Here is a 144179-nt window from a genome sequence, read left to right on the forward strand (position 1 = left end):
TAGGCAGCTGGGCTCAGAAGCCAGGTCTCTGTGTTGGGATCTGGGAACCTTGTGTCTAGATGAAGGCTTGCTATCTGTTTGGCGTGAAAACAGGTTGGTGCTGCTATGGTCAAGGAATCTTTGAGACAGAATTGCCACATGGTGTGAAATACCACCAACACCACAAGGTGACTTTTTGTTTGATTATGACTGCTTGTTTTGTCACTTGCCTAAAGTGTGAATAAAAAACTGAACTGAAAAAAAAAAAAAAAAAAAAAAAAAAAAAAGCTTTCTCTGCTGCAGGACACTGTACCGCCCAAACTAACCAATAACAAAGCCCCTTATTGCAGGCGCCCTGCGCTGATGAATGCAAGTGGTAAGTCTTTTTTCAGATCAAAACAGCCTGAACAGGCATCTATGCCGCTTGTACAGGCGTTATTGCGACCTCTGGTCTGAAGTCATCCCAACATTCCCATATCATCAATAGAGTGTAATACTACCGGTAATTACTCAATGAACAAGCAAACGGCAGATCGTGCTAATTACAATCTGCCGCTGGCAAATAACTGTACAGCGTGGAGACAAGCGATGGTACAACGATGGCTCGGCCCCATGCTGTGGACAAGATCGCTGCATGTAATAGGAGCAGTCTCCTCAGCAAGCGAGCAGGCGATTCCTTCCTTATCGTCTGGAAAATCTGCCTATGTAATACAGCCTTTACACACACTACCAACAACCAGTGGCAGTAGCGTGGGTTGCCAGCACCCGGGGCGAGCCATGTATTGCGCCCCCCCCCCCCCCCCACCTGTGGACACGCCCCTTTTACAGATAATGTAGTAGTCCTATGTAACACCACAGATAACATGGTGGTAACTCACTAAGTACAGATGATGTAGTAGATGGGTATAGGGCCCCAGAATTCAGAACACACACAGTGTCATCTGAAGTCTAGGGCCAGGATGCGGCAGGGTGGGCCAAATTCTCAATCCACCCCCCAACCCTACCGTGAAACAAATATGTGTTTGGACATTACATACATCACTTCAAAATATACAGGAAAATACAGCACCACATACCTCATCCATCCAGTGACATCTCCTGTGATGTAGACTTTCCTCAGCGTCTTCATTCGGAGATAAGACTGCCATGACACCTTCTTTCAGCCGCGTCTCATCTATGCAGAGTTTTATTATTATTATTAGATATAATGGCCCCCTCTGTATAATATATAATGGCCCCTCTGTAATATTAGGATATATAATGGGCCATTATATATCCTAATAATACAGAGGGGGCCATTATATATTATAATAATACAGGGGGGGGGGTCATTATATATAGTAATTATACAGATGGTCCATTATATATCCTAATATTACAGAGGGGTCATTATATATAATAATTATACAGAGGGGCCATTATATATTATAATTATTATAATAATAATAATAATACTACAGAGGGGGCCATTATATATATTCTAATATTACAGAGGGGGCCATTATATATTATAATAATACAGGGGGGGTCATTATATATAGTAATTATACAGAGGGTCCATTATATATCCTAATATTACAGAGGGGTCATTATATATAATAATACTACAGAGGGGGCCATTATATAGCCTAATATTACAGAGGGGTCACTATATATAATAATACTACAGAGGGGGCCATTATATATCCTAATATTACAGAGGGGTCACTATATATAATATACAGGGGGGGGGCATTATATATTATAGTTATACAGAGGGGCCATAATATATAATAATTATACAGGGGGGCCATTATATATAATAATTATACAGGGGGCCATTATATATAATAATTATACAGGGGGGCCATTATATATAATAATTATACAGGGGGCCATTATATATAATAATTATACAGGGGGGCCATTATATATAATAATTATACAGGGGGGCCATTATATATAATAATTATACAGGGGGCCATTATATATAATAATTATACAGGGGGGCCCATTATATATTAGAATTATACAGAGACAGAGGGCCCATTATTAATAGCCTCTCTGTATAATTATAATATATAATGGCCCCTATGTATAATATATAATGGCCCCTTTGTATAATTATTATTTATTATGGCCCCTCTGTATAACTATAATATATAATGGCCCCCTTGTATAATTATTATATATTATGGCCCCACTGTATAACTATAATATATAATGGCCCCCTGTATAATATAAAACGGTGCCCATTCTTTCTAAATATACCGGCTTCCTTTGTATCTCTTCTGCCCACCTCCATAGTGCCCCCAGTACTTACATAAAAAAATATATACAGTCTTGTGAAAAAATTAGGACACCCTTTGAAAGCATGTGGTTTTTTGTAACATTTTTAATAAATGGTTATTTCATCTCCGTTTCAACAATACAGAGAGATTAAAGTAATCCGACTAAACAAAGAAAACTGAAGAAAAGTCTTTTCAAGATCTTCTGTAAATGTCATTCTACAAAAATGCCTATTCTAACTGAGGAAAAAGATAGGACACCCTTGCCCCTAATAGCGAGTGTTACCTCCTTTGGCTGAAATAACTGCAGTGAGACGGTTCTTGTAGCCATCTACCAGTCTTCGACATCGGTCTGAGGAAATTTTACCCCACTCCTCAATGCAGAACTTTTTCAGCTGTGAGATGTTTGAGGGGTTTCTTGCACGTACAGCCCTTTTCAAGTCACCCCACAGCATCTCAATGGGATTCAAATCTGGACTTTGACTTGGCCATTCCAGGACTCTCCATTTCTTCTTTTTCAGCCAATCTTTGGTTGATTTACTAGTATGTTTTGGGTCATTGTCATGTTGCATGGTCCAGTTCCGCTTCAGCTTTAATTTTCTAACTGATGGTCTCACATGTTCTTCAAGCACCTTCTGATACACAGTAGAATTCATCGTGGATTCTATGATGGTGAGCTGACCAGGTCCTGCTGCAGCAAAGCAGCCCCAAACCATGACACTTCCACCTCCATGCTTCACAGTTGGTATGAGGTTCTTTTCTTGGAATGCTGTGTTTGGTTTACGCCAAACATGTCCTCTGCTGTTGTGTCCAAATAATTCAATTTTGGACTCATCTGTCCAAAGAACATTATTCCAGAAGTCCTGGTCTTTGTCAACTTTATCGCTGGCAAATGTCAGTCTGGCCTCGATGTTTCTCTTGGAAAGCAAAGGTTTCCTCCTTGCACACCTCCCATGCAAGTTAAACTTGTACAGTCTCTTTCTGATTGTAGAGGCATGTACTTCTACATCAACAGTAGCCAGAGCCTGCTGTAGTTCTCGAGATGACACTTTAGGGTTTTTTGATACCTCTTTTAGCATCTTGCGGTCTGCTCTTGGGGTGAACTTGCTGGGGCGACCAGTCCTGGGCATGTTGGCAGTTGTTTTGAAAGCCCTCCACTTGTAGACTATCTTCCGGACAGTGGAATGGCTGATTTCAAAATCTTTTGAGATCTTTTTAAATCCCTTCCCAGACTCATAGGCTGCTACAATCTTTTTTCTGAAGTCCTCTGACAGCTCTTTTGCTCTCACCATGGTGCTCACTCTCACTTCAACAGTCAGGAGCACACCAAACTAAATGTCTGAGGTTTAAATAGGGCAAGCCTCATTCAACATGCAGAGTAACGATCTACTAATTATGTGCACCTGGTGTGATATACCTGTGTGAGATCTGAGCCAATTTAAGAGGGAATACATGTGAGGGTGTCCTATCTTTTTCCTCAGTTAGAATAGGCATTTTTGTAGAATGACATTTACAGAAGATCTTGAAAAGACTTTTCTTCAGTTTTCTTTGTTTAGTTGGATTACTTTAATCTCTCTGTATTGTTGAAACGGAGATGAAATAACCATTTATTAAAAATGTTACAAAAAACCACATGCTTTCAAAGGGTGTCCTAATTTTTTCACATGACTGTATAATACTTACCTCTCTTCATCTCCTGTAGTCTTTGCTTGGGCGTCCCGGCGCAGGCGTTCAGGAACACATCACCCTGCCCTCCTGCGCCACGTCATCTCGCGAGACCCGGCGCAGGAGGTCTCAGTGATATAATCGCGATCTCCTGGACTCCTGCTCTGCTGCTTCTTAAAGCTTCAGGCCAGGCGGAATGGAGGGGATGGAAGCCATATGCTTCCATCACCCTCATTTTACTGCCTTCTGCCTGGTGCCCCCTACAATTTGGCGGCCCGGGGCAACGGCCCCCCTGCCCCCCCCCCCACTCTACGCCTCTGCAACAACATACAATCCCACACAGCCCCCCACACAAGACACCCCCCTCAGCATACACACAGCTTCCCCCCATCTCAGTGTACAATCCCACACAGCCCCCTTCACATAAAACCCACAGGCAGCACTCTTCAACACAACACCCCATCTCAACATACAATCCAACACAGCCCCCTCAAAGACTTCTCCCTCCAACACAGCCCCCCATCTACAACCCAGACACCTCCGCCACAGCATAAAATGCAACACAGACCCCCTATACAACCAGATACCCCCTCCGTTAGAATCCACAAGGACCCCCTACCAACTCAGTGTACAATCCCTCACAGCCCCCCCACCCCCACACATACAACCTACAGACATCATCCTACTACATAGCCAGCCCTCTGAGAATACAATGCAACACAGCCCCCTATATACAACCCAGACACCTCCTTAGAACACATCCCCCCATACAACCAGATACCCCCTCCCTCATCCATAACCACCCCACCACCATCTCAGTGTACAATCCCACACAGTCCCCCTCACATACAACCCAGACACCACCCTACTACACGGTCTCCCATTTCAACATACAATCAAACATACCCCCAATCATACAATTAAACACAGCCCTCCCTATTCAGCCAGATACCCCCTCCCTCAACATCCACACAGCCCCCCACCATCTCAGTGAACACTCCCTCACAGCCCCCCCCTATATACAACCCAGACACCTACCTAGAACACAGACCCCCAGTTTCAGCATAAAATGCAATACAGCCCCCCCCATACAACCAGATACCCCCTCCCTCAGCATCCAGTGTTCAATCCCTCAAAGCACATCCCTAGCACGTTCACAGTATAAAATCACACACACAAAAACACCAGCGCGGCATTTTCCTAACCACGAGCATCACACAGCAGCCCCCCACATCTCAGTGTACAATCCCTCACAGAACATCCCCAACAGTTTGACAGTACAAAATAAGTATATTAGTAGGGTTCTGCGTACTTCTACTGTGCTGCAGTTTTTTTTTTAGTTAACTCCATGTGAATTTTTTTTTTACACTCTTGGAAAAAGCGCGCGGCCCTCCTGTTTCCGATCTACATGATCTAGGAGTGCCACGTGATGTTGTGACGTCAGCAGGTCCTTACCGGATATCGTATTTAGCCATTACCCTTGGTGATGGTCCATGTGGTCCAAAGACGCGGCAGCATCTTTATGATCCTCATTATTACCTCTTCTACCTGCTGTGACCGCTCACCACCGCCCATTTACCATGTGCTTTTAATTCAATAGCTTGTACAGCTGTATTCTACTTTGCCCATACTGCAGGCTCACAGCCTGGGAGAGGCATGTGTAGGATATAGCTGGGTACTACTTTGCCCAGATTGTAGGCTATTATTCTTTCAGTGTTTGCTTATATCTTTGTGCAATTGACTAGCAGTGTGCTGTTACCTGTAGTTCTACTAATCCAATTGTGTTTCAGCCAAGGTAGCGTGCACCTGCGTTCTCAAATTTACTTATTATGGAGGTGCTGGTTCGTTTGTTTTTCTTCCCTATTGTCACTGCCACTGGGGGGGGGGGGGGCGCCCCCTGGTGGTGAGTTTGAACCGCGCACCACCGCCCATTTACCATGTGCTTTTAATTAAATAGCTTGTACAGCTGTATTCTACTTTGCCCATACCCCTGGGAGAGGCATGTGTAGGATATAGCTGGGTACTACTTTGCTCCGATAGTAGGCTGTAAGCCCAGGAGAGGCATGTTAGAGTAGGACCCATCTGATTAGAAGCCACCTTGTCGTCTGGTAGATGGGCTCGACATATGTTTGATCAATTATATGCGCAAAGAGCTTCTAACTGCTCTTGCAGTAAGTATGGCCACCAAGCAGCTATTATTCTTTCAGTGTTTGCTTATATCTTTGTGCAATTGACTAGCAGTGTGCTGTTACCTGTAGTTCTACTAATCCCCGCCCTCCATCTGTCAGTTCACCCAGGTGAGGATGCCATAGCTCTAAGTACCGATAAGTGATAGGTGTACGACAGGCTGCAATACGCTGCATATTATAACAGCCTCGACTGTAATACGGAATGCTGGACACTTCTATACTGTACATAATGTCAGCCTGGATAGTAGTCACATGTATAATACCAGCCTGTATAGTTCTCATGGCCCAGATGGTGATACTATGGACTGTAGTGGTCAATCATAAAACAACCTGGATTGTGATCATATAATGGCCTGGACTATGATACTGTACATTATAACTGTAGCGTAATAGTATATACTGTCCATCATAATGGTCTAGACAATGATACTGTACATTATAACTGTAGTGTAATAGTATATACTGTCCATCATAATGGTCTAGACAATTATACTGTACATTATAACTGTAGTGTAATACAAACCGGATTCCAAAAAAGTTGGGACACTAAACAAATTGTGAATAAAAACTGAATGCAATGATGTGGAGATGGCAAATGTCAATATTTTATTTGTAATAGAACGTAGATGACAGATCAAACGTTTAATCCGAGTAAATGTATCATTTTAAAGGAAAAATACATTGATTCAAAATTTCACGTTGTCAACAAATCCCCAAAAAGTTGGGACAAGTAGCAATAAGAGGCTGGAAAAAGTAAATTTGAGCATAACCAAGAGCTGGAAGACCAATTAACACTAATTAGGTCAATTGGCAACATGATTGGGTATAAAAAGAGCTTCTCAGAGTGGCAGTGTCTCTCAGAAGCCAAGATGGGTAGAGGATCACCAATTCCCACAATGTTGCGCAGAAAGATAGTGGAGCAATATCAGAAAGGTGTTACCCAGAGAAAAATTGCAAAGACTTTGCATCTATCATCATCAACTGTGCATAACATCATCCGAAGATTCAGAGAATCTGGAACAATCTCTGTGCGTAAGGGTCAAGGCCGTAAAACCATACTGGATGCCCGTGATCTCCGGGCCCTTAAACGACACTGCACCACAAACAGGAATGCTACTGTAAAGGAAATCACAGAATGGGCTCAGGAATACTTCCAGAAACCATTGTCAGTGAACACAATCCACCGTGCCATCCGCCGTTGCCAGCTGAAACTCTACAGTGCAAAGAAGAAGCCATTTCTAAGCAAGATCCACAAGCTCAGGCGTTTTCACCGGGCCAGGGATCATTTAAAATGGAGTGTGGCAAAATGGAAGACTGTTCTGTGGTCAGACGAGTCACGATTCGAAGTTATTTTTGGAAATCTGGGACGCCATGTCATCCGGACCAAAGAGGACAAGGACAACCCAAGTTGTTATCAACGCTCAGTTCAGAAGCCTGCATCTCTGATGGTATGGGGTTGCATGAGTGCGTGTGGCATGGGCAGCTTGCATGTCTGGAAAGGCACCATCAATGCAGAAAAATATATTCAGGTTCTGGAACAACATATGCTCCCATCCAGACGTCATCTCTTTCAGGGAAGACCCTGCATTTTTCAACAAGATAATGCCAGACCATATTCTGCATCAATCACAACATCATGGCTGCGTAGGAGAAGGATCCGGGTACTGAAATGGCCAGTCTGCAGTCCAGATCTTTCACCTATAGAGAACATTTGGCGCATCATAAAGAGGAAGGTGCAACAAAGAAGGCCCAAGACGATTGAACAGTTAGAGGCCTGTATTAGACAAGAATGCGAGAGCATTTCTATTTCTAAACTTGAGAAACTGGTCTCCTCTGTCCCCAGACGTCTGTTGAGTGTTGTAAGAAAAAGGGGAGATGCAACACAGTGGTGAAAATGGCCTTGTCCCAACTTTTTTGGGATTTGTTGACACCATGATATTCTGATTCAACATATTTTTCCCTTAAAATTGTACATTTTCTCAGTTTAAACTTTTGTTCCGTGATTTATGTTCTATTCTGAATAAAATATTAGAAGTTGGCACCTCCACATCATTGCATTCAGTTTTTATTCACGATTTGTATAGTGTCCCAACTTTTTGGGAATCCGGTTTGTAGTATATACTGTCCATCATAATGGTCTGGACTATGATACTGTGAATTATAACTGTAGTGTAATAGTATATACTGTCCATTATAATGGTCTGGACTATGATACTGTGCATGGTGTAACCCAAATATGACCTATCCCTTTTTGTCAGTAAATAATAAATTAGACACATCTTGAATAAATCTTAAAGTTTATTTATTAGTGGAATATAATTGGCCACGGTGCCTAATGTTACCTGTACGTATTACATAAAACTCCATTGTTAAAACCAAACGATTAGTATATATGAATAACCATCAACAATTAGTCCGCCCCCAAGAGCGACTTTATCCCATACTTAGCACTGTGACATTTTTTAAGGGATAAAAGAAGGGGGGAGGTAGCTGGGAGGGGGTTTCTTCACTGCCACTTACTTGAGTGCTCAGTAAAAAAAATTTCTCTTCTTTTATAGGTACCTTCACGTGATCATCTGTTGCTGTCTCCTCCAATCAAGTTTCTCCATTGGTGTCTTCTGCCAGTACCATCCCCATCTGTATCCAGGTGAGTATTATTTGAACATTTAAATAGTGAGTTCATGACACCATGTCCCCCCTATTTGCATCCGCAAACATGGATTAGCCATGGTGTCAAATAACCCAAATATGACCTATCCCTTTTTGTCAGTAAAAAATAAATTAGGCACATCTGTCACGGATGATGTTGCAGATAGCTGGAACTTATGAATAAACGTCCGACTGGCTTGATCCCAAACTAAGGAGCATATAGGTGAGCCCTATAATACCCTAAGAGCTCTCCCTGACTGCTATGCCCATGCAAGGGTCTCAATGGTAGACGATTGCATGCCCACGTACCTAAGACTGTGTGACACCTGAAAACCCTATAATAGTGAGGGGACACGACCCCCGGCTCCCTGCACTTAATAAGGACGGAGTCAAGGTCACCTAGAATCAAGCCAGCAAGGAAACACAATACATGAAAAGACTTATCTGAGTAAACAGCAGTAGCAGCCTCCAGCAGTGAACACTTCATCCAGGAAGTAGTGTAAACCACAAAGTGAGGCAGTATGGGAGGGAATATAAAGGGAGACAATTAGTCTAAATAGGTGACACCTGGCAGAAGGAAAGGAGACGACAAAGTGAAACCAAAACAAAGAACATCATGCAAGAGGTAGAGAAGGACGTCTGCCAGACCTCACAGAACTGGCGGTGACAACATCTTGAATAAATATTCATGTTTATTTATTAGTGAAATATAATTGGCCACAGTGCCTAATGTTACCTGTACATATTACATAAAACTCCATTGTTAAAACCAAACAAATAATATATATGAATAAGCATCAACATTTAGTCTGCCCCCAAGGGTGACTTTACCCCATACCGCCATATAGCGAAGCTGAATGGCTAAAAGGCACCGCAACCACCTTCAATCATTTTGGAATCCAACATTAAAGGGGTTCTGCAGTTTGTTTAAACTAATTATCTATCCTCTGGATAGATCATCAGCATCTGATCAACGGGGGTCCGACCCCTGGGAACCCCACCGATCAGCTGTTTGCTGTAACTGACTTTTTTTTTTTTTGTAAATGTTTTTTATTCGCATTCCAACCGTACTTTTCCAAAATATTTGAACCTTGTCGTTGAAGCCTAAGTTGTATGATTTAAATTTTATTGTAGATCGCTTTTTTGCTGCTGAAATGAGTTCATTTCCAATAATCCAGATGATCTTCACCGAATCTGGAAAAAAATTATATTAATAACTCAGGTCTAATATACAATTTATATCTGTTTGAGGTCTATCTTCCTATTTTCTTTATCGTTTATCTTTTAAACCAATTTTTGATGCCAAGGTAGTATCACCGCCAGCTCTGTGAGAAGGTCTGTTAGACGTTCTTCGCTACCTTTTGCATGACGTTCTTTGTTTTGGTTTCACTTTGTCATCTCCTTTCCTTCTCCCAGCTGTCACCTATTTGCACTGATTGTCTCCCTTTATATTCCCTCCCATACTGCCTCACTTTGCGGTTTATGCTTCTTCCTGGATGAGTTGTTCACTGCTGGATGCTGCTTCTCCTGATTCCTCAGATTAGTCTGTTTCCTTTATTTGTGTTTCCTTGCTGGCTTGATTGTAGGTGACGCTGATTCCGTCCGTATTAAGTGCAGGGAGCCGGTGGTCGTGTCCCCTCACTATTATAGGGTTTTCAGGTGTCACATAGTATAAGGTACGTGGGCATGCCATCGTCTACCATAAAGACCTTTGCATGGGCATAGCAGTCAGGGAGAGCTCTAGGGGTTTTATAGGGCTCACCCATATGCTCCTTAGTTTGGGATCAAGCCAGTCGGATGTTTATTTATAAGTTCCAGCTTTCTGCAACACCATCCGTGACAGGTAGCTGCACCAATTCTGAATGAATAAGCTGAAATGTTCTCATTTTGTAAAACAGCTTTGTTTTTACATTCCTGTATAATAAAGTTGAACTGGAATTTTGTTAGAGGTGACTTATTAGAATGAACAAATAGAGGGCCTTGAATGTAAGACCTGACCATTAACCATTCTTTCATGGCCAAAACTGGACAAAGAGTAGATGAAAATAATTCATTCAATCTTAACCAATTGCCAATTCCCGATTGGTCTGTTTTTGATCTTTTTATGAACAGTTTGATGTAATTTGAATGGATCAGCAAATCATTAATTAATAATGGTACGTCTGAATTTTAATTCGCAGCTGCAGTTTCGTTGATGCGGAGTGCTCCAACGAAAGCAAGTAAAAATGCAGCTTTGAACAGGATAACTTCGTAATAAGAACATATAGAAGGTAAGTAATCTAAGAATTTAATTAGCAATTCTAATGAAATTGGCCTGGTTTTATTTTGTTATTTTTACATCTTTTCATACCTTTAATTATTTGTTTGAGTAAAAAAATTATGTAATAGGTTCAGAGTTGTAAATCTTTTGAAAAAATGAAATACCAGCTAGGATTTTTTGTATGTATTCGGCTTTACGGCCCTTTTTAAATAAGTCTGCAATGAATTGGATGTTGTGTACAATCTTGTTATCTAATACCTTTATATCGTTGGCGAAACAAAATGTTTTCCAACAGTTTCATGCAGCTGTATACACAGCCCAGGTATTAGGAGCTAAAAATATACTGACTAAGGGCTTGTTCACACACCCGTGTGGCTCCCGCAATTTGCAGAACGGAACAGGAGGCCCATTATAGAAATGCCTATTCTTGTCCACAAAACGGACAAGAATAAGACAGGACTCATAATTTTTGCGGGGCCATGGAACGGAGCAACGGATGCGGACAGCACACAAAGTGCTGTCCGCATCTTTTGCAGCCCTATTGAAGTGAATGGGTCCGCACCCGAGCCACAAAAAATGCGGCTCAGATGCGGACCAAAACCACGGTCATGTGAACAAGCCCTAAATGGTAGATTGATTCCATATTTCCTTCCAAAGCTGATGAGGGTAAGGAATTTTTGTCACCTCTGCGTCTAGTACCAATTGCCTGCATAGTGCGAAGTTCTGCCGGGATAAAGAATCAGCCATTATATTGTTCTTACCGTCTATATACTGTATTTGGCTTTCAGACAAATGTTATTATTTAGGCAGGTTAAAGTAATATTCCGCCATATTCTTTTACATTGTGAAGAAATTTGACCCATGACACATCCATCAGGTGGTACAGGACAGCCAATTGAAAAGTTTCAGCACATGGACATACCCCCTACCTTATAAATAGACCTGATCTGGCTGCCATTTTACATTCTGTCTTTTGTCAGTGTAGGGAGAGGTTGCTGTGTGGAGCAGGGACAGACTGTTAATGACAAAAATCGCTAGCTAATAGGTCCACAAATGTCATTTTAAGGACTGGTATAGGTGTGCTATGGATAGGTGTGATACACAGAGGGGTGCAATATACTTATAATATACTTTCTAACATAGAAAGCATATTATAGTGGATTTGTATTGTGCAGCATTGTGACTGGTGATCGGTTCTGCAGCGATACTACAACTACAAAGAGTGACAAACGCAATTAGAAAAAATAATTATAACTGGTGTGATATACCAGTCGCCCCCCAAAACGACAGATTGAAGCGGGGTGTTATATACCAATATACTTTCATAATAGTGTACTTGGGTGCTGCAGCATTTTTTTACTGTTTTGCTGCGTTCCCTCTGCTACACACACTGGCAAAAAATTATTATAACTGGTGTGATATACCAGTCGCCAGGGCCGGACTGGCCTGCCGGGATACCGGGAAATTTCCGGCCGGAGGCAGGGCACAGCAGCAGGAGATGAGCGCTTCCATTGTGGAAGCACTCATCTCCATAGTCATCTGTATCGCCGTCCTCAGGACAGCGATACAGATGTCTATGCTGCGGCAGAGGAGGGAGAGGTGTGTCCCCTCCTGTTCCTCTGATAGGCTGCCGGCCTAGTGCTGGCAGCCTATCAGAGGCCGGTGCAGGCAGCACAATGACGTCATCGCGCCGCCTGAGCCGTATAGCGAGGGACACAGGCCGGAAGAGGCCTGCATCGCATCGCTGGAGGTAAGTATGAGTGTTTTTTTTTTTTTTTTTTTATATAGGTACAATACTGGCACATGATAAGGGGGGACTACTGGGCTGGCACATGATAATGGGGGAGGGGGGACTACTGGGCTGGCACATGATAAGGGGGGACTACTGGGCTGGCACATGATAAGGGGGACTACTGGCACATGATGGGGACTACTGGCCCATGATGGGGGGCAACTGGCACATAAGGGGGCCTATTGGCACATAAGGGGGGCTACTGGCACATAGGGGGGACTACTGGCACATAAGTGGGACTACTGGCACATAAGGGGGCTACTGGCACATGATATGGGGGCTACTGGCACATGATATGGGGGCTACTGGCACATGATAAGGGGGACTACTGGCACATGATAAGGGGTCTACTGGCACATGATAAGTGGCGGCTACTGGCACATGATAAGGGGCGGCTACTGGCACATGATAAGGGGCGGCTACTGGCACATGATAAGGGGCGGCTACTGGCACATGATAAGGGGCGGCTACTGACACATGATAAGGGGCGGCTACTGGCACATGATAAGGGGCGGCTACTGGCACATGATAAGGGGCGGCTACTGGCACATAAGGGGGGTTACTGGCACATGATAGGGGGGGCACTCTGGCTACTGGCACATGATATGGGGGGCTCTGGCTACTGGCACATGATGGTGGGGGGGCTCTAATTACTGGCACATGATTGGGGGCATCTATGGGGGCACTTATTACTGGCAGATTATTGGGTGGCACTATAGGGGCATCTACTGAGGCTAAAAAGAAGGGGTATTTTATATGGGCGGCTCTGTATAGGGGCATTTTATACTGGGACACATTATGGTGGGTACTATGGAGAAGGGGGGGAGGAGCACTATGGGGGTCATCTACGGGGGCACTGAGAAGGGGTATTTTATATTGGCACATTATGGGAACATTAGCTCAACTGGGGGCATTACAAAGGGGTATGTTTTGCACATTATAAGGAGAATTATTACTACTGGGGGGGCATTATGGTGGGCTTTATTACTCCCCCATGGTATGACCCCTTGTTGCACCACCAGCCTATCCCTGCTCTGCTATCCCACTGCCCCTTCTCCAAATCCTTATTATGAAATCTTTCTCATTAGGATAAAGCACAACATCAGCTCCGCCGAGCCCCCGCCCAAGTGTGGAAGTGGTGTCCGAGATCCCCAAGGGCCAAGCCAAGTAACTGTAAGTTTTTATGTGAAATATGTTTATGTTTGTAGTTGATCTTTATTATCGATTTTACATTGCAGATTTTTATTTATTTTTTTGCAGCATATGGGTGAGATTTTATAAATATTTATATTATTTGGTCGAAAGGCTCATTGGGGGGGATTGTAACAGGACTGCCGTAGAATATCTAAAATAGCTGGTCAAGTAAAATGTTGCATGCAACAATCATTAAATAGGTGGCCAACAAAAAAGGGGCGGGTCAAAGGGCGTGGTAAAACACTGTCTGAGCATGCTGAGAGTTGTAGTTTTGCAACAGTTGGAGGCATCCTGGTTGGGAAAACACTGTGATAATATGAACAATGGGAGTTCTACAAAAGAGCTATCGTGGGGCAAAGTTCATATTCGTGTTTACACACGTGTTTTAAAATGAATGCTTTCTCCTATTATAAACAAGTAAATAATGACGCAATGCTGTGGGGCTGGTATGCAACCTTTTCCAGGGCTGGTTTTTATCCCCTGTCCGGCTCTGCTCCTGTGGATTAATTGCTTTCTTGACAATTGAAGCTGGGGTCCATTGGTGAAGAGAAGATGAATTCCTGAAACTGTTCCTCATGCTGGCTGATGCAGGATAATTTCTTATCCTGCGTTTTGCTGAATCTAGAGGGGGTGAGTAGCTCCTCTTTTCTTTCCTAGCTCTTTCTGCTGGCAGGGGAGAGAGCGGTGCATTGCTGTGCTGAGGCACAGTGATGATGTCATCCTCTGTGTCCGGCTCTGTGCTCCTGCATAAGGCTGGTGCACAGACCGGATTAGCTGATTGCAGAGCAGACTCAGTGCTGGATTGTTCCTGCTGAAGACAGCTGCGGAGCCACTGTTCCCCACCGTAAGTCTTTGCCTTTTTTATTAATTGTATTAATAATTCTTCCATTTTCTTGTAAGTGCAGGTTATGTTTCTTACTCCTGGTTTCTCCACTGCCACTTATTTGCGTGCGCAGTAACGGTTTTTCTCTTCTTTTATAGGTACCTTCACGTGAACAGTTGCTGTCTCCTCCAATCAAGTTTCTCCAGTACCATCCCTATCTGAATCCAGGTGAGTAATAAAAAACAACTGTATTATTTGCATAAGTAAATAGTGGGTTCAAGACACCATGTCCCCCCTATTTGCATCTGCAAATATGGATTAGCCATTATAACTGTATTGTAATTGTATATACTGTCCATTATAATAGCCTGGACTATGATGCTGTACATTATAACTGTAGTGTAATAGCATATACTGTCCATTATAATGGCCTGGACTATGATACTGTGTATTATAACTGTAGTGTAATAGTATATACCTTCTATTATAATGGCCTGGACTATGATACTGTACATACAGTCAGGTCCATAAATATTGGGACATCGATGCAATTCTAACATTTTTGGCTCTATACACCACCACAATGGATTTGAAATTAAACTAACAAGATGTGCTTTAACTGCAGACTGTCAGCTTTAATTTGAGGGTATTTACATCCAAATCAGGTGAACGGTGTAGGAATTAAAACAGTTTGCATATGTGCCTCCCACTTTTTAAGGGACCAAAAGTAATGGGACAATTGGATACTCAGCTGTTCCATGGCTGTTCAATGAGCAGATAAAAGGTCCAGAGTTCATTTCAAGTCTGCTATTTGCATTTGGAATCTGTTGCTGTCAACTCTCAAGATGAGATCCAAAGAGCTGTCACTATCAGTGAAGCAAGCCATCATTAGGCTGAAAAAACAAGACAAACCCATCAGAGAGATAGCAAAAACATTAGGCGTGGCCAAAATAACTGTTTGGAACATTCTTAAAAAGATGAGCTCAGCAACACCAAAAGACCCGGAAGACCACGGAAAACAACTGTGGTGGATGACCGAATAATTATTTCCCTGGTGAAGAAAACACCCTTCACAACAGTTGGCCAGATCAAGAACACTCTCCAGGAGGTAGGTGTATGTGTGTCAGTCAACAATCAAGAGAAGACTTCACCAGAGTGAATACAGAGGGTTCACCACAAGATGTAAACCATTGGTGAGCCTCAAAAACAGGAAGGCCAGATTAGAGTTTGCCAAACGACATCTAAAAAAGCCTTCACAGTTCTGGAATAACATCCTATGGACAGATGAGACCAAGATCAACTTGTACCAGAATGATGGGAAGAGAAGAGTATGGAGAAGGAAAGGAACTGCTCATGATCCTAAGCATGCCACCTCAGTGAAGCATGGTGGTGGAAGTGTCATGGCGTGGGCATGTATGGCTGCCAATGGAACTGGTTCTCTTGTATTTATCGATGATGTGACTGCTGACAAAAGCAGCAGGATGAATTCTGAAGTGTTTTGGACAATATTATCTGCTCATATTCAGCCAAATGCTTCAGAACTCATTGGACGGCGCTTCACAGTGCAGATGGACAATGACCCAAAGCATACTGCATAAGCAACCAAAGAGTTTTTTAAGGGAAAGAAGTGGAATGTTATGCAATGGCCAAGTCAATCACCTGACCTGAATCCGATTGAGCATGCATTTCACTTGCTGAAGACAAAACTGAAGGGAAAATGCCCCAAGAACAAGCAGGAACTGAAGACAGTTGCAGTACAGGCCTGGCAGAACATCACCAGGGATTAAACCCAGCGTCTGGTGATGTCTATGCGTTCCAGACTTCAGGCTGTAATTGACTGCAAAGGATTTGCAACCAAGTATTAAAAAGTCAAAGTTTGATGTATGATTATTATTCTGTCCCATTACTTTTGGTCCCTTAACAAGTGGGAGACACATATGCAAACTGTTGTAATTCCTACACCATTCACCTGATTTGGATGTAAATACCCTCAAATTAAAGCTGTCAGTCTGCAGTTAAAGCACATCTTGTTCGGTTTGTTTCATTTCAGATCCATTGTGGTGGTGTATAGAGCCAAAAATCTTAGAGTTGTGTCCCAATATTTATGGACCTGACTGTAACTGTCTGGATTAGGGTACTTTCACACTAGAGGCAGGACAGATCCGAAAGGCTGTTCACCCTGTCGGATCCTTCCTGCGACTATTTCGCCTTGCCGCCGGACCGCCGCTCTGTCCCCATTCACTATAATGGGGACAGGGCGGAGCTCTGGCGCAGCACGGCGAGAGGCCGCCAGACTAAAAATTCAGACATGCAGTACTTTTAGTCTGGCGGCCTCTCGCCGTGCACTGCAGTGTGCGCCGGAGCTCCGCCCCATTATAGTCTATGGGGACGGAGCGGCGGTCCGGCGGCATGGCGAAATAGCGGCAGGACGGATCCGACAGGGTGAACAGCCTGTCGGATCCGTCCTGCTGCTAGTGTGAAAGTAGCCTTATAATATTATATGTAGTTTCATAATAATTGTATAGTGGAGGAAAAAAGTAGGAGCTGTATCGGTGCTAAAGAGGACACCTCCAGTAGAATTCCCACAAGCTTTACTGGCAGTTACACAACGCGTTTCAGGATCACGTCGTCAGGTCAGATACTCCATATCTGGTAATACTAACCGTTTAAAATAACATTTTGGCGATGTAACTATAACAAATATAATGTATACAGTTATATTAGAACTATTTTGGTGATCCCATTAAGGCTTCAAGGATGGATCGACTGCAATTTGTAGATCTAGAAGAACTAGTGTTTTCTGAGGGCTTTGTACCTGTGGTAATTTTTCATTGGGTACTTACCACAGGTTGGAAGCCCTTAGAAAACGCTAGGTCTTCTGGATCTACCAATTGCAGTCAATTCACCCTTACAGCCTGTAATATAATTGTATATATTATATTAGTTATAGTTGTGTAGTTTATTACTGATGTGTATATCTATATAAACCTTTTATTTAATCCCAGTATCTAATTTTTATTTTTATTTTAGCCCTCTTGTGGCTTTTTCTAGTATTGCCAATCTAGATTAGGCCTCCTGGACACGTTTACGTTCCGTTTTTTGTGTTCCGTATACGGAACCATTCATTTCAATGGATCCGCTAAAAAAACGGAAGGTATTGCCTTCCGTTTCCGTATTTCTGATCTATTCAAAGATAGAACATGTCCTATGTCGCATAACAGACAAGGATAGTACTGTTCTATTAGGGGCCAGATGTTCCGTTCCGCAAAAAACGTAATGCACACGGATTTCATCCGTATTTTTTGTGGATTCACACGACCGTATGTGGAGCCATACGGTCGTGTGAAGGAGGCCTAAGGCTGAGTTCACACTTCAATTATTTGGTCAGTTATTTCCATCAGTGATTGTGAGCCAAAACCAGGTGCTGGACAAAAACACAGAACAGGAGCAGATCTTTCCCTTTTACCTTATGGCTTCATTCACACAGTCAGTGTTTGGTCAGTGATTTCCATCAGTGATTGTGAGCCAAAACCAGGAGTGGATCCTACACAGACATAAGGTAGAAGAGAAAGATCTGCCCCTGTTCTGTGTTTTGGACCCGTACTTGGTTTTGGCTCAAAATCACTGATGGAAATCACTGATCAAACACTGACTGTGCGAATAAGGCCTATCTCTGAGTAGGCTTCACTACTGGTTTTGGCTCACAATTACTGATGGAAATAGCTGACTAAATAACTGAAGTGTGAACTCAGCCTTACCTACGGGATAGCCTCTTTATGTATTTCCAAGACACATCATTTTTCCCTGCATTATTTACTTTTATTACTAATTAACCAGTTCCCTACTAATTATTTTTATTCATTTACCAATTCTATGTCCTATTTCCCTGGCATTATTTATAATCTATTTAACAGTTTCCGCTAATGAATTAATACATATTTATGTTGTAACTGAGTAAATTTTAAATTCTGGATATAACTTTATTGTAATTTAAATTTTTAATGTGTTATGATGGGTTTTGTATTATAATATAATTTCAAACTTTTTTTTCTCTCTTTTTGATAATTTTTGGCTTATATGTATCACATTTATGCTGTTGGTCTGCTTCTGATCAATCAACGGAGGGGGCAGTTGTCCTGCCTTCCTCTGAGCGTTCTCTTACTACTAATGTTATTGTCTAGCATAAGCACATATGGTGTATCTGACCTGATGAAGCAATCAGTACGATCCTGAAATGGTCTACTGTGCTGTAGTTTTTTTTTTTTTTTAGTTCACTCCATGTGAAAAAACCTTCACACTGTTTCCGATCTATGTGATCTAGGAGTGCCACGTGATGTTGTGACGTCAGCAGGTCCTTTTCGGGTATAGTATTTAGCCATTACCATCCTGAAATGCCTTGTCTTGCTGCCAATAAAGTTTGTTGAAATTCTACTGGAGGTGTCCTTTTCTGCGCAGCTGCCACTTTTTTCCTCCACTGTAGACTTTTTGAAGTCTCCAATTGCTGCCTTCCGGAGGGACAGCGAGCAGCAGCAGAGGTGAGCGGCCCCTTGTCTCACACATCTCCCCTCAATAGTGGTCCTGCCCATTTGCTGATCTTTTTTTCTTTTATTAGTTTATAATAGTATAATGTATAACACTGCAGTGTACAGTAGATATTAGCTTAGTATATACCCTGTTTCCCCGAAAATAAGACAGTGTCTTATATTAATTTTTGCTCCAAAAGATGCGCTAGGTCTTATTTTCAGGGATGTCTTATTTTTCCATGACACGGGGATCAGAGGGGGGAATCAAAATGACACAGGAGCATCAGAAGGAGGGATTACCATTTTAGTACCCCTTTCTTATCCTCCTGTGTCATTTTGATTCCCCCCTCTGATCCCCCTGTGTCATTTTATTTTATTTTTTTAAATATCCTTTTTATTAAAATAGATATATCAATTCCAGATTATCAAAGTACAAACAGTTGTCCAAACAATGTTTAGCATGGCTTATCATATGGTTACAGCAATCGATTAAACCCCCTGTGTCATTTTACGTGACCCCCCTCCCCTGTGCCAGCGGACAGTGGATTATTTAGTCTCTCCCCCTCCCACCTTCACCAGACATCCCACAACCACTTTATCAGACATTTCCCCCCCTACCTCAGTCACCCCTGTGTCCGTGCCGGCCAGATTCCACACAATGTGCCCGACTCCTGCCCTGCACAACTCACTCACTGTCTAAATGTGAGTCAGCCAGACTCCGTCAGGGCAGAGCGAGCAGCAGGCCTTATTATCGGGGAGGCCTTATTTTCGGGGGGATGCCTTATATTTCAGCAAGAGGCAAAACTGGAAGTAGGTCTTATTTTCGGGGGATGTCTTATTTTCGGGGAATAGATGTGTAGTTTCTAATAGTATCACAGTATATACCAGTGAAGTATAAAGTAAATATCATCCTAATATATAAATGTATACCTTGTGGTGCTATCATATATAAACTGTCAGTATCATTATAGAATAGGCTACGTATAACAGTACAATAGTCAGCATTTAATGACATATTATATATAGCTATATATATTACATCATATATTTCCTTACATAGGGTGTAAGAGTGCTGCTGGACATAATTATCCCATCTGCTTTTATGTGAGAGATTCCTGCATGGCTGATGATGGACGTGGACCAGGGTCCCACGAGCGAGAGCATAATAACCATCACCTTGGAAGTGGTTCATCTGCTGACCGGAGAGGTGAGGGCCTAATGTCTGTGCTGTAGTCACATAATCGCCTCTACAGGAACAGAGTTGTATTCATGCACATGACTGTAGTCTGTTTGGCGGTCCACAAATTGTGGATCTGCAAGACACAGATACCAGATGCGTGCGTTCCGCATTTTACGAAACGTCTGGCCCATAATAGCGCTGTCCTGTTTTCCATATTACAGACAAGAATAGGACATATTCTATTTTTTTTGCTGGGCCACGGAACGGACATACAGATGAAATGAATAGGTCCACATCCGGATGCGGACTAAAACAACGGTCATGTGCATGAGACCTTAGGTATATAGTGACATAAGCAACCAAGGAAAGTAGATTAATCCCTTAAGGACCCGCGCTGTACACGTAGCTCCTGCACCCGCCCGATCAGCAGCAGGGGTCCGGCAGTCACTGATAGCCGGAACCCAGCTGTATGCACCGGCATTGGTGAAAAGACCAGTCCCGACGCATTAAAGGGGTATTCCCATCTTAATGATCACTGTTAAATCTGTTAATGATTTAACAGTGATCATTTTTCTAAATATATTTAATTAACTAATTCCCACCCCTTAGAAGAAAATAAACATATACTTACCTGACTGTTGTCTTCAGTCTCCCCTGGTTACGGCCACCGCTCTTCTTCGGAATCGCGGGGGCCGCGCTTGCGCAGACGACTTCTTCTTTTCTCCCGGCCGGCTGTGCGAAGTCCCGAAAGCGCACGCCGAGGCCGCGCATGCGCTATGGTGATTTCTTCCTGGCCAGTATAGTATACTTGCCAGAAAGAAGTCACCAGGGCGCATGCGCGGCCTCGGCGTGCACGTTCAGTCCAGCGCGCAGCCCGGCTGGAGAAGACTTCAATCAAGATGGAGCCCGCCCCCTGCCGAGTGCCGAAACCAGGAAGTGGACAGCGCGCCGGGAGCAGGTAAGTATGAAACAGCGTGTTGAGATTACCCCTTTAACCCTCGCACTGCCGCGGTCAGCGCTAAACGCGGCATGTGCGGGGTGGCCATTGGGTCCCCGCGCTGCTGTGACTGTGACCCGATGGCAGGGAAGGCAGCCTGATGCCTTCCTTAGGCATCGTTGCTGCCTTCCATGACAGCCTGTGAGATCCAGCCCCCTGGATCTCACAGGCTGAAAGCTATAAGTGTATTACAGTGTGTAATATACTTACAGCCAATGCATCACAATACATAAGTATTGGGGGGCGGAGCCTGACGACGCATGGAGAAGGACGCGTGAGTGAAGAGCTCCTCTCCAGCAGTCCCTACAAGCGGCTATCCTGTGCCACCATCAGCGCCAAAATGGTAAAATATGGCAAAGAAAGGAGGGCAGAGGGTGGAAGCATCCACCAGTCCTCGCAAAACTCATCGGACATTCACAAATTCCTCCAACATAAGAGCCTCACTGCGGCAGCCAGCACACACAAGATGGCGCCGGAAGAACGCGAGGAAACAGGCCAGACATCTGGGCATCCTGCGAGCCACGGAGAGCTAGAACTGACAGCATCCTCCAAAGCGTTTTTTACATCAGCAATAGCCCAGGCCTTACAGCCGGTTCTATCGGACCTTTCGGAAATAAAGTCTGATATGAAGCAAATAGGCAATCGAGTAGAAGTGCTGGAGAACAACTATGCTGCCATAATATCGCACTCTGCAGCACTCAAAAAGCATACCTCTGACCAGCTCACACACCTAAATAGAGCCCTTACGCTCATTGAAGATCAAGAAAATAGAAACCGCCGACGCAATATAAGAATAAAAGGACTACCTGAGTCATGGTCTTCGGACTCTCTGCGGAAAATAGCGGGAGAGATATTTGCAGACTTGCTCGGAGATGAAGCGGAGAAAGGCATAGTCATCGAAAGAATCCATAGAGCGCTACAGCCAGTTTCCCCTCCATCGGACCCTCCGCGAGATGTGATCTGCGGCCTTCTATCCTATGTGGACACAGAACGCTTATTAAGAGCCACCAGAGAGAAAGACCACCTAAAATACGCGGATGTGGACATTTCCTTCTTCCAAGATGTTGCCCCTTCCAATCTCGCCAAGAGGAGGCTTTTGCGCCCACTATTGGAGAAGCTACGCCAGAGAAATACTCTATACTCATGGCTTTACCCATTCAGGCTTGCAATTTTATACAAAGGGCGTAGAATCCGTATACACACGCCCGAAGACCTCAACAAAGCATGGCCACTACTGGATCTTGACCCGATGGAAATTCCGTCTTGGATGCCAGTGTCGGAACCGCAGCTGCTGCCGACCTTGCCCTCATCACCATCCTGGCAGTTCATCCACAGAGGGAAATGGGCGAGACCCAACAGAGAACGCAAGGAGGACACACAAGACCCTGCTTGAAAGCTTCCCAGTAGTTCCAGGTATTTAAATCATCCATGGAATGACCAGTTGGTCAACCTGCCAGTTACACCCTTATGTTGGACCTTTGTTCAAGTTTGACTCTGAACTATATATCGAGCACCGCTCAACATGCCCTCACTCGGTGAGGGTCAGCCGACCTCATGCAAGCCAGTGGTCGATACCTAGCGTGAAAGACCGGGTATTATCCAATTGCTGGCTGCAGGATTGAGAGCGGCATACCTTTACAAGGATATCGGCCTCAGCGATTCCCCTCCTGACTCTCCCTATGCATTCTCTTTCCCCCTCCACCCCACTTCACCCCTTCCCTACTACCACTTAACTCCGTTCATTTTCCCCTTGTTTGCTCTAACTTTAAATCCTTCCCTTTTCTCCCCTTACAAGCAGTTTTAAAACCGCTCTTCTAAGCCCTGTAGCTCGTGCTGACAGCTTTTTACTAGTCTTTATCCATCTACATATTCATACCTGCCCCACTCACTCTGTATGGTGGAGCATACTCTAATAAGAATTGATGAACACGACTCATCAAAACCTTGCAAGCCCTACGTCACGAGACAGCAGTATGCAGGATCTTCATTTGCTGACGGGACATTCACGAGAACCCACGGATCATCATGCAGAATGTTCCAATAGCCCTCAGAGCTACACCATTAAGATCTGGGCAACTGTGAGACGTCTTCTAGTAGCAGACTGAACTTTAGAAGGTTGAATTGCTTTCCCCCTCCCCCTCCCCCCTCTTTACTGCCCGTTTAAATCTTTTTTATTACGGTACTCATATGTTCAATGCGCTGTTCTAGCTTAATATTGAGGATGTGTATGCTCACTTTGTTGCCGAAGTCAAATTTTGAGGGCATAAACTTATGAGATTACCTTCTCTGATTTGTCCCCCCCCCCCTCCCTTATTACTTTCAGAACTAATAGTATGGTGTACTATACTCATTTGCTCACCATGTTGTCTTAGCTAAAGTATTGAGGATATGCATGCTCACCTGGTGCTGAAGCCATACTTCAATAATGTACACTACATATTACATTTAGTACATAAGAGCATGATTACCTTCTCTGCGAGGCCCCCTCCCCCCCTCCAACCCCTCCCTCATTATTGCCTACAGTAATCCTATGATTTATACTATACTCATATGCTCATCATACTGTCTTATCTGAATATTGAGGATATGTATACTCATTATGTCGCTGTAGCCAAACTTTGATGATTTATATTGCATATTAAATACAGTCAGGTCCATAAATATTGGGACAAAAAACACAATTGTAAAATTTTTGGCTCTATACACCACCACAATGGATTTGAAATGAAACGAACAAGATGTGCTTTAACTGCAGACTGTCAGCTATAATTTTCGGGTATTTACATCCAAATCAGGTGAACGGTGTAGGAATTACAACAGTTTGCATATGTGCCTCCCACTTGTTAAGGAACCAAAAGTAATGGGACAATTGGCTTCTCAGCTGTTCCATGGCAAGGTGTGTGTTATTCCCTCATTATCCCAATTACAATGAGCAGATAAAAGGTCCAGAGTTCATTTCAAGTGTGCTATTTGCATTTGGAATCTGTTGCTGTCAACTCTCAAGATGAGATCCAAAATGCTGTCACTATCAGTGGAGAAAGCCATCATTAGGCTGAAAAAAACAAAACAAACCCATCAGAGAGATAGCAAAAACATTAGGCATGGCCAAGACAACTGTTTGGAACATTCTTAAAAAGAAGGAACGCATCGGTGAGCTCAGCAACACCAAAAGACCCGGAAGACCACGGAAAACAACTGTGGTGGATGACCGAATAATTCTTTCCCTGGTGAAGAAAACACCCTTTGCAACAGTTGGCCAGATCAAGAACACTCTCTAGGAGGTAGGTGTATGTGTGTCAAAGTCAACAATCAAGAGAAGACTTCACCAGAGTGAATACAGAGGGTTCCCCACAAGATGTAAATTATTGGTGAGCCTCAAAAATAGGAAGGCCAGATTAGAGTTTGCCAAACGACATCTAAAAAAAGCCTTCACAGTTCTGGAACAACATCCTATGGACAGATGAGACCAAGATCAACTTGTACCCGAGTGATGGGAAGAGAAGAGTATGGAGAAGGAAAGGAACTGCTCATGATCCTAAGCATACCACCTCATCAGTGAAGCATGGTGGTGGTAGTGTCATGGCGTGGGCATGTATGGCTGCCAATGGAACTGGTTCTCTTGTATTTAATGATGATGTGACTGCTGACAAAAGCAGCAGGATGAATTCTGAAGTGTTTCGGGCAATATTATCTGCTCATATTCAGCCAAATGCTTCAGAACTCATTGGACGGCGCTTCACAGTGCAGATGGACAATGACCCAAAGCATACTGCAAAAGCAACCAAAGAGTTTTTTAAGGGAAAGAAGTGGAATGTTATACAATGGCCAAGTCAATCACCTGACCTCATTTCGATTGAGCATGCATTTCACTCGCTGAAGACAAAACTGAAGGGAAAATGCCCCAAGAACAAGCAGGAACTGAAGACAGTTGCAATAGAGGCCTGGCAGAGCATCACCAGGGATGAAACCCAGCGTATGGTGATGTCTATGCGTTCCAGACTTCAGACTGTATTTGACTGCAAAGGATTTGCAACCAAGTATTAAAAAGTGAAAATTTGATTTATGATTATTATTCTGTCCCATTACTTTTGGTTCCTTAACAAGTGGGAGGCACATATGCAAACTGTTGTAATTCCTACATCGTTCACCTGATTTGGATGTAAATACCCTCAAATTAAAGCTGACAATCTGCAGTTAAAGCACATCTTGTTTGTTTCATTTCAAATCCATTGTGGTGGTGTATAGAGCCAAAAATGTTAGAATTGTGTCGATGTCCCAATATTTATGGACCTGACTGTATATTATAGCTATACCCCCCCCACCCCCTTTTTCTTTCTAACCCCCCCCCCCCCCCCCTTACCTTATAAGAATGAATAGGCCCCCTCCCTCCTCATTGCCTATTTTAATCGTAATGTTTTATTATACTCATATACTCTTTATGTTGTATTGGCTTAATTTTGAGGAGGTGTAAGCTTGCACATCTCTTCCCCCCCCACCCCTCCGCACCCCTACCTTCTAAGGCCCCTTTCACACGGGCGAGTATTCCGCGCGGATGCGATGCGTGAGTTGAACGCATTGCACCCGCACTGAATACCGACCCATTCATTTCTATGGGGCTGTGCACACGAGCAGTGATTTTCACGCATCACTTTTGCATTGCGTGAAAATCGCAGCATGCTCCTCTTTGTGCGTTTTTCATGCAACGCAGGCCCCATAGAAGTGAATGGGGTTGCGTGAAAATCGCAAGCAAGTGCGGATGCGGTGCGATTTTCACGCACGATGGCTAGGAGACGATCGGGATGGAGACCCGATCATTATTATTTTCCCTTATAACATGTTTATAAAAATAATAGAATGCAGAATGCATAGTAAAACAGCGCTGGAGGGGTTAAAAAAAAAAAAAAAAAAAATGTAACTCACCTTAGTCCACTTGATCGCGTAGCCGGCATTTCCTTCTGTCTTCATCTTAGCTCTGTGGAGCAACAGGACCTGTGGTGACGTCACTCCGGTCATCACATGATCCATCACATGATCTGTGATCCACAGAGCTAAGATGAAGACAGAAGGAGATGCCGGCTACGCGATCAAGTGGACTAAGGTGAGTTAAATTTTTATTTTTATTTTTTAACCCCTCCAGTGCTGTTTTACTATGCATTCTGTATTCAGAATGCTATTATTTTCCCTTATAACCATGTTATAAGAGAAAATAATACAATCTACAGAACCCCGATCCCAAGCCTGAACTTCTGTGAAGAAGTTCACGTTTGATTACCTAACACGCACGATTTTTCTCACGCGAGTGCAAAACGCATTACAATCTTTTGCACTCGCGTGGAAAAATCGCGTGTGTTCCCGCAACGCACCCGCACATTTTCCCGCAACGCCCGTGTGAAAGGGGCCGAAGAATGAATAGGCAGAATCCCTCCTCTCCCCCCGCCCCTCTCCAACCCCTCCCTCATTATCGCCTACAGTACCCATATGATTTCTGTTATACTCATAGGTTCATCATGCTGTCTTATCTTAATATTGAGGATATGTATACTCATTATGTCGCTGTAGCCAAACTTTGATGATATATATTGCATATTATGTATATTACAGCTATGCCCCACCTCCCTTTTCTTTCTTCTTCTCTCCCCCCCCCCACCTTATAAGAATGAATGGGCCCCCTCACTCATTATTGCCTATATTAATCGTAATATTTTTACTATACTCATATGCTTTTTATCTTGTATTGGCATAATGTTGAAGAGGTGTAAGCTTACCATGTTGCCATAGCCAAACTTTGACGATATGTATTACATATTGCATATATCACCGCTATGTTCCTCTCCCCCCCCCCTCTCCACACCTCCTACCTTTTAAGAATGAATAGGCAGAATTCCCCCCCTCCCCCCGGAACGCTGTGTGGCCCCATCATGGATATAAATCTAAATGGTTAATTTACCCAGTAGTTCTCAACACACATAAAATTACTCAGGCTAGCAATACGCCGCTGAAACCAACAGGCCACCTACACCGCAATCAATACTAACCTCTCCTAATAACCCACATCCTCCTAATAGATACACCTAATATACCATACCACTCACTCTCTGAAGACATAGGCTCATGGGTCAGCCGCTTGCACACTGCTTGTCAGGACTGATATACCTGTCTTGCTCCTGAACACTTCCCCCACACTTCACTTTAGTCTTCCTAATACGGAGGACTAAACACATACCTCACTTTATACGAAACAACCTAGACGCACGGTACACCCCCCCCCTCACCTTCGCCCCATCAAATACCTTACGTTGACCAGTTAATATATAGCCCACTAGTTAACTCTAATGGATGTACATTTCACCACCCTTAACACTAAAGGTCTGAACTCACCCAACAAGCGAAGTCACATACTGTTGTTACTGAAGAAGCTCAAAACACATATAGCTTTTCTGCAAGAAACGCACTTTAAAACTAACAAACTTCCAAAACTTCCCAAATCGCCATTTACACAATGGTACCATAGCACTAGCCCTTCCTCGGCCTCCAGAAGAGTCTCCATAGCCATCCACCATTCCATACTCTTTTCGCATTCTAACACTGTCACAGATGCCGAAGGCAGATTACTGTTGGTAAAAGGGATGATTGGAACTCAAACACCAAGCCTGTAACTTGGTTACTTAAAGCACTTTATACGATGTCCCTGTTTGCAGAGGGCACAATTATCATTGGTACGGACATAAATCTTGTGCTTAACCCAGCAGACGATTCCTCCACAGGAAAGTCGAGGCCCGGGTCCCCTTCAGAGAAATTATGAGACTTAGGGAAAGACTGCACTCCCTTAAACTGATAGACGTGTGGAGAACATGCAACCCAACGACCAAAGACTATACCTTTCACTCACTACTCCATGATACCCTACAGCGTTTGGACTACATTTTTGCTTCTGCCCAGGCTGTACATCTCTTTCATTCCGCGCATATAGGGAACATTACGATTTCGGACCATTCCCCTTGTTCCACGATATGTCGCCTCCAACAACTCCCTAGCAGAGAGTGGATCTGGAGACTAAATGAATCTATACTAGACACAGAGGAAGCCCAGTCCCGTATTCGCAACCACCTGATTTCCTTTTTTAGGGAAAATGAGACTCCCAATATCTCCCCATCGCTTCTCTGGGAATCGCACAAGGCGTGCATTAGAGGAGCCTTGGTTGCACTGGGCACAACACTTAAAAGGAGAAAACAGAAAGAGGTTGATGACCTACTAAATAAAATAGCTTCAGAGGAAGCTACCCTCAAATCAAACCCCGCTACAGCACAAACGGAAAATCTAAAGAAACTCAGAATAGAGTTGAGACGCTTACTTGACTTGCGACATGCAAAACAACAGCTACACTTCAGACATAAACTTTACGCGCACGGGGACAAGGGATGGAAGCTGATGTCGGCTCTAATAAAAAAGGCGCGTGCACAGCAGTATATCCATAAAATTAAGACAAAGCAAGGAGTGATCCATACTCAAACCTCTGAAATAGCCAGAGATTTCCACTCGTACTACACGAGCCTATATAACTTGCGGCCTGATAGAGATCCGTTGCTTCCCTCCAGAATCCAAAACTTTTGAAACCCCCCGGAGATCCCCCAAATAACAGATTTAGAAAGATCCACACTGATAGCACCAGTTACTGAAAAAGAAGTCAGTTTGATCTTATCCAGTTTTCCTGTAGGGAAAAGTCCAGGATCTGACGGTCTCCCCCTGTTGTACTACCGAAAATTCGCAGACATACTTCTACCCTGCCTCACTAATCTTTGTAATCATCTTCTCACTGGAGGAACTCTCTTCCCACAATCACTGGAAGCACATATTACTTTAATTCACAAACAAGGTAAGGACCCACAGGCATGCGAGAATTACAGACCCATATCCCTTTTAAATCTAGACCTCAAAATATGGGCTAAATTAATTGCAAATCGCATTAGCCCTCTGCTCCCCCGTTTGATAGGCCCTGAACAAGCAGGCTTCGTGAAAGGAAGGGAAGGCAGAGATAACTCACGTAAACTCCTGCATATTATTCACGCGGCCCATCACTACAAATCCCCACTTGCTCTACTAGGAATTGACGCTGAAAAAGCGTTTGATAGAGTGGATTGGGGATTTCTGGAAGCCACTCTACGTAAATTCAACTTCCTAACAGAGCTGACGTCAGCAATTCTCACATTATACACAAACCCCTCAGCACGAATAAAAATAAATGGGATATTGTCCCCCTCTTTTAAGATAGCTAATGGGACACGCCAAGGTTGCCCGTTATCCCCAACCCTTTTTATATTGGTAGTTGAAACACTACTTCAGAGTGTAAGACAAAATCCACAAATTCAGGGTTTTAAAAGCGCAACTGAACTGTATGGCGTTTGCCGACGATTTGCTTTTCCTAATCTCCAACCCCCAGTCAAATTTACAAATTTTACAAACACTACTAGAGGAATATGGATATGTGTCATCCTTCAAAGTTAATCTCACTAAATCAGAGGTATTAAATATATCTCTCCCTAACGCACTAGTCACAGAAATCAAACCATGGTCATCCTTTCCCTGGACTAAGAATACCATTAAATACTTAGGGATCCAACTCCCGAAGAAACTATCAGACTTATATACCCTTAACTTTGTTCCCCTCCTAGAGGAACTTAAACGTCTCACAAACGAGTATGACCATCCATACATTTCGTGGCTCGGTAGGCAGAACCTACTAAAAACGTACATAGTTCCTAAAATAACTTACATACTCTCGATGATCCCAACACATCTACCAGCAAAGTTCTTCACCTCTGTCAGAACGCTTTTCTCGCGGTTTCTCTGGAGGGGTCGCAGACCCAGACTTTCCCACTCACTATTGACGAAAGGAAAAGAGAATGGGGGCATCGGCTTACCAGACATCCTAAGCATATATCGGGCAAACCATCTTAACAACTGGATGGACCTGATAAGTCCCAGAAAACAAAACAATCTCACACTATTTGCACAGGAGTCTATAAACAGACCGCTACGTTCCATTCTTTGGGTGGCCGACTGTGCATGCGTTAAAAGTTCCAGACCTGAACCCCCTGTTTCTAGGGATGTGCAGGGTATGGTTGACAACTAGAAACTCCCTGGCTCCAGTCCCGTCCCCTTGCATGCCTGCTGCCCTAATCCCAAACGCGGTAACAAACATGGACTCGCCCTACAACGACTTTTGGCAGAAGTTGAATAACACCACATTAACAGACCTACTTCCTCAAGGCAAAACACCGACCCGTTCTAAGTTACAAGATATCTTAGGTACTGTACCTTTAGGAGACCTACAGTACAGACCAAAAGTTTGGACACATCTTCTCATTCAAAGAGTTTTCTTTATTTTCATGACTATGAAGGCATCAAAACTATGAATTAACACATGTGGAATTATATACATAACAAACAAGTGTGAAACAACTGAAAATGTCATATTCTAGGTTCTTCAAAGTAGCCACCTTTTGCTTTGATTACTGCTTTGCACACTCTTGGCATTCTCTTGATGAGCTTCAAGAGGTAGTCACCTGAAATGGTCTTCCAACAGTCTTGAAGGAGTTCCCAGAGATGCTTAGCACTTGTTGGCCCTTTTGCCTTCACTCTGCGGTCCAGCTCACCCCAAACCACCTCGATTGGGTTCAGGTCCAGTGACTGTGGAGGCCAGGTCATCTGGCGCAGCACCCCATCACTCTCCTTCATGGTCAAATAGCCCTTACTTTCAAAGTTTTCCCAATTTTTCGGCTGACTGACTGACCTCCATTTCTTAAAGTAATGATGGCCACTCGTTTTTCTTTACTTAGCTGCTTTTTTCTTGCCATAATACAAATTCTAAGTCTATCCAGTAGGACTATCAGCTGTGTATCCACCTGACTTCTCCTCAACGCAACTGATGGTCCCAACCCCATTTATAAGGCAAGAAATCCCACTTATTAAACCTGACAGGGCACACCTGTGAAGTGAAAACCATTTCAGGGGACTACCTCTTGAAGCTCATCAAGAGAATGCCAAGAGTGTGCAAAGCAAAAGGTGGCTACTTTTAAGAACCTAGAATATGACATATTTTCAGTTGTTTCACACTTGTTTGTTATGTATATAATTCCACATGTGTTAATTCATAGTTTTGATGCCTTCAGTGTGAATCTACAATTTTCATAGTCATGAAAATAAAGAAAACTCTTTGAATGAGAAGGTGTGTCCAAACTTTTGGTCTGTACTGTACATTGGGCCCACTTCCGTAAAGTGACAGACAGGTTTCTCAAAACCTTCCCAGCCCTTACGCAATTAACAAAATTTGAGGGAACACTGAAATCAACACAAATTTCACAAAGGAGACTAGGCCACACATGCTCCCTACTTTCTGAGAAGAAAGAGGTGAGCAGACCCGCCAACATCTACTCATGGGAGAAGGAATTAAACATAACTCTTTCGGATGCAGATATAAAACAAATTCTCACCAGACCACACGGCTTCTCGCCATGTGTCAGACTTCAAGAGAACCATTATAAGCTACTCACCAGGTGGTACAGAACGCCGGAATTCCTTCACACACATGGTCTCTCACAGTCTGACGCATGCTGGAGATGTGGTAACGCTACAGGATCTTTATCACATATATTGTTCACATGCCCAGCTATTACGGCCTTCTGGAAAAATGTAGAAGAAACAACGAACAAAGTATGCAATACTAGGCTCAAGATTCAACTTGAACACATTATCTTAGCACATACCACAGATACCTATAAACCTTCTAAACTAAATCTGGTAACACACCTCATTGCGGCAGCAAAAACCTTAATTCCTTTGCATTGGTTGAGTTCAGACCCACCCACCCACCCACCAAGAATGGATGCAGAAAATAGACCAAATATGTACATTTGAGGAAATCTCTGCTTATAATAGAACCAGAGAAAAATCCCTCAAAACCTGGTTACCATGGTGCTCCTTCCGCTTGATGAGACCATTGTTTCTCATGACTTGCCCTCATATACCACTTTACAAACATAGACAATAATTCTCAGACAGGCACGTCATATAGCCACACAATCACACACTGGTTACAAAATAAATAAATAAAAGTTTCAAGTAAAAAAAAAAAAAAGCGTCCTTTTCCCAAAATAAAGTAGTAATTTTTTTTAAAATGGGGAAAAAAAGAAAAGTAGACATATTAGGTATCGCTGCATCCGTATCGACCAGCTCTATACAAATATTACATGACCTAACCCCTTAGGTGAACACCATCAACAAAATAAAATAAAAACTGTGCTAAATAAAATCACTAAAAGTGCAACACGAAGAGATCAAAAAGGCGTATGCCCCCCAAAATAGTACCAATCTAACCGTCAACTCATCCCGCAAAAAATGAGCACCTACCTAAGACAATCGCCCAAAAAATAAAAAAAACTATGGCTCTCAGACTATGGAGACACTAAAACATGATTTTTTTTTGTTTGTTTCAAAAATGCTTTTATTGTGTTAAATGTAAAAAAATAAAATCAAGTATACGGTACATTGTAAAGGGGATCAGACCCCCAAAAGTTGAAGTCCCAGAGTGGGACAAAAAATAAAGTGTAAAAAAAAATTAAAATTTTCAAGTAAAAAAAAAAAAAAAAAAAAAAGCGTCCTTTTCCCCAAATTAAGTAAAAAAAAATTGGGTAGCAAATAGGAAAAAAAGAAAAGTAGACATATTAGGTATTGCCGCGTCTGTAAGAACATGCTGTATAAAAATATCACATGAAATAACCCCTCAGTTGAACACCGTAAAAAAATTTAAATAAAAACTGTGTAAAAAAACAATTTTTTTGGTCACCTTACATCACAAAAAGTGTAATACCAAGCGATCAAAAAGTTATACGCAACCCAAAACCGTACCCATCAAACCGTCATCTCATCCCGCAAAAAATTAGCCCCTACCTAGGATAATCGCCCAAAAAATAAAAAGAACTATGGCTCTGAGAATATGGAAACACAAAAACATGATTTATTTGTTAAAAAAATGCTGTTATTGTGTAAAACTTAAATAAATAAATAAAAGTATATATATTAGGTGTCGCCGCGTCCCTAAGAACCTGCTGTATAAAAATATCTCATGACCTAAACCCTCAGGTGAACACAGTAAAAAAAAAGTGTAAAAACCTTACACCTGTCACCTTACATCTCAAAAAGTGTAATACCAAGCGATCAAAAAGTCATATGCACCCTAAAATAGTACCAATCAAACCGTCATCTCATGACGAAAAAAATGAGCCCCTACATAAGACAGTCGCCCAAGAAATAAAAAAAACTATGACTTTCAGAATATGGAGACACAAAAAATTTTTTTTTTTCAATAATGCTTTATTATTTAAAACTGAAATAAACAACCATATTTGGTATTGTCTCGTCCGTAACAACCTACTCTATAAAAATACCACATGATCTAACCTGTCAGATGAACATTAGAAATAGCTGTTTTGGCACCGTTTTTATTTTTTGCTATTTTTCCCTTCACCCATGACAGCACCATGAGAGAGAGGATCCGCCCCCACAGACAGTAAACCTGCAGAATAAAAGGGCGGACACTCTCCTCCCAAATCAGTGTGGTTTCCTGTCTCTTGGGAAGCCTGCAGTTTTTCTTTCAGGTTCCTTCCCTCTGGTGGTGCTTCTATGTCGATCCAATGGTGCGCTGGATCTGGTCCTCAGACATGCCTGCTGTCCCTGGGAATGTAATGCGGCATCAGTTGGTGCACTAGTAGGGACAGGCAGAGGGGGTGAGTGTTCTGGGTGATGTTATGCTTCTCTCTGCTGATGCACTTATACTAATGTGTTGCAGACAAAACCTAAGAAGGAAATCCAGGGAAGATAGGTTTTGGAACCAAAAGAGAGGTAGAAATTACTTTTTCAATCAGTCCTTTGGAAACCAAAAGAAACAGGATCAGCAATGATGCCAGAAGTCAGTTGGGGGGCAGATTTAAAAAAAAAAAAAATTTCTTCAAGATTCTTGGATACTAGACACCATTCTCAGCGGGTTAAAATTATAATTACGTTTGGCCCCTCCAGTAAGATTCTTAACTACAAAAGATCAGGCCTCGGCTCTAGGAAATACTGCCATGGAAAGTGAGGTACTAAAACTAGTCGAAAAATCTGTTTTAGTCCCAGTAGCAAAGGCGGAAGAAGGCGAGGGCTTTGACTTTCCCCTGTTTCTAGTGAAAAAAACTGATGGTTCTTTCAGGACAATAATAAACTTGAAGAGATGAAATCTGGAAAAATCAAGACCACATCCCACCAGAAGACAGTCCTTTCCGGGATTGATATTAGATTCATTTTGCCAGAGTTGTTTTTTACCACAGGAAAAAGTAATTCTTATCCAGGAAAAATTCTGACATCTGATCAGAAACCCGGTGATCATAATGAGGAAAGGAATGTCTATCCTGGGATCCCTCACATCGTGTATTCCAGCAGTACGATGGGCGCAACTCCACTCAAGGGCTCTCCAGTGGCAGATCCTGTCTTGCTGGGAGAAAAACGACTCCCTAGATGCGAAAATAAGAATATCGGACCAGACTCTCCAGAACTTGATGTGGCTGTTAGAGAGGGAAAATCTGATTCAGGGAGTCCCATGGAAGCTGGAAGACTTGATTTGTCTAACTACGGACGCAAGCCCCTGGAAGGGGGGATGCTCACATTCAGGAGATCTCCCTTCAGGGTTGTTGGGGGGGATATCCAAAGGGGGTCCTCCAACTAAAAGAGCTAACTGCTGTACGTCTAGCGATGAGTTCTGTTCTTCCAAGAATAAGGGGAAAAAAATCTCAGAATTATGACAGACAACAAAACAGTAGTCTCGTACCTGAACACAAGGTGCAAAATTCTAATGCAGGAAGCCCAAAGAATCCTCTTACTAGTAGAAAAAGAGTGTGCATCTATATCGGCAGTAAATATCAGGGGCGTGGAAAACAGACAGGCAGACTTTCTCAGCCGCCACTTCTTTCTCAGGGCGAATGAACTCTAGACCAATCCATTTTCAAGAAAATAACTGCCCTCCGGGGACAGACAGACACAGACCTATTTGCTACCTACCAAAACAAGAAAGTTCAGAAATTCTTCTCCCTAGATCCAACGGGATCCCCTTGTGGGATAGATGCCTTCCTATAGAATTGGAAATTTCCCCTGGCCTATGCCTTTCCTCCTCGTTCCCTTAATTCTTCATGTACTACGGAAAATCAGGGAAGATGGGTCAAGGGTTATCCTCATTGCTCCGTTTTGGCTGAGAAAGTCTTGGTTCACATGGCTTCGGATCATGTCGATCTCGGATCCGTGGGTTCTTCCAGAGATCCCGAGTCTGTTGAGCCAGGGTCCAGTTTTTCATCCAGACATAAAGAATCTCCACCTAACTGCCTGGAACTTGAAAGGTACTTGCTAGGGAGGAAAGGATTCTCTGATGCCTTGATCTCTACTCTTCTTCATGGTTCCTTCTCTCTGCATTTAGGAGAGGTTCACCCACTGGAGCCTGGAGCCTTGTCGTAGGTCCAGGGTGGGTAGGAGACGGCGAGACCTCCACCAAGCTTCGGCGGTTCGTGGGGTCTGCAGTGCTGACGGTGTCAAGTGGAGTGCTTGGAGTCCTCTGGAAGCACTAGGAGCATCTATCGACGGAGGTGCCCGGTCGGGGTGCTAGGCGTTCCGTTACAAGGCCCATTATAGAAATGCCTATTCTTGTCCACAAAACGGACAAGAATAGGACAGGACTCAATTTTTGCGGGGCCACGGAAGGGAGTAACGGATGCTGACAGCACACAGAGTGCTGTCCGCATCTTTTGCGGGCCCATTGAAATGACTGGTTCCATATATGGACCATATAAGGAACGCCAAATACGGCCCGTATACGGAACGCAAAAAACAAGTAGGAAAAAGGTAACAGTAGCCATCTATGCTAGGGTATGGCAGAGATTTTTGGATTTTGCTCATATCCAAATTAATGGCATCCCCTCTTCTGCTCCCATTCATCTAATATTAGAGTTCCTTCAGAAGGGAGTAGATCTGGGACTAGCGGTTAGTACCTTTTAAAAGTACACGTCTTGTCCCTGTCGGCCCTATTTAAGCAAGACATTGCAGGGTGCCCATGGGTATCGAGGTTCTTTAGAGCAGTAGCCAGATCTACTCCGGCAACTTCAGCTAGACCTCCTCCTTGGGATGTAAACCTAGTTTTAAAGGCCCTAACCCAACCTCAATTTGAACCTCTGGAGACCAGCTCCATTAGATGTCTCACCTTGGAGTTATGTCTTCTAATAGCTTTAACATCTGCTCGCAGGATTAATGAGATTCAGGCTATTTCCATCAATCCTCCTTATACCATGATTTTAGAAGATAAAGTTCTGATACGTCCAGACCCGGGCTTTTCTTCCAAAAGTCGTTTCCAAATTTCATAGGTCCCAAGAAATTGTTCTTCCTACCCTATTTAAAAACCCTGGGTCCTAAGAAGAAAGATCCCTTCACTGCCTAGACGTCAGAAGGGCTTTGATTAATTATCTATCTCGCACTAAAGATTGGCGCAAATCTTTTTCACTCTTTATTCTCTTTAAAGGAGTGAATAAGGGTAATGCGGTCTTCAAAAGTTCTATTGCTAGGTGGATTGTTTCGGCCATATCCTTGTCTTATCTTGCATCCGGGTTATCTCCTCCGGTGGGTCTTAAAGGATAACTGTCACATTTAGACCCTAATTTCAATTTTCATATATGTAGTTACTAATAACATGATATTCCAGAATCAGTTACTATTAGACTGACTTACCCCATATTTAATAACATTCAGCTCTTAGCAACCAGTCACTGCCCTCACCCTGAGGCTAATCCCGCCTGCCCTCACTACCCACAATGCATTGAGCTCCTCACATGCACTAGCCAGTAACAATAGCCCCCCAAAAGTGTCAGTAACCAGAGCCCTCTCCACTAAAGGGTTAATCTCCTGCAGCACAAAGGGGTCCTCTTACCACATGTTGCTTTCATTTATACACTGAGCAGATGGCAGATCTCCCTTCCCTGGTGTGCGCTGCTCCAACTCTGCATTCTCCAGCTCTGCTGAGTGAGGGAGCGTCTGCCAAGCACAGGGACAGGGAGAAGTGCACACAGCCCAGGCACTGTTATCAGCTGCTGGGGAGGACCTGGCTTTAATCATTTACTTACAGTCCCTGGCTAATGTGAGCCTGCACGCAGCTTGCTTCTGCGTGCTCCGTCTATCAACAGATAGACGGACCATGCCTAGCAACCCTATTTAAAGCACAGGTAAAAATAGGCAAAACAGGGAACAAAAATGTGGAATTGAGGGGTAATTGAATCCACAGTGAAAAGTTGAAATAGGGCCACAAAGGTGATATTAATCGCCACAATCCAATACTCCCAAAAAAATTAAAAAATATGACAGTTATCCTTTAAGGCACATTCTACCAGGGCAGTTGCTACCTCCTGGGTGGAAAGATCCTCTGTTCCCATAGAAGATATTTGCAGAGCAGCTACCTGGTCTTCTCCTTCAACCTTTTTCAAACAATATCGGCTTGATTTGAACTCCTCTCCTTCGGGGTCTTCCTTTGGGGAAAAGGTGCTTCTTTCTACTCTCCCACCCTGAAATCTCCTCTGGTAAATCTATTGTGGTGCTGTCATGGGTGAAGGGAAAAATTATGATTACTTACCAGTAATTTCATTTTCCAGAGCCCATGACAGCACCCTTATATTCCCTCCCTGCTGTGTTTTTTCTGGTTCTCTAATATAAAGCGGGTGAAGCCAAAAAAAAAACCTTTGTTAAATGAAAATTATTATGGAGTGTCTAACATTATGTTGGCGGACTTCCTCCGATGCTTGGATATCACACTGAATTTGGAGGAGAGTGTCCGCCCTTTTATTCTTCAGGTTTCCTGTCTGTGGGGGCAGATCCTCTCTCTCGTGGTGCTGTCATGGGCTCTGGAAAATCTAATTACCCGTAAGTAATCATCATTTTTTGTCACCTTGCCTCACAAAAAGTGTAATATAGAGCAACCAAAAATCATATGTACCCTAAAATAGTACCAACAAAACTGCCACCTTATCCTGTAGTTTCCAAAATGGGGTCATTTTTTTGGGAGTTTCTACTCTAGGGGTGCATCAGGGTGGCTTCAAATGTGAAATGGCAACTTAAAATTATCCCAGTGAAATCTGCCCTCCAAAAACCATACGGTGTTCCTTTCCTTCTGCGCCCTGCCGTATGCCCGTACAGCAGTTTACGGGTGTTTCTGTAAACTACAGAATCAGGGCAATAAATATTGAGTTTTGTTTGGCTGTTAACTCTTGCTTTGTTACTGGAAAAAATGAATTAAAATGAAAAAATCTGCCCAAAAAGTGAAATTCAGAAATTTCATCTACATTTTCCTTAAATTTTTGTGGAACACCTAAAGGGTTACCAAAGTTTGTAATATCAGTTTTGAATACCTTGATGGGTGTAGTTTCTAAAATAGGGCCATTTATGGGTGGTTTCTTTTATGTAAGCCTCACAAAGTGACTTAAGACCTGAACTGGTCCTTAACCACCTCAGCCCCTATAGCTTAAAGGGACTCTGTCACCACTTTCTAACCCCCCCTTTTAAAAGTATTGTTATCTCCATGGCGCCCCTGTGATTACAAAAGTGTTGTTAGAAGATAAATTCGCCGTCTCCTTTTGATAAAAAGAGCTTTTATCTAACCTGTCAATCTTCTTGATAAGGTGCCCAGGGCGTTTCTGTTGGTCTCAAGCTGCCGCCCGCCGCCGCCGCTGTTGGTGCCCAGCTCCTCCCCTGATGCTTTCAGCGCCGCCTGAATGTAATGAAATACGCCTCCGGCTCTCGCTCAGTGCCCCCTCCTCCTTTTCAAAGATCCCGCGCGTGCGCACAGGCCTGTGCCTGATGCGCCCGTGCGGACATTTACAATCAGCCTCATTGAGCGAAGTGCGCGCATGCGCACTTCGCTCAATGAGGCTGATTGTAAATGTCCGCACGGGCGCATCAGGCACAGGCCTGTGCGCACGCGCGGGATCTTTGAAAAGGAGGAGGGGGCACTGAGCGAGAGCCGGAGGCGTATTTCATTACATTCAGGCGGCGCTGAAAGCATCAGGGGAGGAGCTGGGCACCAACAGCGGCGGCGGCGGGCGGCAGCTTGAGACCAACAGAAACGCCCTGGGCACCTTATCAAGAAGATTGACAGGTTAGATAAAAGCTCTTTTTATCAAAAGGAGACGGCGAATTTATCTTCTAACAACACCTTTGTAATCACAGGGGCGCCATGGAGATAACAATACTTTTAAAAGGAGGGGTTAGAAAGTGGTGACAGAGTCCCTTTAAACACCCTTAATGACCAGGCCACTTTTTACACTTCTGACCTACACTACTTTGACCGTTTATTGCTCGGTCATGCAACTTACCACCCAAATGAATTTTACCTCCTTTTCTTCTCACTAATAGAGCTTTCATTTGGTGGTATTTCATTGCTGCTGACATTTTTACTTTTTTTGTTATTAATCGAAATTCAACGATTTTTTTTGCAAAAAAATGACATTTTTCACTTTCAGTTGTAAAGTTTTGCAAAAAAAAACGACATTCATATATAAATTTTTCTCCCCAAGGTATTCCGTGAGGGGCATGGCGAGTTCCTAGAATTTTTTATTTTTTGTCACAAGTTAGCGGAAAATGATGTTTTTTTTTTTTTTGTTTTTTTTTCTTACAAAGTCTCATATTCCATTTTCTTGTGACAAAAAATAAAAACTTCCATGAACTCACTATGCCCATCAGTGAATACCTTGGGGTGTCTTCTTTCCAAAATGGGGTCACTTGTGGGGTAGTTATACTGCCCTGGGATTCTAGGGGCCCTAATGTGTGGTAAGTAGTTTGAAATCAAAATCTGTAAAAAATGGCCGGTGAAATCCGAAAGGTGCTCTTTAGAATGTGGGTCCCTTTGCCCACCTAGGCTGCAAAAAAGTGTCACACATGTGGTATCTCCGTACTCAGGAGAAGTTGGGCAATGTGTTTTGGGGTGTCATTTTACATATACCCATGCTGGGTGAGATAAATATCTTGGTCAAATGCCAACTTTGTATAAAAAAATGGGAAAAGTTGTCTTTTGCCAAGATATTTCTCTCACCCAGCATGGGTATATGTAAAATGACACCCCAAAACACATTGCCCAACTTCTCCTGAGTACGGAGATACCACATGTGTGACACTTTTTTGCAGCCTAGGTGGGCAAAGGGGCCCACATTCCAAAGAGCACCTTTCGGATTTCACCGGTTATTTTTTACAGATTTTGATTTCAAACTACTTCTCACGCATTTGGGCCCCTAAAATGCCAGGGCAGTATAACTACCCCACAAGTGACCCCATTTTGGAAAGAAGACACCCCAAGGCATTCGCTGATGGGCATAGTGAGTTCATGGAAGTTTTTATTTTATGTCACAATAAAAATAAAAATCAGCATTTTCCGCTAACTTGTGACAAAAAATATTAAATTCTAGGAACTCGCCATGCCCCTCATGGAATACCTTGGGGTGTCTTCTTTCCAAAATGGGGTCACTTGTGGGGTAGTTATACTGCCCTGGCATTCTAGGGACCCTAATGTGTGGTAAGTAGGTAAATGACCTGTGAAATCCGAAAGGTGCTCTTTGGAATGTGGGCCCCTTTGCCCACCTAGGCTGCAAAAAAGTGTCACACATGTGGTATCGCCGTATTCAGGAGAAGTTGGGCAATGTGTTTTGGGGTGTCTTTTTACATATACTCATACTCATGCTGGGTGAGAGAAATATCTCGGCAAAAGACAACTTTTCCCATTTTTTATACAAAGTTGGCATTTGACCAAGATATTTATCTCACCCAGCATGGGTATATGTAAAATGACACCCCAAAACACATTGCCCAACTTCTCCTGAGTACGGCGATACCAGATGTGTGACACTTTTTTGCAGCCTAGATGCGCAAAGGGGCCCACATTCCTTTTATGAGGGCATTTTTAGACATTTGGATCCCAGACTTCTTCTCACGCTTTAGGGCCCCTAGAATGCCAGGGCAGTATAAATACCCCACATGTGACCCCATTTTGGAAAGAAGACACCCCAAGGTATTCAATGAGGGGCATGGGGAGTTCATAGAATTTTTTTTTTTTTTTGGCACAAGTTAGCGGAAATTGATATTTTTTTTTTCTCACAAAGTCTCCCTTTCCGCTAACTTGGGACAAAAATTTCAACCTTTCATGGACTCAATATGCCCCTCACGGAATACCTTGGGGTGTCTTCTTTCCGAAATGGGGTCACATGTGGGGTATTTATACTGCCCTGCATTCTAGGGGCCCTAAAGTGTGAAAAGAAGTCTGGAATATAAATGTCTAAAAATTTTTACGCATTTGGATTCCGTGAGGGGTATGGTGAGTTCATGTGAGATTTTATTTTTTGACACAAGTTAATGGAATATGAGACTTTGTAAGAAAAAAAAAAATAATTTCCGCTAACTTGGGCCAAAAAAATGTCTGAATGGAACCTTACAGGGGGGTGATCAATGACAGGGGGGTGATCAGGGAGTCTATATGGGGTGATCACCCCCCTGTCATTGATCACTCCCCTATAAGGCTCCATTCAGATGTCCGTATGTGTTTTGCGGATCTGATCCATGTATCAGTGGATCCGTAAAAATCATACGGACATCTGAATGCAGCCTTACAGGGGGGTGATCAATGACAGGGGGGTGATCAATGACAGGGGGGTGATCAGGGAGTCTATATGGGGTGATCACCCCCCTGTCATTGATCACCCCCCTATAAGGCTCCATTCAGATGTCCGTATGTGTTTTGCGGATCCGATCCATGTATCCGTGGATCCGTAAAAAACATACGGACATCTGAATGCAGCCTTACAGGGGGGTGATCAATGACAGGGGGGTGATCAGGGAGTCTATATGGGGTGATCACCCCCTTGTAAGGCTCCATTCAGACGTCCGTATGTGTTTTGCGGATCCGATCCATGTATCAGTGGATCCGTAAAAATCATACGGACGTCTGAATGGAGCCTTACAAGGGGGTGATCAATGACAGGGGGGTGATCAGGGAGTCTATATGGGGTGATCACCCCCCTGTAAGGCTCCATTCAGATGTCCGTACATGTTTTGCGGATCCGATCCATGTATCAGTGGATCCGTAAAAATCATACGGACATCTGAATGCAGCCTTACAGGGGGGTGATCAATGACAAGGGGGTGATCAATGACAGGGGGGTGATCAGGGAGTCTATATGGGGTGATCAAGGGTGAATAAGGGGTTAATAAGTGACAGGGGGGGTGTAGTGTAGTGGTGCTTGGTGCAACATATTACTGAGCTACCTGTGTCCTCTGGTGGTCGATCCAAACAAAGGGGACCACCAGAGGACCAGGTAGCAGGTATATTAGACGCTGTTATCAAAACAGCGTCTAATATACCTGTTAGGGGTTAAAAAAAACACATCTCCAGCCTGCCAGCGAACGATCGCCGCTGGCAGGCTGGAGATCCACTCTCTCACCTTCCGTTCCTGTGAGCGCGCGCGCCTGTGTGCGCTCGTTCACAGGAAATCTCGGCTCACGCGAGATGACGCATATATGCGTCGCTGAGCGCAGGGCTGCCACCTCCGGAACGTGAATCTGCGTTAGGCGGTCCGGAGGTGGTTAAAAAGTGGGTTTGGGAAATTTTCTGAAAAATTTCAAGATTTGCTTATAAACTTCTAAGCCTTCTAACGTCCCAGAAAAAGAAAATGTAATTTACAAAATGATCCAAAAATGAAGTAGACATATGAGAAATGTAAAGTAATAACTATTTTAGGAGGTATCACTATCTGTTTTAAAAGCAGAGAAATTGAAATTTTGAAAATTGCTAATTTTTGGTATATATGGCATTTATTTATTTTTAAATAAAAATGAAATATTTTTACTCAAATTTACCACTGTCATGAAGTACAATATGTGACGAGAAAACATTCTCAGAATGGCTTGGATAAGTAAAAGCGTTTAAAATTTATCACCACATAAAGTGACACGTGTCAGATTTGCAAAAAATGGCCTGGTCCTTTATGTGAAAAATGGCAGGGTCCTGAAGGGGTTAACCCGAAAATTCAGTGACAAGACAACATGTAACATATACAGAATGTCATGCCAATGAAATGCCATCAGTTGTCGTGTCAGTGACTCGTCACCTGGGTCTAGGAAATAACAGTTATGGAAGATGCTTCCTAGACCAGGAGGATGCAGGGAATGGGATGCATCTGCCACTGGTTATGTGCATAGAGCCTGCGGTTTTGTACAAGGTAATTTGGTTTTAGTGTTCTGTTCCCTCTGCACGTGTCCAGGAAGCAGCAGAGTAGCAGTGAAGCCCAAAAATGACACCAGGTTACTACCTGGTAGACATTTTCTAATACAGCAATGGTCTTGCCTGATCACCAGGGCAGGTATGGCTTTCTAGTCCTCAGAGTTTCGTGTCCACAAGATGCCATATTTGTGTCTTTATTCTGCGTACCAGTATGCACTGGTTCTGCCGTACTCAACTTCTACACAACATAACCATTCTCACCAGTAGATCATACAGACAACACATGAGTGATTGTGCAGTTGGGGACTGATTTCATGGGAGCTGTGTAGTTCCATTGCCACATCTGATTGGTGTGGGTATTTGACCTCTGCTGACCAGATATTGATGGTCTATTCTGAGGATAATCCATCAATATAGAAGTATCGGGACAGTCCCTTTAAGTATTTACTTGATTTCTCTTGAGTCTTATGAATACTGTCTTCTCTAGTGTTGGGGACCAGTGACGTGTTCTGGGGCACATGTGTTGGTGACATGTCATTCACCACTGGTCTCCACAAGAACATGGAGCTCCAGCATGTCACTGCTAGTGGCATCTCTGTTATTTTTAGGCAGTTGCCCACACTTATTTGCCATCAGACATTTTGTCCATAGGTGGTAAATGCTCTGTGTTGGAAAACCCCTTTAAGCCTGTTTTGTTAATTTTAGGGAGTGCTGAAATAGCCAATCCTTCAGTTTCTCCTGTAGTTAATTGCTTAAATACTCAATTTGTAGGATTACACGGTTGTAAAGAAGTTTGGAGATCATGTGACACCCAGTGATACAAGAGAACTGAGAAGGACTCAGACCTCGATCATGTTGCCATCATCTTCATCTCAGACTCCGATGCCAGAGGGAACGAATGACTGGAAGATCTTAGAACTCACCAACAGGATCATTCATCTTCTCACTGGAGAGGTGAGCACTGCTGAGAATGTAGGGGCATTAACACCAATGGAGACGTCTGTATGAGGACTGTAATATTGTTTGTGTGACAGAGGTTTCTACAGAGTGTCAGGATGTCACTGTCTATTTCTGCAGGTCTGGAAGTATTTAGGGCATTCATCTCTCCACAGTGACAATGTAATGAAGCAGCACCAACAAATTACACCTCTAGGTAAGAGGACATTCTCTTTTTGCCATTGTGACTGAACAGTAAAGGGTGGTTAGTGACTGAATCATCCATATGAGTCTTAGGGTTGAAGCACATGAATGACTTTAAATGGATTGTGCAGGGGTATAATATTGATGACCTATCCTCTGGGTAGGTCATTAATATCAGATTGGCAGGGGACTGACTCCTGGCACCTTTACCGATATTTTTTTTTTTTTAAAGGGGCCCTTGCGCTTTTGCGAGTGCTGCTTCCTCTTCGAAGTTTAATCGTGTGTCGTCTCCTTTGTAGCATTAGTGCAGTGTAATTACAGCTGCTCAGCCCACCTATCTGATACTGATGACCTATCCCAGGGATGTCATACACGTGGCTCTAAAGCTGTTGCAAAACTACAACTCCCAGCATGCCCTGGTAGCGGTAGGCACTTGCACATGAAAACTGCTCATGTAGCATGAGCCCTTAAAGGGGGTTTCCAGGCTCCTGACATTAATTACCTATGTTCTGGACAGGTAATTAATATCCGATCAATAAGTGCCTGACACTCCACTCTCCCATGATCGGCTCTTCCCTGCATCCTCCAATGCTGGAATTAGCACTTGAAATGGAACAGGAAGCACAGCTCCATTCAAAATGTAGTGGTCATGTTGGGTTACTGCAGCTTTGCTCTTATTCACTTCAGTAGGAGATGAGCTGCAGTAACCCGACATGGCCACTACACTGAACAGAGCTGTCCTTCCTCCTTCATTCAAGTTCTAGTTCCAGCTCTGGAGGCTGCAGGGAACAGCTGATCGGTGGGTGTACGGGGTGTCGGACCCTCACTGATCGCATATTAATTACCTATCCTAAGGCTAGGACGTCAATATCAGGAGCCCGGAAAACCCCCCTTTAAGGTACTAAAATGTCTCTCTCATGCAGCAGAGCATTATCCTCATTAGATTACAGTCTGAGAAAGATTTTGCTTAAACTAAAAATTTAGGTTTTGATTCATTAGTTTGCACAAGGGATTCATTAAGGATGTGTAAACCCTTAGCAAAAACAGGACTGCATCTCATTAGAGACTGGAAAGACTTCCCTAAAAGAAATGGTTTGCAATTTTTTTTTACACACAATTGTAGGTAGTACAGCCATTTTGAGGTTTACTTACTTCTTTCTTTTGAGATGTGGTAAGAAATCCTTGGGGAAACTATGGATCCTTTTCTGACCAAAAATACAAGCATAAGTCTTAAAGAACCACCATAAAACGCAGGCAGCATGTTATATATAATTTGTGGCTTTGAAAAGTATACATTTAAATCTCTGCTCATTCTGACTTCATTTTCACAGGGAAGGTGTTCTCAGTAGTGTTGAGCGGACTTGTTTTTTAGGTTCGGCGTCCAAATTTCGGGTTGGGGTTATCGTTTTGGATTCCGCTACCACAGACCATAACGGAATTTGGAATCCAGATTCTTCAATAACCCCAACCTGAACTTTGGATGCCGAACTTAAAAAACAAGTCCGCTCAACACTAGTTATCAGTGATAGATATCATTCTCTGTGTAAATGTGTATACATACAGGTGAAACTCGAAAAATTTGAATATCGTGCAAAAGTTCATTTATTTCAATAATGCAAGTTAAAAGGAATTGCATTAATGCAACTTAAAATTAGAATATTGTGAGAAGGTTCAATATTCTAGGCTCAAAGTGTCACAGTCTAGTCAGCTAATTAATCCATACCCCCTGAGCAAAGGGTACCTCAAAATTGTGACTTTGGGGTTTTCATAAGCTGTAAACCATAATCATCCAAATTATAACAAATAAAGGCTTGAAATATCTCGCTTTGCATGTAATGAGTCTGTCTCGTATATTAGTTTCACCTTTTAAGTTGCATTAGGCCTCTTTCACACTACCATATGGTTATTTCAGTGTTTTGCGGTCCGTTTTTCACGGATCCGTTGTTCCGTTTTTTTGTTTCCGTTCCATTTTTCCGTATGGCTTATACAGTATACAGAAATTACATAGAAAAAATTGGGCTGGGCATAACATTTTCAATAGATGGTTTCACAAAAACGGAACAGATACGGAAGACATACGGATGCATTTCCGTATGTGTTCAGTTTTTTTTGCGGACCCATTGACTTGAATTTTGCGGGCAATAATAGGACATGTTCTATCTTTCAACGGAATGGAAAAACGGAAATACGGAAACGGAATGCATATGGAGTACATTACGTTTTTTTTGCGGAACCATTGAAATGAATGGTTCCGTATACGGAGCGCAAAAAACGACCCTTTGCACGATATTCTAATTTTTTTTCACTTGTAGATAATGGTCAGTGACCGATAACACGTCCCCAGTGAACAATGAAGTCAGAGATTTAAATGTATAATATTACTTTAATTTTTTTTCACAAAACCATATATCAATCTGCTCAGCTCCTTCTGCTCTATAACATGCTGCCTGCAAATTACATTGCATTTCAGATACCAGGTCCTCTTGAAGTGGACTTATCATATCAATAAGAGCTCATTCAGACGGCCTTATGCTGTCCGCAAAAATGCAGATCCGTTTTTTTGCGGACAGTTCAGCATGTCCGTAAAAAAACGGATAGCATTCAGTATTTTTGCGGACCCATAGACTTCAATGGGGCCATGTCCTGATTTTCATAGACAAGTATAGGACATGTTTCATTTGTTTTGCGGAACCGTGGAATATAAAAGGGCCCCATAGAAGTGAATGGGTCAGCATCTTATCTGCAAAAAAACAGATCCGCATTTTTGCGGATAGCATACAGCTGTCTGAATGAACCCTAAGGTTTTGTATTTTCATGTTGGAACCCTTGAAAATAAATAACTATGGAAATATAACTCCTTTGAAAAATTTGCAAAAATGTTTTGTAGGGCACATGCACATTATGATTAAAGGGTTGTCCCATCTTGGACATTTATGGCATGTCAGATAGGTGTGGGTCCCTCCTACCTCAAGAATGAGGCCTTGAAGTAAATGGCCAGCACACTACAGATGAGTGGCATACTCTCCATTCACAGCCACGAAAACTTTCTCGAGTATGTTGAGTAGTCTCATAACAGTGAATGGAGAGAAAGACGCACGGCACCTCTCCATTCATTGCTATGGGACTTTTGAAAATAGCCAGGCCATAGTGGTGAATGGAGGATAGCCGTGCATATGTGGCTTGCTGTCTTTCACTTCATGTTCTGGAGATACGAGTGGGTCCCACCTCCGTTAATGGATTGGCTATTGGAGATACTATTGGCTAGGAGATCCTAGCAATATGCCACCAATGTGTGAAATGGGCCAACCCCTTTAATTTCAACACACAAACTTATCCAGAAGATGGGTCTGCTTTAAAGAGGACCTTTCACCGATTCTTACCCTATGAACTAAGTATACAGACATGTGGAGCGGCGCCCGGGGATCTCTCTGCACTTACTATTATCCCCGGGCGCCGCTCCGTTCTCCTGCTATGCCCTCCGGTATCTCCGTTCCCTAAGTTATGGTAGGCGGAGTCTGCCCTAGCGCTGGCCAATCGCATTGCAGAGCTCACAGCCTGGGAGAAAATAACCTCCCAGGCTGTGAGCTCTGCGCTGCGATTGGCCAGCGCTAGGGCAGACTCCGCCTACCATAACTTAGGGACTGGTATCTCCGCCCGGGGATAATAGTAAGTGCAGTGAGATCCCCGGGCGCCGCTCTACATGTCGGTATAGTTAGTTCATAGGGTAAGAATCGGTGAAAGGTCCTCTTTAACTATTTGTCTGTTGATCCCAGAATTTCCAACTCTTGCACTTTGTGGATCAAGAATCCAGACATTTTGCTGATATAGGCCTCTCTCATACAAGCGTGTCCGGATGCGTTGCGGCAAACCCGTGCGAGTAGGTACGCAATTGCAGTCAGTTTTGACTGCGATTGCGTTCCGTTGTTCAGTTTTTATCGCGCGGGTGCAATGCGTTTTGCACGCGCGTGATAAAAAACTGAATGTGGTACCCAGAGCCGAACTTCTTCACAGAAGTTCAGGTTTGGGTTCAAGGTCGTGTAGATTGTATTATTTTCCCTTATAACATGGTTATAAGGGAAAATAATAGCATTCTGAATACAGAATGCATAGTACAATAGGGCTGGAGGGGTTAAAAAAAATAAGAGATGCCGGCTGCGCGAACAAGTGGATTAAGGGGAGTTAGATTATTTCTTTATTTTTAACCCCTCCAGCACTATTTTACTATGCATTCTGTATTCAGAATGCTATTATTTTCCCTTATAATCATGTTATAAGGGAAAATAATAATGATCAGGTCCCCATCCCGATCGTCTCCTAGCAACCGTGCGTGAAAATTGCACCGCATCTGCGCTTGCTTGCGGATGCTTGCGATTTTCTTGCAGCCCTATTCACTTCTATGGGGCCTGCGTTGCGTGAAAAACGCACAAAATAGAGCTTGCTGCGATTTTTCACGAAACGCACAAGTGATGCATGAAAATCACCACTCGTGCACAGCCCCATTGAAGTGAATGGGCCCGGATTCAGTGCGGGTGCAATGCGTTCACTTCACGCATTGCACCCGCGTGGAAAACTCGCCCGTGTGAAAGGGGCCATAGACATCAAATACAGATAGATATCATGTGCGGTTTTTATTACAGTTTGTGTGTTTTTACAGAATTGCCAGACAGTTTTCAAGCTAATCATGTTGCTACAGAGGTTAAAGAAGAATCCATGACATGTAAAGATGGCATTGATGTAGAGATTAATGCAGAAATGTACTCACTGACACAAGACCCCAATGGCCACATTGAGGAAGGTGCAAATACTTGTAAAGAAAAGACTATCATGGACAGTGATGCCTGTGCACCTACAAAGCTCATGTGCAACCAAGAGGCGCTTAACATTAAAGAAGAAGTGGTTCCAATTATGAGTCAGGCACAGAATTTACCGAACAGTATTAACCAAGAATCTGATTCAGATAAAGCCTCTAAAATGTGTCCAGCTGCAGATCACACACTACAGTATTCATCCCCTCATATTAAGGAGGAGTCTGTTTTATTTCAGGAAAGAAATGCTGTGGATAAAGAATTGTCTACCATAGCCCACTCTCCACAGTATCCGTCTGTCCACATTAAGCAGGAGTTTGTTCCTTGTCATGAAATTGACTCCACAGACACGGACACCTTTACACAAATAGATTATCTGATACCTTACACTGATGAATGTAGTGGAGAAGACAGCGATTCACCAAGAGCAGATGGCAGTTCCTCAGCTGCAGCCATGGAAAATGATGGACGATTTTATAAAAAGTCCTTCCCCAGATCTGAGCAATCAAAAAATACCACCGAGAAAAGTTACAAATGCTCGGAGTGTCAAAAATGTTTCACAAGAAATGCAGATTTGGTAAAACACCAAAGGGTTCATGTACAGTCGCAGTCAATTATATGTTCAGACTGTGGAAAAACCTTTGCCAAAAATTCCATGTATGTAAGGCACCAGAGGATTCACACGGGGGAGAAGCCATTCTCTTGTTCAGAATGTGGGAAGAGTTTCTCCGTCAGTGCCCACCTTATCACGCATCAGCGAATTCACACCGGGGAGAAGCCTTTTGCATGTTCTGACTGTGGGAGGTCGTTTAACCAGAAGGCTTCCCTCATCAAGCATCGCAGGACTCACACGGGAGAGAAACCATTTGTTTGCGCCGACTGTGGCAAATGTTTCACAAGTAGCACAAACCTCACGCTGCACCAGCGCGTTCACACCGGGGAAAAACCTTATTCTTGCTCCGTGTGTGGCAAATGTTTTAGAAGTAGCCCCAATCTTATTTCCCACCAGAGGATCCACACCGGGGAGAAACCATACTCATGTTCAGAATGTGGCAAGTTTTTTACTAATAGCTCGGTACTGGTTAGACATCATAGGACACACACAGGAGAGAAGCCGTTTTTATGTTCTGAGTGCGGGAAGTCTTTTACCCGAAACTCACAACTTATAAAACATCAGATGATCCATGCTGGACAGAGGCCCTATTCTATCACCTAGAATGTAGGATATAGAGGGGAACACAGGAGTAATTCAAACAAAGACTTGTCCATAGAGTTTACACAGTTGTATGCTAAAATAGTTTAGTTAGTATTAACATTGTCTTAACGTCACTTCTCTTCTGTATGTGCATTAAAGAAAATTTGCAGATGCAATCTACTGTGTTTTGATTGTGGTTTTTATTTAAAAGCACTATTCACAAGCAGCTGCAAGTGAGGAGGAGTAGTAGTAGTAGTAGTAGTAATAGCTGTCACTCAGAGAGGAGGGGCTGTGAAGCAGTGCAATGCAGAGAGCACTGGACAGTAAAGCTCCGCCTCCAGTGCTCTTAAAGGGAACCTGTCATATTAAACATGGTGTCTGAGCTACTGGCAGCATGTTGTAGAGCAGGAGGAGCTAAGCAGCTTGATATATAGTTTTATGAAAAAAGATTCAGTAAAACTTGTAATTTTATACATTTAATTCCCTGCTTATTCTGGGCTTTGAAGTCCAGGTGGCTGTCCTATAAGTGATTGACAGGCTTCCCTCTATGACAGTATATACAGAGATAGCTGTCAATCACTGACAGGACTGCCTCTTGGACTTCAAAGCCCGGAATGTGCATTAAAAGAATTATATACAAGTTATAATGAATATTTTCTCATATAATTATATATCAATCTGCTCAGCTCCTACTGCTCTAGAACATGCTGCCCTCAGATTACACTGCATTTTCATGGTGACAAGTTCCCTTAAAAGAGCAGAATCTGTCTGAATAAATGTGGGGGATTCAATCAGCACAACCCTATATGCAGGTGCACATCGCTATGGCGAAATACATATACAAAGAAAAAGACACAAATGCAATGGCACTCTGCAACCAGCATTCTGCCCTGCCTCTATGCTGGATGAGGCATTGGTGTACATTTTGGCCAAAGCGTAATAAGCCACTCACCGCGTCAAGGTCGCCTCTATTGAGTGGTCCTTAACACTAGTTCCTACCTGTTTGTGGGCCATGACAGCCACACAAAGTCCAGGGAATGCAGGTGCAGCATGCACGCCAAGCACACTCTGCTTTTAACCCCGTCCGGTGCCATTACAGCTTTCATCGGATCCAGGGATGCAAGTACCAACATGCATGCTGAGCCCACTATATACTTCTCCTGGAGCCAAATGGCTACTGGTAGGTTCTATATAAGCAGACTCAGTTTTATACTGACTTTAACCACCTCAGCCCTCAGTGCTTAAACACCCTGAAAGACCAGGCCACTTTTTACACTTCTGACCTACACTACTTTCACCATTTATTGCTCGGTCATGCAACTTACCACCCAAATGAATTTTGCCTCCTTTTCTTCTCACTAATAGAGCTTTCATTTGGTGGTATTTCATTGCTGCTGACATTTTTACTTTTTTTGTTATTAATCGAAATTTAACGATTTTTTTGCAAAAAAATGACATTTTTCACTTTCAGTTGTAAAATTTTGCAAAAAAAACGAGATCCATATAGAAATTTTGCTCTAAATTTATTGTTCTACATGTCTTTGATAAAAAAAAAATGTTTGGGTAAAAAAAAAATGGTTTGGGTAAAAGTTATAGCGTTTACAAATTATGGTACAAAAATGTGAATTTCCGCTTTTTGAAGCAGCTCTGACTTTCTGAGCACCTGTCATGTTTCCTGAGGTCCTACAATGCCCAGACACCCCACAAATGACCCCATTTCGGAAAGTACACACCCTAAGGTATTCGCTGATGGGCATAGTGAGTTCATAGAACTTTATATTTTTTGTCACAAGTTAGCGGAAAATGATGATTTTTTTTTTTTTTTTTTTCTTACAAAGTCTCATATTCCACTAACTTGTGACAAAAAATAAAAAGTTCTATGAACTCACTATGCCCATCACGAAATACCTTGGGGTCTCTTCTTTCCAAAATGGGGTCACTTGTGGGGTAGTTATACTGCTCTGGCATTCTAGGGGCCCAAATGTGTGGTAAGGAGTTTGAAATCAAATTCTGTAAAAAATGACGAGTGAAATCCTAAAGGTGCTCTTTGGAATATGGGCCCCTTTGCCCACCTAGGCTGCAAAAAAGTGTCACACATGTGGTATCGCCGTATTCAGGAGAAGTTGGGGAATGTGTTTTGGGGTGTCATTTTACATATACCCATGCTGGGTGAGAGAAATATCTTGGCAAAAGACAACTTTTCCCATTTTTTTATACAAAGTTGGCATTTGACCAAGATATTTCTCTCACCCAGCATGGGTATATGTAAAATGACACCCCAAAACACATTCCCAAACTTCTCCTGAGTACGGCGATACCAGATGTGTGACACTTTTTTGCAGCCTAGGTGGGCAAAGGGGCCCATATTCCAAAGAGCACCTTTCGGATTTCACTGGTCATTTTTTACAGAATTTGATTTCAAACTCCTTACCACACATTTGGGCCCCTAGAATGCCAGGGCAGTATAACTACCCCACAAGTGACCCCATTTTGGAAAGAAGAGACCCCAAGGTATTCGCTGATGGGCATAGTGAGTTCATGGAAGTTTTTATTTTTTGTCACAAGTTAGTGGAATATGAGACTTTGTATGAAAAAAAAATAAAAATAAAAAAATCATCATTTTCCTCTAACTTGTGACAAAAAATAAAAAATTCTAGGAACTCGCCATGCCCCTCACGGAATACCTTGGGGTGTCTTTTTTCCAAAATGGGGTCACTTGTGGGGTAGTTATACTGCCCTGGCATTTTCCAGGGGCCCTAATGTGTGGTAAGTAGGTAAATGACCTGTGAAATCCTAAAGGTGCTCTTTGGAATATGGGCCCCTTTGCCCACCTAGGCTGCAAAAAAGTGTCACACATGTGGTATCGCCGTATTCAGGAGAAGTTGGGGAATGTGTTTTGGGGTGTCATTTTACATATACCCATGCTGGGTGAGAGAAATATCTTGGCAAAAGACAACTTTTCCCATTTTTTTATACAAAGTTGGCATTTGACCAAGATATTTCTCTCACCAGCATGGGTATATGTAAAATGACACCCCAAAACACATTCCCCAACTTCTCCTGAATACGGCGATACCAGATGTGTGACACTTTTTTGCAGCCTAGATGCGCAAAGGTGCCCAAATTCCATTTAGGAGGGCATTTTTAGACATTTGGATACCAGACTTCTTCTCACGCTTTGGGGCCCCTAGAATGCCAGGGCAGTATAAATACCCCACATGTGACCCCATTTTGGAAAGAAGACACCCCAAGGTATTCAATGAGGGGCATGGCGAGTTCATAGAAATTTTTTTTTTTTGGCACAAGTTAGCGGAAATTGATATTTTTTATTTTTTTCTCACAAAGTCTCCCGTTCCGCTTACTTGGGACAAAAATTTCAATCTTTCATGGACTCAATATGCCCCTCACGGAATACCTGGGGGTGTCTTCTTTCCGAAATGGGGTCACATGTGGGGTATTTATACTGCCCTGGCATTCTAGGGGCCCTAAAGCGTGAGAAGAAGTCTGGAATATAAATGTCTAAAAAATTTTACGCATTTGGATTCCGTGAGGGGTATGGTGAGTTCATGTGAGATTTTATTTTTTGACACAAGTTAGTGGAATATGAGACTTTGTAAGAAAAAAAATAAATAATTCCGCTAACTTGGGCCAAAAAAATGTCTGAATGGAGCCTTACAGAGGGTGATCAATGACAGGGGGGTGATCAATAACAGGGGGGTGATCAGAGAGTCTATATGGGGTGATCACCCCCCTGTCATTGATCACCCCCCTGTAAGGCTCCATTCAGATGTCCGTATGTGTTTTGCGGATCCGATCCATGTATCCGTGGATCCGTAAAAATCATACGGACATCTGAATGCAGCATGACAGGGGGGGGGTGATCAATGACAGGGGGGTGATCAGGGAGTCTGAATGGGGTGATCACCCCCCTGGAAGGCTCCAGGGAGACGCCTGTATGTGTTTTGCGGATCCGATCCATCTATCAGTGGATCAGTAAAAATCATGCGGACATCTGAATGGAGCTTTACAGGGGGTTGATCAATGACAGGGGTGTAATCAATGACAGGGGGGGTGATCAGGGAGTCTATATGGGGTGATAACCACAGTCATTGATCACGCCCCTGTAAGGCCTAATTCAGACGTCCGTATGCGTTTTGCGGATCCGATCCATCTATCAGTGGATCCGTAAAAATCATGCAGACATCTGAATGGAGCTTTACAGGGGGTTGATCAATGACAGGGGTGTAATCAATGACAGGGGGGTGATCAGGGAGTCTATATGGGGTGATCACCACAGTCATTGATCACGCCCCTGTAAGGCTTCATTCAGACGTCCGTATGCGTTTTGCGGATCCGATCCATCTATCAGTGGATCCGTAAAAATCATGCGGACATCTGAATGGAGCTTTACAGGGGGTTGATCAATGACAGGGGTGTAATCAATGACAGGGGGGTGATCAGGGAGTCTATATGGGGTGATCAGGGGCTAATAAGGGGTTAATAAGTGACGGGGGGGGTGTAGTGTAATGTAGTGGTGCTTGGTGGTACTTTACTGAGCTACCTGTGTCCTCTGGTGGTCGATCCAAACAAAGGGCACCACCAGAGGACCAGGTAGCAGGTATATTAGACGCTGTTATCAAAACAGCGTCTAATATACCTGTTAGGGGTTAAAAAAAACACATCTCCAGCCTGCCAGCGAACGATCGCCGCTGGCAGGCTGGAGATCAACTCTCTTACCTTCCGTTCCTGTGAGCGCGTTCACAGGAAGTCTCGGCTCGCGCGAGATGACGCGTATATGCGTGACTCTGCGCAGGGCTGCCACCTCCGGAACGCGAATCTGCGTTAGGCGGTCCGGAGGTGGTTAAAACCAGCCTCCAGGACAGATTGACTGGTCAGGTGTGCATGACTGCATGGAGATCGCCACGCCTCCAATATACAGTTGCAAGAAAAAGTATGTGAACTCTTTGGAATGATATGGATTTCTGCACAAATTGGTCATAAAATGTGATCTGATCTTCATCTAAGTCACAACAATAGACAATCACAGTCTGCTTAAACTAATAACACATAAAATAATGAAATTTTACCATGTTTTTATTGAACACACCATGTAAACATTCACAGTGCAGGTGGAAAAAGTATGTGAACCCCTAGACTAATGACATCTCCAAGAGCTAATTGGAGTGAGGTTTCAGCCAACTGGAGTCCAATCAATGAGATGAGATTGGAGGTGTTGGTTACAGCTGCCCTGCCCTATAAAAAACAAACACCAGTTCTGGGTTTGCTTTTTACAAGAAGTATTGCCTGATGTGAATGATGCCTCGCACAAAAGAGCTCTCAGAAGACCTACGATTAAGAATTGTTGACTTGCATAAAGCTAGAAAGGGTTATAAAGTATCTCCAAAAGCCTTGCTGTTCATCAGTCCACAGTAAGACAAATTGTCTATAAATGGAGAAAGTTCAGCACTGCTGCTACTCTCCCTAGGAGTGGCCGTCCTGTAAAGATGACTGCAAGAGCACAGTGCAGACTGCTCAATGAGATGAAGAAGAATCCTAGAGTGTCAGCTAAAGACTTAAAAAGGTCTCTGGCATATGCTAACATCCCTATTAGCGAAGCTACGATACGTAAAACACTAAACAAGAATGGATTTCATGGGAGGATACCACAGAGGAAGCCACTGCTGTCCAAAACAAACATTGCTGCACGTTTACAGTTTGCACCAGAGCACCTGGATGTTCCACAGCAGTACTGGCAAAATATTCTGTGGACAGATGAAACCAAAGTTGAGTTGTTTGGAAGAAACACACAACACTATGTGTAGAGAAAAAGAGGCACAGCACACAAACATCAAAACCTCATCCCAACTGTGAAGTATGGTGGTGGGGGCATCATGGTTTGGGGCTACTTTGCTGTGTCAGGGCCTGGACGGATTGCTATCATCGAAGGAAAAATTAATTCCCAAGTTTATCAAGACATTTTGCAGGAGAACTTAAGGCCATCTGTCCACCAGCTAAAGCTCAACAGAAGATGGGTGTTGCAACAGGACAGCGACCCAAAGCATAGAAGTAAATCAACAACAGAATGGCTTAAACAGAAAAAAATATGCCTTCTGGTGTGGCCCAGTCAGAGTCCTGACCTCAACCCGATTGAGATGCTGTGGCATGACCTCAAGAAAGCGATTCACACCAGACATCCCAAGAATATTGCTGAACTGAAACAGTTCTGTAAAGAGGAATGGTCTGGAATTACTCCTGATCGTTGTGCACGTCTGATCTGCAACTACAGGAAACGTTTGGTTGAAGTTATTGCGGAGGTTCAACCAGTTATTAAATCCAAGGGTTCACATACTTTTTACACCTGCACTGTGAACGTTTACATGGTGTGTTCAATAAAAACATGGTAACATTTAATTTTTTGTGTGTTATTAGTTTAAGCAGACTGTGATTGTCTATTGTGGTGACTTAGATGAAGATCAGATCACATTTTATGACCAATTTGTGCAGAAATCCATATCATTCCAAAGGGTTCACATACTTTTTCTTGCAACTGTATACTACAAAGAGTTTTTTTCTCTGTCTGAATAAAGTTTGTGTGAAAAAAGGTTTGTACTGTTCTTCTCAGTCCCTGTCTAGTGCTAGTATCTAGTGCTGTCAGCAGTTTAGCATGTTCAAAACTGCTGACAGCCACCCTTTAGGCCTCTTTCACACGGGCGTCCCGGATTTGCTCCGGATGCGTTGCGTGACTGCAATTGCGTGCCTACTCGCGCGGTTTTCCCGCAATGCACACACGACGCATCCAGAGCAAATCCAGGACGCCTGTGTGAAAGAGGCCTTAGAGTTTTACAGGAAGGCTTTGGACCTCTGTGCCTTATTGACAGTGTTCAAGTTTTGGCCAGAAGAAATGGTGGTGGTATGTTTTTTCTGTGTTGCCACTTATTCAATATAGAGGCTTTCAAAGAAAGTAGTTTTAGCTATGATGCTGCTGGTTTCTAACTATTCATCCTATGACCATATTTTGAACATTTTGAGTTTTTAAGTAACAAACAGGTGTATACCATATGTGATATTAGAAACAAATTGGCAAAATCTAACATTGAGGTTCCAAGGCTGAGAGAACATACAGACAGCGATCAAGCAGGTCATCAGTAGCACAAGAGCTAGGGTTTTATAGGCGATAACTCTCATAACTGCAGGAATAAGTGGAAACAGGAAAGGTCATCCTAAGATTAATCAAGATGTATCTGAGCTTTTACATAGGATAGGTCCCATGGGTATATCCTAGGTTGGCTAAACACATTGTACTGTGACAGGTAAGAAAATGTGGTCTATAGAGAGTGTCTCAATACTACTTCCGGTATAATATCAGCATGTGGGCCTTTCCTGCAAGCCTGCCATTGTAATTTAGCCTTCATTCCAGCGTGTAGATGTGGGGCATGAATACGTTTGTGTTGCATAAGCTGGTTTATGAGAGTGATTACTTTAAAAATAGCTGACATAGCCTGTTAACAGTACCTAGCTATTGTTTAATGAGTAGCAACCAAGACGTGTCCAGATCCATGGATAACAATAAGCAATGTCTGAGAAACCCATAACTAAGGGCTCATGCACACGGCCGTTGCCCGGCTGTGGCTGTATTGCGGGCCGCATACAGGAGGTCCGCAATACACGGGCATCGGCCGTGTGCACCACGGATCGCGGACCGATTCACTTGAATGGGTCCTCAATCACGGAGATGCGGAACGGAGGCACGGATCAGAAGCACTACAGAGTGCTTCCGTGGGTTTTCTGTCCGTGCCTCTGCACCGCAAAAAAGTAGTGCATGCACAACTTTTTTGTGGTGCGGACCATCGGATGGGGTCCGTATTCTGCATGTGGCTGCCCCGCGGTCGGTGCAATTTGCGGTCCGCAGCATGGGCCCGCCCAGCACACGGTCGTGTGCATGAGACCTAAGACAGCTAAAGCAAGGTAAAGGACTAGTGAGGGAGTGGTCATTATTTGGGTTAATAAATTAGAAAATTGCATCCACAACAGGAGAACCAGAGGGCAGTATCACCACATATGGGGCAGCACGGTGGCTCAGTGGTTAGCATTGTTGCCTTGCAGCGCTGGGGTCCTAGGTTCGAATCCGACCAAGGACAACATCTGCTTGGAGTTTGTATGTTCTCTCTGTGTTTGTGTGGGTTTCCTTCCACACTCCAAAAGACATACTGATAGGGACCTTTAGATTTTGAGCCCCATTGGGGACATACTGATAGGGACCTTACATTGTGAGCCCCATTGGGGACAGTTGGTTGCTAATGTCTGTAAAGCGCTGTGGAATATAGTAGCGATATATAAGTGCATAAAGTAAATATGTGCTGCCATACCTCACACCCTCTCCAGTATAATGGAGTATAACCAGGAATAATATGTGAAAGTCTATTGGGTGAAATTCATCAGTTTTAGCATACATTCACACGAACATATTTTGTTTCCGGGTTTTATGGCGGATTGGATGCGGACCCATTCATTTCAATGGGTCTGCAAAAAATGCAGACAGCACACTGTGTGCTATCCGCATCCGTATGTCCTTTCCGTAGCCCCGCAAAAAAATAAAATAGAACATGTTCTATTCTTGTCCATTTTGCGGACATAATGAGCATTGTTACAATGGATCCACACCAAAAAACTGATGCCATATGGACGTCATCCTTTTTTTTTTTTGTGGATCCGCAAAACGCATACGGTCGTGTGAATGTAGCCATATTTTGAGATTCCGTTTTACATGATTGATGCAGTTAGAGCTCAGAACAGCCCTTTTTCCAGTCATTTATTGAGAAGACCTCCCCTAGCTCCTTTTCCCATGCAATCATGAAGTGCTTGGTAAGCGGGTCCAAAATGAAGGAAATGTAGGACAGATAGAGGCCTTTCATATGGGATTTTAGACCGCAGTAAAAAACACCTACCAAGGTCTCCTGTGAGGATGGATTGGGAAAATGTGATCATTAGAAAGTGATAAACTTGTAGATACTGGTAGAACCATTTATTGGGCAGAGTACGGTAAGTGACGCGAATGTGACAAAGACCCCATCCTGATACAGTTTGTCTATGATGTCAGTGCTAGGGATGTGTTATTCAAGAGCCTGAATTGGAATACTATCTCTGAGTGGAATGAAGACTTTTCTAGGAGCACTATGAAAAGTTTGCATAGATAGAAGCAGCGTTTTTCAGGATAGATGTTGGATAGTAGAGGTAGCTAGGAAGGTCACAAGGCATTCTCCTTTGTTAAATGCAGCTTCCAATTGAAGCCATTGTTGTGGAGCTGTTGATATCCACCCTAATTTCAATCAGTTAGTGAGACTAGAATAATGATGCCTAAGGAGATCTGGGATCCCAAGTCTCCACTACGCAAAGGCGGGAAGAAACCTAACATTTAGGGCTCATGCACACGACCGTGTGCTGCGCGTGGCTGTATTGCGGCCCGCATATGGTGGGTCCACAATACACGGGCACCGGCCGTGTGCATCACGGTTTGCGGACCAATTCACTTCAATGGGTCCGCAATCCGGGAGATGCGGAACGGAGGCACGGAACGGAAGCCCACAGAAGCACTACGGACTGCTTCCGTGGGTTTTCTGTCCGTGCCTCCACACCGCAAAAAATTAGTGCATGCACTACTTTTTTTGCGGTGCGGACAGATCACGGACCCATTCAAGTTGAATGGGTCTGGATCTGTCTGCGGTTCCCAATGCACGGAACGGCCAGCACACTGTCATGTGCATAAGCCCTTATTGTAAGACTGGCACCCTCAAACACCATCATATTATATTGCAGCTGTTGAATGTTGTCTCTAGGAATGAGAAGGGGAAGTCATTGAAATATACATATATGATTTTTGGGTTTTGAGATATTCAGTTTATAATTGGAATCCCTTGCAGACTCTCCCTGAACATCAGTGGTACTCAGGAATGTTCTGGATTAGTAAGAGACAAAATGATATCATCTGCATATAAACCGATGATGTGTGATCAGGCGTCCACTTTTATCCCTGATACTCCAGGAGTTGAACTCAATTTGTTTTTTATTTTTGTTACTTATATTTCTAATAGATATAGGTACTGAAATTGTGAATTTCACAATAGTTGAAAATATACATTATGATTTATGAAAGATATGTCCACCTGACAGTCATGAGACCATACATTGGCCTAATGGTAAAGCAGCCTATTTGAGATTTATTGACATACTCCAAATCTGCAAAGCGTGTCACCATTGTGCCATCAATATGTAGTGGCTGGCGAATCCACCAATATGCCCACATGACGGCCTCTTTCTCAGAGTAGTCTAAATAGCATGCAATCACTTGCCGTGGTCTGTCAGTCCCCTTTGCTGGCTGCTGTTGCCTGGATCTCTGGGCCTATTCAGTGATTTTTCTCTACTTTTGTATCACAGACCATCACCACTAAAACATAACCTTTACTAAATAGAATTAAAAATACCATGAGGTGCCATTAAGTGATTTTCAGGACTTATAGGCACTATGATGAAGGGAAAGATGTCCCTATTTGTCCATAATTTTCAAAGCCCTGCCTAAACGGAATAGCGGACCCAATAGGGGCGACCCTATTTTTTAATAATAGGGGCACTGACGAAGCTTAAGGAGCGAAACCTGGGTCGGGCAATGACTAAGACGCTGGGATTTTTTAATGCGAATTTTAAAGTGCATGTTTGTAAGTATGTACTAATAAACTTTTTAAAAACAATCACCGGAGCTTCACTATGGTAGGAGCCACTTGTATCCACAGAAACTTTTAGGAAAAGAAATTGGGAATATTAGCAGACTTATCTGGTGTGTACTGGAACCAAGTCCGTGGTTGAACCCTGTTTGGTTGTGTATGAACGTGGATCTTCGCCACGAAAAATCTAACCAGCCGCGGAGGATATCGCATACACGCTTTTTGTTGGTGGAGTGCCGTGTAAGTACAGTCGTGGCCAAAGGTTTTGAGAATTACATAAAAATTGGAAAAGTTGCTGCTTAAGTTTTTATAATAGAAATTTGCATATACTCCAGAATGTTATGAAGAGTGATCAGATGAATTGCATAGTCCTTCTTTGCCATGAAAATTAACTTAATCCCAAAAAAACTTTTCCACTGCATTTCATTGCTGTCATTAAAGGACCTGCTGAGATCATTTCAGTAATGGTCTTGTTAACTCAGGTGAGAATGTTGACGAGCACAAGGCTGGAGATCATTATGTCAGGCTGATTGGGTTAAAATGGCAGACTTGACATGTTAAAAGGAGGGTGATGCTTGAAATCATTGTTCTTCCATTGTTAACCATGGTGACCTGCAAAGAAACGCGTGCAGCCATCATTGCGTTGCATAAAAATGGCTTCACAGGCAAGGATATTGTGGCTACTAAGATTGCACCTCAATCAACAATTTATAGGATCATCAAGAACTTCAAGGAAAGAGGTTCAATTCTTGTTAAGAAGGCTTCAGGGTGTCCAAGAAAGTCCAGCAAGCGCCAGGATCGTCTCCTAAAGAGGATTCAGCTGCGGGATCGGAGTGCCACCAGTGTACAGCTTGCTCAGGAATGGCAGCAGGCAGGTGTGAGCGCATCTGCACGCACATTGAGGCGAAGACTTTTGGAAGATGGCCTGGTGTCAAGAAGGGCAGCAAAGAAGCCACTTCTCTCCAAAGAAAACATCAGGGACAGATTGATCTTCTGCAGAAAGTATGGTGAATGGACTGCTGAGGACTGGGGCAAAGTCATATTCTCCGATGAAGCCTCTTTCCGATTGTTTGGGGCATCTGGAAAAAGGCTTACCCGGAGAAGAAAAGGTGAGCGCTACCATCAGTCCTGTGTCATGCCAACAGTAAAGCATCCTGACACCATTCATGTGTGGGGTTGCTTCTCATGTGTGGGGTTGCTTCTCATCCAAGGGAGTGGGCTCACTCACAATTTTGCCCAAAAACACAGCCATGATTAAAGAATGGTACCAAAACACCCTCCAACAGCAACTTCTTCCAACAATCCAACAACAGTTTGGTGAAGAACAATGCATTTTCCAGCACGATGGAGCACCGTGCCATAAGGCAAAAGTGGCTCGGGGACCAAAACGTTGACATTTTGGGTCCATGCCTGGAAACTCCCCAGATCTTAATCCTATTGAGAACTTGTGGTCAATCCTCAAGAGGCGGGTGGACAAACAGAAACCCACTAATTCTGACAAACTCCAAGAAGTGATTATGAAAGAATGGGTTGCTATCAGTCAGGAATTGGCCCAGAAGTTGATTGAGAGCATGCCCAGTCGAATTGCAGAAGTCCTGAAAAAGAAGGGCCAACACTGCAAATACTGACTCTTTGCATAAATGTCATGTAATTGTCCATAAAAGCCTTTGAAACGTATGAAGTGCATGTAATTATATTTCACTACATCACAGAAACAACTGAAACAAAGATCTAAAAGCAGTTTAGCAGCAAACTTTGTGTCATTCTCAAAACTTTTGGCCACGACTGTACAACCTGTGCACTGCAGGGCAAAACAACCGTACGGATTTACACTATTTGAGTTTTTTTAGTTGCAGGATATCCACAAATAGGACATTTGCAGCCCTCGGTTTTTTTCTAAAAGGAGAAGGAGATAAGAAAAAAACTGTATACAGTCTGTTTATGACACACGCGGTCCGAACCCTATATGTATACTCCATGAAAGTGTGATTGACCCCACAACACTCCTCGGACCTGCAGCGCAACCGTTTTGCGGACTGGTGATTAGATATCTTCCTATCACATCACAGGATTGTTAGATGGATCGGTCATTGCCTGTAGACAAAGAGCTTGGAAATGGCACCAATCTTAAAGGGGTTATCCCGATATAAATAACGCCTCTGTGGAGACGGTATTTCCTCTGACATCACAATCATGATCCACTCTGTTAGAATCCCCCCGAAAGGTCGTGATGTCAGACCCATGTGGGCTCCCAATCCACAAGCAGGCTAGGCGGAGTCCACTGCTTGTCATATCAAAGCTGTACGGCAGTAGACAGCAAGTAGATGTTGGGGGTGGTAGTGGGTTTAGTTTTCATGGAAGGGTGTAGTAGGCAGTTACATTTCTGGCTGATCTTGCAGCACATAGCACTGTGGGATGCTCATCTACACCCACAACCTGATTTCATTTTTTAAATAAAGGACGCTAACCTATTATAACCCTTGCTGTGGGCCGCCCTCTTCTGTGTGGTCCTAATAATCCTGAATTCTGCTTTCCCCGACAATGACAATGGTCACACACAGAGGGAGTCACTTTATATAATTATACATAACTATAAAAATTACAAAACCAATGCATTCCCTTTCTTACAGTCTCTGTCACAAAGATGCAAAAAAAAAAAAAGTCCCCTCCACCAGCTGGCAGGGCTGGCATCTAGAGGTATTGACCATGGTGCATGTATCCAGCTATGTACAACGTCCACATGTAAGGGTAAGAACCCGCCACTCTTTTCGGAGGGTCCTCTTCTACTGCAGTCTCATTCTCTTCTCTGGGGGACCTTTTGGGGTACCTCCCGGCGGAGCTTTAACCGGCTCCTTTTCCTCTTGTTTTATGGTTTCAGTCGGTTGCTCGGGTTCTTTTTTTATTTGATCCACTAAAAGAAGGTGAAGCAGAATTTTTGTTAATAAATGTATTTCTACCTTAAAAGGGGTTCTGCAGTTTTTTTTAAACTGATGATCTATTCTCTGGATAGATCATCAGCATCTGATCGGCGGGGGTCCGACACCCGGGACCCCCGCCGATCAGCTGTTTGAGAAGGCAGAGGCGCTGGCAGTAGCGCCGCGGCCTTCTCGCTGTTTACCGCAGGCCCAGTGACGTCACGACTAGTATCACTGGCCTGATGCAGTTCAGGTCCATTCAAGTGAACAGAGCTTAGCCCCGCCCAGGCCAGTGATACTAGTCATGATGTCACTGGGCCTGCGGTAAACAGCAAGAAGGCCGCGGCGCTACTGCCAGCGCCGCTGCCTTCTCAAACAGCTGATCGGCAAGGGTCCCGGGTGTCGGACCCCCGCTGATGAGATGCTGATGATCTATCCAGAGGATAGATCATCAGTTTAAAAAAACTGCAGAACCCCTTTAAGCCCAGAGAGTTCCCCCATCTCAAATATGTGTCAGCTACTCATAGGGTAGAGGATAAGTCAGATTGGCGAGTACCTGGGACGGGCACTCAGGGGTCCAGTGTTATTACAGTCTATGGGAAACCTAAGAGCTGGTGGTGCATCAATCTAATCCATCCAGATAGGAGAACCCCTTTAATATATAATATTCTCCACCCACACCTCATGAATAGGGGAACAAACACTTACCAGGTACTGGTTTCTCCCCAGTTTTTTGCTGCAATAATAAAAATAAAGTCAGAACCAGAAAATAGATTATTCTTATTATTGGTAGACATTGGAGAGCTACAATAGGCAATGCAATGTTGATATTGGTTTAAAGGGGTACTCCAGCCACTTAGCATATGTTTTACATAGCACAGGAGACATTACAGCCAAGAGTGGTTAGAGGGTGCAGGACCTGGCGCCTCCGAGCCCGGGGGGGGGGGGGGGGGACGACAGACACGGCAGAGGTCAGAACATGTTCGGTACGATACAGTGAACGGGTATATGGCCGTATGTGTCCAGACAGGTTACACCTCTTGACACGTTTTGAACTCACCTGAATAAACTTTGGAGGAAATTTCTGCCGGAGTTCTAGAAGTAACGCGTCCACCCTCTGCCTCTGGAAGAAGGAGCTGGCCTCTTCCTTCTTTTTAGCCTTTGGTTTGGCTTTGTCTGTAATGAAAAGTACAAATACAAACGGCATGAACCCAAGAAATAGATCTGATTCTGTGCATTCTGCAATGTCGTTTTGGATAATCTAAAATGTACACTTGTGGGAGGTCGTACATCACACGCTAATGTAGGATTGTTTCGATACCAAAAATTTTGATTCGGTTTCGATACCATAAAAAAGTAATGCGATACTCGATACCACGCGGAAAAAATAAAACACCAAAAAAAGCAGCGTGCATTCTGCATTTTATGGAACGTCTGGCCCATAATAGAACAATCCGATCCTATTTTTTGGGGGGGAAAAGGTAACAAAAAATGGCGAATCGCGCATTTCTTTATTATTTTTTTTCTGTTACTGCGTTCACCGCATAGGACAATTTTTTAATATTTTAATAGTTTGGACTTTTCAGACGTGGTGATATGTGATTTTTATTTATTGTTTATATATTTTATATGTAAAATTGGGAAAGGGGTTGATTTATACTTCATATTAATTTTTTTTTACTTTTTATTTACCGTAATAACTATTTCCCAGATCCTGGGATCTTTTGATCCCTGGTCTTATTCACCCTGATAGAGCTCTATTAGGGTGAATAGGATCTCACGTTGCGTTTTTGGTTGGACCGCGCTGCTTCAGGAGATCACGGTAGAAAGTTCCTGCGCCAGAACCATTCAGAAAAATTGGACATGGGAAAGCATTCAAGCCACACAAAGCCTCCCTCTCTCTTTCATCCAAGCTTCTGTGAAAAACCAAAGGTTGCGACAATAGTGAAGCACCTTGAGTTAAAAGGATTTATTATACTCACAAACTCAGTTCGATAACAAGCAGTGTACAGAAAGATAAAACACCCGACCCGGGTTTCGCTCCAAAAAGCTTTGTCAGGGGCATCTGACCCACCCATTCCAGGGCGGTCTTTTAAACTCATAGGTAAGTATACACCCACCTACGTACATCGTAATCTCACAATATAACTCATTATTTCGTACACAAATACATAAAACAATTCCTTATTTCATATCTAAATACAAATATCTAAAACCATAAATAATACCAATTTGCTAATATAAACCTCATTTGTTGCCCTAATCTAAAACCCACCTTATTCTCCATCATGATTCCCGTGGTAAAACTTCATTTATAAGATCCTCCTCTCACGTCACCCCCCACATGACACATCTCACATGTTCAGTCTGGGCCAATCCTGAGCTTCCTTCCCTTACTATCCAAGGTCCTAGAGCTCTTCCTTCTCATTAAACGCTCCCACGTCATACAGCACCACACGTTGCACTCGACCCAATCCTGAATCACTGAATCCTACTGCAAGAGGTCCTTCAACTCCTTACAACCGGCACCATTCTCCTCACGTAAGTCAAATTCAACATTCATCCCCTTCGGTTGCAAAGTATCCATCCAAAAAGAGCCATTCTACCTCCCGCTTATCGATTTGCTTCACTGTATTTCCACCTTGCCAGTGTGGCTTCACCAATTCCACCCCGGTGAATTGTAATCCACCAGGATCCTTTTGGTGTGCCATCTTAAAATGCATTGAGACGCTATGTGTTTCGTGCCCCTTTCTTAGATGTCTGACATGCTCCTGGACTCTTACTTTTAGTTTTCTCATTGTTCGACCCACATATTGGAGGCCACATGGGCACTCCAACATGTAGACGACCCCAGTGCTCTCACAGGTAAACTGTCCCTTGATTTTAAGGTCTAAATCTTCTTCATTTGAATGTACACTTTGCATATCCCTTTTCCTATTCTCTTTTTTTCTATTTCTGCAAGGAAGGCAAAAACCGCACCAGGTGAATTTATTTCCTTTAACCTTCCTTGCGCCTTTATCCGAAATATAACTATGGACTAACCGAGTACGGAGACTTGGAGCTTTTTTATATCCGGCATTCCCCGCATAGATTTTTTTTATATTTTAATACTTTGGACTTTTCTGACGTGGCGATATGTGATATGTTTATTTATTTATTTATTGTTTATATATTTTATTTGGGAAATTGGGAAAGGGGGCGATTTATACTTAATATTTTAGCTTCTTTTTTTTTTTGCACTTTTAATTGAAAAACTATTTCCCCCTTAGGGGCTAGAACCTGGGATCTTTTCATCCCTTGTCCTATTCACCCTGATAGAGCTCTATTAGGGCGAATAGGACTTCACACTGTCCCTGCTGCCCTGTGTATAGTACACACAGCAGCAGGGAGATTACCATGGCAGCCAGGGCTTCAGTAGCGTCAGTAGCCCCAGGATTACACTGCTGGGGCTCCGATCAGAAGCTGCCACTGCCACCAATGAAGAGGAGGGGATGATTTTAACACTGGGGAGGAGGGCGCACTGCGCCACCAATTATAATATAATTAACATTTAATACAGGACGCCGGTGCGGCACCTGAGGGGTTAACTGCAGCTAATCGCAGCTCCCCGCCAGCACCCACCTCCGGGATTTGTATTAAACATTTACTTTCATTGGTGGCGCAGTGCGCTCGCCCCTCTCTCCTAATTGGTGGCAGCGGCACAGGGGGGAGGGGGAGAGGGCTTCCTTCTCTCCTGTGCTGCTGACAACACGGAGCGCGCTGAGAGCAGCGCGCTCCTTGTTCTCTGATACTAGATTGAGAAATAGCGAAGCCTAGTATCGAAAAATGAAATGAAGTAGGTTTGCTTAAAAAAAAAAAAATATATATATATATATATATATATATATATATATATATATATAAATATAAATAATTGCTATATAAATGAATGTACTAATATTAAAGGAGCTGTTCTCTGGGGAATTCAAAGCACTCAAGTGTGGATAAAACAATAAAAGAAGCGATACTCATCCTCCCCAATCCCCTGTTGCTCCTGTTCTGATGGCTATCTGGTCTCTGCTTCCTGCTCCCGTTTCCACACACAGGAAATGCCCAATCACTGGCTGAGATAGCCAATCACTGGCCACTGCGGTGGCCTGAGCAGGCGCATCATATTAATACCTAGACATCCACCAGCTTCTAGTAGACCGGTAAAATGTCTGACTGCAGAGGGCCCCACTACTAGGCACCCAACCTGTAACTAGAATGGGAGTCCTGAGTGCCCAATTCCTACTGACTGCAATCGAGTTTGAATGTAGAGGTGGTTGAGCCCTTTACCTGGATGTCTCAGGCCCATAAACCTTGACGAAGGAGCCACAGGGCACATACTTGACTGCCACTCCATTCAAACTCCCCCTAATATAATTAGTTATGCCACTGAAGGGGTTATGCCATGATTGATGTAAATAATGAAAATCAGACATATAGTACATAATGATACCTTTCTAACAAAGCTAGAACCAGCCCTGTACATCCCATGGACCCAGAGATGTCCACATTCACGGCTCCAAGTGCTCTGCTAGATTTAATTGAAGCTGGCAGCTCAGGGGGCATGTCCTTTCCCTATCACAGTTCAAGGGGCTTGCCCTTTCTGCTGCAGCTCTCTCCCTAGAACTGCCACAGCTTCTAACAGAAGATATGGCTGGCAACAGTTGAAGATTTGAACTGTGCACATGCGACCACCTCCGTGAAATGGCCAAGCGATAAGGAAAAGAACAAACAGCAGGTGGCGCTATACAGATACATTTTATTGAATAGCTCACTGGCTGTACAAAATTTTTAATTACATGCAATTACAAAAGTATTCAGATCCAGGGGCTGGTTTGAAAAATGTTGAATATTTTTTGTGGCACAACCCTTTGTATAGAGAAAGAAGACAACCAACTTCTCCTGCACCAGATATTAAGAATGTACGTACCTCTCTCCTCCTGGTCTTTAAAGTGCCACCAGTAGCCTTTAGAGCAGGGGTGCACAACCTGCGGCCCGGGGGCCACATGCGGCCCTTGATGCCATTCTGTGCGGCCCCAAACCATCTGGTAACAGACATGTATGCCTATGTCTTGTGGCTGCTCACATGTATTTTTCATGTATTTCTCCCATTAGATGGAGTCCTGGAAGTGTAACTAGACATTAATGGTATATAATGTGTGTTTAATATGCCATAAGTACAATATTTCAGTTGTTAATACACCTTTAAATTTTTATTTCGGCCCTCGTCATAGGTTCAGTCTGGCAATGTGGCCCCCAACCAGGAAACGTTGTGCACCCCTGCTTTAGAGGGATGATAGCGGCAGTAAGACATTGCCTCATCAAATGCTGACTGGATCCCATGAATTGCACTAAGCTGGAAAAATCACATATGGATCAGCAATTCTATAAGGAGTTCTTATCATGTGGAGCAAATGAGAACTGTTACTGCTCCATAGTAACTACTAGGGATCGACCGATATTGATTTTTTAGGGCCGATACCGATACCGATAATTTGTGAACTTTCAGGCCGATAGCCGATAATTTATACCGATATTCTGGGAATTTTCATTTTTGAGAAAGAAAAAAAAATTCCTACACAAATCTGCTTAAAATTAATATGTTTATTGTTAATGTGTATTTTTTTTTTTTTTTTATAAATCTTTCATTTATACTTAATATTTTTTTTTTTTTTTACTAACTTTTAGCCCCCTTAGGGACTAGAACCCTTGTCCTATTCACCCTGATAGAGCTCTATCAGGGTGAATAGGAGCTCACACTGTCCCTGCTGCTCTGTGCTATGTGCAGACAGCAGCATGGAGCTGAACATGGCAGCCAAGGCTTCAATAGCGTCCTGGCTGCCATGGTAACCGATCGGAGCCCCAGGATTACACTGCTGGGGCTCCGATCGGAGGAGGAGGGGAGAGGGGATCCTGTGGCCACTGCCACCAATGATTAATACTGGGTGGGGGGGGGGGGGGGGGGGGGGGGGGGGGGGCGCACTGCGCCACCAATGTTTTTACTATTGGCCGGGATTGGGGTGGGGGGCGCACTGCGCCACCAATGAAGATAAGTCTCTCAATCATTCATATACAGGAGGCGGGAGCTGGCTGCAGAATCACATAGCCGGCTCCCGACCTCTATGAGCGGTAGCTGCGATCCGCGGCACCTGAGGAGTTAACTACCGCGGATCGCAGCTATCGCTCATAGAGGTCGGGAGCCGGCTATGTGATTCTGCAGCCAGCTCCCGCCTCCTGTATATGAATGAAAGGCTTATCTTCATTGGTGGCGCAGTGGCCACAGCCCCTCCCCTCCTCTTGTACTTCTTCCTCTCATTAACGGCAGCGGCAGCAGCAGCACAGGGGGGAGGGAGACACTGCTTCCTTCTCCCCTGTGCTGCGGAGGGAACACAGAGAGCGCTGTCAGCAGCGCGTTCTGTGTTCCCAATACGTTATCGGTATATCGGCAAAATAGATGCCGATAACGTTCAAAATCCTCAATATCGGCCGATAATATTGGCCAAACCGATAATCGGTCGATCCCTAGTAACTACTAATACTATCTGGTAATAGAACACACAGGATCCGCTATAAAAAGGATGAACTCTCCACCGTATCACCAAAAATGGCTGGAATCAAGAGAATCTGCACAATGTCACAGGGAGAGGATGAACGGAATATCAGCTGCTGGAAACACTATTATTTTTAGGTAATTACACTACTCCCAAGTACACTTGTTTCTTGGAACTCAATAGAAATGAATGGAGCATGCTGGGAGTGGTAGTTTCACCATATCTGGAGTGCCGGACGTTAGCCATCACTGCAGACTGTGCTCTAATATATGGATTTCCCAAGAAAGAGAACCATCTCGCCAGCGCCACCTATTGGCAGTGTCTCCTCTGTCAAATCCTAAGGTTTGTTGGAAACTTGCATCTTGACTCAGAGGGAGCCACTTCCGATAGGTGGCGCTGGCGAGATGGTTCTCTTCCTTGCAGTGTCGTTTCCCATAATGCATTGCCAAAAAAGTCTCCATACCAGGGAGTACTTCCCATAAGTCTCCACACAGGACTGGTCTCTTTACGCACCCGGCCTAAGACACGGATTTCCCAAAATGTTCCCTATACAAGGGAAAGCAATGCAAATAACAGAAGAGTGGACAAATTAAAGGGGTCCGTGCTGTGTGAAAATGTTGTTGTTTTGTAGAAATTACAGTTTATCAATTGTTGACGGGCTGCTGATTGACAGCTTTCTCCCTATGCACAGTTAGGCCTCATGCACGCGGCCGTTGCGTGAATGGGGGGGGCGCAATTAGCGTTCCCCGATGCACAGATGCGATCTGTGCAGCGGCTGAGACGGATCCAGGCCTATTCAACTTGATTGGGTCCGTGATCCGCCCGCACCACAATAAAATAGAACATGTTCTATTGGTGATGCGAGGGGCACACGGCCGGTGCCCGCATATTGCGGACCTGCTGTTTGCGGGCCACAATACAGGCACGGCCGGGCAGTCAGCAGGGGGGAGCCCACTGCTCATGAAGACATCGGACCCCTGCCTGATAGCACGCACGTGGATCTACGTGACAACATTTTCACAAATCAGAGACAGCACGGAAATCAGCGAGACCACTATATACGGACTGGCAGATTCCCTATAAAATGACATTGCCGTCATCAAATGGAGAGGAGCTGCTACAATGTGCTAGCATCTCCGCCACAACAGAGCCAAAGTAAACTCAGCCTGGGTGACATATCCGTATCTTACTGTTCTGGAGTTGATGACAGATCCGAGGTCGGGGGCCTGGTAGATGACGCCTGCTATGATGTAGTAGTCAGCCAGTGGTATAGCTGCAAAGAGAAAGCGATCAGGTCAACAATTGTTTGTAACAAGGTGCTCACTGGATGTCAAAAATGTTTTTTTTTTAATTTTAATAATTAGACAATGTTGTATTACTAGAGGCGGACTCTTGTTAAGGACTCTCATCTATCTATAGATTCCAGAGCAGAGGCCATCTTTTAGAGGGAGCTGTGTAAAAGCTTAAAGGGGTATTCCTATCTGGGACATTGGTGGCATATCACTAGGATATGCCATCGGTATCAGATAGGTGGAACTCAATCCTAACTCTAGAACAGGACCCCCAATGTAAAGGACAGCAAATCACACATGCACAACTTGCTCTCCATTCACTGTTATGAGAGTTCTGAAAAAAGCCTAAAGAGCGCGCTGAAATATTTTCGGGAGTCCCATGGCAGTGAATAGAGAGAAGGCAGTGAATAGAGAGAAAGCCGTAAATGTGGGGTTTGCTTTAAATTGGGGGCCCCGTTCTAGAGATAGGAGTGAGCTCCAGAGGTCGGACCCTCACCTATCTGACACTGATTACATATCCTAGCGATATACCATCAATGTCCCACATGGGAATACCCCTTTAAGCTTTACACAGCTCCTTCTAAAAGATGTCCTCTGCTCTGGCCTATAGATGGGGGTCCTCAGATCAGGTATACCTGTAATGTAGATGAACCTAAAACATACACTGCATCAAGTAGATGGACTGACACCCGGCACCCCCACCAATCAGCTTGTACACAGCAGCTGCCGACACCAGAGCAGACAGCTCCACCTACTGTGTAGTGGCCGTGCCGGGTTACTGCAGCTCAGCTAAGGATACTGTAGGTCATCAATATCTATAACTTATAAAATCCCTTTAACCTACAGTCATTCAGTATATTATATCTCACCCTGTGTAGGCGACTGCCGCTGCTGCTTTCTTATGATGAACAGTATAGGCTCTTGTGCATGCAGCAAAATATACTCCACGCCGACCATCTGACTAGAATACGGACATAACAGAGTTAGGATATGCATTTAAGGACATGTTCACGCCTTCATTGGAGGATCCATGTAGTTCCCTTTAGCCATGGAAGCATTTTTAGAATAACCTGTGGAGACGTCCGGCTCCTCTGCCTTTATATCCCGCAGACCCATCAGTAGAGTGCACATTAACCGGGGCGTGGTCTGCCAGGCATGTGAGCGGACGTGAACTCCGGAGCTCCTGCACTACCCTGAAATTTTATCCGCCTAAAGTACCTGTATACCGCTACTATATCGGGATCACAGCGCTCACAGCATCGGCAACACTGCCGGAACAGACTCCGGTCCTTTCAGCGGCCACCATGTCCAGACGGGGGACCGGGAAAGGAAACAGCAAGGTCTCACAAGATGGTGCCGGGAGCGCCACACCGCGACGCAAAGACCGAGTGACGGATATGCAGCAAGAGGTGGCAGAGAGGCTGAGTCAGTTTGCGCACACACCGGAGCTTCTCAGGGAGAGCTGCCCCTCTGACACCAGACACAGTGAGTCCTCCTTGACCGGAGCGGGACGGGAGTCTGAAGGGGAAGGGCCTGAGGAAGTGATGGGCCTGAAACAGCACCCTAACAGATTCGCCGCCATTCAAGACCCAGATGGCACTGGGGACTCTGATGCAGTCTACTCAGATGTAGAGGAGCCCACTATAAAAGACGTTCTCCAGGCCATTACTAAGTGGGGCAAATCACTTACTATCCTGACCATGCAGGTGGGGGCGATTAAAGAGGACATCTCTATTGTCAGGCACGATATTAGAAAGCTGGAGGACCGCACTACATCCCTGGAGGATCGCATGGGAGACATGGAGGATGAGGTGCAGCCGCTAAAAAGAGCAACAGCGGAACATTCTCGCAGGCTTGACATTATCTCTGCCAAACAAGATGACATGGAAAATCGCCTGAGGCGTAATAATGTGCGTTTAGTGGGTGTGCCTGAAAAAGTGGAAGGCCCAAACCCCACTGAGTATTTTGAGAAATGGCTCAAGGATCAGTTTGGAGAGGGCGTATTGTCTCCCTTATTCGCTATTGAAAGGGCGCACAGAGTTCCGTCGAGGCCACTGCCACCAGGAGCGCCACCAAGACCTGTCCTGATGAAAGTACTGCACTATAGGGATAGAGACTCTATTCTACGCAAGGCCAGGGATATGCCTGATCTATCCATAGATGGTCACAGAGTCTCGTTCTTTCCTGATTTTTCTATGGAGGTTCAGAAAAGACGCGCCCGTTTCCTGGATGTAAAGAGACGTTTGCGGGTACTTGGAACATCGTACTCAATGCTATATCCGGCGAAGCTCAGAATAGTGGCTCTGGGAACCACAAGCTTCTTTGAAGACCCGAAAGAGGCATCCAGATGGCTAGATCGACACGAGCGGCAGCTCCGGGCGAAAGGGAACCAAGGCGACTAAGAGGCCCATCTGGAAGAAGGGACAATGCACCCACCGTAGGGTGATTATGTTCTGTGTAAAAGCGGAAATTTTGAATCTTGCTAAATTTTGATATCCGTATTACATGTTTTGTATGATTTAGTAAGAGGTCCAGCTGCATGTACGTGATACTAGGTTGGTGAGCGATGCTAACATAGTCTATTTTGTTCAACTATACTGGGGGTTAGTGCAGGAAGGTACACAGTTTTATACATTCCAGTTACTTGAAAAGGTGTGAGTGTACCTGGCGTGATACAACAGTTTGAGATTGCGCCAGACGTCACGGGTTTGGGAGGCCAGCTTTGCTGACAGATTTTAGGAATACCCACGGGCCTTAATATTAAGGTATATTTGTGGGGTCTGTTAGAAGGCGAGACTTCCAGGGTTAGGTAATGAGGGAGGGACTGTTTGGGGATGGGGGGGAAGGGGGGAGTTAGGGAAGGGGGATCTTAGGTCCATGTTGGTGATCCAGGGAAGACCGACACTGAAGAAATATGTTTTACAGCATCCGGTACATATATGGGTTCGCATGTTTGAATATGGCTAGTCCAGTGAATTTCCTGAGTTGGAACGTTAGAGGGGTTAAAGATGCTATCAAAAGAAAGGCAGTAATGGAAACGGTAAAGTCATATTATCCTGTAATTTGTTGTCTACAAGAGACGCATCTCCTTCCGGAGCAATCCCACTTATTGTCCCCTAGTTGGACATCTCAATGTTATCATTCTACTTACTCCTCATATGCAAGGGGGGGTAAGTATTTTGATTCATAGACAGCTAAGTTTTAACTGTATAGATAAGAGGATTGATCCGAATGGGGGCTATGTCTTCCTATATGGAACACTTTTTAATGTTCAATGTATTATTTGTGGGATTTATATACCGCCACCATATTCCCCGACTACCCTTAAAAAACTGATAGCCTTTATGTCAGACTATCCGGATGTACCTGCATTGATCTTGGGGGACTTTAATAATGTGATCTGTACGGAATGGGACAGGTTGCAGACCTCTGATGCTCATTCAGGGGGGCAAATTACACCATTTGGGAGACTTCTGGAGGAGGCATCATTGTTGGATTTCTGGAGGCTGCGTAATCCTTCTGTACGGCAGTATTTTTGCTGCTCTAGTACCTATCAGACACTGTCGAGAATAGATCTAGCGCTGGGGAATGAGGCGATGGGGTGTCGTATCTGCAACATTGAATATTTACCTAGGAAAATTTCTGACCACTCCCCCATTTTGGTGTCAGCTAACTTCCTTACCCCCTTGAACAGTGGGAGACCACTGTGGAAATTCAACCCATTCTGGTTGTCAGTGATACCTACAGTATCAAATATTGGGACAGCGCTGACAGAATTTTTTACCATTAATCTTGTGGGATCTTCTCCATTGATAGTATGGGATGCCATGAAGGCATTTCTGCGGGGAATACTAATTGCGGAGGTCAATAAAAAACGGAATGAGTCTCGAATAACAATTAGGAATTTGGAGCGCCTGTTGGTGGATGCGGAGACCCAATACGTTCGGCAGCCCACGGAATTGCTCAAGGAGCAGTGGCAAGAAACACAGCGTAAACTAAATGATAAGATTCTCCTCAGGGCAAAGAATAAACGTTTCTTTCAGAGACAATCATTTTATGAAGAAGGGGAAAGAGCAGGTAGATTGCTATCACTGCTCTCTAAAGCACAGCAGCCTTCTGCATATGTCGCTGCTCTTTGCGATAATGAGGGGACTGTCTGTACTGCTCAGGATAGGGTAGTGGAAATTATGCATACGTTTTATTCATCCCTATATGAGTCCAAGGCCAGTGCAGGAGTGCCAGAAATTGTAGGATTCCTGGATGGGATACAACTCCCCACGTTAGGGGCAGATCAGGTATCAGCCTTGGACGGACCCATTACAATTACAGAGCTGGAAAGGGCCCTGAGTGAAATGTCAAATACCAAGGCCCCAGGGAGTGATGGATTACCTGCCGAAATATTTAAAACATTTGCCCCTATTCTGCTCCCCCAGTTGTTGGAAGTGTTCAAGGAGGCACAGCGTCAGGATGGGTTGCCTCTTAGCATGAATGAGGCAATCATAGTCGTTAACCCTAAGCAGGGTAAAGATCCTCTGTTAGCTGAATCATATCGGCCTATTTCATTATTGCAGGTCGATGTGAAGATATTGGCTAAAGTATTAGCGAATAGGCTCAATACTGTGATCACGTCACTAATACATACGGATCAGGCCGGATTCATGCCCAATATGTCAACGGCTGTTAATATTAGACGCCTTTTCTTGAACATACAGGCGAGCCGATTCCGCGGGTTGAATGCGGCGGTCGCGTCTCTGGACGCGGCCAAAGCATTTGACAGTGTGGAATGGGATTACTTGTGGGCCGTACTCAGGAGGATGGGCTTTGGATCTGTCTTTATCCAATGGATCAAGCTTCTATATAAAATCCCCACTGCTAGGATTAGGGTTAATGGAGCTCTTTCTCACTCCTTTTCGTTACACAGAGGGACAAGGCAGGGGTGTCCATTATCGCCCTTGCTTTTTGCAATAGCTATTGAGCCGTTGGCAGCGGCATTGAGGGAGGCGCGGGAGGTTCAAGGTTTTAGATATGGGGGGATAACTGAAAAGGTGGCCCTCTATGCTGATGATATGCTTCTATTCCTTGATGATTGGAACTCCTCCCTTCCGGCAGCTATGAGCATCATAAATGGGTTCAGTAGGTTATCGGGACTGTGCATTAACTGGTCCAAGTCTGCACTTATGACGCTTTCGACTGAGGAGGGGCGAGGTGGAGGCTCTACGGAGGGCTTGCAACTAGTCAAATCCTTTAAATACCTGGGTGTTCAGGTCACCATTGATGTAGCGGACTATGAAAAATTAAACCTGACTCCGTTAATACAGCGATTTCGGCAGAAGGTGCAGACTTGGACCAAGTTGCCACTCTCAGTAATAGGAAGAGTTAACCTTATAAAAATGATTTTAATGCCACAGCTCCTATATTTGCTACATAATGCACCTGTATGGGTGCCTGCCAGATTTTTTGTCACAGTTAACGCTATATTCCGGGACCTGATTTGGAAGAGAGGGGTTCCACGTATTAAACTAGCAACGCTGTGCAGATCAAAAACGGATGGGGGACTTGGGGCCCCGGATCCGTGGATCTACTATTTAGCTGCCCAACTTTAACAATTGCGGGGATGGGGAGTGGAGGAAGGAATTGATAAAGCAGGAAGAATAGTGAGTCACTATGTTAAAGGCAAAAATCTGATGACGGCACTGGAGGATGGATCATTGGATAAAATGGGAAGCGACATCCCGCTACTACGGGTGATTCATAAAGTCTGGTGGAAAGGCAGGTCAATAGCTGGGGTACAGGGTTATACTAGGTTCACCGCAATTTGGCCTAACCCTCTGTATGCAGAATTACATAAAGTGCCTGGTGTCCAGGTTTGGGGTAGGTACGGACTCACTTACATGCACCAGCTATATGAGGGGAATACTCTGAAAGAATATGCCCAACTTCAAAAGGAATTTATGCTCCCACACTCCCAATTCTATTTATACTTGCAGATGCGACACGCTATACGTGCTCAGGATGCAGCGGGGGGAAAAGCGCCGGCCTCCAGAAATCCGATGATTGATTTAGCTAGTTCCGGGGGATCCACCAGAGGGGTCATATCATTGCACTATAGCAGTCTTATGGAAATGAAGTTTAAAAAGCAACCTCTTCGGTTGTATGATAAGTGGCGGGAGGATATTGACGACCTGACAGAAGAGCAATGGCGTGCAGTCCTGGAAGGGTTCACAGATGTTGCGGTTAGCGAAACGCACAGAATGTCACAATTGCTGTTGCTGCATAGAGTTTATCGAACACCTGTCCTTTTGAGGAGAATGGGGTACAGGTCGGATGACGTGTCCTAGATGCGATGCACCCAATGCTACGTTGATGCACCTTATGTGGAACTGCCCTAGGTTGAGGAGATATTGGGAGGGTATAATAGATCTAATACGGAAAGTGTTTGAGATAAGAGTGGAGGCAGATGCCAGATTATGTGTATTAGGTTGCACTGAGTCAGTACAACTAGCTGCGGAGCAGAAATTAGCGGTAACCCGCATAATGTATCAAGCAAGGAAGGTGATTGCGTACCATTGGGTGGATCATGATCCTCCGGAGGTGGGGGAGCTTGTTCGTAAGGTTCACACACTGCTACAAATGGAAAACTTCGTATACCAGAAGAGAAACAACAGTAAGAAGTATGAGAGGATTTGGGGAAGGTGGAGGCAATACTACAATATTGTAGACTAATGTCGCTTAAAATAGATACTGGAATCCACATTGTCCCGGATCCACTCATATTTTTAGAGGTCACACACAGGAGACAGGGGTGTCATAGATTACTGGGAGGAGGTACGGGAGGTGTGCTGCCAAAGGGTATGGGGTATAGTCTACTGGGGTGTGGAGTGGTATATACGTTCTACTATGCTGCAAAGTAATGTACTGATATATTTCAATTAATGACATGCAATATGTGCCTGAGGTGTATGTGCCGGATGTCCAGCTATACTGTATAATTGATGCATTTCTGTATTGAACGCTCTCTGGGATAGATTTTTTGGAGGGGCTCTACCTGGATCCAAGACGTTGGGGTATTGGGTGGGGGGGACTGTTTCGTTTGTCTAAAAAAAAAAATGCTTTGAAAATCTCAATAAAAACAATCTGATTTAAAAGAGTGCACATTAACCGGGGCCGGAGTCTCTGACTGCATGCACACTACTTCCGTCTGGGTCCATGAACGCTGGTGTGTACTGTACTTACAGGTCTGCAGGGGGTAGGAGATCACAGTCCTGCTGTGGTCAGGAGCAGTTCCAAGTAGATCTGCACAGTTTAAACATCAGCTTCACTTTAGTGGCACACACCAGGCTAAATGGATATTTGTGTTATGCCTATTGCAGGGCCTGAAGGGTTGGAGCATAATACGGGGGTCCTAAGAGAATCCCTAAGTCATGCACCACCACCTCAGCCCCAGCACTGGACATAATTAGTGCGTTCCTTCAAAGGGGTTGTTCATATTTACCTGCTCCACGCCACTGGGTTCCGATTCCTTCGCTCCAGCGCTTATCAAAACCCTGTATGATGCAGGTCAAATGCCCGCTGCAGCCAATGACTGGCCGCAGCAATGATGTGACCCCCTTACTGGGCCAAGTGATGCATGGGGGAGACATCGCCGCTGCAGCCAGTCATTGGCTGCAGAGGCCATGTGGCCCACATTAAATAGGATGCTGACAGGCAGGGACCAGAGTGAGGGACTGAAGGAGCAGGAACCCAGCGACAGGGAGCAGAGAAGTATGCTTCCTCACCCAGGTCTGGCCACACGGGGATGGGTCTAGTAGACAGTCTCCTGCCACCCCATTCCCCCAAAGATGAACAACCCCTTTAAGGTATTGCCAAGCTAATACTTTATAAGCACAAGTAATAAAACATAGTGTGTCTTATGCACGAAGACCTGTCCTCTGTGTGTTGGACCATTATTCCTCCTGAAAATAAGAATATAAGTGACAACTGGGTGTCGCTAGGTGGGGGTGTCCCTGCACAGTCTGCCAGTAATTTGGTAAGGATGCACCCATTTGACAAGGGGAATGATAACACCTAAGACAAGAGTCCTAAGAATAGATGCTCCAGAATGGTCATTGCATGGGGAACACAAGTCATTACTAAAGCAGACATGTCAGGAGAGGGGGCAGGTGATAGCGGGACCTGATGACAATCTGACGTGTATATCCCCACCACTTGTCTGTTGCCGATCCTCTTGTTTCCCCACAAATAAGTGGTCCCTGAAGTGACCATCCGCAGCAGCTCCACCGCAGACTCATTCCATAACGAAACCCGTCCAATCAGTAAAGCAGAGCAGGCGTGATAGTGAAGGCTTCAGGGCTAAACGCTGCTGGCTCGCCATGTCTGGCCACATCAATGGGGGGTGTAGAAAGCGCCTTACATGTTGTGTACAGCAGGAGAGGGCATCACTGTGTGCCCATAACAAAATGCCAACGTCATCGTACAGCCCCCAGCAGAACTTACTTCAGATGCTCCAGTGTTAACCTCTGCATCTTAACCACCTCATTATTGCAGGTCCTGTCGTAGAAGGGGTTACTCCTCTCCGAGAAATAGTCCAGCACAGTCCCCGTATTTAATATGGGGATCCAGGAGCTGTCCACCCAGGAGATGCTGAGTAAGTTATCTGGAAGAACAACAGCAAAGCCTCATGGGTAAGAGAGCAACATCTGCTAGCCTTGATCTGAGCCGCAGCGTAAAGCCTCATTCACACGTCAGTGTTTGGTCAGTGATTTCCATCAGTGATTGTGAGCCAAAACCAGTTGTGGAGCCTCCATAGACATAAGGTATGAGGGAAAGATCTGCCCCTGTTCTGTGTTTAGAGCCGCACCTGGTTTTGGCTCAAAATCACTGACCGAACACTGACGTGTGAATGAGGTATAAGGCGGCATTCACACGACTGTGTGTATTTTGCAGTCCGCAAAAAATATGGATGACGTCCACGTTGCATCCTTTTTTTTTTTTTTTTTGCAGCCCCATTGGAACAATGCCTATTCTTATCCATAAAGCAGACAAGAAGAAGTTCTATTTTTTTTAGCGGGGCCGCGGGACGGACATTATTGAAATGAAAGGGTCCACATCCGACCAGCCAGCCACATGCTCATTCCTTCTTCTAATCTACTTTAAAATTCCGTCTCTGCTTGCTGTCACTGAATGGGTGCCTTTTTTGTATCCTTTCTCAGAATGAGAATCCTTCCCAGTCATGTGTTCTATGTGTTAGAAGAAGTCTTAGAACTGTCCTTTAGGCCTCATGCCCATGACCGTTGTGTGTTTTGCGGTCCGCAAAACACGGATGGCGTCTGTGTGCATTCCGCAATTTGCAGAATGGCGCGGACAGCCGTTAATATAACTGCCTATTCTCGTCCGCAAAACAGACAAGAATAGAACAGGTTATATATATTTTTTGCGGACCACGGAACGGAGTGCTGTCCGCATGTTTTGCGGCCCCATTGAAGTGAATGGGTCCGCATCCGAGCCGCAAAAACTGTGGCTCATATGCAGACCAAAACAACGGTCATGTGCATGACTAGTGTTGAGCGAACTTGTGTTTTAAGTTCGGCGTCTACAGTTTGGGTTATCGAAGAATCGCGTTATGGATTCTCAATTCGGTTATGGTCCGTGGTAGCGGAATCCATAACGCGATTCCTCGATAACCCGAACTTAAAAGTTCGCTTGACACTATGAATGAGGCCTTGAGGGCATGTTCAGACAGCTGATTTTCCCATCAGATCCTCTGCCGCAGATTTCCAGTTTGACATGTGCTGAATCCGCACTCAAATCTGGCCCTAATTAGCACGTCGCCGGCCCGCACAGTTTCCATAGCAAGAACTGACATGTGGATTTCAAATCTGTAAGCGTGCAGGCTACCGCATGGATTTCCAATTGACATCAACGAGGCATGGTTTTTGGGTGAATTTCACACATTTTGTTGCTGAATAAGTGCCGAAATCTGGCTGAAAATTCTGCAGTGTGACGAAAAAAAACTAACAAGCCACATGACCAGATCTCAGTATCATCAAAAAAGGCTCCCATTCAATGGCTGTCAGCAGAGATCTTGAATAACCCTAATGAGGGGTTCTCCTTCTCAGTAACAGGGCACACCCCACAGAAATGAACTGGAGCACTGGATCCAGCCGGGGGTACTGAGCCTGCACTGTTATGGGGCAGTGTGGATCATGACTTTCTAATATACATAAATATACAGATCCTGGGATCCACTAGATCTCCCCCTGTTACTGCAGAACTAGGGGATCCAGTAGGAGCTGTCAGCTGAAACCCTGTATAACACAGCGCCACAGAAGGCGTCATTACAAGGCACAGCCGCTGACCTCACCACTTGTATGTATCAGCTGCCCCTCACTAAAGAGAAGATAAAACGCAGACAGTCACTTACCTCTGATATCCACCCCCGCCATGGTGAAACGCACAAACAAGCCGCATCTGGAGACCAGACAAAAAGTGAAAACATTTCAGTAGTCATTTCCTGTAAGTCGTCGTCAGCCATTTTGTCGGAGATAAATCCCCATACAGTATAGCGCTCCAAGGGCCTCTCATAACGAGACCTGAGAGGATAAAAAGTAGTTTTGCCTCTACCGCTTATATGTCTGCAGCTAGTCTAGTGCCGCATAGAACAAGACTGTAGAGCGCCCTCTGTATGTGGGAAGACTGCATTGCAATTCTTAGATGTAATGAAGTCATCTGTGTAGTCATTCATGGCAGTGTTATTAGGAGCACATACCCGAGCTCTTGTGCCCAGGCATCTCCTGTGTGTCTAGTCAGGAAGTTGGGATCCAGTAAGAGTCGGAAGGGCAACACCAGGAAATCGGTGAAGGGATGCGCTTTCTTTTTTATCTCATTCTGCCCCATATATAGTGTAATCCCACACAGCACCCCTTTAACAGGATAGTACCAAAATGCACATTATAATCAGATATGTAAGCCAGATGCCGACTAGAACATTATGGACTAGAACAAAATACCAAGAATAATAAAATTATTAAATTGTGTTTATCGCTGGTAATCTCTCCTGACTTTCCCTCGGACGATATAACGTTCCTCTGACTACAACAAAAAGGCCGCTGCCGTCTCTCTAACGACGGTACAAAGCCGTGGCGGTCCTGTTTAGAAGGAAGAGGGCGTTTCTAAAACGTAATGCTGCGGCCATCTTTGATACAGGCAGGAGCCTGACCCTGGGAGAAGTCACGTGGTGTCGGCAGGGCGGAAGTCAACAAGATGCTGAGGATGATGCTGGGCAGGGAAAGAATCGTTTCCGGAGTAAATGAATAAAGAGCTGCAGAAGAGATAGAAGTGTCCGGTCAGTGGAGGAGGCGCCTGTGCTGGGGATATCTGCATATACCTGCTTCATGCTGTAGAGATATTTACCAAAACATAACCCCATTGTCTTCTTTATATGGGGACTCTGCATTGTTATGGGGGCATTTTGGCTGCTCATGCACTGTTACTGTGACATCTGTGCTAAGCGCACTGTTGCGGGGACATCTGTGCTTAGCGCACTGTGACATCTGTGCTTAGCGCACTGTTACTGTGACATCTGTGCTTGGCGCTCTGTTGCGGGGCCATCTGTGCTTGGCGCACTGTTACTGTGACATCTGTGCTTAGCGCACTGTTACTGGGACATCTGTGCTTAGCGCACTGTTACTGGGACATCTGTGCTTAGCGCACTGTTACTGGGACATCTGTGCTTAGCGCACTGTTGCGGGGACATCTGTGCTAGGCGCACTGTTGCGGGGACATCTGTGCTTGGCGCACTGTTGTGGGGACATCTGTGCTTAGCGCACTGTTGCGGGGACATCTGTGCTTGGCGCACTGTTGCGGGGACATCTGTGCTTGGCGCACTGTTGCGGGGACATCTGTGCTTGGCGCACTGTTGCGGGGACATCTGTGCTTGGCGCACTGTTGCGGGGACATCTGTGCTTGGCGCACTGTTGCGGGGCATATAGCTGGGATGCTGATGCTGGTTATGTGTGGCTGACATTTATGGGGTATCTAAATGAAGGAAGAGACCGGCACTCCTTGGTACTGCAATTATATTGAGTTTATTCACCACTCATAGAGTGGCGAATAAACCTGATATAATTGCAGTACCAAGGAGCGCCGGTCTCTTCCTTCATTTAAGCATCCGGAGTGACGTCCACTAACCGCGCACCCATACCTTCACGCAGTGCCGCCCGACTATTCGTAATCACCATTTATGGGGTATCTGTCATGGTAGGATCTTGTTGTCACTGAGGCGCTTCATTCTGAAACGGTCTGCTGAATGATTGTATAAGAGTGGGAGTCTGTATCTGGGGGCTTTGCTGAGATTTATTACATGTATTCACTATTATGCAGTAAAATGAATGTTCTGTTGATTACAGGGATCTCCCCACTGTGTCCACCAAGTATTCGGCTGGCCACCATCTCATGTCTGTGGCCAGCCTAACAGGTCATTTCATACGGCAGGTCTGTGGGATCGTCAGGAGCCAGTGACTGAGAAATGGCCACATTTATTTCTTGTAGTAAAGGATCATCCCAGTTGGGGTTTCATCCTCAAGATAATTGTCATTTCCTGACTGACCCACCAAGGATGGGCAAGAACAGAAAAGAGATGGCTGAGAGGATATTAAACCTCACCTTGGAGATCATCTGCCTGCTGACTGGAGAGGTGAGAGATTCTGGGAACTATGTATTATAATTCATCTCTATTAGAAAGCTATGGGCATGATCTGAGAGGTGAGAGATCCTGGAAAATGTTACATGGCATCAACGCTCATCTTTTTATATCATAGTGACAGTGGAGGTGAGGGATTCTTGGAATGTATATACCAATATCCAAGTCTTTCTCTCTACACAGGATTACACAGTAGTGAAGAAGACATCTGGTCAGTGGGCGACTCCCATTGGTTGGCCATCTGTGTCAGGGGGATGGTGCAGGACCCGGAGCTCCATAATAGAACCACCATCTAATTCACTGATACATGAGAGAAAGAAGGAGCAGAAGATCCTAGAACTCACCTACAAGATCATTGAGCTGCTGACTAGAGAGGTGAGCGCTGCTGGGAATGTTGGGCAGTTATGCAGTGATAATAGGGAAAAGTCACACCAAAAAGTCATATATCTTTGCACAAGATGTACTTTGGTGACACATTAGCCCCTTTTCTAAAAAGTGGGTGGGAGGAGGTGCGCTTACACAGCCGCAAAATTGACATTGATTATGCCAGAGAACAGGCTTACGTTGCATCAGCAATTTATGACAACTCCTTGCTGGTGTAGATTTCAGTTCCTAATGCATGGACTTCCCTCGGTTCTCCAAAATTATTAGAGACGTGTGCCTCTTTAAAAAAATTTGCTGCATCTCACACCAGCGTATCTTTAAAATTGGTCAAACTTTGCATAAATGAATACTACGTGGAAATATAAGAAACTTTATAATATATCTTATCAGAGAAAAATGCCTCTTTCTCCTTCTGCAGCGCACCCTCCCCTCTCCATAGACCTCTGCGGCTAGTGTATGTGGATCTTTCTGTACTTCCTTTCTCCATCTCCCCCTCCCCTCTCCATAGAGCTCTCTGGGCAGTATGTGTGAGTGTGTCTCTGGACTTCCTCCCTCATCTCCATTCCTTACAAAGCTCTCTGTGCAGGGTGTGTGTGTCTCTGCACTTCTTCTCTCCTCCCACTCTTCTCTCCATAATCTTGTATGGCAGCATGTAATCTGATCCTTCAGTGAGTGGGTAGTCTGTCTTGTGCTATGTGCACATGTGCGGCAGGGGTTTAGGATCCTCCATCACAAAGAAAGAACTACCCCTGCATGCAGCAGTATTTCATCCGGAAAACTGCCAGTAATCAAGCCAGAACCTAATGAACTCCATTCCAGTGACTCGGATCTGGGTGGCAGTGGATGTGCCCCACGTATGTTGGATCCAGAGATTCTAGTATTCTGTTCCTATGCTAGAATAGATTACCGAAATCTAGGTCTAAGGGCTGTTTCACATGAGTGGATGCCGTGCGTGGCATCCGCTCCGTGAATGACAGCCAAGACCCGATGCAGACTGCAGAGGCACGGAGCATTAACATGACTGATAATGCTCCGTGCCTCTCTGTGATCTCTTTACTACGAAATCACAGTTGTCAACACAGATTCAGAGAATGTTCATTTAGGAGGAAGGTAGGGGAGAAAAAGGCATTTTTCTTTGATAAGATATAATACAAAGTTTCTTATTAACCTGTACTAGTCATTTATGCAGACTTTGTTGGCAGTGGCCATTTAAGACTAGCATAATATACACCAGTATGAATAAAATGCTGTGCAGCATTATAGCACACGGCAACAAGGTTTGGTGCATAACAGAAAGTGATGCAGCCTGTGCTAAGCAGAGGTATTGTGACACTCCTATCACGATAGCAAGCTAAATATCTGACCTTTCTGCCGTAGGCGGGTATCAAGTAGAGTAGAAGATAGATGATAATTGTACGATCACTGTACGTCTGATTGTTGGGACTACAGGTTCCCCTAATCCCCTGTATGAATGGAGTAGTGGTAAGAAGGTATCCAATGAGTTCTTAACAAACTCTGTGTCTGATGCCACCAGATGTAAGGCAGCTATAAGTCAATAATCAACCTTTTAAGAGGCCTTGAGACATGACTTGGATAATAAATAAGCCAGCATCTCATCTGCAGACAGCTGTTTCAGGGTCATTGCCCCTCTTCAGTGCAGAGCAGACAGTACTGGCTTTACTGGGTGAGAGGCCTAGGCCAGGATTTGTGGGATACTAGATCTTCTTATGGAGAGCGCCTTAAAAGGCGTGAGGAGTCTTTAGAGTTTTAAATCTGGTAGCATTAGAAGCACAGCTTGTTAAAAAGCTCATTTGCATCTCTTCTTCCCAGAATTCCAGAGGACTGTTCTCCTGAATGGTGGGGTTTGCAGCAACTGTACTCCCATCTATCGTACATTTATCACCTTTATTTGTTGCTCATACCAACCAATCACAGAACAGCTTTCGTTTTATTGTGCTCTTAAAAATGAAAGCTGTGCTGTAATGGGTTGCTCCGGGCAACAAAGATTTTTTTCTTTTTTTTAAATAAATTTTCCCCTAGGTGTCAGAACGTTGAATGTCCTTTGGCAAAACTCTGGACTTTGCTGGAGCTAGATGGAAGCATGGAATTCGGTGTCATTACATAGCAAAATCTCCCCTCCATCTTATCCATCTGCAGACGGGTCACATACACTGTTACTTCGGCACCATGGGGCACTTGTTCCTGGTCCTGTGTTATTATAGACTAGACATTAAGCCCGTTACAATAACGAGCACTAGAACAGTAGTGCATAAACATTAGTAGGAACAGTGAAGTCTATATTAAATAGCAAGGGAATTTGACCACATTGTATTTCTTTTTGTTTTTTGTCAAAAATATTTTGTCAAGAAGTCAAAATTTTAATAATAAAAATAAAATGGAAATATATATATCACAATACAGTAAGTATAATTATTATTGCCTTAGTGTAAAACTTTGTAACAATCTGCAATATACAATATCTGATGCAGACATTCAGGAAAAATGTAATTTTCCACTGACTGGTGGCTGAGGCGACTGGCGCTGACTGCGGCTAGTGGCTGAGACTGTTGACACTGACTGGTGGTGCTGAGACTGCTGGCACTTTAACCTGTTGCTGGTTGGAACGGACTGGCGCTGACTGGTGGTGCAGAGACTGCTGGCACTTTGACCTGTTGCTGGTTGGAATGGACTGGCGCTGACTGGTGGTGCAGAGACTGCTGGCACTTTGACCTGTTGCTGGTTGGAACGGACTGGCGCTGACTGGTGGTGCTGAGACTGCTGGCACTTTGACCTGTTGCTGGTTGGAACGGACTGGCGCTGACTGGTGGTGCAGAGACTGCTGGCACTTTGACCTGTTGCTGGTTGGAACGGACTGGCGCTGACTGGTGGTGCTGAGACTGCTGGCACTTTGACCTGTTGCTGGTTGGAACTGACTGGTGGTGCAGAGACTGCGGGCGCTGTGACCTGTTGCTGGTTGGAACTGACTGGTGGTGCAGAGATTGCGGGCGCTGTGACTGGTGGTGCTGAGACCACTGGCAGCAACTGGTGGCTAATACTGCTGGCAGCAGCAGCTGCTGTATCTGTATCTGACAGGACTGTAATTGCGGCGCTTCTGTTTCATTTAATGGCGGCGCTCAAACTGACACAGCACACCATAATAATGGCGCACTGCTGTGGGCGGTCTGAGTGGGGTGTAGTGCACCCTGTGTTTATTGGCCGCCACAATTGTGGGCGTTACGGGCGGCGTGTAGGACAGCGTTGTAGCTGTGGGTGGTCCAGGAAGCCTGAGGTGCGCCGTGTTTTTATTGCCCGCTGATGTGGGAGGTCCGGGCGGCTGTGTGGTGCGCTGTGATTCTATTGGCTGGCGCGCCACGCATGCGCATTTAACATCAGCACACACGCACGGACACATCACAGGCACAGAGGGCTTTTATTATAGAGAATGGGACAGCAAACAGCCTGTCATATAGTCTTTGATGCAGCAGTACCATGTGGTCTCTGTACACTGGGATTGCAGTGGATCACTCCAGTATGGGTATGCCATTGCACCTGAAAGATTCCAGCTGGTCAGCAGTGCCATTCTGTTTGTGGCAGCGAGGTCAGTTGTTCTTCCCCTGCTCCTCTGGAGTCTTGTGTTGCATACACGGTATACTCTATGATCTGTTACAGAGCTGTGCTGCCCACGTGTTCAGCTTCAGCTCATGAACATCTGGCATTACTTTCCTTATTGTTCTGTAAATTCGGAAGATGTCGAACCCCCTTGTTATCAGTTTAGATAATTGTTTTGTTTTTTGTTTTATATAGGCTATGTTTCTCACCTAAGATTTGCATTATTTGTCCTTAAATGACAATAGGGTGAAGATCTGATTGATATTAAAATTGAGGCTATATCTGGAGATGAAGAGTCGTATCTGAGATGTGACGCACCGTGTTTTGAGAAGGACGTTCCTGTAGATATCAGCCCAGGTAATGACAGTGAGAAATATCTGTCCAGGAAGTCAGGACCATCACCCGCGGTTTACATGCGTAAGATTGTGTTCACATCTGTGCTTTTAATTCCAGCAGTGTGTTCCAGTGGAGGTACAGACTGCCGGAATTCACTGTCTCCGGCATACATGCCGGCTTTCGGTCAGACAAAAAATACTACACTCAGCACTTTTTGTCAAGCCGAAAGCTGGCATATAAGCCAAAAAGTTTCTGGTGCACAGTATTTACCAGCTGTGACTGATACGGTAAACTCTGGCAATCTGTTACTCTTCCGGAACAGACTACTGGAGTTTAAAAACGCAGATGTGAACCCAGCCTAACTCATTTCTCCCCTTGTGTAATTGTGTCCTAACAAGTGGATTAGGCCACCAGTAGGATTTTTGTCATGTGGCCAAAAAGTGCATGTGGGTTTACCACTGATTACAGCTACTTTGAGCTGCATGGGAGCACATGTAGCAAAAACCGCTATGTGTATTGACACCCTATCAAGATTTAAAGAGGTTTTCCGGACTTCCTCAGGATAGGCCATCAATAACAGAATGGTTTTAGTCTGATGCCCCCACTGTGCAGGCACCTGATACTATACAATGTACGAAGCTGGTAGCAGTGTAATGGCTGTGCCGAAGTACTGCAGCTCAGGTCCCATTCAAGTGAATGGCAGTAGTAGAAGTGGATCAGCACTCACTTTTTGATGCTAATAAATCTTCACTTAAGTGCCCTAAACATAGTACAGGCAGGTGTGACGTGTTTTGGCTAAACGGCCTTTGTTTAGCCAAAACACGTCACACCTGCCTGTACTATGTTTAGGGCACTAAAGTGAAGATTTATTAGCATCAAAAAGTGAGTGCTGATCCACTTCTACTATTTGGATGTATGGGATTGCCACCCAGGGTACGAGCACCACCTTCTTCTGAGTGCTGAGACTGGTCCAACTTCTGCTCTGTACATCCTATAGTTTCAGGTCCTGCAGCTGATCGGTGGGCTGTGCGTCAGGAATAATGCCAGAGAGATATATTAAGTCACAAGTTGTGACATTTCCCTAATATAAATGTTTCAGTTAGGACAGAAGTTCAGTTTGGTGTTGGCCAGTTTTGTGTCTAATCTTTCCTAAAGAGTAATCCGCCAGGTATCCAATAGTTTTTTTTTTTTTTTGTTTTTTTTCTAATATGGCAATAGGTTTTTACTAATTTCCCTGACCTCTTGTATACCATTCCTATTCCTTATAGATTAAATGCTGGTATAGGCAGGGCTTCTACCAAATTTTGCTTTTGAATAATTGTTTTGTTTATCCATACCACAATAGTGGGAATTTATCAAGCCCCCTGCTCCAAAAAAGTGGCACCGAAAACTTGCATTTTTGTGCAAACCCTCTTTTTGTTTGGCCTACACGGTTATCAAATTTACCATTATTTATGCCAGAAAATTGGTCTAAATTACACCTGAAATCTACGCCAGCGACTGAATAAATTCAACCCACTGGCACACATTTACTAATGTGAGTGCACCTAGATTGTGGTGTAAACTGAGTCTAAACAGTCAATCTAGGTTTTGAGAGAATTTCTGTCCCTGGTCTGAAAAACGATTGTGGCTTAAAAGGGTTTTTCCGAGATTTTCATACTGATGAGATATCCTCAGATTAGGTCATCAGTATCTGATCTGTGGGGGTCCGACACCAGGGACCCACGCAGATCAGCTGTTTGATCGTAGCATCTGTCAGGTTTGGTAGAGAGTGGGGGCTCCTTCTGCCTTCCGATATGAGCCCTTGCAGTGAAATCGCTGGGCTCTGATCGGTTGCCATGACAGCCTTGGAGCTTGGGAACATTTCCAGGCCCGTCATGGCTAACTGCTTGAAAAGCCGTGCATGATTCACAGGTTCTGAGACAACCTTTCAGAATCCCATAGACTGCAATAGTATTCTGTTGCGGTCTATGGGACCAGTGATCAGAAGATCACATGTTCAAGTATCCTAAGGACACCAAAAATTACAATATAAAAAAAAAATCTAATCACCCCCTTCCCTGATTATTACATATAAAAATAAACAACCAAAAATCAATAAACACGACAGGTATCACCTTGGCCGGAAAATGACTTCCCTGTGCAGTGTACGCTGTAATGGGGAAAAGTATAACATTTTGTGATTCACCTTTTTGGTCACTTTGTCCCACTAAAAAAATGTAATAAAAAGTCATATGTACCCCACAACAAGCTCTGTAAACAAAAATTTTAAAAAGTTATGGCTGTCAGACTATGGCGATGCAAAGAAAAAAAATGTTTTTTCAAAGGTTTTTATCTTTTTAAAAATGGTAAAACATAATAACTAAAAATTTGGTATAGCTGTAATCGTACTAACCCACAGAATAAGATTGCCATATCAACTTTAGCACACAGTGAATGGCGTAAAAACTAAACCCAAAAAACCTTGATGGAATTGCCAATACAAGCTATGGTAAAATACACCATGCCATTACAAATGCAACTTGTCATGTAAAAAACAAGCCCTTATATGGCTATTTGAACAGAAAACTACAAAAATATGGCTCTTGGAAGGCGGAGAAGGGGAAAAACAAAAATGAAAAAATAAAATTAGCCAGTGTCCCAAAAGGGTTATTAGAACCACGGAGATAAATAATAATCAGCATTTTGTATGTAAAAATGTCATGGTGAGAAAAACCATTATGAAGGATGACAATAGCAGCATCATACAGAAGGTCCTGACAGGCTTTCCACGCCATAATGAGTTAAATGAATGAAGTAAAAGGTTCTTGATGAAACCAGCTGCTGACAAGAGTACTGTCGCCCTGTATTCTATGACACTGATCCCATCATTACATTTGTGCAGGGATGACTGGGAAACTTTAGCTTGTCATATTTACAGGTATTTTAAGGTTAAAATCATTTTTGAGCTTTGCCCTAAAATAAATATCACTTATAAAAAATGTATTTAGTCACTGTCTGGTTCTCTCCTACAGAAGGGTCAAGTAACAAAAATACACCAGACAAATGTTCCAGTCCTCAGAAGTCCGAAGAATGTCCAGAGAAGATTAAGAGTACCCCACAGTATTGTCAGGTAGACAGAGCTGAAGTTTTAGAAATAATTAGCAGTGCAGAGGAGCTGTGTTGTCCTCCTGTATGGTTTAAGCTCACTAAATTTAACATCAATTTATTACAGTACTTTTCAGACTATGAAACGCATCCCAGGTTTAGACAACAGAAAATATAATATATATATATATATATATATATATATCTATATCTATATATCTCTCTCTCTCTTCATCTTCTACTTGTTCAACCTTCCCTGGTAGTGGATGAAGTCGAGTGTCCCATCCTCAGGCATTACACAACAGTTATAAAAACATGCCCAGATACAAGGGTGGATAGTATAATTAATATAAATAAAATACAATTTTAAAGCTATGTACACCTTTTGGGGGCATTTTTTTTATTTTATTGATTGCCTTTTGCCCATTTGCTAAAAAATCATTTTTTCAATTGGTCTTTATTAAAAGTATTGAGCCGTTCTGTCACTATCTAGCTTTGTGAATGGTACTTTCATGTTCACTTTGTGCAGGTCATCTAATTACCCTTATCTCTAAATTACTAAAAGGTCATAAACACTTATTTAAGCCACATTGTTATCAATAAGATAAGAATGGAGCTATAATGAGTATTTAGGAGATCAAAGATAAGGAGCCGTTAGCTGAGCTGCCTGATGGAACAGAGTGAAAATTAAGAGCCTTCTACTAGAGATTCTCAAGGCTGTACAGAGACAGGGGTTCAAAATGTTTAATAAAGAACAATTGAAAAAATAGTTTTTAGTTTGAAATGAGTGCAATGCAATAATAAATTTAAAAAATTTGCCCCAAAGGTGTTTATAGCCTTTAAATAATGCTAAAAAAAAAAAAAAAAAAAAAAAAAAAAAAAAAAACAATAGGAATAAAGAGCCACCCAGTGAATACCCCATAAGTATCTAGAACATGAGGCTAAAACTCTCAGGGGGTTAGATCACAAACAGCTGAAGGGGGAGGGCTGTTTTAACCACTAATCTCTCCAGATTGGGAGCAGCTATGGTTCTGGTCTTGTTTGAGAGCTGGCTGTCTAAGGTTTAAAACGAGATCAGAATCGCAGCATTATCTCCACTACATTGGGAGATATAGCTGGTAGAAATCAGGTCAGGAGTGAAAACAGGGGAAGCCTGTTTTCACTTTAATCTGCTATCATTCCCGATCTGATTTCTAACAGCTATATTTCCCAATGTAATGGAGATAATGCTGTGATTCTATACTTGCTTAGACTGTCAGCTTTCAAACAAAGCCAAAACCATACCTGTAGCTGCTTCTGATCCAGACATATGAGTGCTTCAAGCAGCCCTCGCCCTGCAGACAGTGAGCACAATTTGCAGAAAGCATAATAGTTGCCTAGGTAATGCTAGCGCACTTCAGCCCCAGCAAGTGCTGAAATAGTGCTGAGTGCTCCTGTTGATGGGGATATGTGTTGGGACTATTTTTTTTCTTGCTAAAAAAGTGTCTTTTATAGTCTGAAAAATGTTGTATTTCATTTAGTCTGTGTATAGAAGAAGTTGCTAGCTTGTTGTTGGTAGTTTTTTGTTTCATATTTCTCTTCTGAATTGTGTATTATTTGCCCACATACTGAATCAGGGGGAAGATCTGACTAATATTAAAGCTGAAGATATAACTGTAGAAGAAGATATGTATCTGAAGGGTTATCGGCAGTGTAAGGAGGAGGAGATTCCTGTACATATCAGCTCAGGTGAGTATCTTTGACGCAGACACTGTGACTTCAGGACTTGAGAGCCCCATTACACTTAAAGGATAACTGTCATTATTTTTTTTATTTTTTTTGCTAAAGTGTAGGGCAAAGTGATAGGTAACAATTTTGCAATAGACTTGCTATTTAGCCAAAACGTTTATTTTTGGTTGAAAACTGGGGCTGAAATGGCCCTTAGCAGCACTCTTCAAAAGAGTGTTGCTAAGGGCCATCCGTCTCCTATAAAAAAAAAAAGAAGGGGAGACTGGCTGTGCAGACGCTGTGCTTCTGCCTCCCGTGCTTCCCTGGGAGACAGAATGCTGGGCACAGGAGTCTTAGGAGTTAAAATTACATTTATATTCCCCCTTTCTATGCAATCTAATGCTCCGTTACATTCACTGACCTGCGATCCCTGTGATAATACATGAAGCAGCAGCTGGCTCACTGCTCAGTGCTTCTACTTCCAGCGGCTGCTTCATGAATTATTACCACAGGGATCGCAGGTCAGTGAATGTAACGGAGCATTAGATTGCATAGAAAGGGAATATAAATTTAATTTCTCGTGCATGGCATTGGGGGACACAGCACCATGGGTATACGTCCAACTACCACTAGGAGGCACTAGACACAAAAAGTGTTGGCTCCTCCCAGGTGGGCTATACCCTCTCCACAGGCACGAGGCTATTCAGTTTTAGTCTCGTGTCCGTAGGAGGCAGACCTGTCCTGCTTTTTTTTGCAGGTCCTGCTGTTTTTTTTTATTTTTATTCTTTTTTTATTTTTTTTTCTCTCTTCTGCAGGTCTCGTGATCTCAACCGTTATACCTGCTGCAGGCTGGGGCTCCATCGTGTTCCACTTTAGTTGCCCCCCCCCCCCTCCTGCGGACGCGTACTTCGGTACCATTGCCGGTCACCCAGTCCCCACAGACTGCATCCGCAGTGGCTTGCCGGCATTCCCACGGTTCCGTGTTGAGTCTGCCGAAGGGGTGACCCTGCGGCGCCCGAAGACATCGGACGGTGAGTATATTCCTGTGTCCCTGCCCCAGGGTTAGGTTCCCTCCTGTGGCCAGGGGGGTGGGGTCCACCTTAGCCGGGGGTCCTGGGAAGCCTCCATCTTCCTCCAAGACAACCCCCCCCCCCTTTTTTTTTCTTGGTGGGGGGGGGGGGTTATATTCTTGTTTCCCCCTTGGTTGGTTTTTCTCTCCTCCTTGGCCACAAAGTCTACTCCCCGGCCTTCCCCCCCTACTTTAGTCCCCGGCTTCTGCCGGGACTAGGCCTCATCTTCCATGGCCCGTTCCCGGCTCCGATTTGCCCCACCCCCTCGCTCCATTCCCGGCCGCCTCATAAATCGAAGGCCCCGGCTTTTGGGCCTGCTAGGCCGCGATCTTCCCGGCCCCTCCTCCTTGCTTCCCGGGCTTTTCTGACCCCGCCCGGCCCTCGGGAGGGGCTATCTTCTCCACCCTTTCCTGGTCTAACGTGGGTTTTCTGTTGGAGGGGGTGGCTACATTTCTCCTGCAGCCCTCCTGACCACCTCTATAGCTGCTGCAGCACCTCTTTGGGGAACATGGAATCCGGGTCCAGATAAGACAGCCTCTGCTGGCTGCTCTGAGGGTCTCCTCTCCCAGCCTCTCCTCGGATCGCCACGTGTTTTCACATGCGTCCGCTTTCTACGAAGGCTGCCATGCGGTCAGCCTGTCCCTGCTTGTGTGCAGTACCTCTTCCCAGACCCCATTGTGTCCCCTGACCAATCCTTTTGTGTAGGTCCCCCCTGAATGGTCTCCCTCCCTGTCAAAGCCATGGGAACCTTGTCCGACTCTCCCAATCCCTGGCGGAGTCGCTGGACCGCTACCTACCCAAATTAGGGCTACCTCTGCCCTCCCAAGGTCCTCCCTGCAGATGGGGCACGCTCAGATACCGGGTCCGGCAAGGGGTAGCTCACAGTACAACCTCGGGTGGTCTCAACAGGGTTCCACCCCTCCTCGGCATCCTCGGGTCCTCCCCTGGACAGGCCTGAGGCTGGTGACTAATCCTTTCCTGTCACCCCATCCGTTGCCTCTGGGGACACCTCTGCACTAATTCCCTCGGAACAGAGCATCAGGTGGTCTTCCTCCATACAGAAGCTCTCTGGGAGGTCAAGCCTAACGTGCACGGAGGAACCTCTCCTACCCAGGGTTTGTATCCCCTCTAGTGGTTTTTTTCGGATGGCGCTCCCCTGACTGCACAGGTAAGACAGTCGCCCCCGTGTTTAGCATACTGAGTCACCTACGTGGTGTCTCAGGTTCCCTTTAAGGAGAAGGCGTACTTACCAGTCACCGGGATTTTGGGTATAGAGCTGAGGACATGGGCTACTAGATGGCCGCTAGCACATCCGCAATACCCAGTCCCCATAGCTCTGTGTGCTTTTATTGTGTAAAAAAAATTTGATTGAAATGAGTCAAAGCTTAAAAATATGACTCTTCTCTGGTCACACAAGTAAGATATGACTCTTTTTTATGTTAATTTGCATATATATCAAATCGTTTTTTTTACACAATAAAAGCACACAGCTTTGGGGACTGGATATTGCGGATGTGCTAGCGGCCATCTAGCAGCCCATGTCCTCAGCTCTATACACAAAATCCCGGTGACAGGTTCGCTTTAACAGGGGGGTACCTGCACCACTGCCATAGGCTGTACCTGACAAGCCTTCCTGGTTCCCCTATACCAGGGGCTATGCTCTACACATTTGAGAGTGTTTCCACCGGGTCCCTATCCTGGTGTTGGTGTTCGCCACTCTACCTCATTACAGGGGGTCCCTGTTCTAGGCAAGCTGTTAGCTCAGGCAAACTCCTCCTGTAGGTTGGTGAGTAAAAAGCAATTATATCTGTCTGTTTCCAGCCGCCTTGCTCCTTTCATAGGTAGAGTACCTACACCTACTCCAGATGCTGAAGCCATTACTCCTGGCTGACTCTATGGTGTTCCATGCGGCACTATTTCTCCCTTCCGGGCGAGATATACAGGCCGCCTTCAATTGCCGTAGCAATTGCCCCTGTCTGTTCCCAGCCACTTTGCTCCCTTCATAGGTAGAGTACCTACACCATCTCCGAAGCTGTAGCCAATACCCCTGGCGGGCTCTATTGTGTTCCATGCACATTTCTCCCTAAGGGCGAGATATAGAGGACACTTTCAATTGCCCCTGTCTGGTTCTAGTGGGCACCAAGCTGCCACCTTGATCCCTTCATAGGTAGAGTACCTGCACCATATCCGGATGCTGTAGCCGTTACTCCTGTCTGGCTTTATGGTGTACCATGTGGCATTTTCTCTCCCTTACCGGACGAGATATTGAGGCCTCCTCCAATTGCCGTGGCTATTGCACCTACCTCATCATAGTGTGCACCAAACAGCCATCTTACTCCCTTCATAGGTAGAGTTCCTGCACCGTCTCTGATGCTGCAGCCGTTACACCTGTCTGGCTCTATGGTGTACTATGCGGCCTGGTTTCCCTTTTTTTCAGGCGAAATAGAGGGCCTCATTCAGTTGCCATTGCACCTACCTGATTGTAGTGTGCACCTGTCTTGTTCTTTGTGGTACCGTGCGGCCCTATTTTCCCCTTCCCGGGCGGAATATAGGTACCATTGCTAACTCGGTAGCTGTTGCACCTCTTTGGTTCTAGGGTGCACCATGCGGCCACATTACTCCGATCTTAAATGTAGTACCTCTACCATCTCCAGATGCTGTACCCATTACACCTGTCTGGTCGTATCTCTGCACTACACAGCCGTATTTCTACTTTACAGGTTGAGTACCTGTACCCTCCAAATGCTGTCGCCTTCCCAGATGCTGTGGCTATGTTTCCACTCTCCTTAGAAGGCAACATGCAGCCACTTTACCTATATTTTAGGCGTGTGGTGCAATCTGTGGCCCATACAGTTTCTGTATTACTGGGTGCTTTCTTCCCCCGGGTTCTAATCTGTGCTGCGGATGTTGGTTCCATCCTTTTGGTTCTTCCATACATCTGCCACTCCGTTACTGTCGTACTCAATGGTCTCCTTGTACTTCTCAAGGCACTGTCTACAACAGGCCATCCTGGTTCAGCATGTGCATGGTTACCATATCTGGCAGGGGTGGGCCAGCCCAACCCCCACCTTGTCGGTCTAGTGCTACTTCTGGTAGCTCCAGTATATGGCTGATCTGTTCTGATCCGGCGGGTGGTCCACATACGACCACGCTCCCTACACCATGGCCAGGTGGTCGTTGGCCTTTGTGCTATGGTTGCTCTTGCCATCTCTATAAGGTACTACGGTATGCTGCACTCCGCGTTACCCCATGTTATAGAGGAGTACTCGCGTTGTTTCGTATTACAGAGCGGCCCATTCCTGGTGGAGTACAGTGATCTCCACTGGATCTTCTACCTTGTTGGGGCACGTAGCTTGGTGAGTACCGGCCGCTGCAGCAGTTTTTAGTCATCACTGGATGTCCTCCGCTACACGGAATCCTTCTGGGGTCAACGGCACTTATCGTCGCTGGACGTCCTCCCTGACTGGTTGAGGGACAGGACCACTGAGCGCCACACACCTGCCTGGTAGGTGAATTTTCAGCTGATTGCTCTGGCATCGGACAGGGTCCCGTAGTTCCTTCTGGGTCCAGGTGTTCTCAGTATTCCCTTATATTCTCTGCTTAGTTGTACTACATGACAGAGGGGCCGTCGTCTGCCGTCGTCTGCACCTTGCCGTCGTCTGCACCTGTCAGGTACTTTCTTCCCCCTGGAATTTTCAGTATGCCGGTCGCAGCTGGTTTCTACATTTCTGTGTAGTCTCACCCGGCTTTTTCATGGCGACTTCTGCATTCCTTATGCATAGGGATGTCTGTGGATTTAGTAGTACATCCCGAGCTGCTGTACTTGCCCTCTCTGGGACAATATGTACAGTTTGCTAGTCACTATTCTTGGAATGGCTAGTTGTCCATGGCCAATGTCCCTTCTTCTATGGTAGTTTCATTTCACCTTTCCTGGATATTCTTTCTTGTGTTGTCTTCTGGTGGTTCAGCTCCTGGTTCCTTGTGAGCCCATACCGGGTACTCCTTTCTGGAGTCCCTGTCCCCATTCATTTGACCACTCAGGTTCTGCATGACAATCGTTTTTTTTTTGGGGGGAAGGGGGTTTGGGTTCCAATAGCCTTGTGGTCCTCTTGGGATTCGTGTCTCTTTTCCCATCCTCCCACGTTAAGTACCTGGTATTGAGTGGTTTGGTGCTACGGTTTGCAATTCCGCCGTATGGTCTCATTCGGGAGGGACCTCCTCCTGTTGTAGAACCTTTCCTCCTTAGGCTGTTTGGAGTACTCTCCTTCCACTCCCATGTCTCTCAGTCCAGTGTGTCCCTGCACAGATTTCCTGGGCCTGTATCTGGTTCCTTTTTTCCCTGATACTTCATATGCCCAGAGTTTCCTCTGGTCTTACGCTTAACAGTGATATCTGGTTTTCAGAGACTCGAGTCTCGTCTCCTGTTTTTGGGACGCAGGTCTTATCATTCCTGGCCTTTACCTACACCCCCCTCCTTCTCAAAGGGTTGGCGATTTCCTCTAGCAGCCTTGGGTTTTCACCTTTCAATAGGGTGCTTAACTTCATCACCTGCCTTGCGGTGAGGGGAGTCCTGCTCCTTTCACATGTGAGCCTTGCTATGGCTTCCCTCACTCGTTTGGCTTCCAGTGCTTCCCTGTTTCCTTTCTCCCCTGGCCTGTCAGAGGTTGGCCACAGGTTTTTTTGCTCTTTGGGTCTGAGACACTTTAGAGCGTTAGGTAGTTCCAACACGCGGTGCTGTCCTAATTTTTTCTCCAGCCCTTGGCTGAGCTCGGTGTTCCCTTTTGCCTTCTTCTTGCATTTGGGATTTTCTTCCAGGCAGTTTTCCTGGGGTGCTGGCAGTCTTCACTGCTTCTTCCTTGAGGTTTCTTCCTTGTTATGGAACCTCTTGCCCATTCCATGTTTTTTCCTGTTGGGTCACATGGTTCTCCTGCACCTGTATGCCCAACCGGTGGCATGGCTGTTCTTTTCCCACCCTCGGGGACTGATTTGGGACGTCCCATGGTGCTGTGTCCCCCAATGGCATGCACGAGAAAATTTTGATTTTTTTTTTTTTTTTTTGTACTCATTGTAAAATCCTTTTCTCGTAGTAGGCATTGGGGGACACAGATCCCATCATCCCACCCTATGTTTTTTACTTCCGCTTCTCCGGGCTAGTCTCTTGATCTTTCCCGGTACGGGAGTTGTTGGTTCCTTGCTTTTCTTCTTTCTCCTACTGCTTTTGGTACAAACTGAATAGCCTCGTGCCTGTGGAGAGGGTATAGCCCACCTGGGAGGAGCCAACACTTTTTGTGTCTAGTGCCTCCTAGTGGTAGTTGGACGTATACCCATGGTGCGGTGTCCCCCAATGCCTACTACGAGAAAAGGTTTTTACGGTGAGTACAAAAAAATCAAATTTTTAACTCCTATGACTCCTGTGCCCAGCCTTCTGTCTCCCAGGGAAGCACGGGAGGCAGAAGCACAGCGTCTGCACAGCCCGTCTCCCCTTTTTTTTATAGGAGACAGATGGCCCTTAGCAGCACTCTTTTGAAGAGTGCTGCTAAGGGCCATTTCAGCCCCAGTTTTCAACCAAAAATAAACGTTTTGGCTAAATAAAGTCTATTGCAAAATTGCCCTACACTTTGGCAAAAAAAAATATAATATGACAGTTATCCTTTAAGTATGTGCTTCACACAGTAGATTGTCATGCAGTAGGAAAAAAAAGAAAAATATATAGTCAGTGTATTTCATGCAGTGATCTGCTAGAAGGTTGGCTGAGGTTTTTATTTATTTTATTTTTGTAATTTTAACTTGTATCTCGAATATTGACTTTGTTTTTGAGGGAGGATATTGTTTGCTGGAAAGGCAACTAAAGACTCTGTTAACAGCTTTAAATGAATTCCCAATATTTTTACCTGACCTTGTGAATGAGACAGTCGAGGAAGCTTTACTGACCCTGTAGATGGCGTAAACTTATGCTGCTTTTACGTGCAGTGATCAAGCACAGAATTGTTGGGAAGAAAGCGTTGGTTCTCGATAACTGCCTGCATACAGTGCAGTTTGACCTGCTGCCCAGAAATGATAATTGAGGTTTTCCGCATGAAGGATTGTTTCGTCTAATGAATGATTGCTTCGCTCCTTCATCAGCTGATCTGCGGCACCTTTACATGGACAGATTATCGTGATCGGGTTCCTAGGAACATTCATCCCCGATAATCTTTTCCGACAATTGGGCTGTGTAAACCCGCCTTAACCGCCTCCGGACCGCCTAACGCAGGGATGCATTCTGGCGGCGGTCGATTTGTTCCTCCTTCACGCAGCGGCGCGTCATCTCGCGAGACGCGAGATTTCCTGTGAATGCGCGCACACAGGAGCGCGCCTTCACAGGATCGGGAGGTAAACAAGTGGATCTACAGCCTGCCAGCGGCGATCATTCGCTGGCAGGCTGTAGATGCGATTTTTAACCCCAAAAAGGTATATTAGATGCTGTTTTGTTAACAGCGTCTAATATACCTGCTACCTGGTCCTCTGGTGGTCCCTTTTGCTTGGATCGACCACCAGAGGACACAGGCAGCTCTGTAAGTAGCACCAAACACGACTACACTACACCCCCCCCCTGTCACTTATTAACCCCTGATCACCCCATATTAGACTCCCTGATCACCCCCCTGTCATTGTACACCCCCCTGTAAGGCTACATTCAGATGTCCGTATGTGTTGCAGAACACGGACACCGGCAATGTGCTTTCCGCATTTTGCGGATCCGCACATTGCCAGAACTATATAGAAAATGCCTTTTCTTGTCCGCAATTGCAGACAATAGGACATGTTCTATAGGCTCTACAAAAAACGCAGTGTTCGCCCGATCAGGCCTGATCTTGTGCACACTTGCATTCAGTCCGCCCCACCGCAGTGACAGAATATTATTATTTTTTTTCTTTCTGATCACTAAAAAAAAAAACCTAAAATCGCTGCGGCGCTATAAAGATCACTTTTGAGGGGCATGGCAAGTTCATAGAAGATTTTTTATTTTTTTTTTTCTTACAAAGTCTCATATTCCACTAACTTGTGACAAAAAATAAAATCTCACATGAACTCACCATACCCCTGACGGAATCCAAATGCGTTACATTTTTTAGACATTTATATTCCAGACTACTTCTCACGCTTTAGGGCCCCTAAAATGCCAGGGCAGTATAAATACCCCACATGTGACCCCATTTTGGAAAGAAGACACCCCAAGGTATTCAATGAGGGGCATGGCGAGTTCATGTAAAATTTTATTTTTGGTCACAAGTTAGTGGAATATGAGACTTTGTAAGAAAAAAATAAAAATAAATAATCATTTCCCGCTAACTTGTGCCAAAAAAAATATATTCTAGGAACTCTCCATACCCCTCACGGAATACCTTGGGGTGTCTTCTTTCCAAAATGGGGTCACTTGTGGGGTATTTATACTGCCCTGGCATTTTAGGGGACCTAAAGCGTGAGAAGTAGTTTGGAATCCAAATGCGTAAAAAATGCCCTGTGAAATCTTAAAGATTCTCATTGGCATTTGGGCCCCTTTGCGCACCTAGGCTGCAAAAAAGTGTCACACATGTGGTATCGCCGTACTCAGGAGAAGTAGGGCAATGTGTTTTGAGGTGTATTTTTACATATACCCATACTGTGTGAGATAAATATCTCCTGTAAAAGACAACTTTTAAATTATTTTTTTTACAAAGTTGTCAATTTACAGCGATATTTCTCTTACCCAGCATGGGTATATGTAAAAATACACCCCAAAACACATTGCCCTACTACTCCTGAGTACGGCGATACCACATGTGTGACACTTTTTTGCAGCCTAGGTGCGTAAAGGGGCTGAAAGTCCAACAAGTACCTTTAGGCTTTACAGGGTTGCTCACAATTTAGCCCCGCCCAAAATGCCAGAACAGTAAACACACCCCACAAATGACCCCATTTCGCAAAGTAGAGACACCCCAAGGTATTCGCTGAGGGGCATATTGAGTCCATGAAAGATTGAACTTTTTGTCACAAGTTAGAGGAAAGGGAGACTTTGTGAGAAAAAACGAAAAAAAATCAATTTCCTCTAACTTGTGCCAAAAAAAACCCAAAAAAACTTCTATGAACTGGCCATGCACCTCACGGAATACCTTGGGGTGATTTCTTTCCAAAATGGGGTCGCTTGTGGGTTATTTATTCTGCCTTGGCATTTTAGGGGCCCTAAAGCGTGAGAAGTCTGGAATCCAAATGCCTAAAAATGCCCTCCTAAAAGGTACTCTTTGGAATTCGGGCCCCTTTGCGCACCTAGGCTGCAAAAAAGTGTCACACGTGTGGTATCGCCATACTCAGGAGAAGTAGGGCAATGTGTTTTGGGGTGTCTTTTTACATATACCCATGCTGGGTGAGAGAAATATCTCTGTAAATGGACAACTTTGTATAAAAAAAATGGGAAAAGTTGTCTTTTACAGAGATATTTATCTCACCCAGCATGGGTATATGTAAAAAATACACCCCAAAACACATTGCCCTACTTCTCCTGAGTATGGCGATACCACATGTGTGACACTTAGGTGCGCAAAGGGGCCCAAATTCCAAAGAGTATCTTTACGATTCCACAGGGCATTTTTTACGCATTTGGATTCCAAACTACTTCTCACGCTTTAGGCCCCCTAAAATGCCATGGCAGTATAAATACCCCACAAGTGACCCCATTTTGGAAAGAAGACACCCCAAGGTATTCCGTGAGGGGTATGGTGAGTTCATGTAAAATTTTATTTTTTGTCACAAGTTAGTTGAATATGAGACTTTGTAAGAAAAAAATAAATCATTTTCCGCTAACTTGTGACAAAAAATAAAAACTTCCATGAACTCACTATGCCCATCAGCGAATACCTTAGGGTGTCTACTTTCCGAAATGGGGTCATTTGTGGGGTGTTTCTACTGTCTGGGAATTGTAGAACCTCAGGAAACATGACAGGTGCTCAGAAAGTCAGAGCTGCTTCAAAATGCGGAAATTCACATTTTTGTACCATAGTTTGTAAACGCTATAACTTTTGCGCAAACTAATAAATATGCACTTTTTATCAAAGATATGTAGAACAATAAATTTAGAGAAAAATTTATATAGAAATGTAGTTTTGTTTGAAAAATTTTACAACAGAAAGTGAAAAATGTCATTTTTTTGCAAAAATTTCTGTCAATTTCGATTAATAACAAAAAAAGTTAAAATGTCAGCAGCAATGAAATGCCACCAAATGAAAGCTCTATTAGTGTGAAGAAAAGGAGGTAAAATTCATTTGGGTGGTAAGTTGTAGGACCGAGCAATAAACCGTGAAAGTAGTGTAGTGCAGAATTGTAAAAAGTGGTCTGGTCATTAAAGAGGACCTTTCACTAGTTTAAAAACTAACTATATCAGTGGACAGAGTGGCGGCCAGGGGTCCCCCTGCACTTACTAGTATGTCTGGGCACCTGTCACGGAAGGTGTTACAGAAAACTAGAAGACACAAATGAAGATCCGACTGACTTGATCCAAAACTAAGGAACCAAAGGGTAAGCCCTGCAACAGCCCTAGCTCTCTCCCTTACTGCTCAGCCTATGCAAAAATCTCTATGGTAGATAATTGCATACCCTCGTTCCTCTACTGTATGAAACCTGAACACCCTATAATAGTGAGGGGACACGACCACCGGCTCCCTACACTAAATACGGAGGCAGTCAGGGTCACCTAAGATCAAGCAAACAGGAATAAAGAAACAGACTTATCTTGTGGATGCAGCAGTAACAGCTTCTAGCATCAGCACACTCCAGGAAGTTGTATAAACCGCAAAGTGATGCAGTATGGGAGGGGATTTAAAGCGATGCAATCAGTGCAACTAGATGACAGCTGAGAGAGGGGAAACGAGATGACAAAAACGAAAGCAAAACAAAAGAACCTCAAGCAGGAGGTTCTGAAGAACGTCTGTCAGAGCTTCACAGATGTCTGGCGGTGACAGCGCCGCTCCGTTCGCCCGGTATAGGCTCCAGTGTCTGCAGCTCCCTCTGTTGTACTGGGCAGAGTTTTTGTATTAGGGTTGTCCCTTGCTGCAGCGCTGGCCAATCGTAGCGCACAGCTCATAGCCTGGGAGTCCCAGGCTATGAGCTGTGCGCTACGATTGGCCAGCGCTGCAGCAAGGGACAACCCTAATACAAAAACTCTGCCCAGTACAACAGAGGGAGCTGTAGACACCGGAGCCTATACCGGGCGAACGGAGCGGCGCCCAGACATACTAGTAAGTGCAGGGGGACACCTGGGCGCCGCTCTACCCACTGATAGTTAGTTTTTAAATTTTCAACTAGTGAAAAGTCCTCTTTAAGGGGGTTTAAGCTAGGGGAGCTGAGGTGGTTAAGATGGGCTGACACCAGATAGAAACATAGAATGTGTCGGCAGATAAGAACCATTTGGCCCATCTTGTCTGCCCAATATACTGAGTACTATGGATGGCCCCTGGCCCTATCTTATATGAAGGATGGCCTTATGCCTATCCCATGCATGCTTAAACTCTTTCACTGTATTTGCAGCTACCACTTCTGCAGGAAGGCTATTCCATGCATCCACTACTCTCTCAGTAAAGTAATACTTCCTGATATTATTTTTAAACCTTTGCCCTCTAATTTAAAACTATGTCCTCTTGTAGCAGTTTTTCTTTTTTTAAATATTCTCTCCTCTTTTACCTTGCCGATTCCCTTTATGTATTTAAAAGTTTCTATCATATCCCCTCTGTCTCGTCTTTCTTCCAAGCTATACATGTTAAGGTCCTTTAATGTTTCCTGGTAATTTTTTTTTTTTTTTTTTTAAACTCGTTTTATTAAAAGAGAATGACACAAGTATGGCATACATGTAGCAATGTGATGGCCCACGCAGGGGCGCCTCAGAAATACCAAGAAAACAGTGATACATAAAGACATTGACATTTATCAGGACTCTAGCATGTAAATAGGACATGGTTTTTAACCCTGACAGCATACAATATTCACAGAATAGACAAAGCACACACATAAATGCTCCAACATTAACATCAGTGATAACAGTGCTATAAAGTATCTGAATATTGATTCGAAGATCAATGTGACCCGTCAGCCGTCGAGTGCAGACGCGATGAGTGTAAGGTGAGAGGAGAGGCACACCAGTCGCCCCAGACTTTGTCAAATTTTTGTGGACACCCCCTATGCTTATACTCAATGTTCTCCATGGAGACTGCGTGGTTCACAAGAGTGAGCCATTGTCCCTTCGAGGGGGGGGGGGGGGAGAGATCTCCCATCCATCTTATGGCAATTGCCTTTCTAGCTAGAAATAGTGTTTCCGCTAAGAAAATTCTGTGGTAGTGTGACCACGATTCTTCATCAATGACTCCCAGAATGCACATCTTGGGGCATAACGGCAATGTCACAGGAACCATAGTTGCAAGGACCTCCAGAACTGAAATCCAGAACTGTCGAATGAACTCACAATCCCACATCATATGCCAAAAATTGGCTCCAACGGCTTCGCATCTATGGCACCTGGAGTGGCTAATCCTGCCCATCTTTTGAAGTCTGGTGGGCGTGAGGTAGCTACAATGAAGGATAAAAAGCTGGATCATCCTATTATTTATAGAGGGTGATACCTTACTCAGAGCTATTAATGCCTCCTCCCAATCCTCAGAAGACAAAGCTGGTATTAGCAACTTCCATCTGTCCTCAACGGCCAACGGGGCCACCAGCAGGCGGCAGTCCAACAATTGTGTATATAGCGCTGAGACTATGCCTCTCGGGCCTTGCGATTTTAAAACCCCTATAATAGGGTATTTAGAAATACTCCTGTTATCACCTCTAAATTGGGCCTGTAGTGCATGTCTCAATTGGAGGTACCTGAAGAAAAGAGTACGGGACACCTGAAACTTATCCTGAATCTGGGAGAATGATCTAAGCTGCCCGCTCTTATATAGATCGCCCAAAGTGAGTATACCATGTCTCTTTCAATCAGATACACCTTCCAACTTTACCAGATGTGGGAACATACAGTTATCCCATACAGGGACTTCACTTGGCAAATCCTTGTAGGAATTTAACTTAGATGCCTGCCATAACTGATGGGCTAGCTTATGTACTGGGAGAAGACCCTTTTGAATATGGCGAGATCCCTCCAGAACGGGCCACAGCGTGGGAACTTGCAAATATTCGTGCAGGTAGCATTCTGCGTTTGGGCTTGGGGCATCGGTGACCCAATATCTCAGAAATCTAAGTTGGCTTGCTATATAATAAAGAAAGAAGTCTGGAAGGGAAGCTCCTCCCTGTAGCCTCGACCTCTGTAAAACTGACAGTGAGAGTTTCCTCCTAGATTTACCCCATACAAAGGAGGCTATAATAGCATGTATACGTTTAAAAAAATCCCCTGGGAACTGGCGTGCAGGCGTGGGACAGCAAGTATAAACCCTTGGGCAAGAGTACCATATTTACCAGATTCAATCTACCCATAACCGACAAAGGGAGGGTCTCCCATGTTTTAACCTTATCTTGGAATATGGTCTCTAAGGGTTCAATATTCAATACATAGGAGAGTTGGGGCTCTTTAGTGATTATTACCCCTAAGTATTTAAACCTATCAACTACAGGCAGGTTGTTTCGGCAACTAGGCCAATCATGGTTCCAGAGTGGCATGATGGCAGACTTGCCCCAGTTTATGTGCAGCCCGGAGTATTGCCCAAAGCGCTCTATGATTTCAATAGCTCTTAGTAGAGATACTTCCGGTTCCGACATAAAGAGGATCAAGTTGTCTGCATACAGTCCAATCCTGTCTTCCCTATCTCCCTCGCAGACACCTGCTTAAACCTGGTCCTGTCTAAATCTAATGGCCAGATGCTCTATGGCAATTGCAAACAGCAAAGGCGAGAGCGGGCATCCCTGCCTCGTGCCTCTGAGTAAGGGGAACCTATCAGAGTGGGAACCGTTCAGTTGGATGCTAGCAGTGGGTTTTTTATATAATATTTCTATCCATTTAATGAATTTAGGACCGAAGCCAAAGCTGCCCAGCACTGCTGTCAAAAAGGGCCATTCCAGCGAATCGAAAGCCTTGGCCGTGTCCAGTGAGGCCAGAGCCCATCTCTCCTTCTTAGCTACCCCCAGCTGGGCAATTACTTGAGCCCTCCTAATGTTGTCTGATGTGGACCTTCCAGGCATGACGCCCGACTGATCAGAGTGAATTATTGACGTGATGACCTTATTCAATCTATTGGCTATAATTCTGGTCAGGATTTTATAGTCCAAGTTTAAAAGTGAAATTGGACGATAAGATCCACATTCCAATGGGTCCTTGCCAGGCTTCAAGATCGCAACAATGGATGCATCATACATGGAATCTGACAAAGAGCCACGGGAGTGCGCCGCTCGGTACAGGTTAAGTAACTGAGGGTTTCGATTTTCCCCATACTTAGAATATACCTCAACCGGAATGCCATCTGGGCCTGGGGGTTTCCCTGTCGGTAGATCCTTAATGGCTCTCTCCACTTCCTCTAATGTAATATCCTCCTCCATAAGACCCTTATCTAGGTCTGCTAGCCGAGGATGAGACACTTCAGTGAGGTAGGACTCTAATTCTAGCCCTGAGTAAGTAGCTGCTGATTTGTATAGGTCTCTGTAAAAATTATGAAAGCATTTCAATATGTCTTGCACCGATTCCATTATGCGGCCATCAGCCTCCTGTATCCTGAGTACCGGGGGAGACATATTATTAGTGCGTGCTATATGCGCAAGTAACTTCCCTGTCTGATTGCCTGTTTCAAACGCCTGTTGCTTGAGGAAGAAGAGCTTCCTTTTGCTCTTTTCCTCCAGATGCAGCATGTACATTCTCCCTCTGGATAACCACTCTAATCTGCGCTCTTCAGAGGGGGACTCCGTGAACGCCCTCTCTGCCTCCTTACAGCTGGCATGTAAATCATTTTCCTTACGTTGCGAATCTTTCTTAACGTATGAGATGGAGGATTTGATGCAACCTCTAAGGTACGCTTTCATTGTCTCCCAAAGCAATAGAGCGTCTGTAGACTCGCCCTGTATCTCAAAGAACATCCTCAACTGATCAGGGATTCTGTCATTTAAACCAAGGGTTTAAATGACAGAAGGGTGTATACGCATCTTACCACCAGAGCCGGTATGATCAGTCAGGGCCAACTCCGCCAATATTGGGGCATGATCGGACGGGCCCTGTGGTCCGTGCCTAATATTCACCAGGTCAGTATATACTATGGCGTTGCCAAACAAGTAGTCAATTCTGGACAGGGCTCCCCTGGCTGGGGTAAAGCAAGAGTATTCCCTCGTTAGTGGGTTCCTGGCTCTCCACATGTCTACCCATCCCATCTCCTGTGATATTCTGGCAAGAACCGTGCTGTTCCCTCCCGTCCCTCCTCTATCTGCCCTACAGCTAAATCTGTCTAAATCCTCACTGACTACTTGATTAAAGTCTCCCATACATATGAAACGGGCATTGGGATAATTAGCCACAAAACCTGTGACTGCTTGTAGAAGGGACAGAGATGCAGGAGGGGAGTTATAGAAATTAACAATCACATAGGGGACACAGTTAATATGAGCACGTATGAAAATGTACTGCCCTCCCTGATCCACAGCTGAGTAGTGAATCTCTTATCTGAGGCTTCTATGGAACATCAGGGCCACACCTCTGGAGTGAGAGCTCCCATATGAGTTGAATAAGTGTTGCGCCCAGGGCTTTTTCAACCTGTTCCCTGTTTCCGGGGTGAGGTGGGTTTCTTGAAGGCCTAGAATATGACTTTGAATCAAGGACAAATACCCACATCCATATTGCATACACTGACAGTTTAGGCATTTGATCAACATAGAGCAGAGACTCCCCTGTTGCTATCATGAAAAGAGATGGCCATACTTGAGACATATAAGCTTGAGCATACAAAAACGTAATACAGAACAATAACATTATAAACATGAAGGTGTCGAATCCTGATCCGACTAACTTGGTGGCCCTTAACTCGGGGACCTGTATAGTGCAAATAGGTGTTATAACCATACAGGTATTGCTCCTACCCCCCATTCAGCAAATATATGCAAAACTGCAAGCCTTAATACATGACAATAGAACATGTTGACAAAGTGACTGGTGCTGTGTGAAGGGAAACGCCCTGCATTTAAGTGAGGACACACATGAGACTATCAAATGCAGTCCAGAACATGAAAAAGTGACCAATATCAGCCGTGCTGCATCTTAAATAATATTATGCTCAGGGGAAAATAAGAACAAGTCTCCCTAGAATCAGACATATGGGGATGTTTAAATACTTTCTGTGAACAGACAGCGAAAAGTTCAGCGCGGTCCGGGATGCGCAGATTTTCTTGAGGCCCAGTCCTCTGCCTCGCGAGGATCATTGAAAAACACGGTTTTATCGCCGTCTATGACTTTAAGGCGGGCCGGATAAGCCATCGAATATTGAAGATTTAGATCCCAAAGGCGACGTTTAACTGCAACAAATGTGGCTCTCCTCTTCTGGAGATCTGCAGAGAAATCTGGAAAAAGGGAGATCTTTGCATTTTCATGCCTGATGTCTTGCTTGCTTCTGGCCTGGCTAAGGATAAGATCCCGGTCTCTCCAGTTCAGCAGACTCGCCAAGAGGCGTCTAGGAGGTGCCCCTGGTGGGGGGTATCTGGCTGGGACACGATGTGCCCTCTCCACGGTATATGCAGGAGAGAAGGGTGCCTCAGGAAACTGCTCTTTAAACCAGGCCTCTAGGAAGGCCGCAGGATCTCTGCCCTCAGCTTTCTCTGGTAGGCCCAAGATCCTCACATTGTTGCGGCGCGATCTGTTTTCCAGGTCGTCACATTTCTGTTGCCACTGACCTACGGATCGCTCCAGGTCTTGCATCTTTCCTGCCATGGGTCTGGTCAGATCTTCCAGCGCAGACACGCGATCTTCTGTGTTTTTGACCCGATCTCTGAGCTGCTGCATGTCATGGCGGAGCAGGCCCACATCCACTCTCACCTCCTCCAGCTTCCCGGTGAGTGAGGTTTGGCATGATGATATTGCCACTAGTAACTGCTCATAAGCTGCCTTGAGAGTAAACTCCTGCTCAGCGCCTTCCTCTGCATCCGCCTGTTGGGCAGCCTGCCCGCGGGTAACAGCCGCACGTGTAGGAGTTGCGGTCGCGGCTCCACTTTGGGCCTCAGACCTGGCGAACTCTTTAAAGCTTCTCCGCAGCCGTTTGCGCTTTGCTTGGCCCCATAGTCGGTGTGCGGGGTCTCCTACACACCGTCCACTCTGTGCCAGGAGTCGGCAGTCAGGATGGTGAAGGATTATCAAGGGTAAGCGGAGCTACTCACAGAAGCGTGCTCACATGCCGGCTGCTGGCCACGCCCCCCCTTCCTCGTAAGTTTTATCCTGCAATCCATGTACCAGTTTAGTAGCTCTTCTCTGAACTCTCTCCAAAGTATCAATATCCTTCTGGAGATATGGTCTCCAGTACTGCGCACAATACTCCAAACGAGGTCTCACTAGTGCTCTGTAGAGCGGCATGAGCACCTCCCTCTTTCTACTGGTAATTCCTCTCCCTATACACCCAAGCATTCTGCTAGCATTTCCTGCTGCTCTATGACATTGTCTGACTACCTTTAAGTCTTCTGAAATAATGACCCCTAAATCCCTTTCCTCAGATACTGAGGTTAGGACTGTATCACTAATTTTATATTCTGCTCTTGGGTTTTTACACCCCAGGTGCATTATTTTGCACTTGGCAACATAAAATTTTAGTTGCCAGATTTTTGACCATTCCTCTAGTTTTCCTAAATCCTTTTCCATTTGGTGTATCCCTCCACACTTTACCATCGAGGCCTTCTGCAATTTCGCTGACAGATATTAAACAATATGGGTCCCAGAACAGATCCCTGAGGTACCCCACTGGTAACAAGACCATGGTCTGAATATAAACCATTGACTACAACCCTCTGTTGTCTGTCCCTCAGCCACTGCCTAATCCATTCAACAATATGGGAGTCCACGTACAGCCTTATTCTACATAATTAAAAAACGAATCTTTATTTCATGATGGAATAACCTTTGGATGGTAATATATTTTCCTCAAAAAGCATTTTATATTTTTTTTAAAATCTGATTTAAATAAAAATCTGATTTAAATTAAAAAAAATTAAATCATAGATTTTTATTCACCCTGCTTTCGTCTTGCTGTATACCAGCTATTGGTTGGCTTAGTTTGCTGCAGAATTTCATGCCAGAATTGTGATGCAATTTTGGCACAAAATGTGACATTATAGGCCACACACCTTGTTTGGCTAGTTGAAGTGGATGTCTCTAAAACTAGATTTGGCACAGTGTATAGAAATTGTGTTCATAAATGTCATACCTTTTTAGTGTTAAGTATTTGTGCAGTTGTTTACCATTCGTCCATATTTCCCATATTAGGGATGCCCAACCTGCGGCCCCTCAGCTGTTGAAAAACTACATATCCCGACATGCGTGGACAGCCTACAGCTATAATGGAATGTTGGGAGTTGTGGTTTTTCCAACAGCTGGAGGGCCGTAGGATGGGTATCCTTGTTCCATATAATAGCATCATTTGGCTGTGATCTCCAAGACTAACATATCTTCAGTCCATCAACTGAGTAAGGGCTCATTCAGACGGCCGTATGCTGTCCGCAAAAATACTGAATGCTATCCGTTTTTTTGCGGATCCGCAAAAAAAATGAAACATGTCCTATACTTGTCCGTGAAAATCAGGACATGGCCCCATTGAAGTCTATGGGTCTGCAAAAATACTGAATGCTATCCGTTTTTTTGCAGATCCGTTTTTTTGCGGATCCGCAAAAAAACGGATAGCATTCAGTATTTTTGCGGACAGCATACGGCCGTCTGAATGAGCCCTTAGCCATATTTTAAAGTGGTTGCCCTGTGATATTATTATTATTATTATTATTATTATTATTATTATTATTATTATTATTTTTATTTATTTTTTTAAATGGCAGTTCTGAAATTATTATGCAAGTTTATGTACCTTAATTACAATTGTTCAGCCTTCTAGCATTTTCCACCTTCTTACTTGCAGACCTACGGTAGTTCTTGTGCTCGACACACCGGAAGCTTCTCTCCCTGCTTCTGTGCAGAGACGTCAAGAGCAAAGGGGTTTGGCTTTTTTGCCAGGGTTTCAAGTGACACCCCTTTGGTCTTGCATCTACAGATACATCACTGCCACTCATGTCCCACCATGATACTTTCTAACATACAATCAGCTATAGACCTGCCATGTATTTTACCAGCTATGCCAGAGTAAAGACTAGAAATGGAATGCAGTGTGGTCTGAAGGCCCATTGTTGTGTGAGGAGAGGATGAGGTATTGGGCTGTCTTGTTAGTCTCTCTCTTCTGATGCCCACAGTGACCCTTTGAAGCACAGCACAGTCCCTGAGTTCTCTCATATTTTCGAGGTTACTGACTGTATGCTAGAATGCAGTATGAAGGTGGACGAGGGTGGTGGGGGAGTGACGTGCCTCTCGAGACAGAACCAAAGGAGTATGACTTGTCACCCTGAGAAGAAACTGAAATCTCTTTTATTCTGTAGAGAGGGTAGTTATCATTGTAATACTCCTGATACTGACAGCACTGTGTTCTTTTTGTCTAGTACCGGCTTTAGCTCCTAGTAGTGGGGACAGAAGGGGATCTTTAGTATTGGCATCAGTCGGGTATAAGATTATTTGGGGGGCGTGTAGATGCCTGTGATTCTTGCCAAGTTGAAAAATGTCTCCCTTATCCTAACATTCATATGTTCTGGATACAATACTAAATGGGATCATTTGGATCAATCTTGAGAGGACAGCTTTCCTGATGCAATATTTTTTTTTTTATTACCTTTTTTTTTTTTCAAAAATACAGTCATAATCTAGTATTTCTCTCAACAGATGACTGCATCAGGCGTTTAGAGGAAGATATTATCTTACTTCCAGATTTTGAAGCTGAAGATTCTGATATTACAGATGATAATTCTGGAAAACATCCTATTACACCCAACGTATCTCTATTCCTTCATAATCAAAGGCTTTCGTCTGATTTTAGTCTTGGCAAGGAACCTTTTCCTGACCTATCACTGATTGTTGGTGAAAGTGCAGGTCACAACGCAGGTAAAATATATCCCTGTCCTGAATGTGGGAAACTGTTTAAGAAGAACTCAAGTCTTTCTTTGCATATGAGAATTCACAGTGATGAGCGGCCATTTTCATGTTTAGAATGCGGGAAATGCTTTACCCAGAACTCAATTCTTGTTGAACATCAGAGAATTCACACAGGGGAGAAACCATTCTCATGTTCAGATTGTGGAAAATATTTTGCCCAGAGGTCAGCTCTTGTTAAACATGAGAGAAGTCATACTGGGGAGAAGCCATTTGCATGTTTGGACTGTTGGAAATGTTTTACACGTAAAGATCATCTTGAGAGACATCAAAGAATTCACAGAGATGAACGGCCATTTTCCTGTTCTGAATGCGGGAAAAGTTTTACTCGGATATCCGTTCTTGTTGCACATCAGAGGATTCATACAGGAGAGAAACCGTTTTCTTGTTCAGAATGTGGGAAATGTTTTACCTATAAATCTGTTCTTATTGAACATGAGAAAACCCACACAGGAGAGAAACCATTTTCTTGTTCAGAATGTGGGAAAAGTTTTGCCCAGAAATCAACTCTCATTGCACATCAGCGAATTCACACAGGTGAAAAGCCATTCTCATGTTCAGAATGTGGGAAGTGTTTTACTCTGAAATCAGGTTTGGTTAGACATCAGAGAACTCACACTGAGGAGAAACAATTTTTTTGCTCAGAATGTGGAAAAAGTTTTAGTATAAAGTCAGATGACATCATACATCATCGAATGTATACAGGGGAAAATGATCTTAAAGAGCAACTAGTAAAATGCTATCTTTGTATGTTTTTGCCTAAAGCAGTGCAATAAAAATCTTTTGGCACCGTGTGAGGGTAATTTCTTCTAATAACATACATTGCGCACCTCTTGGATCTGCACCTATGTCAAGAACTGTGTCTGCAGCGGCATGGGGTCAAGCAGAGGTGGGACTACGTGTATCAGACATTTATGACCTAGCCTATCGATATGTCATAAATGTGATGGGAATACTCCTTTAAGTTTCTTAATTGAAGGGCCAAGACCTTGGAATAAATTGTGATATTTGTATGTATAAGCGACTAGCAGAAAGACCCGACTTCGCACAGGTATATTTCAGCTATTTCATTTAATGTTTGTGTATGAGGTTAAGTTATCCACAGTGTTCTCCATCACAGTGACCTCTACAGCATCCCACCCCTTTAACAGTGACTTCCACAGTACCCTGCTCCCTTAACAGTGACCTCCAAAGCAGCTGCCCCTTTGTGAGTGACCTCCACAGTACCTTGCCCCCTTAACAGTGACCTCTACAGCACCCTACCCCTTAACACTGACCTCCTTAGTGTACGTCCCCTTAACTGTGACCTCCACAGTCCCCTGTCCTCCTAATAACAGTAACCTTTACAGTGCCCACCCCTTTAACAGTGATCTCCACAGCACCCACTCCTTGAACAGTGACCTTCACAGAGCCTGCCCGTTTAACTGTGACCTCTATAGTACCCCATCTCCTTAACAGTGATTTTCACAATAACCCGCCCCCCTTAACAGTGACCTTTACAGCATTCTGCCCCTTAACACTGACCTCAATAGTGTGAGGGTTGAGACTTCGTATTGTGTCCTCAGCCTCCATGTTGTACTTCATAGTGCCATTTTATGTTATAAACTGTGAACTTCTTTGCGAAGGATACTATAACCTCAAGGTCACTCCTAGCCCCCACCACCTGGTCTAAAAGAACTTCTACACTGCGTGCAGAATTATTAGGCAAATGAGTATTTTGACCACATCATCCTCTTTATGCATGTTGTCTTACTCCAAGCTGTATAGGCTCGAAAGCCTACTACCAATTAAGCATATTAGGTGATGTGCATCTCTGTAATGAGAAGGGGTGTGGTCTAATGACATCAACACCCTATATTAGGTGTGCATAATTATTAGGCAACTTCCTTTCCTTTGGCAAAATGGGTCAAAAGAAGGACTTGACAGGCTCAGAAAAGTCAAAAATAGTGAGATATCTTGCAGAGGGATGCAGCACTCTTAAAATTGCAAAGCTTCTGAAGCGTGATCATCGAACAATCAAGCGTTTCATTCAAAATAGTCAACAGGGTCGCAAGAAGCGTGTGGAAAAACCAAGGCGCAAAATAACTGCCCATGAACTGAGAAAAGTCAAGCGTGCAGCTGCCAAGATGCCACTTGCCACCAGTTTGGCCATATTTCAGAGCTGCAACATCACTGGAGTGCCCAAAAGCACAAGGTGTGCAATACTCAGAGACATGGCCAAGGTAAGAAAGGCTGAAAGACGACCACCACTGAACAAGACACACAAGCTGAAACGTCAAGACTGGGCCAAGAAATATCTCAAGACTGATTTTTCTAAGGTTTTATGGACTGATGAAATGAAAGTGAGTCTTGATGGGCCAGATGGATGGGCCCGTGGCTGGATTGGTAAAGGGCAGAGAGATCCAGTCCGACTCAGACGCCAGCAAGGTGGAGGTGGAGTACTGGTTTGGGCTGGTATCATCAAAGATGAGCTTGTGGGGCCTTTTCGGGTTGAGGATGGAGTCAAGCTCAACTCCCAGTCCTACTGCCAGTTTCTGGAAGACACCTTCTTCAAGCAGTGGTACAGGAAGAAGTCTGCATCCTTCAAGAAAAACATGATTTTCATGCAGGACAATGCTCCATCACACGCGTTCAAGTACTCCACAGCGTGGCTGGCAAGAAAGGGTATAAAAGGAGAAAATCTAATGACATGGCCTCCTTGTTCACCTGATCTGAACCCCATTGAGAACCTGTGGTCCATCATCAAATGTGAGATTTACAAGGAGGGAAAACAGTACACCTCTCTGAACAGTGTCTGGGAGGCTGTGGTTGCTGCTGCACGCAATGTTGATGGTGAACAGATCAAAACACTGACAGAATCCATGGATGGCAGGCTTTTGAGTGTCCTTGCAAAGAAAGGTGGCTATATTGGTCACTGATTTGTTTTTGTTTTGTTTTTGAATGTCAGAAATGTATATTTGTGAATGTTGAGATGTTATATTGGTTTCACTGGTAAAAATAAATAATTGAAATGGGTATATATTTGTTTTTTGTTAAGTTGCCTAATAATTATGCACAGTAATAGTCACCTGCACACACAGATATCCCCCTAAAATAGCTAAAACTAAAAACTACTTCCAAAAATATTCAGCTTTGATATTAATGAGTTTTTTGGGTTCATTGAGAACATGGTTGTTGTTCAATAATAAAATTAATCCTCAAAAATACAACTTGCCTAATAATTCTGCACTCCCTGTATAATTGCTAGAAAGACTGGTACATGATTAACACTCACACTTGGGATTAGGGAGACGCTCCGGGCGTATAGCCAAAAGATGCTCATTTCAGATTGTAGTTTTAATGAGATAATGATGTAAATGTTTAACTACGTCTTCAGTTGGAAATGATCCAGAATATCGCTATTTTAACCTCTGTTTTCTTTCAATAAAGTTTAGAAACACTTGATACACAGCTCTATGCCTGTGTTGGTTTTTCTCTGAGTACTCATAACTTCTAACTAGGAATCCACTGCTCATCCGGCATTGGGGTCTTTGCCCTAACAATAGCGGACCATTCCCTTATCTGTGACCTCCACAGCAGCCTGCCCCCTTAACTGTGACCTCCACAGCACTCCGCTCCCTTAACCGTGTCATCCACAGCACCCTGCCCCTTTAAAGGTGACCTACAGCAGTGAAGAAAAATGTCTGGGTTGTTATGGAAACCTGGTGTAAAACTGTGTGTATAAGTCGAGACTAAGAGCCTGCAAGCTTCTATTGGCTGATAAGGGTCATGTGATCATGTGTATGGCAGTTGGGATATAAGTGAGAGACCTGCAGGCTTCTATTGGCTAATGCAGGTCATGTGATGATGCCATATTTGCATTTTTGGGGGAAATATCTCAGGAATGGTGCGTCCTAGAGAGCTGAGACCCGGTTTAAAACCTTCCTGGACATCTGATGTTCCTATGTGCAGATTGGTCCAGTCGTTTGGTCATGCATAAAGAACAGGCAGACGGACAGAAACTCATATACACTGCTCAAAAAAAAAAAGGGAACACAAAAATAACACATCCTAGATCTGAATTAATTAAATATTCTTCTGAAATACTTTGTTCTTTACATAGTTGAATGTGCTGACAACAAAATCACACAAAAATAAAAAAATGGAAATCAAATTTTTCAACCTATGGAGGTCTGGATTTGGAGTCACACTCAAAATTAAAGTGGAAAAACACACTACAGGCTGATCCAACTTTGATGTAATGTCCTTAAAACAAGTCAAAATGAGGCTCAGTAGTGTGTGTGGCCTCCACGTGCCTGTATGACCTCCCTACAACGCCTGTGCATGCTCCTGATGAGGTGGCAGATGGTCTCCTGAGGGATCTCCTCCCAGACCTGGACTAAAGCATCTGCCAACTCCTGGACAGTCTGTGGTGGATAGAGCGAGACATGATGTCCCAGATGTGCTCAATTGGATTCAGGTCTGGGGAACGGGCGGGCCAGTCCATAGCATCAATGCCTTTGTCTTGCAGGAACTGCTGACACACTCCAGCCACATGAGGTCTAGCATTGTCTTGCATTAGGAGGAACCCAGGGCCAACCACACCAGCATATGGTCTCACAAGGGGTCTGAGGATCTCATCTCGGTACCTAATGGCAGTCAGGCTAACTCTGGCGAGCACATTAAGGGCTGTGCGGCCCTCCAAAGAAATGCCACCCCACACCATTACTGACCCAATGCCAAACCTGTCATGCTAGAGGATGTTGCAGGCAGCAGAACGTTCTCCACGGCGTCTCAAGACTCTGTCACGTCTGTCACATGTGCTCAGTGTGAACCTGCTTTCATCTGTGAAGAGCACGGCGCTAGTGGCGAATTTGTTCTCTGGCAAATGCCAAACGTCCTGCACGGTGTTGGGCTGTAAGCACAACCCCCACCTGTGGACGTCGGGCCCTCATATCACCCTCATGGAGTCTGTTTCTGACCGTTTGAGCAGACACATGCATATTTGTGGCCTGCTGGAGGTCATTTTGCAGGGCTCTGGCAGTGCTCCTCCTGTTCCTCCTTGCACAAAGGCGGAGGTAGCGGTCCTGCTGCTGGGTTGTTGCCCTCCTACAGCCTCCTCCACGTCTGGCCTGTCTCCTGGTAGCGCCTCCATGCTCTGGACACTACGCTGACAGACACAGCAAACCTTCTTGCCACAGCTCGCATTGATGTGCCATCCTGGATAAGCTGCACTACCTGAGCCACTTGTGTGGGTTGTAGACTCCGTCTCATGCTACCACTAGAGTGAAAGCACCGCCAGCATTCAAAAGTGACCAAAACATCAGCCAGGAAGCATAGGAACTGAAAAGTGGTCTGTGGTCACCACCTGCAGAACCACTCCTTTATTGGGAGTGTCTTGCTAATTGCCTATAATTTCCACCTGTTGTCTATCCCATTTGCACAACAGCATGTGAAATTGATTGTCACTCAGTGTTGCTTCCTAAGTGGACAGATTGATTTCACAGAAGTGTGATTGACTTGGAGTTACATTGTGTTGTTTAAGTGTTCCCTTTATTTTTTTGAGCAGAGTGTGTGTATATATATATATATATATATATATATATAAGAGATATAGAGTAGTTCGCACAGAAGATATGCTCAGTGCATAGTTTTGATACTACTGAAATGTGTGCAAAGAACTGTCTCACTGAGATCTCCTGAATAGGAATGAGCGAACCCAAACTTTATGGGTATGGTGTTCGGGTGGTTTAGGAATTCGCTATGGATTCCATTATAATGAAATATAAAATAATTCGTAGACAGAATGCAAAATGGAAGCCTTTAAGAGGCATTCTGTTTTGATCCGTCATAATAGAAGTCTATGGCCAAGCATAACTAATCCCTCTGGTTTTCATTACGCGGGACGGAAAACAAAGTCTTGCATAACGAAAACCAGACGGATCCGTTATGCTTGGCCATAGACTTCTATTATGACAGATCAAATTGGAATGCCTCTTAAAGGCTTCCATTTTGCATTCTGTCTACGAATTCCGTTATATTCCGTTATAACGGAATTCATAACTTTATATTTAATATGATTTTAAAATCCCTGGTAATGGCTGTTAATTTCTATGAGGCCAGACAGTACTGTCACCGCCCTAAAAGCCCTTTACATGGGCCTATGATCATCAGGAGAAAGCATCTCTGGTGCTCTCATCTAGATCAACATCAGCAGCAGATCGCCCAGAAACAATGACGCATTTATATGCAGTTTTTCCCTCCGCTGATGAGCAGACAGTTATACTGAGCGAACAGTTGCTTCCCGATAATTGCCTGCTGGTTTGAGCCTTTAGACCTAGTTCACTCGTCAATGATTTCAATCAGGAACCCAGATTTCTCACCATTTTTCCTAGAGGAGACTAACCCTGTAATACAAGCACCTCAGCAGTCTCATGCAGCTGCTGAGATCTCTGAGCATTTATTTTTAAAGGGAGTCTGTCATCTACTCTCTGAGTGTTTTAGATCGCTCATATCGCGTTATAGCACAGATGGCCAATATAAAAATAGTACCTTTATTGTGTTCTACGTCCAGAAGCTGAAAATAAAACACTTTATAAAGATATGTAAATTAAGTCCCACAAGTGCCCAGGCCCCTCTCTGATGTGCCCACATAACTGCTCCCCTTGCAGTCTTCTGGCCCACCTTCCTAATTCGTCCTCCTCCGGCTTCGAAATCTAGTGCGAGCGCCGGTCCCTGCCAGGCCCGTGCGCTGCTCTGCCCACAGAGGCACTAAACTTAATAGTGCGCATGCGCGGGCCAGGCGGTGTCTGGCGCTCGCACAAGATCTCCAAGCCAGAGGAAGAGAACAGAGTAGGAAAGGATGGTGGGTCAGAGGACTGCAAGGGGAGTGGTTATGTGGGCACATCAGAATAAAGTGTTTATTCTCTTTCGCCTATGACAGCACCTCTGGAGAGACCGCCTCCTCCTCCGGACAGGAACCAGAACCGCCTTTTTGAAAGAGGGATCCTCCCCTCTACCTCCAGTTCTCTTTTCTGTCCTAAGAGGCAGGAGAAAATCGGAACCGCCGTATTTATTTATTTTATGCACTTATATAGCGCTACTATATTCCGAAGCGCTTTACAGACATTAGCATCCAACTGTCCCCAATGGGGCTCACAATCTAAGGTCCCTATCAGTATGTCTTTGGAGTGTGGGAGGAAACCAGAGTACCCGGAGGAAACCCACGCCATATGCAGTTGTTCTAGAGCTGCGGGGGCCCTGGCAATTGATGCAGTTAGGAGGGTTATCCCGGGCAGCGTAAGTCTCCGCTGCTAAAGTCTGGGCTCTAGTCTGTCCCTCACCTTCCGCTCCCCTTCCCGGAGCCTGGGGAGTTTTGACCTCTCTGGGATTCCTGCGAACCTTTGCGGCCGTGTTCGCATGTTCGGCCGCCGACCCGCGTGTGAATCTACTTCCAGCTTCAAGTGGTGGGAAGAAGCCGTCGCTGCGGACTGGAAGCGGAGGGAGTTGGCAGCGCGCGCCGAGGAGAAAAAGCCCAGCCAGCTCACTGCCATGCCGACTGAAGAGCTGGCAGTTTCCTATTCTGGCTGATTGTGCTGTGTGAAAGAATGGAGCAGGTGAGACCACCAATGATACATCGGTACAAGGGTGGGGTAAGAGGGGTCATTCCCCGGCAGATTTTATTTTTAGTATTGCTCATGGGGTCATGTTTGTTTGTGCCTAGGTGTCTAAGGAGTCTTCCAGGAAGACCTCCAGAGCTAAAGAAGGGGGGTGGGGGGGTGGGTGCTGTCTGTAAAAAGAAGCTACCCTCTGTGTGGGCTAAACCTCTTTGTCAAGGATGTGTCAGCAAGTTAATGGAGGAGGAAGCTCCATCTTTGATGAGCAGCATTAAGCAGAGGATCCAGGATGAGGTCAGAGAGTCGGTTAGCGGATTGATTAAATGCCACCCCAGGTACTTCTGCTGCTGCATCTAAAGATTCACCCTCCAGTGACAGCGATATCCTTTCTGGTTTGGAGGAAGAAGGAGACTGTTTATCATCTGACGATTCTTCTGAGGAGGAGGCCGCAGGGAAACCGCTGTTTCATGCTGAGAACACTAACTCCCTAGTCAAGGTGGTTAGCGCTACTATGGGGTTGGATGATCAAAGACCTCAGCAATCGGTGCAAGACTCTATGTTTGAGAGGCTAGGTCCTAGGAAGAGGAAAGTGCTTGATATACAGTACAGACCAAAAGTTTGGACACACCTTCTCATTCAAAGAGTTTTTTTTATTTTCAGGACTATGAAAATTGTAGATTCACACTGAAGGCATCAAAACTATGAATTAACACATGTGGAATTATATACATAACAAACAAGTGTGAAACAACTGAAAATATGTCATATTCTAGGTTCTTCAAAGTAGCCACCTTTTGCTTTGATTACTGCTTTGCACACTCTTGGCATTCTCTTGATGAGCTTCAAGAGGTAGTCCCCTGAAATGGTTTTCACTTCACAGTTGTGCCCTGTCAGGTTTAATAAGTGGGATTTCTTGCCTTATAAATGGGGTTGGGACCATCAGAGGCGTTGAGGAGAAGTCAGGTGGATACACAGCTGATAGTCCTACTGAATAGACTTAGAATTTGTATTATGGAAAGAAAAAAGCAGCTAAGTAAAGAAAAACGAGTGGCCATCATTACTTTAAGAAATGAAGGTCAGTCAGTCAGCCAAAAAATTGGGAAAACTTTGAAAGTAAGGGCTATTTGACCATGAAGGAGAGTGATGGGGTGCTGCGCCAGATGACCTGACCTCCACAGTCACCGGACCTGAACCCAATCGAGATGGTTTGGGGTGAGCTGTACCGCAGAGTGAAGGCAAAACGGCCAACAAGTGCTAAGCATCTCTGGGAACTCCTTCAAGACTGTTGGAAGACCATTTCAGGGGACTACCTCTTGAAGCTCATCAAGAGAATGCCAAGAGTGTGCAAAGCAGTAATCAAAGCAAAAGGTGGCTACTTTGAAGAACCTAGAATATGACATATTTTCAGTTGTTTCACACTTGTTTGTTATGTATATAATTCCACATGTGTTAATTCATAGTTTTGATGCCTTCATAGTCATGAAAATAAAGAAAACTCTTTGAATGAGAAGGTGTGTCCAAACTTTTGGTCTGTACTGTACATGAGAACATTCAGGCCGTAATCGCCAGAGAATGGAAAAGACCTGTTAGGAAGTTTTTCGTTCCTTCCTCTGTTAAACAGAAATATCAGTTTGAAGAAGTCTCCGCCCTCTGGGATAGGGCCACAAAAATAGATGCTCCTGTGGCTAAGATGTCCAGGAAAAATATCTCCCCTTTGAAGTTATGGGTTCCCTTAAGGACCCAATGGACAGAAGAGCAGAGATTTATTTAAAGAAAAAAATGTTAGGCTTCTGCAGCAGCTTTTAAACCTGCTATTGCTGCTACGTCTGTTGCTAGGTCCTTAAAGGTGTGGATGGGGGAGTTAGAGGCCCACATTGAAGGAGGTACCCCTAGTTGCTTACCTCCTTCCCCATTAGAAACAATGCCCTAGATTTCTTGCCTGATGCCTCTCCGCGGTTGCAATGTGTGATGTGAACGCATAGCACCTGCACTGAATCCTGACATGAGCGTTTTTTTTCACCCATCAGTTCTGCGTTGCGTGAAAAACGCTGCATGTTCTATATTCTGTGTTTTTCACACTGTCCTGGCCCCATAGAAGTAAATGGGGCTTCAGTGAAAAACGCATTGCATCCATAAGCAAGTGCGGATGCAATGCGTTTTTCACTGATCGTTGCTAAGAGATGTTTGTAAACCTTCAGTTTTTTCACGCAAGTGAAAAATGCATCAAAACGCATTGCACCCATGCGGAAAAAACAGAACAACTGAACGCAATCGCAGGAAAAACTGACTGAACTTGCTTGCAAAATGGTGCGAGTTTCACTGAATGCACCCTAAACACATCCGGAGCCAATCCATCATGCTCATGTGAAAGAGGCCTTAAGGTTCTCTGCTAGGGTTTCGGCCTTATCTAACACTGCCCGTAGGGCTATGGCGCCTTTCACACGGGCGAGTATTCCGCGCGGGTGCAATGCATGAGGTGAACACATTGCACCCGCACTGAATCCTGACTCATTCATTTCAATGGGGCTGTGTACATGAGCAATGTTTTTCACTCATCACTTGTGCGTTGCGTGAAAATCGCACCATGTTCTATATTCTGCGTTTTTCACGCAACACAGGCCCCATAGAAATGAATGGGGCTGCTTGAAAATTGCATCCGCAAGCAAGTGCGGATGTGGTGCGATTTTTCACGCATGGTTGCTAAGGAGACAAGGGATGTATGACCCGGGACCCCATTTACTTTATTATTTTCCATTATAACATGGTTATAATTGAAAATAATAGCATTCTTTAATACAGAATGCTAAGTATATTGTCAATTGAGGGTTAAAAAAAATAATAAAAACATTGCTCACCTCATCCCCTTGATAGCGCAGCCGGGATCCTCTTCTTTGTTCTTCTTGAAGGACCTGCAAAAGGACCTTCGCTGACGTCATTGTGCTCACCACAGGTATTTTGATGGTAGATCTATTTGGTGTCCATATTGATTATTTATATTTTCATTTTCTGTTCTTTTTCTATTTTAAACTCTAGTCATTCTTCTGTTTCAGGTTGGAGTTGATGAATGGGTAGTTGAAGAAGTGTATGAAGTTGAAGAAGTGTAGGGGCGGGGGTCTACCTAGGAGGGGAAATGGAGGTGCTGGTAAGCAGCCGGACCTCGATGTCCCGTCCCGGATTGACACCCGTCCCGGTTTTACAGGAAATAAAAAAATCTCCATTTCTGTGTTTTAATCCTGCTGGACTTAAGGTATTGAATTCGAAAATTATTTTTGCTTTCTATCCTGGACATGTCGGCAATATGGTTGCCTCCTCTCCAGGGTCTTTTTACTTTTTCAATAGCTACAAATGTAAGAATTGAAGGGTCACTGTTGTGGTGATCTTTGAAGTGTTTGGAAACGGAATGTAATTTGAAGTTCTTTTTAATATTTGCTATGTGTTCTGATATTCTTTTTTTTGAAGGGGCGTTTGGTACGACCCACATATTGCTTGTGGCATTGACATTCTGATATATACACTGCGTGCAGAATTATTAGGCAAATGAGTATTTTGACCACATCATCCTCTTTATGCATGTTGTCTTACTCCAAGCTGTATAGGCTCGAAAGCCTACTACCAATTAAGCATATTAGGTGATGTGCATCTCTGTAATGAGAAGGGGTGTGGTCTAATGACATCAACACCCTATATCAGGTGTGCATAATTATTAGGCAACTTCCTTTCCTTTGGCAAAATGGGTCAAAAGAAGGACTTGACAGGCTCAGAAAAGTCAAAAATAGTGAGATATCTTGCAGAGGGATGCAGCACTCTTAAAATTGCAAAGCTTCTGAAGCGTGATCATCGAACAATCAAGCGTTTCATTCAAAATAGTCAACAGGGTCGCAAGAAGCGTGTGGAAAAACCAAGGTGCAAAATAACTGCCCATGAACTGAGAAAAGTCAAGCGTGCAGCTGCCAGGATGCCACTTGCCACCAGTTTGGCCATATTTCAGAGCTGCAACATCACTGGAGTGCCCAAAAGCACAAGGTGTGCAATACTCAGAGACATGGCCAAGGTAAGAAAGGCTGAAAGACGACCACCACTGAACAAGACACACAAGCTGAAACGTCAAGACTGGGCCAAGAAATATCTCAAGACTGATTTTTCTAAGGTTTTATGGACTGATGAAATGAGAGTGAGTCTTGATGGGCCAGATGGATGGGCCCGTGGCTGGATTGGTAAAGGGCAGAGAGCTCCAGTCCGACTCAGACGCCAGCAAGGTGGAGGTGGAGTACTGGTTTGGGCTGGTATCATCAAAGATGAGCTTGTGGGGCCTTTTCGGGTTGAGGATGGAGTCAAGCTCAACTCCCAGTCCTACTGCCAGTTTCTGGAAGACACCTTCTTCAAGCAGTGGTACAGGAAGAAGTCTGCATCCTTCAAGAAAAACATGATTTTCATGCAGGACAATGCTCCATCACACGCGTCCAAGTACTCCACAGCGTGGCTGGCAAGTAAGGGTATAAAAGAAGAAAATCTAATGACATGGCCTCCTTGTTCACCTGATCTGAACCCCATTGAGAACCTGTGGTCCATCATCAAATGTGAGATTTACAAGGAGGGAAAACAGTACACCTCTCTGAACAGTGTCTGGGAGGCTGTGGTTGCTGCTGCACGCAATGTTGATGGTGAACAGATCAAAACACTGACAGAATCCATGGATGGCAGGCTTTTGAGTGTCCTTGCAAAGAAAGGTGGCTATATTGGTCACTGATTTGTTTTTGTTTTGTTTTTGAATGTCAGAAATGTATATTTGTGAATGTTGAGATGTTATATTGGTTTCACTGGTAAAAATAAATAATTGAAATGGGTATATATTTGTTTTTTGTTAAGTTGCCTAATAATTATGCACAGCAATAGTCACCTGCACACACAGATATCCCCCTAAAATAGCTAAAACTAAAAACAAACTAAAAACTACTTCCAAAAATATTCAGCTTTGATATTAATGAGTTTTTTGGGTTCATTGAGAACATGGTTGTTGTTCAATAATAAAATGAATCCTCAAAAATACAACTTGCCTAATAATTCTGCACTCCCTGTAAATGACATCTGTTGAGTTGCAGGTAAGACTGTCTTTTATTTTGAATTGGAATGAATTCTGTGTTTTGTAGTTTTCTTTGGAAAAGTAGTGATCTTGCAGTTGTTACACCTGCCGCATCTATGGAATCCTTTGAGTGTTAGCCAATTAGATGGGTTAGTTTTCATTTTTCTCCTAATTGTGGGTGCTATCTTTTAGGCCTAGGTTTACAGCTTTAGTGTATATAATTTGTGGGGTACTAGAAGTGTAGATCCGATAGTTTAATCCCTCTGGAGATGATGCCAATGTTTGTTAACAATTTTTTTATGATGAGCATGAAATGGTAAAATAATTCGGAGGGTTTCTTTCTGTTTGGGTGATTTTTCAGTGGATATAAAGAAGTCTTTCCTGTCCATGTGCCTAACTTTGTCTAAGGAAGCTTCTAATGATTGGATTTGATAGTTTTTTTACAAGAAATTCTTGGTGCAGTTACGCTTAATTCTTCGGAATTGGCTGGTGATGTTTAGGAACCATCTAGGGAGATGGCAACTTGTGTATAGAATGTAGCTATTTTTCATGACAGGTTTATAGTATGTGCTGCAAATTAGTTTGTCTTTCTCTATGTTGGTTAAATCCAAAAATTCTACATGCTTTTTACTGATGTTTGTGGTAAGCTGAAGATTTCTGTCATTAGCGTTTATGTCTCGTATAAAAGTGTTGAGATTCTCTTCTGTATCTTGCCAGATAAATATAATATTGTCTATGTATCTTCTCCATAGCACCAGACTTGTCCCCAGTTTGGGATGAATGATGTCCTCCTCCCATTGGGCCATAAAGAGGTTGGCTTAACTGGGGGCAAATCTGGTCCCCATGGCGGTACCTCTTTCCTAGACATAAAATTTTGAATCAAATAAGTAGTTGTGAGTTAATATGTATTGCACGTCTTCCAGTATGAAACTAATTTCATCATTGTGCAGTGTGTTATTAGAGACTAATTCTTTTTTAAGGGCATCTATTCCGTGATTGTTTTCAATGTCCGTATATAAAGAGTTGACGTCCATAGTACCTATGATCTAATAGCCTTTGATAGTAAGTTTCTCCAATACAGATATAATGTTGGTTGTGTCCTCTATGTATGAAGGAGTTTGTCTCACTATTGGTTGTAGTATTTTGTCAATATACTGTGATAGGTTGGAAGATATGGAACCAATGCCAGATATTATTGGTCTTCCCGGTGGGTTATTGTGGTTTTTGTGAATTTTGGGTATACAGTAGAAGACAATCAGCATTTATGAGCGTATGTGATCTGCAAGTAGGGATTACTACCCAAATAGGTTGAGAGTGCGTTCTACATGGATGTGTTGGCCCAGTTATCGACAATAAATCACCCCCCCCACACACCATAACGCTGCTAACTTCCTGCATTGCTCGCGGTGTGTTTGTTCTCTGATGTTTTTTGCACAACACGCTCGCGTTCATCCGTTCCATGAAGCAGAAAACCTCACTCATCAGAGAAGACAACCCTTTGCCAATCAGAAGAGGACCAATTCCGATACTGCCACATAAACTGAAGCCTTTTCTGCTGATGAATCTTCACTGAACAGTTGTTTTAGATACTGTACATGTCTGGTGGCCTCCTGGTTCATTTTGGCAGTGAGCTGCTCCACTGTAGCGTGTCAGTCCACCCTTGTGCACCTTAGTAGCTGATGTTCACCTCTCACATCAATGGCATATGGTGCAGTTTTTTCCACTTAAAGTACACTTTCACCACAGCAGCACAAAAACCAACTGTGCAGTTTCAGAAATACGGTCACTGGTGGCCCAAAAGTTAATAATAATCCCTTTTTGCAACTTTGATGAATCTCCCATTTTACCCATGACAGCAATGGGGGACATGTGTATCACATACTGTATACTCCCACAAAGCCAGCTCACAAAACTTTCTTGATGAGGTACACGCTGCCGACGTAGAAAGTAGGAAGTGGTCAGAATAATTTGACTCGACTGTGTGTATATTAGGCATGTAAGGAATGGAAGACTACATATAATATTACATATATGGGCAGCACGGTGGCTCACTGGTTAGAACTGGTTCCTTGTAGTGCTGAGGTCCTAGGTTCGAATCCGACCAAGGACAACATCTGCATGGAGTTTGTATGTTCTCCCTGTGTTTGCGTGGGTTTCCTCTAGGTACTCTGGTTTCCTCCCACACTCCAAAGACATACTGATTGGGAACTTAGATTGTGAGCCCCATTGGGGACAGTTTAGTGCTAATGTCTGTAAAGCGCTGCGGAATATGTCAGCGCTATAGAAGTGCATACAATAAATAAAAATAAATATGTAAGGACTGGAAGACTACATACACTACTCACAAAAATTTAGGGATATTTGGCTTTCGGGTGAAATTTATGGAAAATTTAAAAAAGTTCACACGATAGTGATATTATATCATGAAAGTAGAGCATTTAATTAGAAAAACAATATATTGAAACAAAAGCCAACAATGGTCGGTATACTCCCACAAAAATCTAAATGTTTACCCCTTAAGGACACAGCCTTTTTTCACCTTAGGACCAGGCCATTTTTTGCAAATCTGACCAGTGTCACTTTAAGTGCTAATAACTTTAAAACGCTTTGACTTATCCAGGCCATTCTGAGATTGTTTTTTCGTCACATATTGTACTTCCTGACACTGGTAAAATGAAGTCAAAAAAATTATTTTTTTTTGCACAAAAAAATACCTAATTTACCAAAAATTTGGAAAATTTGCAAATTTTAAAGTTTCAGTTTTTCTACTTCTGTAATACATAGTAATACCCCCAAGAATTGTGATGACTTTACATTCCCCATATGTCTACTTCATGTTTGAATTATTTTGGGATTGATATTTTATTTTTTGGGGATGTTATAAGGCTTAGAAGTTTAGAAGCAAATCTTAAAACATAATAGAAACCACCCAAAAATGACCCCATCTAAGAAACTACACCCCTCAAGGTATTCAAAACAGATTTTGCATACGTTGTTAACCCTTTAGGTGTTGCACAAGAGTTATTGGCAAATGGGGAGGAAATTTGAGAATTTAATTTTTTTGTCTAATTTTTCATTTTAACCCATTTTTTCCACTAACAAAGCAAGGGTTAACAGCCAAACAAGACTGTATCTTTATTGCCCTGACTCTGCCGTTTACAGAAACACCCAATATGTGGCCGTAAACTACTGTACGGCCACACAGCGGGGCGTAGAGTGAAAGGTGTGCCGTTTGGTTTTTGGAGGGCTGATTTTGCTGGACAGTTTTTTTGACACCATGTCCCATTTGAAGCCCCCCTGATGCACCCCTAGAGTAGAAACTCCAAAAAAGTGACCCCATCTAAGAAACTACACCCCTCAAGGTATTCAAAACTGATTTTACAAACTTTGTTAACCCTTTAGGTGTTGCACAAGATTTAATGGAAAATAGAGATACAATTTCAAAATTTCACTTTTTTGGCAGATTTTCCATTTTAATATTTTTTTTCCAGTTACAAAGCAAAGGTTAGCCAAGCAAAACTCATTATTTATGGCCCTGATTCTGTAGTTTACAGAAACACCCCATATAAGGTCGTAAACCGCTGTACGGGCACACGGCAGGGCGCAGAAGGAAAGGAATGCCATACGGTTTTTGGAAGGCAGGTTTTGCTGGACTGTTTTTTTTTTACACCATGTCCCATTTGAAGCCCCCCTGATGCACCCCTAGAGTAGAAACTCCAAAAAAGTGACCCTATTTTAGAAACTACGGGATAGGTTGGCAGTTTTGTTGGTACTAGTTTAGGGTACATATGATTTTTGGTTGCTCTATATTACACTTTTTGTGCGGCAAGGTAACAAGAAATAGCTTTTTTGGCACTGTTTTTATTTTTTTGTTATTTACAACATTCATCTGACAGGTTAGATCATGTGGTAATTTTATAGAGCAGGTTGTCATGGACGCGGCGATACCTAATATGTATACAATTTTTTTTATTTATGTAAGTTTTACACAATGATTTCATTTAAAAAAATAATAATAATGTTTTAGTGTCTCCATAGTCTAAGAGCCATAGTTTTTTCAGTTTTTGGGCGATTATCTTAAGTAGGGTCTCAATTTTTGCGGGATGAGATGACGGTTTGATTGGCATCTATTTTGGGGTGCATATGACTTTTTGATTGCTTGCTATTACACTTTTTGTGACGTAAGATGACAAAAAATGGCTTTTTTTACACCGTTTTTATTTTTATTTTTTTACGGTGGTCACCTGAAGGGTTAGATCATGTGATATTTTTATAGAGCCGGTCGATACGGACGCGGCGATACCTAATATGTATACTTTTTTTTTATTTATGTAAGTTTTACACAATGATTTCATTTTTGAAACAAAAAAAATCATGTTTTAGTGTTTCCATAGTCTAAGAGCCATAGTTTTTTCAGTTTTTGGGCGATTATCTTGGGTAGGGTATGATTTTTGCGGGATGAGATGACGGTTTGATTGTTACAATTTTGGCGTACATTGGACTTTTTTGATCACTTTTTTTACCTTTTTTGGGAAGTAAAGTGGGCAAAATTTCAATTTTATCATAGTTTTTTATTTTTTATTTTTATGGCGTTCACCGTTCGGGTAAAGTAACATGACCGTTTTATAGATCAGGTCGTTACGGACGCGGCGATACCAAACATGTGTAGGGAATTTTATTTTTTTCATTTTTAATCAGTGATAAATGTGTTTTTTGATTTTTACTTTATTTTCACTTTTATTCACTTTTTTTTTTTGACCCAGACCCACTTGGTTCTTGAAGATCCAGTGGGTCTGATGTCTGTATAATACAGTACAGTACAATATATATTGTACTGTACTGTATTTTACACTTTTTCTGAACAGATCTATGCCTTTTAGCACAGATCTGTTCAGCAACATGGACAGCAGGACTCCTGAGACGGCGTCCTGTTGCCATGGGAACCTTCCCCATCTGCTCAGTACTGCTCAGAACTTCGCAGACAGGGAAGGGTGAGCACGGGGCTGCGGGGGGCTGTCTGGGGGCTCTCTCCCTCCCCATCAGGGGGCTGCAAAGGCACAGCAGCCCCCCGATGGGAGAGGGAGGGAGCTCCCTGAGCTGTTAACTTTTTCCATACAGCGGTCTGTACGGACCACTGTATGGAAAGGGTTAAACGGCTGACATCGCATCGCAGATGTCAGCCGTTTATACCAGGGTGCCAGCAATGTGCTGGCACCCTGGTATACCCACTAGATGCCAACGATTATTCAAGGGAAGCCTCCCGCACCGCCCGCAACCCTCCCCCTGCACCTCCTACCGGGCTAAAATCACTCGGGGGTCCAGGGGGAGGGATACAGATCTATTTTAGGAGTACTAAAGTTTCTGATCCCCGCGGTCAGGGACCGCGGGGATCAGAAACTGCAGAAATCGCAGCAAACCGCAGGTCTGAATTGACCTGCGGTTTGCCGCGATCGCCGACATGGGGGGGTCACGGGACCCCCCCGCGCATTTAGCCTAGGTGCCTGCTCAATGATTTGAGCAGGCACCGGGTTCCGATCACTGCCAGCCGCACGGCAGTGATGGAAAATACACAGGGCATACATGTACGCCCTGTGTCCTTAAGTACCAGGGCACAAGGGCGTACCTGTACGCCCTATGTCCTTAAGAGGTTAAAAAAACGTAGCCTTGAGCATAAATTATAGCTTGACAATGATGTCTCATGCTGTTTATAAGTCGACATATTGTCTGCTGAGGCATGGCATCCCACTCTTCTTGAAGGGCAGTGTGAGAACGGTCCTCAGGTCATTGAGGTTCTCGGGTACAGAGTTACAAGCCTCTAGATGGCAACTCAGCTGATCCCATAGGTTTTCAATGAGATTCAGGTCTGGAGAAAGTGCAGGCCACTCCATTTGAGGTACCCCAGTCTCCAGCAGCCGTTCTCTAATGATGCGACCTCGATGAGCTGACTCAGTCATCCATGATGTCGGGGATATAATGCATATGCTTTATATAAACGATAGGATCAAAGGAAATTTTTTAAAGGGAATTGATCCTAGAGGTGGACATATAAAACACCTCAAAAAGAGATCGTTGTTAATTTAAATATATTGTGCAATCGGTAAAATAAGGTACAAGCGTCTATGCAAAAATATAAATGATTTATTATACAATAACTTAGAATACAATCAAAGCTTAATCAATAGAAAAACTAAATAATATGCAATAACACACAGTGATATGCAGTACCCTAAATTCGGAACTAGATGGCTCTAACACGACTACCAGCGTTCCACATCACCTCTCAAACATAAAATGTAATACAAGTGTCCCGACGACAATTATGAGATATACACAATAGTGATAAGGACAGATACGAACCCTTGCTCTGCTCAAACTATGACCAATCTCAGATATCGGTGGGCATTGCTGCATAAGTTATAAATTACCGTATCAAGCCTGATATGACTATAAAATGAAATATATACACTGCTCAAAAAAATAAAGGGAACACACAAATAACACATCCTAGATCTGAACTAATTAAATATTCTTCTGAAATACTTTGTTCTTTACATAGTTGAATGTGCTGACAACAAAATCACACACAAAAAAAAAATGGAAATCAAATTTTTTATTTTTTTTTTATAAATAAATTTTATTTCTGAATAAAGTTGATACATAGCATTATGCGAAATAAAGTACATTGAACGAACAAAGTCGAACAAGAACAAATACAGTATATAGGTAGATGTCACATTCGGTTGATTACATACAGGGAGTGCAGAATTATTAGGCAAGTTGTATTTTTGAGGATTAATTTTATTATTGAACAACAACCATGTTCTCAATGAACCCAAAAAACTCATTAATATCAAAGCTGAATATTTTTGGAAGTAGTTTTTAGTTTGTTTTTAGTTTTAGCTATTTTAGGGGGATATCTGTGTGTGCAGGTGACTATTACTGTGCATAATTATTAGGCAACTTAACAAAAAACAAATATATACCCATTTCAATTATTTATTTTTACCAGTGAAACCAATATAACATCTCAACATTCACAAATATACATTTCTGACATTCAAAAACAAAACAAAAACAAATCAGTGACCAATATAGCCACCTTTCTTTGCAAGGACACTCAAAAGCCTGCCATCCATGGATTCTGTCAGTGTTTTGATCTGTTCACCATCAACATTGCGTGCAGCAGCAACCACAGCCTCCCAGACACTGTTCAGAGAGGTGTACTGTTTTCCCTCCTTGTAAATCTCACATTTGATGATGGACCACAGGTTCTCAATGGGGTTCAGATCAGGTGAACAAGGAGGCCATGTCAATAGATTTTCTTCTTTTATACCCTTTCTTGCCAGCCACGCTGTGGAGTACTTGGACGCGTGTGATGGAGCATTGTCCTGCATGAAAATCATGTTTTTCTTGAAGGATGCAGACTTCTTCCTGTACCACTGCTTGAAGAAGGTGTCTTCCAGAAACTGGCAGTAGGACTGGGAGTTGAGCTTGACTCCATCCTCAACCCGAAAAGGCCCCACAAGCTCATCTTTGATGATACCAGCCCAAACCAGTACTCCACCTCCACCTTGCTGGTGTCTGAGTCGGACTGGAGCTCTCTGCCCTTTACCAATGCAGCCACGGGCCCATCCATGTGGCCCATCAAGACTCACTCTCATTTCATCAGTCCATAAAACCTTAGAAAAATCAGTCTTGAGATATTTCTTGGCCCAGTCTTGACGTTTCAGCTTGTGTGTCTTGTTCAGTGGTGGTCGTCTTTCAGCCTTTCTTACCTTGGCCATGTCTCTGAGTATTGCACACCTTGTGCTTTTGGGCACTCCAGTGATGTTGCAGCTCTGAAATATGGCCAAACTGGTGGCAAGTGGCATCTTGGCAGCTGCACGCTTGACTTTTCTCAGTTCATGGGCAGTTATTTTGCGCCTTGGTTTTTCCACACGCTTCTTGCGACCCTGTTGACTATTTTGAATGAAACGCTTGATTGTTCGATGATCACGCTTCAGAAGCTTTGCAATTTTAAGAGTGCTGCATCCCTCTGCAAGATATCTCACTATTTTTGACTTTTCTGAGCCTGTCAAGTCCTTCTTTTGACCCATTTTGCCAAAGGAAAGGAAGTTGCCTAATAATTATGCACACCTGATATAGGGTGTTGATGTCATTAGACCACACCCCTTCTCATTACAGAGATGCACATCACCTAATATGCTTAATTGGTAGTAGGCTTTCGAGCCTATACAGCTTGGAGTAAGACAACATGCATAAAGAGGATGATGTGGTCAAAATACTCATTTGCCTAATAATTCTGCACGCAGTGTATGAGCAATTCGGCCAGCATAAAGGTGATAGGTAAGACATGAATAAAAGGAAACATTCCTATTTGAAATTTCTATATCTTTCCCAAACCAACCAGTTGCTTTTAAATCTGGGATGGGATCTGTTTTCCCAGGCAGCAATCTCCTCAAATCTATAGATAGTATCTATCTTGTTTATCCATAAATCTTCAGGGGGAGCATCTGGGGAAAGCCAAAATCTAGGTACCAGAAGGCGCGCAGCCATGATCAGTTTGTTAAAAAGAAAAGGGATCTTAATTTGTTTGTCACCTGTGTGACTACCCAGGAGGGCCATTTGGGGAGACATTGGAATTTTTGAATTGCATATCTTATTGCTTTTCGTGAAGATTCCCTCCCACCAATTCTGTATAATTGGGCATGACCACCAAATATGATAGAAGGTACCTCTCTCTTGACTGCAACGCCAACAAGTATCCAAATTTCCCTCTCCATATCTACATGTTATGTCGGGAGTCTTGTACCACCTCGTCAATATCTTGTAGCCATTTTCTTGAATCCTCACGCAGCGGGATGAGGAGTGGGGAGCAATAAGAATGCGAGCTTGTTCACTGGGGGAGAAACTATATTTAAGATCTTTCTCCCACAAACTAATGAAAGCTGGTTTTGGTGGTAAAATCGGTGAATTAAGGAAATCAAATTTTTTAACCAATGGAGGTCTGGATTTTGAGTCACCCTCAAAATTAAAGTGGAAAAACACACTACAGGCTGAACCAACTTTGATGTAATGTCCTTAAAACAAGTCAGAATGAGGCTCAGTAGTGTGTGTGGCCTCCACGTGCCTGTATGACCTCTCTACAACGCCTGTGCATGCTCCTGATGAGGTGGCGGACGGTCTCCTGAGGGATCTCCTCCCAGACCTGGACTAAAGCATCTGCCAACTCCTGGACAGTCTGTGGTACAACGTGACGTTGGTGGATAGAGCGAGACGTGATGTCCCAGATGTGCTCAATTGGATTCAGGTCTGGGGAACGGGCGGGCCAGTTCATAGCATCAATGCCTTCGTCTTGCAGGAACTGCTGACACACTCCAGCCACATGAGGTCTAGCATTGTCTTGCATTAGGAGGAACCCAGGGCCAACCGCACCAGCATATGGTCTCACAAGGGGTCTGAGGATCTCATCTCTGTACCTAATGGCAGTCAGGCTACCTCTGGCGAGCACAAGGAGGGCTGTGCGGCCCTCCAAAGAAATGCCACCCCACACCATTATTGACCTAATGCCAAACCTGTCATGCTGGAGGATGTTGCAGGCAGCAGAACGTTCTCCACGGCGTCTCCAGACTCTGTCACGTCTGTCACATGTGCTCAGTGTGAACCTGCTTTCATCTGTGAAGAGCACAGGGCGCCAGTGGCAAATTTGCCAATCTTGGTGTTCTCTGGCAAATGGCAAGCGTCCTGCACGGTGTTGGGCTGTAAGCACAACCCCCACCTGTGGACGTCGGGCCCTCATATCACCCTCATGGAGTCTGTTTCTAACCGTTTGAGCAGACACATGCACATTTGTGGCCTGCTGGAGGTCATTTTGCAGGGCTCTGGCAGTGCTCCTCCTGTTCCTCCTTGCACAAAGGCGGAGGTAGCGGTCCTGCTGCTGGGTTGTTGCCCTCCTACGGCCTCCTCCACGTCTCCTGATGTACTGGCCTGTCTCCTGGTAGCGCCTCCATGCTCTGGACACTACGCTGACAGACACAGCAAACCTTCTTGCCACAGCTCGCATTGATGTGCCATCCTGGATAAGCTGCACTACCTGAGCCACTTGTGTGGGTTGTAGACTCCGTCTCATGCTACCACTAGAGTGAAAGCATCGGCAGCATTCAAAAGTGACCAAAACATCAGCCAGGAAGCATAGGAACTGAGAAGTAGTCAGGTCACCACCTACAGAACCACTCCTTTATTGGGGGTGTCTTGCTAATTGCCTATAATTTCCACCTGTTGTCTATCCCATTTGCACAACAGCATGTGAAATTGATTGTCACTCAGTGTTGCTTCCTAAGTGGACAGTTTGATTTCACAGAAGTGTGATTGACTTACATTGTTACATTGCGTTGTTTAAGTGTTCCCTTTATTTTTTTGAGCAGTGTATATATATATATATATATATATATATATATAATATATTACATATTTTATTCAGTAATATGCATCTTTACTGAATAGTGATAATATTGATGCAGTACATCTAACATTACACATCCACAATAAAGCGAGGAGTTTCTAAATATCAGGCCAATTAATTCAATCAATACTACACATAATAAAGTTATACGTTACTCGACAATGCAGATGATATGCAGAGTCTAAGGGAAGTCAGCTCGAAGGTCCGTTCTGATCATTGGGATTTTTCTCCTGGGGTCTTTCCTTTCTTTCTTTGTTTCTCTGTTTCTGTGTCTTCTGTTGTTTTTTTCCCTTCATGTGTGTGTGTGTGTGGTTTATGATCACAAACTTATCAGTTAGACATAACTTCCTAACTTTGAGTTTTCCAGTCATTGTCGGCTAGGCGTGTACATATGATAATGACTGTGATGTCACTGTATCGCCCAGAATGCATTTCAGCTGTTGGTGCAATGTTACCTATTCATACCTAGGTGGCACTATTGCATAAGCTGCTAGCATCATCACTATTAAGGGTTAACTGTCCAGGTCTGATTTCTCTTACATTCTATACACATAAAATAAGGAATCCTAAATCAGAGCTAAGGGATTATCTTTGACACATGGACCAATTAAAACACAGACGTTTGGGTACCATTTGAGACATTTCTAGGGTTGAACGAACCCGAACTTAAGGATTTTTGGACCCCGGACCCGAACCGGAACTTTCCAGTAAAAGTTTGGGTTTGAGTTTGGCGATTTAATGGCACTTTTTGAAAGCTTTTAACTCGTGTGCCCTTAGAAGCCATCACAGCCATGCCTACTAATGGCATGGCTGTGATTGGCCAGTGCAGCATGTGACCCAGCCTCTTTATAAGCTGGAGTCATGTAGCGCCGAAGTCACTCTGCTCTTACTAGTGTAGGGATAGGATGCTGCTGCTGTGAAGGAGAGAAAAGGAAAGAATCTATCTGTTAACAGTACTTGTTAACTCTGCGATCTACAGCGATTTTATTTATTTTTTGTGTGCGTGCAATACAACATTTTTGTACCCTGCCCTGAGCCCAGTGACACAGAGAAATACGTTTTATCCATATGTTAGTTAGGTGGGCGTCGGCGGCCATTTTGTGCAAGTTCAGTGCACCAGCAATAATTAAATCCTGTTCTTTTAGTTCAGTGGGCAACATATACCCATTTTTTAAAGGGCTTCTGTCAGCCCACTAAACCGTTTTTGTTTTTTTTGTTTACTAATAATCCCTATACTGCGAGCTCTGCATACATAAGTTAGTCTCTCAGTGCGCCTGCGCAGATTGAAGATACGTACGGCCGCAGCGCAGGCACCAGATTTTGAATGCTAACAGGCAGGGCCAGCAGAGAACGATTCCGTTCCCTGGCCCTGTCAATCACAATGCGGAGGGGGTGTCATTAGGATCGGAGGATGCGGCTGCTACCAGCAAGTAGCCGCCCTACTTGCTGGTAGCAAGGTAATTTGCATATTTTGAAAAATCGCTTTTTATCAAATTCTACTGAACCAAAATTATTATTTAACTTATGTATGTCGCCTGACATAAACCATCTGTTAATTTGGTGGGTGAACACAAAGAATGAGGAGAGCGTCAAATAAAGGACGTGGCCCCGATCGTGGTGCTGCTGGTGTTGGTGAAGCTCCTGTTGCAGAAAGAGGACGTGGTCAATCTGTGCCAGCTACACACACAAGTGAAACACCTTCCTCAGGTGTGAGTAGGCGACAGAACCTTCAGCATTATTTGTTAGGGCCGAATGCGGCTCTACAAATGGTGAGACCAGAACAAGTACAGGCGATAGTAGATTGGGTGGCTGAGAGTGCCTCCAGTTCCTTCACATTGTCTACCACCCAGTCCTGATTAGAGTTGGCACCTGCAGCCCATGGCCATCAGTCTTTCACCTCACCCCCTTGCAAATCAGCCAAGCAGTCTGAGCCCCAAGTCATGCAGCAGTCTCCTATGCTTTTTGATGACTCTGCTAGCAGGGTTTCCCAGGGTCATCCACATAGCCCTGCCCCAGAAGTGGAAGAGATTGAGAGCACCGATGCCCAACCACTTATGTTTCAGGATTAGTACATGGGAGGACCACTGCAGCACATCTCGGATGATGATGAAACACAGGTACCAACTGCTGTGGCTTTCTGCAGTGTGCAGACCAACAAGGAGGGCAGGGGTGAAGACTGGGCGGAAGATGATGTGGAGGATGATGAGGTCCTCGACCCCACATGGAATCGAGGTCATGCGAGTGACCTGTCTGGTTCGGAGGAAGAGGCGGTGGTCGCACAGAGCCACCAGCACAGCAAAAGAGGGAGCAGGGGGCAAAAGCGGAGCGGCCGTCCCCTAGACAGTACGCCTGCTACTGTCCACCACACCAAGGGAGCGAGCACACCAAAGCCAGCTCCAAGGAGTGCCCTGTCGTGGCAGTTCTTCAGACAATGTGCTGACGACAAGACACAAGTGGTTTGCACGCTGTGCAATCAGAGCCTGAAGCGAGGCATAAATGTTCTCAACCTGAGCACAACCTGCATGACCAGGCATCTAAGTGCAAAGCACGAGCTGCAGTGCAGTAGACACCTCAAAAACAAAGAAAGGTCTCTGGCTCCTCCTGCTTCCTCTTCTGCTGCAGTCTCGGCCTCTTCATCCCCCTCTGGAGTGACAGTGGCACCTGTCACCCCGCAAATAGAGGATGTGCTAGCAACGCCACCACCTGGGTCACCAAGCATCTCCACAATGTCCCATGGAAGCGTTCAGGTGTCTATCTCCCAAACACTGGAGCGAAAGAGGAAGTACCCCCTAGGGGTGGGCGATATGGCCTAAAATCTATATTGCGATATAATTTTAAGTATGTGCGATATGCGATATATATTTCTATATTGGGGGGGGGGGGTTAAACTTTTTTTTGTTTTACTTTTTATTTAATAACTATTAGCCTCCTTAAGGGCTAGAACCCTTGTCATATTCACTCTAATAGAGCTCTATTAGGGTGAATAGGACTTTACACTCTCCCTGCTGCCCTGTGCTTTGTGCACACAACAGCAGGGAGCTGACGATGGCAGCCAGCCTCTGATGTGCCCCCCCAGCCTCTGATGTGCCCCCCCAGCCTCCGATGTGCCCCCCCAGCCTCCGATGTGCCCCCCCTAGAGCCTCTGATGTGCCCCCCCCAGAGCCTCTGATGTGCCCCCCCCCCAGCCTCTGATGTGCCCCCCCCAGCCTCTGATGTGCCCCCCCCAGGCTCTGATCTGCCCCCCCCCAGCCTCTGATCTGCCCCCCAGCCTCTGATCCGCCCCCTCTGGTAACTCAATCCCACCCCCCTCCCTCCCTCCCCAGTATTAATCATTGGTGGCAGTGGCCACAGGGTCCCCCTCCCCCCCATCATTGGTGGCAGTGGCCACAGGGTCCCCCTCCCCCCCCCATCATTGGTGGCAGTGGGCAGTTCCGATCGGAGTCCCAGCAGTGTAATGCTGGGGCTCCGATCGGTTACCATGGCAGCCAGGACGCTACTGAAGTCCTGGCTGCGATGGTATGTTAGTGAGCAGCATTATACTCGCGTGCGCCGTGGCCGCCGGGCGCTCCTCATAGGTCTGTGCGGCGCATTGCTAATGCTATAAGCATTAGCAATGAGCCGCACAGACAGAAGAAGGAGCGACCGTCGGCCACAGCGCACGCGAGTATAATGCTGCTTACTAACATACCATCGCAGCCAGGACTTCAGTAGCGTCCTGGCTGCCATGGTAACCGATCGGAGCCCCAGCATTACACTGCTGGGACTCCGATCGGAACTGCCCACTGCCACTAATGATGGGGGGGGGGGACCCTGTGGGATATGGCCGGCACATTCATTGGTGGTGCAGTGGCCACAGTCCCTCCCCTCCTCCTCCTACTCTGTCCTCATTGGCGTTCAGCGGCAGCCGCGCACAGTGGGGAGGGAGGGACTCCCTCCTTCTCCCTCCACTGTGCCGGCCGGCTCAGGAGAAAATGGTGCGCGCAGAGAGCGCGATCATATCGCGGTCCGGCGATATGGCGAAAATCCATATCGTGGCCCAAATTTATATCGCATATCGCCTATATCGCCCACCCCTAGTACCCCCCCCCCACACACCCGCGATCCCTGGCCCTGAATTCCAGCATTTTTAAATTCCTGGCCTTTGAAATCCTTTCATTCCGCCTGGTGGAGACGGAGAGTTTTAAAAGCCTTATGGCAGTGGCTGTCCCACAGTACGTTGTTCCTAGCCGCCACTACTTTTCCAGGCGAGCCATCCCTTCCCTGCACAACCAAGTGAGGGACAAAATCAGGTGTGCACTGCGCAACGCCATCTGTGGCAAGGTCCACCTAACTATGGATACGTGGACCAGTAAGCACCGTCAGGAATGTTATATCTCCCTAACTGCACACTGGGTAAATGCAGTAGCGGCTGAGGCGGATAGCTGTGGACGGGCATGGAACAACAGACCGATGAGTGGTTGGTGCCAGTGAGCCTCAAGCCCGGCCTGGTGGTGTGTGATAAGGGGGGAAATCTCGTAGCAGCTCTGGGCCTAGCCAGTTTGACGCACATCCCTTGCCTGGTGCATGTGCTAAATTCCTTAAAAATTACCCCAATATATCAGAGCTGCTGCAGAAAGTGCGGGCCGCCTGTGCGCGCTTTCGGCGTTCTCACCCTGCTGCTGCTCGCCTGTCAGCGCGGCAGTGTAACTTCGGCTTTCCCACTCACCGCCTCATATGCGGTGTGCTCATAAGGTGGAACTCCACCGTGCACATGCTGGCCAGACTGTGCGAGCAGCAGCAGGCGATGGAGTTTCAGCTGCAGCATGCAGAGGTGAGTCGCTCTGTGGAACAGCACCACCAATGAGTGGGCCTCCATGCGAGACCTGTGTGCCTTGTTGCACTGTTTCGAGTACTCCACCAACATGGTCAGTGCCGATGACACCATTCTCAGCGTTACTATCCCACTTCTATGCCTCCTTGAAGAAACGCTTCGGGCGATGATGGAAGAAGATGTGGCACAGGAGGAGGAGGAAGAGGGATCATTTACAAGGGTTTCAGGCCAGTCATTCACAAGTGGCTCCGAGGGTGGGTTCCTGCACCAACATACGCCAGGTACACAATTGTCCAGCCAGGGCACAGTTCTGGAGGATGACGAGGTGGGGGATGAGGAGATGGAGGAGGAGCAGCACACAGCAGGGTGGCACCCAAACCATGGCCATCACTGGTGTGTGGCTTGGTGGATACAGAGGACACAGACAATACACCTTCCACAGAGGACAGCTTGTCGTTGCCTCTGGTCAGCCTGGCACACATGAGCGATTACATGCTGCGGTGTCTATGCAACGACCGCTGAGTTGGCCACATTCTAACTTGTGCTCATTACTGAGTGGCCACGCTGCTGGATCCCCGTTACAAGGACAACGTATTGTCCTTAATTCTGTCACTGGAGCGTGATTGTAAGATGCGCGAGTACAAGCGGGGGCACAGTAGAAGCACAAGGCAGAGGAGGAGGAAGAGGTCGCCAACATAGCTGGGGCACCGCCAGCACCTCAGAAGGCAGGGTTAGCATGGCCGAAATGTGGAAAAGCTTTGTCAGCACGCCACAACAACCAGCACCACCAGCTCATATGGAATGTCTTAGCAGGAGGCAGCATTTCAGCAACATGGTGGAGCAGTATGTGTTCACACGCCTACACGTACTGACTGATGGGTCTGCCCCCTTCAACTTCTGTGTCTCCAAATTGGGCATATGGCCTGAGCTTGCCCTTTACGCCTTGGAGGTGCTGGTCTGCCCTGCAGCCAGTGCATTGTCTGAACGTGTGTTTAGCACGGCAGGGGGCGTTATCACAGACAACCACAGCCGCCTGTCCACAGCCAATGTGGACAAGCTAACGTTCATTAAAATGAACCAGGCATGGATCCCACAGGACTTGTCCATACCTTGTGCAGAATAGACATGTATACCGGCCTTACCCAGCCATTGTTATACTCCAGCGCACTTTCTCATAGTTTTATTTTTTATATTTCCCAATGTTTTTGGGTGTACACTAATTTAAACATAAAATAAAAATTTTAAATTAAAACCAAAAACAGTGATTGCTACCTGCTCCACCGCCGCTTCCACCTACACCGCTACGTCCACCGCCTCCTTAACCTCCTACTCCATATGGACCTCCACCTCCTAGATCAAGATAATTATTTTTTATTTTTATGTATTTTATGTTATTTTAAGTAATTTCACTAATTTGTCTGATACATTGTTGGGTGACATATCCCATATTGTTGGCTGTGATATACCCCTGCTCTACATTGTGGACAGGGAAATACATTTCACTAATTCGTCTGTTACATTGTTGTGTGACATTGACCAATTTTTGGCTGTGATTTACCCCTGCTCTACATTGTGGACAGGAAAATACATTTCAGTAATTCGTCTGTTACATTGTCGGTTGAAATTCACCAATTTTTGGCTGTGATATACCCCTGCTCTACCTAGTGGACAAGGAAA

General features: G+C 44.4%; 3 protein-coding genes and 1 long non-coding RNA gene across 9 annotated transcripts; 3 read left to right on the plus strand and 1 right to left on the minus strand.

The window, feature by feature from the left end:
- The first annotated feature begins 8641 nt into the window (after positions 1 to 8641).
- On the plus strand, positions 8642 to 51145 carry LOC121004111 (gastrula zinc finger protein XlCGF26.1-like). 5 transcript variants are annotated; one of them, XM_040436231.1, is made up of 6 exons: positions 14782 to 14839; positions 14977 to 15046; positions 20402 to 20548; positions 44605 to 44787; positions 44911 to 44986; positions 49628 to 51145. In XM_040436231.1, exons 3-6 carry the CDS (start codon positions 20468 to 20470, stop codon positions 50992 to 50994), a joined length of 1707 nt encoding a protein of 568 aa, XP_040292165.1. In that variant the 5' UTR covers positions 14782 to 14839; positions 14977 to 15046; positions 20402 to 20467; the 3' UTR covers positions 50995 to 51145. The 5 variants fall into 5 exon arrangements, with proteins under 5 accessions (XP_040292163.1, XP_040292165.1, XP_040292164.1 ...); XM_040436229.1 differs by lacking the exons at positions 14782 to 14839; positions 14977 to 15046 and adding an exon at positions 8642 to 8747; XM_040436230.1 differs by lacking the exon at positions 14782 to 14839 and having other exon boundaries at positions 14958 to 15046.
- On the plus strand, positions 34969 to 44414 carry LOC121004145. Its single transcript, XR_005779667.1, has 3 exons — positions 34969 to 34979; positions 39719 to 39726; positions 43929 to 44414. It is a non-coding gene; the product is annotated as an uncharacterized LOC121004145 (long non-coding RNA).
- A 13110-nt stretch (positions 51146 to 64255) lies between the features above and the next one.
- LOC121004138 (mediator of RNA polymerase II transcription subunit 6-like) lies at positions 64256 to 82993 on the minus strand. The gene is made up of 9 exons (XM_040436282.1): positions 82894 to 82993; positions 80967 to 81126; positions 73343 to 73434; positions 72372 to 72454; positions 69909 to 69986; positions 69561 to 69618; positions 65664 to 65779; positions 65312 to 65339; positions 64256 to 64599 (listed from the first exon to the last, which is right to left on the minus strand). Exons 1-9 carry the CDS (start codon positions 82913 to 82915, stop codon positions 64472 to 64474), a joined length of 765 nt encoding a protein of 254 aa, XP_040292216.1. The 5' UTR covers positions 82916 to 82993; the 3' UTR covers positions 64256 to 64471.
- Positions 82994 to 83712: 719 nt separating this feature from the next.
- On the plus strand, positions 83713 to 115355 carry LOC121004109 (zinc finger protein 3 homolog). Of its 2 annotated transcripts, none has more exons than XM_040436221.1 (7): positions 83713 to 83814; positions 84878 to 85164; positions 85354 to 85545; positions 89409 to 89520; positions 92514 to 92611; positions 94203 to 94314; positions 114289 to 115355. In XM_040436221.1, exons 2-7 carry the CDS (start codon positions 84997 to 84999, stop codon positions 115329 to 115331), a joined length of 1725 nt encoding a protein of 574 aa, XP_040292155.1. In that variant the 5' UTR covers positions 83713 to 83814; positions 84878 to 84996; the 3' UTR covers positions 115332 to 115355. The 2 variants fall into 2 exon arrangements, with proteins under 2 accessions (XP_040292155.1, XP_040292156.1); XM_040436222.1 differs by lacking the exon at positions 83713 to 83814 and adding an exon at positions 83846 to 83868.
- Positions 115356 to 144179: the final 28824 nt, after the last annotated feature.

The sequence above is a fragment of the Bufo bufo genome, chromosome 6, assembly GCF_905171765.1.
Source record: "Bufo bufo chromosome 6, aBufBuf1.1, whole genome shotgun sequence".
Classification (NCBI taxonomy): domain Eukaryota; kingdom Metazoa; phylum Chordata; class Amphibia; order Anura; family Bufonidae; genus Bufo; species Bufo bufo.

What these genes read in the sequence shown, in the direction of transcription:
- LOC121004111 (XM_040436229.1), top strand. Translation starts at nt 20,468, where the DNA reads ATGATGGACGTGGACCAGGGTCCCACGAGCGAGAGCATAATAACCATC. An exon ending in TTCATCTGCTGACCGGAGAG is followed by an intron (nt 20,549 to 44,604) that starts GTGAGGGCCTAA and finishes CTCAATTTGTAG; the next exon opens with GATTACACGGTTGTAAAGAA. An exon ending in TTCATCTTCTCACTGGAGAG is followed by an intron (nt 44,788 to 44,910) that starts GTGAGCACTGCT and finishes CTATTTCTGCAG; the next exon opens with GTCTGGAAGTATTTAGGGCA.
- LOC121004138 (XM_040436282.1), bottom strand. Translation starts at nt 82,915, where the DNA reads ATGGCGGGGGTGGATATCAGAG. An exon ending in CTGTCATCAACTCCAGAACA is followed by an intron (nt 69,987 to 72,371) that starts GTAAGATACGGA and finishes TGATTTTTCCAG; the next exon opens with CTTAGTGCAATTCATGGGAT. An exon ending in ATCATCCCTCTAAAGCAGGG is followed by an intron (nt 69,619 to 69,908) that starts GTGCACAACGTT and finishes CCCGGGCCGCAG; the next exon opens with GTTGTGCACCCCTGCTCTAA.
- LOC121004109 (XM_040436221.1), top strand. Translation starts at nt 84,997, where the DNA reads ATGGCCACATTTATTTCTTGTAGTAAAGGATCATCCCAGTTGGGGTTT. An exon ending in TCCTGTAGATATCAGCCCAG is followed by an intron (nt 89,521 to 92,513) that starts GTAATGACAGTG and finishes TCTCTCCTACAG; the next exon opens with AAGGGTCAAGTAACAAAAAT. An exon ending in TCCTGTACATATCAGCTCAG is followed by an intron (nt 94,315 to 114,288) that starts GTGAGTATCTTT and finishes TTCTCTCAACAG; the next exon opens with ATGACTGCATCAGGCGTTTA.